The 144179-nt window shown below is 45.7% G+C and overlaps 1 protein-coding gene across 1 annotated transcript; it reads right to left on the bottom strand.

Moving 5' to 3' along the window:
* Positions 1 to 36002: 36002 nt before the first annotated feature.
* tmem178bb (transmembrane protein 178Bb) lies at positions 36003 to 138300 on the bottom strand (the record flags this gene model as incomplete). Its single annotated transcript, XM_079263313.1, has 4 exons — positions 36003 to 36253; positions 41744 to 41881; positions 71200 to 71313; positions 137877 to 138300. 4 exons carry the CDS (start codon positions 138298 to 138300, stop codon positions 36003 to 36005), a joined length of 927 nt encoding a protein of 308 aa, XP_079119439.1.
* Positions 138301 to 144179: the final 5879 nt, after the last annotated feature.

Here is a 144179-nt window from a genome sequence, read left to right as displayed (position 1 = left end):
TGTGTAACCTCAGTTGGACGGTGTGTAACCTCTGGAGGATGGTGTGTAACCTCAGTTGGACGGTGTGTAACCTCGGGAGGACGGTGTGTAACCTCAGTTGGACGGTGTGTAACCTCTGGAGGATGGTGTGTAACCTCAGTTGGACGGTGTGTAACCTCGGGAGGACGATGTGTAACATCTGGAGGACGGTGTGTAACCTCTGGAGGACGGTGTGTAACCTCTGGAGGACGGTGTGTAACCTCTGGAGGACGGTGTGTAGCCTCAGTTGGACGGTGTGTAACCTCGGGAGGACGGTGTGTAACCTCGGGAGGACGGTGTGTAACCTCAGTTGGACGGTGTGTAACCTCTGGAGGATGGTGTGTAACCTCAGTTGGACGGTGTGTAACCTCGGGAGGACGATGTGTAACCTCTGGAGGACGGTGTGTAACCTCTGGAGGACGGTGTGTAACCTCTGGAGGACGGTGTGTAGCCTCTGGAGGACGTTGTGTAACCTCTGGAGGACGGTGTGTAACCTCTGGAGGATGGTGTGTAACCTCTGGAGGACGGTGTGTAACCTCTGGAGGACGGTGTGTAACCTCTGGAGGACGGTGTGTAACCTCTGGAGGATGGTGTGTAGCCTCTGGAGGACGGTGTGTAACCTCTGGAGGACGGTGTGTAACCTCAGTTGGACGGTATGCAACCTCAGTTGGACGGTGTGTAACCTCTGGAGGACGGTGTGTAACCTCTGGAGAATAGTGTGTAACCTCTGGAGGACGGTGTGTCACCTCAGTTGGACGGTGTGTAACCTCAGTTGGACGGTGTGTAACCTCTGGAGGACGGTGTGTCACCTCAGTTGGACGGTGTGTAACCTCAGTTGGACGGTGTGTAACATCTGGAGGACGGTGTGTAACGTCTGGAGGACGGTGATTAACCTCTGGAGGACGGTGTGTAGCCTCTGGAGGACGGTGTGTAGCCTCTGGAGGACGGTGTGTAACCTCTGGTGGATGGTGTGTAACCTCTGGAGGATGGTGTGTAATTTCTGGAGAACGGTGTGTAACCGCAGTTGGACGGTGTGTAACCTCTGGAGGACGGTGTGTAACATCTGGAGGACGGTGTGTAACCTCAGTTGGACGGTGTGTAACCTTAGTTGGACGGTGTGTAACCTCAGTTGGACGGTGTGTAACCTCTGGAGGATGGTGTGTAACCTCAGTTGGACGGTGTGTAACCTCGGGAGGACGATGTGTAACATCTGGAGGACGGTGTGTAACCTCTGGTGGACGGTGTGTAACCTCTGGAGGACGGTGTGTAACCTCTGGAGGACGGTGTGTAACCTCTGGAGGACGGTGTGTAACCTCTGGAGGACGGTGTGTAGCCTCTGGAGGACGGTGTGTAACCTCTGGAGGACGGTGTGTAGCCTCTGGAGGACGGTGTGTAACCTCTGGAGGACGGTGTGTAACCTCTGGAGGATGGTGTGTAACCTCTGGAGGATGGTGTGTAGCCTCTGGAGGATGGTGTGTAGCCTCTGGAGGACGGTGTGTAACCTCAGTTGGACGGTGTGTAACCTCAGTTGGACGGTGTGTAACCTCTGGAGGACGTTGTGTAACCTCTGGAGGACGGTGTGTAGCCTCTGGAGGAAGGTGTGTAGCCTCTGGAGGACGGTGTTTAACCTCTGGAGGACGATGTGTAACCTCTGAAGGACGGTGTGTAACCTCTGGAGGACGGTGTGTAACCTCTGGAGGACGATGTGTAACCTCTGGAGGACGGTGTGTAACCTCTGGAGGACGGTGTGTAACCTCTGGAGGATGGTGTGTAACCTCTGGAGGACGGTGTCTAACCTCTGGAGGATGGTGTGTAACCTCAGTTGGACGGTGTGTAACCTCAGTTGGACGGTGTGTAACCTCTGGAGGACGGTGTGTAACCTCAGTTGGACGGTGTGTAACCTCAGTTGGACGGTGTGTAGCCTCTGGAGGAAGGTGTTTAACCTCTGGAGGACGGTGTGTAACCTCTGGAGGATGGTGTGTAACCTCTGGAGGACGGGGTGTAACATCTGGAGGACGGTGTGTAACCTCAGTTGGACGGTGTGTAACCTCTGGAGGAGGGTGTGTAGCCTCAGTTGGACGGTGTGTAACCTCTGGAGGACGGTGTGTAGCCTCTGGAGGACGGTGTGTAGCCTCTGGAGGATGGTGTGTAGCCTCTGGAGGAAGGTGTGTAACCTCTGGAGGACGGTGTGTAGCCTCTGGAGGACGGTGTGTAACCTCTGGAGGACCGTGTGTAACCTCTGGAGGACGGTGTGTAACCTCTGGAGGATGGTGTGTAACCTCTGGAGGACGGTGTGTAACCTCAGTTGGACGGTATGCAACCTCAGTTGGACGGTGTGTAACCTCTGGAGGACGGTGTGTAACCTCTGGAGAATGGTGTGTAACCTCTGGAGGACGGTGTGTAACCTCAGTTGGACGGTATGCAACCTCAGTTGGACGGTGTGTAATTTCTGGAGGACGGTGTGTAACCGCAGTTGGACGGTGTGTAACCTCTGGAGGACGGTGTGTAACATCTGGAGGACGGTGTGTAGCCTCTGGAGGACGGTGTCGAGCCTCTGGAGGACGGTGTTTAACCTCTGGAGGACGATGTGTAACCTCTGAAGGACGGTGTGTAACCTCTGGAGGACGGTGTGTAACCTCTGGAGGACGATGTGTAACCTCTGGAGGACGGTGTGTAACCTCTGGAGGACGGTGTGTAACCTCAGTTGGACGGTGTGTAACCTCTGGAGGACGGTGTGTAACCTCTGGAGGACGGTGTGTAACCTCAGTTGGACGGTGTGTAACCTCTGGAGGACGGTGTGTAACCTCAGTTGGACGGTGTGTAACCTCTGGAGGACGGTGTGTAACCTCAGTTGGACGGTGTGTAACCTCTGGAGGACGGTGTGTAACCTCTGGAGGACGGTGTGTAACCTCAGTTGGACGGTGTGTAACCTCTGGAGGACGGTGTGTAACCTCAGTTGGACGGTGTGTAACCTCTGGAGGACGGTGTGTAACCTCTGGAGGACGGTGTGTAACCTCAGTTGGACGGTATGCAACCTCAGTTGGACGGTGTGTAACCTCTGGAGGACGGTGTGTAACCTCTGGAGAATGGTGTGTAACCTCGGGAGGACGGTGAGTAACCTCTGGAGGACGGTGTGTAACCTCTGGAGGATGGTGTGTAACCTCTGGAGGACGGTGTGTAACCTCTGGAGGACGGTGTGTAACCTCTGGAGGATGGTGTGTAACCTCTGGAGGACGGTGTGTAGCCTCTGGAGGAAGGTGTGTAGCCTCTGGAGGACGGTGTTTAACCTCTGGAGGACGGGGTGTAACATCTGGAGGACGGTGTGTAACCTCAGTTGGACGGTGTGTAACCTCTGCAGGACGGTGTGTCACCTCTGGAGGACGGTGTGTAACCTCTGGAGGACGTTGTGTAACCTCTGGAGGACGTTGTGTAACCTCTGGAGGACGGTGTGTAACCTCAGTTGGACGGTGTGTAACCTCAGTTGGACGGTGTGTAACCTCTGGAGGACGGTGTGTAACCTCAGTTGGACGGTGTGTAACCTCAGTTGGACGGTGTGTAACCTCTGGAGGACGTTGTGTAACCTCTGGAGGACGGTGTGTAACCTCTGGAGGATGGTGTGTAACCTCTGGAGGACGGTGTGTAACCTCTGGAGGACGGTGTGTAACCTCTGGAGGATGGTGTGTAGCCTCTGGAGGACGGTGTGTAACCTCTGGAGGACGGTGTGTAACCTCTGGAGGACGGTGTGTAACCTCTGGAGGATGGTGTGTAGCCTCTGGAGGACGGTGTGTAACCTCTGGAGGACGGTGTGTAACTTCTGGAGGACGTTGTGTAGCCTCTGGAGGACGGTGTGTAGCCTCTGGAGGACGGTGTGTAGCCTCTGGAGGACGGTGTGTAGCCTCTGGAGGACGGTATGTAACCTCTGGAGGACGGTATGTAACCTCTGGAGGACGGTGTGTAGCCTCTGGAGGACGGTGTGTAGCCTCTGGAGGACGGTTTGTAACCTCTGGAGGACGGTGTGTAACTTCTGGAGGACGATGTGTAGCCTCTGGAGGACGGTGTGTAGCCTCTGGAGGACGGTGTCGAGCCTCTGGAGGACGGTGTTTAACCTCTGGAGGACGATGTGTAACCTCTGAAGGACGGTGTGTAACCTCTGGAGGACGGTGTGTAACCTCTGGAGGACGGTGTGTAACCTCTGGAGGACGATGTGTAACCTCTGGAGGACGGTGTGTAACCTCTGGAGGACGGTGTGTAACCTCAGTTGGACGGTGTGTAACCTCTGGAGGACGGTGTGTAACCTCTGGAGGACGGTGTGTAACCTCAGTTGGACGGTGTGTAACGTCTGGAGGACGGTGATTAACCTCTGGAGGACGGTGTGTAGCCTCTGGAGGATGGTGTGTAGCCTCTGGAGGACGGTGTGTAACCTCAGTTGGACGGTGTGTAACCTCTGGAGGACGGTGTGTAACCTCTGGAGGATGGTGTGTAACCTCTGGAGGACGGTGTGTAACCTCTGGAGGATGGTGTGTAACTTCTGGAGGACGGTGTGTAACCGCAGTTGGACGGTGTGAAACCTCTGGAGGACGGTGTGTAACATCTGGAGGACGGTGTGTAACCTCAGTTGGACGGTGTGTAACCTCAGTTGGACGGTGTGTAACCTCAGTTGGACGGTGTGTAACCTCTGGAGGATGGTGTGTAACCTCAGTTGGACGGTGTGTAACCTCTGGAGGACGGTGTGTAACCTCTGGAGGATGGTGTGTAACCTCTGGAGGACGGTGTGTAGCCTCTGGAGGACGGTGTGTAGCCTATGGAGGACGGTGTGTAGCCTCTGGAGGATGGTGTGTAACCTCTGGAGGACGGTGTGTAGCCTCTGGAGGACGGTGTGTAGCCTCTGGAGGATGGTGTGTAACCTCAGTTGGACGGTGTGTAACCTCAGTTGGACGGTGTGTAACCTCTGGAGGACGGTGTGTAACCTCTGGAGGACGGTGTGTAACCTCTGGAGGATGGTGTGTAACCTCTGGAGGATGGTGTGTAGCCTCTGGAGGATGGTGTGTAGCCTCTGGAGGACGGTGTGTAACCTCAGTTGGACGGTGTGTAACCTCAGTTGGACGGTGTGTAACCTCTGGAGGACGTTGTGTAACCTCTGGAGGACGGTGTGTAGCCTCTGGAGGAAGGTGTGTAGCCTCTGGAGGACGGTGTTTAACCTCTGGAGGACGATGTGTAACCTCTGAAGGACGGTGTGTAACCTCTGGAGGACCGTGTGTAACCTCTGGAGGACAATGTGTAACCTCTGGAGGACGGTGTTTAACCTCTGGAGGACGGTGTGTAACCTCTGGAGGATGGTGTGTAACCTCTGGAGGACGGGGTGTAACATCTGGAGGACGGTGTGTAACCTCAGTTGGACGGTGTGTAACCTCTGCAGGACGGTGTGTCACCTCTGGAGGACGGTGTGTAACCTCTGGAGGACGTTGTGTAACCTCTGGAGGACGGTGTGTAACCTCAGTTGGACGGTGTGTAACCTCAGTTGGACGGTGTGTAACCTCTGGAGGACGTTGTGTAACCTCTGGAGGACGGTGTGTAACCTCTGGAGGACGGTGTGTAACCTCTGGAGGACGGTGTGTAACCTCTGGAGGACGGTGTGTAACCTCTGGAGGATGGTGTGTAGCCTCTGGAGGACGGTGTGTAACCTCTGGAGGACGGTGTGTAACCTCAGGTGGACGGTATGCAACCTCAGTTGGACGGTGTGTAACCTCTGGAGGACGGTGTGTAACCTCTGGAGAATAGTGTGTAACCTCTGGAGGACGGTGTGTCACCTCAGTTGGACGGTGTGTAACCTCAGTTGGACGGTGTGTAACCTCGGGAGGACGGTGTGTCACCTCAGTTGGACGGTGTGTAACCTCAGTTGGACGGTGTGTAACATCTGGAGGACGGTGTGTAACGTCTGGAGGACGGTGATTAACCTCTGGAGGACAGTGTGTAGCCTCTGGAGGACGGTGTGTAGCCTCTGGAGGACGGTGTGTAACCTCTGGAGGATGGTGTGTAACCTCTGGAGGACGGTGTGTAACCTCTGGAGGATGGTGTGTAATTTCTGGAGGACGGTGTGTAACCGCAGTTGGACGGTGTGTAACCTCTGGAGGACGGTGTGTAACATCTGGAGGACGGTGTGTAACCTCTGGAGGACGGTGTGTAACCTCAGTTGGACGGTGTGTAACCTCAGTTGGACGGTGTGTAACATCTGGAGGACGGTGTGTAACCTCAGTTGGACGGTGTGTAACCTCAGTTGGACGGTGTGTAACCTCTGGAGGACGGTGTGTAACCTCAGTTGGACGGTGTGTAACCTCAGTTGGACGGTGTGTAACCTCGGGAGGACGGTGTGTAACCTCTGGAGGACGTTGTGTAACCTCTGGAGGACGGTGTCTAACCTCTGGAGGATGGTGTGTAACCTCTGGAGGACGGTGTGTAACCTCAGTTGGACGGTGTGTAACCTCAGTTGGACGGTGTGTAACCTCTGGAGGACGGTGTGTAACCTCTGGAGGACGTTGTGTAACCTCTGGAGGACGGTGTCTAACCTCTGGAGGATGGTGTGTAACCTCTGGAGGACGGTGTGTAACCTCTGGAGGACGGTGTGTAACCTCTGGAGGATGGTGTGTAGCCTCTGGAGGACGGTGTGTAACCTCTGGAGGACGGTGTGTAACTTCTGGAGGACGTTGTGTAGCCTCTGGAGGACGGTGTGTAGCCTCTGGAGGACGGTGTGTAGCCTCTGGAGGAAGGTGTGTAGCCTCTGGAGGACGGTGTGTAACCTCTGGAGGACGGTGTGTAACCTCTGGAGGATGGTGTGTAGCCTCTGGAGGACGGTGTCGAGCCTCTGGAGGACGGTGTTTAACCTCTGGAGGACGATGTGTAACCTCTGAAGGACGGTGTGTAACCTCTGGAGGACGGTGTGTAACCTCTGGAGGACGGTGTGTAACCTCTGGAGGACGATGTGTAACCTCTGGAGGACGGTGTGTAACCTCTGGAGGACGGTGTGTAACCTCAGTTGGACGGTGTGTAACCTCTGGAGGACGGTGTGTAACCTCTGGAGGACGGTGTGTAACCTCAGTTGGACGGTGTGTAACGTCTGGAGGACGGTGATTAACCTCTGGAGGACGGTGTGTAGCCTCTGGAGGATGGTGTGTAGCCTCTGGAGGACGGTGTGTAACCTCAGTTGGACGGTGTGTAACCTCTGGAGGATGGTGTGTAACCTCTGGAGGATGGTGTGTAACCTCTGGAGGACGGTGTGTAACCTCTGGAGGATGGTGTGTAACCTCTGGAGGACGGTGTGTAACCGCAGTTGGACGGTGTGTAACCTCTGGAGGACGGTGTGTAACATCTGGAGGACGGTGTGTAACCTCAGTTGGACGGTGTGTAACCTCAGTTGGACGGTGTGTAACCTCAGTTGGACGGTGTGTAACCTCTGGAGGATGGTGTGTAACCTCAGTTGGACGGTGTGTAACCTCTGGAGGACGGTGTGTAACCTCTGGAGGATGGTGTGTAGCCTCTGGAGGACGGTGTGTAGCCTCTGGAGGACGGTGTGTAACCTCTGAAGGACGGTGTGTAACCTCTGGAGGACGGTGTGTAACCTCTGGAGGACGGTGTGTAACCTCTGGAGGACGGTGTGTAACCTCAGTTGGACGGTGTGTAACCTCTGGAGGACGGTGTGTAACCTCTGGAGGACGGTGTGTAACCTCAGTTGGACAGTGTGTAACGTCTGGAGGACGGTGATTAACCTCTGGAGGACGGTGTGTAACCTCTGGAGGATGGTGTGTAACCTCTGGAGGACGGTGTGTAACCTCTGGAGGAAGGTGTGTAACCTCTGGAGGACGGTGTGTAACCTCTGGAGGATGGTGTGTAACCTCTGGAGGACGGTGTGTAACATCTGGAGGACGGTGTGTAACCTCAGTTGGACGGTGTGTAACCTCTGGAGGATGGTGTGTAACCTCTGGAGGACGGGGTGTAACATCTGGAGGACGGTGTGTAACCTCAGTTGGACGGTGTGTAACCTCTGCAGGACGGTGTGTCACCTCTGGAGGACGGTGTGTAACTTCTGGAGGACGTTGTGTAGCCTCTGGAGGACGGTGTGTAGCCTCTGGAGGACGGTGTGTAGCCTCTGGAGGAAGGTGTGTAGCCTCTGGAGGACGGTGTGTAACCTCTGGAGGACGGTGTGTAACCTCTGGAGGATGGTGTGTAGCCTCTGGAGGACGGTGTCGAGCCTCTGGAGGACGGTGTTTAACCTCTGGAGGACGATGTGTAACCTCTGAAGGACGGTGTGTAACCTCAGTTGGACGGTGTGTAACCTCAGTTGGACGGTGTGTAACCTCTGGAGGATGGTGTGTAACATCTGGAGGACGGTGTGTAACCTCTGGAGGACGGTGTGTAACCTCAGTTGGACGGTGTGTAACGTCTGGAGGACGGTGATTAACCTCTGAAGGACGGTGTGTAACCTCTGAAGGACGGTGTGTAACCTCTGGAGGACGGTGTGTAACCTCAGTTGGACGGTGTGTAACCTCTGGAGGACGGTGTGTAACCTCTGGAGGACGGTGTGTAACCTCAGTTGGACGGTGTGTAACGTCTGGAGGACGGTGATTAACCTCTGGAGGACGGTGTGTAACCTCTGAAGGACGGTGTGTAACCTCTGGAGGACGGTGTGTAACCTCTGGAGGACGGTGTGTAACCTCTGGAGGACGATGTGTAACCTCTGGAGGACGGTGTGTAACCTCTGGAGGACGGTGTGTAACCTCAGTTGGACGGTGTGTAACCTCTGGAGGACGGTGTGTAACCTCTGGAGGACGGTGTGTAACCTCAGTTGGACGGTGTGTAACGTCTGGAGGACGGTGATTAACCTCTGGAGGACGGTGTGTAGCCTCTGGAGGATGGTGTGTAGCCTCTGGAGGACGGTGTGTAACCTCAGTTGGACGGTGTGTAACCTCTGGAGGATGGTGTGTAACCTCTGGAGGATGGTGTGTAACCTCTGGAGGACGTTGTGTAACCTCTGGAGGATGGTGTGTAACCTCTGGAGGACGGTGTGTAACCGCAGTTGGACGGTGTGTAACCTCTGGAGGACGGTGTGTAACATCTGGAGGACGGTGTGTAACCTCAGTTGGACGGTGTGTAACCTCAGTTGGACGGTGTGTAACCTCTGGAGGATGGTGTGTAACCTCAGTTGGACGGTGTGTAACCTCTGGAGGACGGTGTGTAACCTCTGGAGGATGGTGTGTAACCTCTGGAGGACGGTGTGTAGCCTCTGGAGGACGGTGTGTAGCCTCTGGAGGACGGTGTGTAACCTCTGAAGGACGGTGTGTAACCTCTGGAGGACGGTGTGTAACCTCTGGAGGACGGTGTGTAACCTCTGGAGGACGGTGTGTAACCTCAGTTGGACGGTGTGTAACCTCTGGAGGACGGTGTGTAACCTCTGGAGGACGGTGTGTAACCTCAGTTGGACGGTGTGTAACGTCTGGAGGACGGTGATTAACCTCTGGAGGACGGTGTGTAACCTCTGGAGGATGGTGTGTAACCTCTGGAGGACGGTGTGTAACCTCTGGAGGAAGGTGTGTAACCTCTGGAGGACGGTGTGTAACCTCTGGAGGATGGTGTGTAACCTCTGGAGGACGGTGTGTAACATCTGGAGGACGGTGTGTAACCTCAGTTGGACGGTGTGTAACCTCTGGAGGATGGTGTGTAACCTCTGGAGGACGGGGTGTAACATCTGGAGGACGGTGTGTAACCTCAGTTGGACGGTGTGTAACCTCTGCAGGACGGTGTGTCACCTCTGGAGGACGGTGTGTAACTTCTGGAGGACGTTGTGTAGCCTCTGGAGGACGGTGTGTAGCCTCTGGAGGACGTTGTGTAGCCTCTGGAGGTCGGTGTGTAGCCTCTGGAGGACGGTGTGTAGCCTCTGGAGGAAGGTGTGTAGCCTCTGGAGGACGGTGTGTAACCTCTGGAGGACGGTGTGTAACCTCTGGAGGATGGTGTGTAGCCTCTGGAGGACGGTGTCGAGCCTCTGGAGGACGGTGTGTAACCTCTGGAGGACGATGTGTAACCTCTGAAGGACGGTGTGTAACCTCAGTTGGACGGTGTGTAACCTCAGTTGGACGGTGTGTAACCTCTGGAGGATGGTGTGTAACATCTGGAGGACGGTGTGTAACCTCTGGAGGACGGTGTGTAACCTCTGGAGGACGGTGTGTAACCTCAGTTGGACGGTGTGTAACCTCTGGAGGACGGTGTGTAACCTCTGGAGGACGGTGTGTAACCTCAGTTGGACGGTGTGTAACGTCTGGAGGACGGTGATTAACCTCTGGAGGACGGTGTGTAACCTCTGGAGGATGGTGTGTAACCTCTGGAGGACGGTGTGTAACCTCTGGAGGATGGTGTGTAACCTCTGGAGGACGGTGTGTAACATCTGGAGGACGGTGTGTAACCTCAGTTGGACGGTGTGTAACCTCAGTTGGACGGTGTGTAACCTCAGTTGGACGGTGTGTAACCTCTGGAGGATGGTGTGTAACCTAGGTTGGACGGTGTGTAACCTCGGGAGGACGGTGTGTAACATCTGGAGGACGGTGTGTAACCTCAGTTGGACGGTGTGTAACCTCTGGAGGACGGTGTGTAACCTCTGGAGGACGGTGTGTAACCTCTGGAGGATGGTGTGTAACCTCTGGAGGACGGTGTGTAGCCTCTGGAGGACGGTGTGTAGCCTCTGGAGGACGGTGTGTAACCTCTGGAGGACAGTGTGTAGCCTCTGGAGGACGGTGTGTAACCTCTGGAGGACGGTGTGTAGCCTCTGGAGGATGGTGTGTAACCTCTGGAGGACGGTGTGTAGCCTCTGGAGGACGGTGTGTAACCTCTGGAGGACGGTGTGTAACCTCAGTTGGACAGTGTGTAACCTCTGGAGGACGGTGTGTAACCTCAGTTGGACAGTGTCTAACCTCTGGAGGACGGTGTGTAGCCTCTGGAGGACGGTGTGTAACCTCTGGAGGACGGTGTGTAGCCTCTGGAGGACGGTGTGTAACCTCTGGAGGACGGTGTGTAACCTCTGGAGGAAGGTGTGTAGCCTCTGGAGGACAGTGTGTAGCCTCCGGAGGACGGTGTGTAACCTCTGGAGGACGGTGTGTAGCCTCTGGAGGACGGTGTGTAACCTCTGGAGGACGGTGTGTAACCTCAGTTGGACGGTGTGTAACCTCAGTTGGACGGTGTGTAACCTCTGGAGGACTGTGATCAACCTCTGGAGGACGGTGTGTAGCCTCTGGAGGACGGTGTGTAACCTCTGGAGGACGGTGTGTAACCTCAGTTGGACGGTGTGTAACCTCAGTTGGACGGTGTGTAACCTCTGGAGGACGGTGTGTAGCCTCTTGAGGACGGTGTGTAGCCTCTGGAGGATGGTGTGTAACCTCTGGAGGACGGTGTGTAACCTCTGGAGGATGGTGTGTAGCCTCTGGAGGACGGTGTGTAACCTCTGCAGGACGGTGTGTAACCTCTGGAGGACGGTATGTAACCTCAGTTGGACGGTGTGTAACCTCTGGAGGACGGTGTGTAACCTCTGGAGGACGGTATGTAACCTCAGTTGGACGGTGTGTAGCCTCAGGAGGACGGTGTGTAGCCTCTGGAGGACGGTGTGTAGCCTCTGGAGGACGGTGTGTAACCTCTGGAGGATGGTGTGTAACCTCAGTTGGACGGTGTGTAGCCTCTGGAGGACGGTATGTAGCCTCTGGAGGACGGTGTGTAACCTCTAGAGGACGGTGTGTAGCCTCTGGAGGACGGTGTGTAGCCTCTGGAGGACGGTATGTAACCTCAGTTGGACGGTGTGTAACCTCTGGAGGACGGTGTGTAGCCTCTGGAGGACGGTGTGTCACCTCTGGAGGATGGTGTGTAACCTCTGGAGGACGGTGTGTAACCTCTGGAGGACGGTGTGTAGCCTCTGGAGGACGGTGTGTAGCCTCTGGAGGACGGTTTGTAACCTCTGGAGGACGGTGTGTAGCCTCTGGAGGACGGTTTGTAACCTCTGGAGGACGGTGTGTAGCCTCAGTTGGACGGTGTGTAACCTCTGGAGGACGGTGTGTAGCCTCTGGAGGACGGTGTGTAGCCTCTGGAGGATGGTGTGTAGCCTCTGGAGGATGGTGTGTAACCTCTGGAGGACGGTGTGTAGCCTCTGGAGGACGGTGTGTAACCTCTGGAGGACGGTGTGTAACCTCTGGAGGACGGTGTGTAACCTCTGGAGGACGGTGTGTAACCTCTGGAGGACGGTGTGTAACCTCAGTTGGACGGTATGCAACCTCAGTTGGACGGTGTGTAACCTCTGGAGGACGGTGTGTAACCTCTGGAGAATGGTGTGTAACCTCTGGAGGACGGTGTGTAACCTCAGTTGGACGATGTGTAACCTCAGTTGGACGGTGTGTAACATCTGGAGGACGGTGTGTAACCTCAGTTGGACGGTGTGTAACCTCTGGAGGACGGTGTGTAACCTCAGTTGGACGGTGTGTAACCTCTGGAGGACGGTGTGTAACCTCTGGAGGACGGTGTGTAACCTCTGGAGGACGGTATGTAACCTCAGTTGGACGGTGTGTAACCTCTGGAGGACGGTGTGTAACCTCAGTTGGACGGTATGTAACCTCTGGAGGACGGTGTGTAACCTCTGGAGGAGGGTGTGTAGCCTCAGTTGGACGGTGTGTAACCTCTGGAGGACGGTGTGTAGCCTCTGGAGGACGGTGTGTAACCTCTGGAGGACGGTGTGTAGCCTCTGGAGGACGGTGTGTAACCTCTGGAGGACGGTGTGTAACCTCTGGAGGACGGTGTGTAACCTCTGGAGGATGGTGTGTAACCTCTGGAGGACGGTGTGTAACCTCAGTTGGACGGTATGCAACCTCAGTTGGACGGTGTGTAACCTCTGGAGGACGGTGTTTAACCTCTGGAGAATGGTGTGTAACCTCTGGAGGACGGTGTGTCACCTCAGTTGGACGGTGTGTAACCTCAGTTGGACGGTGTGTAACATCTGGAGGACGGTGTGTAACCTCAGTTGGACGGTGTGTAACGTCTGGAGGACGGTGATTAACCTCTGGAGGACGGTGTGTAGCCTCTGGAGGACGGTGTGTAGCCTCTGGAGGACGGTGTGTAACCTCTGGAGGATGGTGTGTAACCTCTGGAGGACGGTGTGTAACCTCTGGAGGATGGTGTGTAATTTCTGGAGGACGGTGTGTAACCGCAGTTGGACGGTGTGTAACCTCTGGAGGACGGTGTGTAACCTCAGTTGGACGGTGTGTAACCTCAGTTGGACGGTGTGTAACCTCAGTTGGACGGTGTGTAACCTCAGTTGGACGGTGTGTAACCTCGGGAGTACGGTGTGTAACCTCAGTTGGACGGTGTGTAACCTCTGGAGGATGGTGTGTAACCTCAGTTGGACGGTGTGTAACCTCGGGAGGACGGTGTGTAACATCTGGAGGACGGTGTGTAACCTCAGTTGGACGGTGTGTAACCTCTGGAGGACGGTGTGTAGCCTCTGGAGGATGGTGTGTAACCTCTGGAGGATGGTGTGTAACCTCTGGAGGACGGTGCGTAACCTCTGGAGGACGGTGTGTAACCTCTGGAGGATGGTGTGTAACCTCTGGAGGACGGTGTGTAACCTCTGGAGGACGGTGTGTAGCCTCTGGAGGACGGTGTTTAGCCTCTGGAGGACGGTGTGTAACCTCTGGAGGATGGTGTGTAACCTCTGGAGGACGGTGTGTAACCTCTGGAGGACGGTGTGTAGCCTCTGGAGGACGGTGTGTAACCTCTGGAGGACGGTGTGTAGCCTCTGGAGGACGGTGTGTAACCTCTGGAGGACGGTGTGTAACTTCTGGAGGACGGTGTGTAGCCTCTGGAGGACGGTGTGTAACCTCTGGAGGACGGTGTGTAACCTCTGGAGGACGGTGTGTAACCTCTGGAGGATGGTGTGTAACCTCTGGAGGACGGTGTGTAACCTCTGGAGGATGGTGTGTAACCTCTGGAGGACGGTGTGTACCCTCTGGAGGACGGTGTGTAACCTCTGGAGGATGGTGTGTAACCTCTGGAGGACGGTGTGTAACCTCTGGAGGATGGTGTGTAACCTCTGGAGGACGGTGTGTAACCTCTGGAGGACGGTGTGTAACCTCTGGAGGATGGTGTGTAACCTCTGGAGGACGGTGTGTAACCTCTGGAGGATGGTGTGTAACCTCTGGAGGACGGTGTGTACCCTCTGGAGGACGGTGTGTAACCTCTGGAGGATGGTGTGTAACCTCTGGAGGACGGTGTGTAACCTCTGGAGGACGGTGTGTAACCTCTGGAGGACGGTGTGTAACCTCTGGAGGATGGTGTGTAACCTCTGGAGGACGGTGTGTAACCTCTGGAGGACGGTGTGTAACCTCTGGAGGACGGTGTGTAACCTCTGGAGGACGGTGTGTAACCTCTGGAGGATGGTGTGTAGCCTCTGGAGGATGGTGTGTAGCCTCTGGAGGACGGTGTGTAACATCTGGAGGACGGTGTGTAACATCTGGAGGATGGTGTGTAACCTCTGGAGGACGGTGTGTAACCTCTGGAGGATGGTGTGTAGCCTCTGGAGGACGGTGTGTAACCTCTGGAGGACGGTGTGTAACCTCTGGAGGACGGTGTGTAGCCTCTGGAGGACGGTGTGTAACCTCTGGAGGACGGTGTGTAACCTCTGGAGGACGGTGTGTAGCCTCTGGAGGACGGTGTGTAACCTCTGGAGGACGGTATGTAACCTCAGTTGGACGGTGTGTAACCTCTGGAGGATGGTGTGTAACCTCTGGAGGATGGTGTGTAACCTCTGGAGGACGGTGTGTAGCCTCTGGAGGACGGTGTGTAACCTCTGGAGGACGGTGTGTAACCTCTGGAGGACGGTGTGTAACCTCTGGAGGACGGTGTGTAGCCTCTGGAGGACGGTGTGTAGCCTCTGGAGGACGGTATGTAACGTCAGTTGGACGGTGTGTAACCTCTGGAGGACGGTGTGTAACCTCTGGAGGACGGTGTGTAACCTCTGGAGGACGGTGTGTAGCCTCTGGAGGACGGTGTGTAACCTCTGGAGGACGGTGTGTAGCCTCTGGAGGACGGTGTGTAACCTCTGGAGGATGGTGTGTAGCCTCTGGAGGACGGTGTGTAGCCTCTGGAGGACGGTGTGTAGCCTCTGGAGGACGGTGTGTAACCTCTGGAGGACGGTGTGTAGCCTCTGGAGGACGGTGTGTAACCTCTGGAGGACGGTGTGTAGCCTCTGGAGGACGGTGTGTAACATCTGGAGGACGGTGTGTAACCTCTGGAGGACGGTGTGTAACCTCTGGAGGACCGTGTGTAACCTCTGGAGGACGGTGTGTAACCTCTGGAGGATGGTGTGTAACCTCTGGAGGACGGTGTGTAACCTCAGTTGGACGGTATGCAACCTCAGTTGGACGGTGTGTAACCTCTGGAGGACGGTGTGTAACCTCTGGAGAATGGTGTGTAACCTCTGGAGGACGGTGTGTCACCTCAGTTGGACGGTGTGTAACCTCAGTTGGACGGTGTGTAACATCTGGAGGACGGTGTGTAACCTCAGTTGGACGGTGTGTAACGTCTGGAGGACGGTGATTAACCTCTGGAGGACGGTGTGTAGCCTCTGGAGGACGGTGTGTAGCCTCTGGAGGACGGTGTGTAACCTCTGGAGGACGGTGTGTAACCTCTGGAGGATGGTGTGTAATTTCTGGAGGACGGTGTGTAACCTCTGGAGGACGGTGTGTAACCTCTGGAGGATGGTGTGTAATTTCTGGAGGACGGTGTGTAACCTCTGGAGGACGGTGTGTAACCTCTGGAGGACGGTGTGTAACCTCAGTTGGACGGTGTGTAACCTCAGTTGGACGGTGTGTAACCTCAGTTGGACGGTGTGTAACCTCAGTTGGACGGTGTGTAACCTCGGGAGTACGGTGTGTAACCTCAGTTGGACGGTGTGTAACCTCTGGAGGATGGTGTGTAACCTCAGTTGGACGGTGTGTAACCTCGGGAGGACGGTGTGTAACATCTGGAGGACGGTGTGTAACCTCTGGAGGACGGTGTGTAGCCTCTGGAGGACGATGTGTAACCTCTGGAGGACGGTGTGTAACCTCTGGAGGACGGTGTGTAACCTCTGGAGGACGGTGTGTAACCTCTGGAGGACGGTGTGTAACCTCTGGAGGACGATGTGTAACCTCTGGAGGACGGTGTGTAACCTCTGGAGGACGGTGTGTAACCTCTGGAGGACGGTGTGTAGCCTCTGGAGGACGGTGTGTAACCTCTGGAGGACGGTGTGTAGCCTCTGGAGGACGGTGTGTAACCTCTGGAGGACGGTGTGTAACCTCTGGAGGATGGTGTGTAACCTCTGGAGGACGGTGTGTAACCTCTGGAGGACGGTGTGTAACCTCTGGAGGACGGTGTGTACCCTCTGGAGGACGGTGTGTAACCTCTGGAGGATGGTGTGTAACCTCTGGAGGACGGTGTGTAACCTCTGGAGGACGGTGTGTAACCTCTGGAGGACGGTGTGTAACCTCTGGAGGACGGTGTGTAGCCTCTGGAGGATGGTGTGTAGCCTCTGGAGGACGGTGTGTAACCTCTGGAGGACGGTGTGTAACCTCTGGAGGATGGTGTGTAGCCTCTGGAGGACGGTGTGTAACCTCTGGAGGACGGTGTGTAGCCTCTGGAGGACGGTGTGTAACCTCTGGAGGACGGTGTGTAACCTCTGGAGGACGGTGTGTAGCCTCTGGAGGACGGTGTGTAGCCTCTGGAGGACGGTGTGTAACCTCTGGAGGACGGTGTGTAACCTCTGGAGGACGGTGTGTAGCCTCTGGAGGACGGTGTGTAACCTCTGGAGGATGGTGTGTAACCTCTGGAGGACGGTGTGTAACCTCTGGAGGACGGTGTGTAGCCTCTGGAGGACGGTGTGTAACCTCTGGAGGATGGTGTGTAGCCTCTGGAGGACGGTGTGTAACCTCTGGAGGACGGTGTGTAACCTCTGGAGGACGGTGTGTAGCCTCTGGAGGACGGTGTGTAACCTCTGGAGGATGGTGTGTAGCCTCTGGAGGACGGTGTGTAACCTCTGGAGGACGGTGTGTAGCCTCTGGAGGACGGTGTGTAGCCTCTGGAGGACGGTGTGTAACCTCTGGAGGACGGTGTGTAGCCTCTGGAGGACGGTGTGTAACCTCTGGAGGACGGTGTGTAGCCTTTGGAGGACGGTGTGTAACATCTGGAGGACGGTGTGTAACCTCTGGAGGACGGTGTGTAGCCTCTGGAGGACGGTATGTAACCTCTGGAGGACGGTGTGTAGCCTCTGGAGGACGGTGTGTAACCTCTGGAGGACGGTGTGTAGCAAGGCCAACTCAAAGGCGCCACAAAACTTAAAACATGTCTGTTTTTATCCACGTCCTCATTGTGTTTCCTCACCGCCAGTCTGTGACCGTAGCTATGTTCTGCCTTCCCAACATGGCTAGTTTCACAGAGTTATCCATGTGTGCTCTGGTATTTTCCTGTTTTTTAATTTTCTCTGACAGATGCTTCATATCCCTCACTCCTGTAACGGTCCAGGCGGGATCTGTTCCAGACATTTTAAAAAGAAAGCATGGGAAACAAAATAAAGCGTTAGCATAGCTGCATCCAGCTAGCCAAGCCTTTCTGGTGACCAGTTACGGGAGAATCCTCTCACATAGTTTAAGGTTTTCCCTTCTTGCTTGCCGGCTGTCTGATGTTGAGGTCAGGTTGATCCGGGTTCAGCTCTTTTATCTGAATCTTCTCCATCAAAGTTCTGCTCTCAAATGGGTTTTGAAGGAGAGATCTGACAGAGTTAATGCTAGTTCCTACAGTTTCCATCGTGCAATCGTGTGAAAAATGGCGTCTGTTGAGTGTCGTCCAACTGCATAAATTCAGGCTTGGGGCGATAGAATTGTCGCCCTTCAGGGAACTATTTGGACCACGCTGACAGGCTAAATTCGCCGGCAGTATGATTATGCTATTGGCTAACGTGCTGCAAAACCCCACCTCCTCGGGGCGATTTTTTGATCGCCCCAAAGCTGGACCTGACGCATATAGACGGTAGACATACAGTAGACATGCAGTAAAAACACATTTTAAATAAAAGCTTTTCTTTAAAAAAAAAAAAATCAATTTACATCAATTTATCACTGTGTCACTGGGTATATCCATTATGTAAATACAAAAATTTAATTTTTGATGTTTTTGCAAAACTCTTATGAAAAATGCTTCCTGCTGGGAGCTGCCTGGGAGGGCGGCGCCCTAGCGCCCTCTATTGGCCAGCACTAGACGGTTGCTTGTCTAATGCTCAGTGGGCCTGGTGGGAGGGTGCCGATCGCAGCTGTGTAGGGCTGCTGGCGGCGAAGACAGTTAGGGGGACTGTAGGGGGAGTTCACCATCCAGGCAGGGATAGGAGGAGTGAGGGGAATACATAGGAGCACGCTCTTCCACTCCCCAGCCAGAGGAGAGGTACTCCTGCCGTCAGTGGAGGCCTCATTGCGCTGGGCCGGCATCTGCCAGCTAATTGCGATGGACCACCGCCAAAACTCAGACCCCGCGGGAGGGTCTCGACCCAGGGGAAAGCTAAGTAGTCTTTTTAATTCTATAAATTGTATGCATGTGCTGTGTGAGTGGAGGAAAGTTTTAATGGTGTTGCTTGCACCCAGTATTGGACCGTGTAGGAGTTGTTAAATTAGGAGTTGGATGCTGCCGCTGCTTGCCCTACGGTGAGACCAGGGATGGGGGGGTCCTAAGAGTTCCCTCCGTATTGGTGAGTTTGCTGTGTGGGTGTAAAAGTGGGGACCTTCTGTTGAAGTGCTGTGTTGTGGAGTGGGGGGGTTTGAGGCGTTGCCTTGTGGCTCCTCCCATTGTGGCCGTGCACTAAAGGGAGTAAGTGACTGGCTCAAATACAAACTGCTATCTGGCTAAAGAATCCCATACAGGTCTGAGACTGGTTGCCTTACGAACTGTACAAAATAAAGGTTGTGTTCGTATTTCCTTTTTGCCTCCTTATTCATTCCCCCGGGACCTCTGCCTAAGTGCAGGAACATTACATAGGTAAACAAACAACTCATTTTAATTAGTAAGTCTTCAAAGTGACAGGAACATGAAGCAGATCATTCATGGCAGGATTAATATTTCCAAGGTTAAGCTAGTTATGCTAAACCGTTAGCCTCGTCTTTTTCTGTTACACACATTTGCATTGAATCCAGTGGGGAAGTGTGTGTGTGAGACTGGAAAACATCCCAAATTTCCCAAAACCACTCAGGAGGAGGAGGTGCCACTGGGAGAGTGCATGTGCGTGTGTGCACGTGCGCGGGTCGTGTTGTAGTAGATAAAAACAGCTTTAACATCAGTGTGGAAGTTTTGTTTCTAGATGCAACTTCGGTTCAGATGTAGATAGAAAACAAACAGCTATTAAAATATTTACTAATTTGTTTACCTGCAGGTCTCTGGCTGTTCAGCAGGTAAAGTCCAGCTGTTTGGTTGATGGTATCTTCTGTTGCTTACAATATATTTGGAATAGAAAACCAGTCTTATCATGATCTCAGCTTTTTGGGTGGTTTTGTAATAATGAGGACGGTGGTCTTGTATGGTTGTGTTGCTCCAGGATGGGCTGTTGGAGACTGGGAGGGACACAGTAAACCACTAGACTGAGCTGTATTTAATGTTAACAGTTATTCATGTAGAGATTCGTCAATATGATTATTACCTCTACTACGACTGTCATTTAGCATTCTTTGTATTTTAACAGAGGTAATATTGTGTGTGTGTGTGGGGGGGGGGGGGGACACCTGTTGCATTACATGTCAGCAGTCCACCAGCACCTTCCTATGATGTCCTCTAGTGTTTGATTTCCTGCTTGCGTTGTTCTCAGTATCATATGTAACTCACTTTGGATAAAAGCGTCTGATAAATGACAATAGAATAGAATAAAATAGCAGACATGACATAAATAAGACAAGCAGTAAATCAGACAGGAGGGTGGATGAGTGCAGGTCAGACTGCTGGGAGTCCAGTTGGACACAGGTCCTGCCATGCAGTGTGAGAGGATTTTTCTTTTTGTTTGTTAAGATGAGGCTGCCTGATAGAAATGTTCAACATTTAATTTATTAATTTGATTTACTTTGAATGCTTAACTACCATATAACTGAGTGACCTGCCCTGTCGCTTTGCATTCCAAGATTTACTCTGGAAAATAAAATGTTTGTATTATGTTTGTATTCTAGATTTATCATATACACAAATATTTTCCTGCAGGCATAATATCCAACTATCCAGAAAGAATAAATCTTATACATTTAAACTGTTGAGTTGCATATTTAAAAAATATACTAGATTATTGAGCCTATATCCCCAATAAATGAGACTTGAGTTGTGGGCTCAGCCCCCAGTGTAATTATTAGTTAGTTTATTACTTTATTAGTTATTGTAAAGTAGGGACTGAGTTTAAAAAAAAAAAAAAAGGAGAAAGTGAATAAAATTAAGAAAAGAATGTAATGTTCTGTGTTAGTTGTTTTTTTTGTTTGCTGAACTATGCCAGCTTAGTTTTATATTTTAGTTTATTGTTATTTGGCTGTCGAATGAGACATTTGTTATGTTGTTAGTTGTTAAAACTTTGATTATTGGTATTTGTAATTTTTTTCTTACTTCAATGTATCTAATATTTGTATATTTTGTTTCCCCGCTGAGGGAATGCCACCTTATTGTGGTTTGGGGTTTGATGTTCTGCCCTGTTTTTGTTGTTTGTGATAGGCCTAACTATTTCAGCTTAGTTTAATAGTTTAGTTTATTGTTATTTGGCTATCTAATGACACATTTGTTTTGTTGTTGGTTGTTAAAACTTTGATCATTGGTATTTCTCTTTTTTTTTAAATTATTATTTTAATGTATCTATATTTTTTTATTCCTTTCCCTCTGAGGGATCGCCACCTTATTGTGGTCAGAGAGTTTGGTGCCTCAGTGACCCTAAGAGCTACACCAGCAGGAGCTTTAGTTTCAGGTGGGACACCCAAGCTGGACAGGTCTTTGGTTCGAGCCTGAAGAAGTGCAATCCATTTCTTTAGAGTGTCAGACTCTAACAGTCCCATTAAGAAAACACTTACAAAAAACAATAACAACAAAAAGAGCACAAGCGTGATGTGCACGCATGATGCCCCCTTCACTTATCTGCCTGCCCCCCCAAGTATGCATTCCTAGAGCCGGCCTTGCCCTGTGGTGGTGTTGGATGTGGGAAAGTCTACTCTTCCATCTGAAGACTTGTGGCCTTCGCTTCTGTGCATCCTCATTGTAAGGTGAACTTTGCTCTTCGTCTTGCTGCTACCTCTGTCGCAGCAGTGTAACGCACCACCCAGCAGAGGGCAGAATAATCCCTGTGGTAGCGTGGGTAGTGAGACAGTCTACTCTCACACCTGAAGACCCGCCACCGTTCTCAAACAATATCAGTGTGGAGTGAAATTAGCGTCCACCTGCAACAGTAGCGTGCCAAGCTCCAACGCAAGCTCTGCCCACCCGGCATCATGGAGAGGAATCGACCCTGGCACCCATTTAGGGTTCATGGCTGGTGATTAAAGGGCTCAATGTGTTGCTTGGTCATTTTAGCTGTAATCATTGTGTTCCCTATTGTCTTCTTTAATCAATCTGCTTTGCCTCTTGTTAACCTCACTGTGGCAACCACCCCTCTGCCTCTCTCTACAGCGTCTCCTTTATCCCGTGGTCGCCGGGTGTCTAGGTGGATTCCGATAAGCAAGCCCATCTACTCTTATACCCCGATTGGCGTTCTTCAGAGCCCCTGTTCGGGCTCTTCCTCCTCCATGCTTGAGACGTCTGCGCCTTATGTGTGTTACAATACCCTTTCATTTTCTGCCACGGTGACTCTTCCTCTGTCCTCTCTCCGGTTCTTTGAGAAGCGCGGTGATCAGTGGACTGGTTACCAATGGTATTTGTCTGACTCCGCTTCTGCGTTTCCTTGGGGGTCTGTTTTTTCCTATACTGGGACTAACTGGTCTCCTTCCTCCTACATGGAAAATGAAAATTCTCGCAGGTGTTCTCATGTGTTGAAATTGGACCTTACTAAGACTACACTGGTGTTCACTTTTAACACTACCTCTGAACCCCTTTTACAGCATCCTCCTCCTAGCCGGTATCGGGGTAACACTTTTAATAACTCCTGTTATCATATGAGGTTATTTGTGTATATTCCAGGCCCTCACCGGGACCCGTTTGTGGATTTTTTTCTTTGCAGTGATGTTGTGTCGCTGCCTCGTATCTTGTCTTCGTCCTCTGCTGACGTTCCCATCGTTGGTCTTTTCCCGGGTCCCAAGTCTGCCCTGAGTAAGGTGCTGGTTGTGCGTAATGGTGACCTGGAAGTGGATGATTACTTTGAGGTGATGACGGGCATATCTGCTCAGAGTAATAACTGGTTGTTGCTAGCTGAGCAGGTAGGGGTGTCTGTTGGGGTTGCTTGTGTAGTCTGCCTGGGGCCCAGACCTGTATTGCGTGTAATCATCCCTCTGCCTGGTTTTGACTCCGCCTGTATGGTTGATTTGCTATCTTCCACGAATCCCCCTCCGAGGTGCATTTCCTGGGATGTTCCTTTCCCTGTTACGTCCCGCACTCAGTCCCCTCCCCTATTTGACTCAGGTGTGGCTCGGCAGAATTTCACTTGCTTCACAAGCTCCTCTCCCGGTTCTGGGTTTGTTGGGGCTGTGGACCGGGGATGGTGCGGTGGTGTGTATGCTGTTAATGTGCATTTTTCTGTAGCTCGGGCCGACCTTTGGTGGTGGTGTGGTGGTCCGGTTCTTTGGAGTGTGCTGCCAGCCCGATGGGCTGGAGTTTGTGCTCCAGTCACCCTTCTCTTACCTACTACTGTCTTCCCGGGTTTCCCTTCGGCCCCCCCTTCTCCTGTTGCTCAGGCCAGGCGCTCTATTCTCCATGATGACTCAGATGATCCCACTTACATAGATGCTACTGGGGTTCCTCGGGGTGTTCCTGATCAGTACAAGCTGGTGAACCAGGTTGCTGCGGGTTTTGAATCAGCAATTTGTTATGTACTGTAAATAAAAATGTAAACCACCTCAACTTCATTCACTTTAATATTCAGAGATTAAGTAATTTCACTGGGGATGGCCTGCAAGCGGTCCATGAACAGGCAAATTTCGGGCCTTCAGTTAATTATTGTCTCATAGACATAAAGACTTGGATGTCTAGAAATTTTCTCCTCTTAAACTCAGATAAGACTGAAGTAATTCTCGTTGGATCTGAAAAACTCAGAGCTAAATTTTCCAGTTTTGTAATGAACCTGGATGGCATTACTTTAGCTTCCAGTGCTACAGTGAGAAACCTTGGAGTAATATTTGACCCTGACCTGTCCTTTGGCCCACATATTAAGCAGGTTACTAAAACAGCCTTCTTTCATTTACGTAATATAGCCAAAATTAGGGACATTCTGTCTCAGAGTGATGCAGAAAAACTGGTTCACGCTTTTGTTACTTCGAGACTAGATTACTGTAACTCTCTATTACTGGTCTGTCCTAAATATGCCCTGAAAAGCCTTCAGCTGATCCAGAATTCTGCAGCCAGAGTCCTGACCAGAACCAGCAGGAGAGATCATATTTCTCCAGTTTTAGCCTCTCTTCATTGGCTGCCTGTTGAATCTAGAATAGAATTTAAAATCCTTCTCCTTACATATAAAGCCCTCCACAACCAGGCACCACTATATATCAAAGACCTCATTGTTCCTTATATACCAAGTAGAGTACTTCGTTCGCAGACTGCAGGCTTACTTGTGGTTCCTAGAGTCTCAAAGAGCCGAGCAGGAGGCAGAGCCTTTGGTTATCAGGCCCCTCTCTTATGGAATAAGCTCCCAGTTAGTGTTAGGGAAGCAGACACCCTCCCCACCTTTAAGACTAGGCTGAAGACTTATCTTTTTGATAAGTCCTATAGCTAGGGATGGTTAGCATCCCTTAGTTATGCTGCTATAGGTTTAGACTGCTGAGGGACATTTCCTGATACACTGAGCTTCTTTCTTTTTCTCTTTATCTCTTTCTTTTACCCCCCCCCCCCCATAACAGTGTTGCATCATTAACATGTATGTCTCCTGTCTCAGCAGGTCTCCCTGGCCGGGAGTAGCAGTTCCTGTTGTCTGTTGTCTTTCTGTCCTCTTCCCCCCACACAGCAGAGGCAGATGGCTGCCTGTCCTGAGCCGGGTTCTGCCGGAGGTTTCCTTCCTGTTAAAAGGGAGTTTTTTCCTTCCCACTGTCGCCAGTGTGCTTGCTCAGGATGGGAGATTGAGTTGGACTCAACTCAATCTGTTGGTTTCCTTATATAGGCTGTTATGAATTGGCCTTCATTATGTTTTCCCCTCTGTCTGTAAAGCATCTTGAGATGGCATTGCCGTGATTTGACGCTATATAAATAAAGTTGAGTTGAGTTGAGTTGAGTTATTTTTTTTTCAATTTCAGCCATCAGTTCTGACTTCGGTTGCATCATTCTCTGCTTTGCTGCTTTTGTGTGGATGCTGTTGCATCCTGTGTATCAGGGCTCTGCTGCTTAGGCTGGTTGATGCTGCCTTAGGTCAGCGCATTCCACAGCTTGTTTATGACCCACTTCCGACTTCGGATCTTCCTCTCTCTGATCCTTTTCCCTTCTGTTTTGATAGTGATGGTGGTTCTGATTCTGACGCTGATGTGATTGTTTTTCCTTACAGGATGTTTTATGATGAATGTTCTTCAAACTCTGCCGGGTGTGACCATTCTGATGTTTTAGTTTCCTGTATCTCTTTGGGTAGTTAGTGTTGTTTTATGGTTTGTTTTCTTTTTGTTGTTGTTTTTTTTTTTTTTTTTTTGTTTTTTTTTTTTTGCTCTGTTGTGTTTGTGTATTGTGTTTCTTTTGTGTTGATCCTGGAAAGGATCAAAAGGGGGAAATGTGGTGGGATCCTATTTTAATAGGTTACTCATTTATTAAGCTTCTTTTATGTAGTACAAGTTATGTATTCTGCATAGTTTAGAGTAGTTCAGTAAGCTTGCTTTAGTAGATTCATGCATAAAACTAAGTGTTCTGTTCAAGGCCTGTTTCAGCTTTGACTGTTGTTATCTCCAAGCTAGCAGTTGTTCTGACTAGTGCTGCCAGGCAGAGGTTGTTTAAAGAACGCTGTAACACTCTGGGCAGGGGCAGAGCTCTCCAGACCTCTCGCTCGCAACATCTGTACATGGTCAATAAATTTGAACAGAAAACAGTTGATTTATAGATTTATTTCTCATCTGATAAATTCCACGACCGCCACAAAACAGACGAGATACCAAAGCAAAAATTTTCGCTGAGCTTCATAAATTGTATGGTGATAAAAACACAGCCTCAGTTTTGCGCTCATAATTCTTTAATGCGAAACAACAGCCACATGAGGATGTCGGTACGTTTGCCCTCAGATTACAAGAGGATTTTATTAGACTCAAAAACAAGGACCCAAGGGGAATTAACGACAAAGATGTTTTACTCCGTGACCATTTGATTGAAGGTCTTAGAGACCCCGCAACAAGGGGAGAGTTCCGAACCAAAGTTTTGCTGGATGATACGCTCACATTTGAAACTGTTAAAGATGAACTGCGTTTGAGGGAACAGGTCTATAGAGAGATATTTGAACAGGCTCAATGTTTTAGTTTGAAGAGACGTGACAGAAATGCCGTGAACACTAAGGACCTTGAACAATTTAAGTCACAGTTAAAGGAAGAGATGAATACCCAAATTACTGCCAAATTTACAGAACTTTCTAAAACCATTATTAGTGACATCTGGTCTGAACTGCAGAGGACCCCGCCCAGACCAGCCCATTCTTCAGCCTGGAATCCTTCCTTCTCACAAAGGAGGCCTGACGGAAGGGGCCACCCTCGTATGAATTCTGCAAACCGGTATGATGAGTGGGACAATCCACTTTGTAACAAATGCAACCAGCCAGGCCACATTGCTCGCTTTTGCAATGTTAGACAAAGATCAGCCTCTTTAAACTAATGGACACCACTGTAGTGGCCCACACAGTGGGGTATACAGAATCTAAAGGGCCTAAAGCAGGAATTGCAACCAAATTAATTGGACAAATGCCAAAGGTCGACTTGATGATTCAGAATGTTCCAGTTCATTACATTTTAGAAACTGGGTCTAATGTTTCGCTGATGAAAAACAGTTTTTTCCTTAGTCATTTTGCCAAAGAAGGGAATCAGTTGGAGGATGCAGGACACTGGCTTACGCTAGAGGCTGCTAATGGACTTATCCTGTATTTGGGTTATGTAATCTTCCCATTAAGAGAAAAAGGACGGGGTAAACTCGCTAACAAGTGGGAAGAAAAACCTTACCTGGTTGTAAAACAGCCTGACCCCAGTTTGCCTGATTAGACACGACAGAGGAGACCTGGAGAAAGTGGTGCTTGGAAACCTGTTACTTCCGGTGCCAGAAAAAAGTGTAGAAACTGGCCAACCAGCTGATTATGACCCTGTGCCTAAGCTTCAGCAGAGAGGCTCCCGGTCCCACACAGATCCTCCATGGGTTGTGTTTTGGGCTCCTAAAGGTATGGACACTAGAGGGAGCTATTGGCCAAGGAATGACACTAGGGCTCAACCGGATACAGATACGGAACCAAGGCGGTCCAACAGGGCTACCAGAGGAGTACCACCTCAACGTTACAGAGATGTCTAGTTTTGTGTGCCTATTTGTCATTGGGACAATGACCATTCAAGCAGGAGGGATGTAACCTGGTAGAGCTGTATCACCATTTTGTTTTTTGCGTGGTTGCTATGGAACTGTGTGTGGGTGTGGTGAACCAGGTGTTTTCCATCTGCTAGTAAATCACTGTCCTATTTAAGAGGCAGACACACAACATTCTAGCTCTCTGTGGCTTGGTGAATTGTGTCCAGGTAAACTTTACAAATGGGTTGACACATCTTTTGATGTTTGTATGGAAGTATTTTAACTCTGTATATTAACCCTTCTCTGTGGCTTGGTGAATTGTGTCCAGGTGGGCTCAGAGGGAGACCTGCAGGTTCTGCTCAGGAGGAGGAATGGCAGAGGTCTGAGTCGGTGGTTCATGGCTGACAGACTTAGCTTTGCTACTGCTAGCCTGATCAAGGCTTTGCCACACGGATAGGAGCTGCATAACAGGCCCAACATCCACCATTGACTCTCCCCAGTTTGCTTACTGGCACGCCAACATTGAAGGACATGTGCCTGTTTTTTTTAGTTTAATTTGAACCATTTTTGTTAAAAAAAACTTAACCTTTTTAAGCTTGACTTCTGACTGTACATTTTGTCCACTGGTTGTTTAGAAGTAACCGGCGTTACAAAACTGTTTAAACTTGTTCGTACTGTCAAGAACTTATTGAAATAGATGAAATCGGACAGAAAGAGCTTAGTTCTGTTCAATACGTTTAAACTGCTCTAAACTGTCAAGAAATAGTTGAACCTTCTGAAACCAGATAGAAACTATTTGTTCTTGTCCGTAACTGTCAAGAACTAGAAAAGGCTGAATTCGGACACAATCAGCTTGTTTTTTCCCCCAATACGTTTAAACTTCTCAAAACTGTCAACTACTTGAAACTGCTGAAACCAGAGAAAACAATTTGAACTTCTTCGAATCTGTGAAGAACAATTTCAAACTGCTGAAAACAGAAACTGTTTAATATTGTTCGTAACTGCCAAAAACTACTTAACGGCTGAATTCGGACAGAAACATTTTAATTTAGTTCAATAGGTTGAAACTGCTCTTAAACTGTGAAGAACTACTTGAACCTGCTGAAACCAGATAGAAACTGCTTGTTCTTGTTTGTAAACTGTCAAAAACTTCTTGAAACTGGAGAAAACAAACAGCTTAATAATGTTCAAAACTTTCTAAAACTACTTGAATCTGCTGAAAACAGACAGAAACTGCTTAATATTGTTTGTGACTGCCAAAAACTACTTGAAACTACTGAAACCAGAGAGAACAACGTATTCTCATTACGTATATCTACGAAAAACTATGCTCAAAGTTACGTAGGATTTGCTACGTATTTCTAGCTACCAGTGCGCCTGCGCACAGCAAATAAACGCCATGACTGTAGTTTTTCCAAGTTTCACACCCACTCTTAAGCTAGGGTTTGGAAAACACGTATATGCTTCATGAATCAAATACCTAATAAAGCCGAACTAGTGGGTATCCAACGTATAAATATGTATTGATAAAGGCAAATATGATGGCTTATTTGAGATATATAAACAATTATAACATTAAGTGGATGTGGCCTGGTCAATATTCCACAATTTCATTGGAAATGGGTTCGTAATATGACACTCTTTCTTCATATTTCAAATATAAGTGACAGCCGAACTAGTATTTATTAAGTAACGAAATGATCTGTGACGTGAAACAGAAAATATGTGCCTGAAATAAAGATACTGTAGCCTAAACATCCATAAAAATACAGCTTTAGCGGGAAGGAAATGACTGACACCCAGTGCAGCCAATAGGAAGGGGAGAAAGTAAGAACAAAAAAGCATTAAACACGTTGAAGTCTGAGTAAAATGCATCGTGTCTCGCTGATTATGACTGTAAAGCTTTTAAGCTCTTCGGTATCGGCTGCATTGCTAGATGTTTAAAATAAAACAAACTGTAAAGTATTGTTTAACGGCACAACTTGATATGAACGTGTAAAGTACACTACTGTCCGCACCACATGACCACTGCAGTCCAATCACGGCTGTCTTATTGGGCCAGTTTTCCAAATCTGGGAGAAAATCAGACCTTTTTCTCTTTATCTTAATTACATTTAATCCGTCAAATGGGATAATGATACATGAATATTTGTCTTTAAAAATAAATGGATGCTGTCTGTGTTGAGTGACATTATCCATATAGTATATGATCAATATTGGAATTCAGAACCTGAATCCAAGCTGAAAGCATAAATATTTGTCTTTTACTTGGGCAAAATGAGCAGATCCAAAATAATATCCCAGTTTGGTTTCAAGCATTGAACTACAGTCATTCTGATGATGAGTTGTGGATGTGGATTTACATCCCAAAAGAATACTTGGATTTATGTTTTTTAACAAAAGCAGTGTTAGATGCCTGTGAGTAGAATATTCATGACTAATTGCCACATTTATCTTTATTTAACACATTCTTGAAAACAAACAGTACTAAAGAGAATATGCTCTGAATACAAACAGTACAGGAACCTGGACAGCTCTCTGTTAAAATTAAATGTATTGTTTCTTTAGAGAAAATCAGGGACCATATGGCAGTAGCAACAGATTGACTTATTTTGTTATAACAATTCTAAAAAAGTGTCTGTTACACAAAGTAAAACATTAAAGAACAAAAACAACCCCTGCATGTGCAAAAAGAGCAACAGTAGACAGTGAACTGTTACTTCGGTCTACTTCAGGTCATCAGAGGACACCCACGGATCATTCCATTTCATGTGGCTAGAAGAAAGAGGACACTACCTTAATTTTACAAACAAAACAAACAGCAAAAACAAAACAAGTTTTAGCTTTATAATACAGGCCATACTATAGAAAAATTCAATTGGCCTTATTTGTTAGTGTTACATTAGTCCCATGTACAATACAAACAAATCAATCAATAAATCAGTCAGTTCTGAGGTTGACAGATTTGCTCATTACCTTCAGGATGATTCAGTTTATAAGGAGATCCAGGCTGCTGCTCTTTGATTTGGAAATTACCTATGAAAATAAATAAATTAGTGAATGTAATTACACATGTAATAAGTTACCGACTATATGTTTATTTATTCATTCATTTCTGTTGATTTACCAATAGATATACTTCATGTTTTTTTGTTTTTTTTTTTGTTTTTTTTTTATATAGAGGATGTTACCATAGACCTCTATGATGACGACCAACCTGGGCATGAATTTTCCCTTGCGGGTTACCGAGACCCCCCTCTGGAGCCAGGCCTGGAGGTGGGGTACGTGAGCGAGCGTCTGGTGGCCGGGCCTTTACCCATGGGGCCCGGTCGGGCTCAGCCCATAAGGGTTACATGGGCCCCACCTCCCGTGGGCTCACCATCTGCGGGAGGAGCCGTAGGGGTCGGGTGCAATGTGAGCTGGGCGGCAGCAAGAGGCGGGGACCCTGGCGGTCTGATCCCCGGCTGCAGAAGCTGGCTCTAGGGACGTGGAACGTCACCTCTCTGGTGGGGAAGGAGCCTAAGCTTGTGCGCGAGGTTGAGCGGTTCCGACTAGATATAGTTGGACTCACCTCGACGCATGGCTTGGGCTCTGGAACCAGAACCCTCGAGAGGGGCTGGACCTTCTTCCACTCTGGAGTTGCTCATGGTGAGAGGCGCCGAGCAGGTGTGGGCATTCTCATCAGCCCCCAGCTTGGTGCCTGCACGTTGGGGTTTACCCCGGTGGATGAAAGGGTAGTTTCCCTCCGCCTCCGGGTGGGGGGACGGGTCCTGACTGTTGTCTGTGCTTATGCACCGAACAGCAGTTCAGAGTACCCACCCTTTCTGGAGTCCTTGGAGGGAGTGCTGGAGGGTGACCTTCTGGGGACTCCATTGTTCTGCTGGGGGACTTCAATGCTCACGTGGGCAATGACAGTGAGACCTGGAGGGGAGTGATTGGGAGGCATGGTCCCCCCCCTCTGAACCCAAATGGTGTTTTGTTATTGGACTTCTGTGCTCGTCATGGATTGTCCATAACAAACACCATGTTCCAGCATAAGAGTGTCCATATGTACACCTGGCATCAGGATTCCCTGGACCGCAGTTCCATGATGGATTTTGTAGTCGTATCGTCGGACCTGCGGCCACATGCCTTGGAAACTCAGGTGAAGAGGGGGGCGGAGCTTCAACTGATCACCACCTGGTGGTGAGTTGGCTCAGATGGTGGGGGAGGAAGCCGGTCAGATCTGGCAGGCCCAAACGTGTTGTGAGGGTCTGCTGGGAACGTCTGGCTGAGTCCCCTCTCAGAGCGAGCTTCAACTCCCACCTTCAGCAGAGCTTCAAACATGTCCCGAGTGAGGCGGGGGACATTGAGTCTGAATGGGCTGTGTTCCGTGCCTCTATTGCTGAGGCGGCCGGCCGGAGCTGTGGCTGTAAGGTCGTTGGTGCCTGTCGTGGCGGTAATCCCAGGACTCGTTGGTGGACACCAGCAGTGAGGGATGCCGTCAAACTGAAGAAGGAGTCCTATCGGGCCTTCTTGGCCTGTGGGACTCTGGAGGCAGCTGATGGGTACCGACAGGCTAAGCGGCATGCGGCTTCGGCTGTTGCCGAGGCAAAAACTCGGGCATGGGAGGAGTTCGGCGAGGCCATGGAGAAAGACTTCCGGACGGCTTCGAGGTGATTCTGGTCCACCATCCGGCGGCTCAGGAGGGGGAAGCAGTGCTCCATCAATACTGTGTACAGTGGAGATGGGGAGCTGATGACCTCAACTCGGGACGTTGTGGGTCGGTGGAGGGAATACTTCGAAGACCTCCTCAATCCTACCAACACGTCTTCCGATGAGGAAGCAGAGCTGGTGGACTCAGGGGTGGACTCTCCTATCTCTGGGGCTGAAGTCGCTGAGGTGGTCAAAAAGCTCCTTGGCGGCAAGGCCCCGGGGGTGGATGTCCAGTCCCTGTATGACAGGTGTCAGAGCTTGGTCCACATTGCCGGTAGTAAGTCTGATTCATTTCCGGTGAGGGTTGGACTCCGCCAAGGATGCGTTTTATCACCGATTCTGTTCATAACTTATATGGACAGAATTTCTAGGCGCAGCCGAGGTGTTGAGGGGATCCGACTTGGTGGCCTCAGGATTGGGTCCCTGCTTTTTGCGGATGACGTGGTCCTGTTGGCTTCATCTGGTCGTGATCTCCAGCTCTCACTTGAGCGATTCGCGGCCGAGTGTGAAGCGGCTGGGATGAGAATCAGCACCTCAAAATCTGAGACCATGGTCCTCAGCCGGAATAGGGTGGATTGCCCTCTCCGGGTCGGGAGTCAGGTCCTGTCCCAAGTGGAGGAGTTTAAATATCTCGGGGTCTTGTTCACGAGTGAGGGAAGGATGGAGCGTGAGATGGACAGACGGATTGGTGCGGCGTCTGCAGTAATGCGGACTCTGCGCTGGTCTGTCGTGGTGAAGAAGGAGCTGAGCCAGAAGGCGAAGCTCTCGATTTACCAGTCGATCTACGTTCCTACCCTCACCTATGGTCATGAGCTGTGGGTTGTGACCAAAAGAAGGAGATCTCGTATACAGGCGGCTGAAATGAGTTTCCTCCATTGGGTGGCCGGGCTCTCCCTTAGGAGGAGATCCGAGTAGCGACACTGCCTCTGCTTATTTTTGAACTGAGAAGCCAGAAATAGTTGTAGAGCTGCTGTTCCAGACTGAGAAACATCTACCTGGATGCTTGGTGCAAGAGAAAAAAATACTAGCTGGAATACACTCAGTTACCATCCAAAACTCTCTGTGAAGCATCAATATCATGTTTTCTATAAACACCTCATAGGAGTAAAATTTATCATTTGCATTTAGTCGATTATTCACTGTGTTAACATTATTTATAAAACAATTATGTAGAAAAGTGTTTTGAGTGTGTGTGATATATACGTGTTGTTCCACAGAAAACAGTTATATGGGGAAACTACGTTGGCTCTGCAGCAAGACTCGAAAGTGGAGACCCATCCACTATGGCAGCGACCCATCCAATATGGCGGCAAAGCTGGTCCACTCCTCAGCACACAATGAGTATGTTTATATGTCTATGGTTAAATGATGTCTTGTGTGGTCCTCATGCAACCTGCCAGCTTTAATTCCTGGTTTGTAGTCTTCTTCTTCATGTCTTTCCATCAGTACATCTTCCAGCCTTGAGGAATTTCAAGACCAAACACTATTCAGATTGAAATGGAGGACATGGAGTTTGTATTGCTCTTTCTGTCTAACGGACGTGAACCCACTTTAGATCCTGCTACATCTTCCCAGTAGACCCACAAAGACAACTGTTACTCTGAAGTGGAGACAAAACTACTTTATTTTAATCTATAACATTACTAAATGGATGTACAACCACACAACTTCTACCTTGTAGTTTCTGAAATTATGTCTTTTTTTCTGTGAACTCTACCAACCTAATATAAAAACTTTTAAACATGATATGTGATGCAGCTGCTGCACATACCACATTGTGTTACATGAAAGCCACTAACAGACCAGGAAGCTTCTCTTATGAACAAATAATTCATGTTCTTATGTCTTGAGTCTTTTTATTTCATGAGTAATTTACAAAAAAAGAAAAAAGAAAAAAAGTGAATTTCTGAGATCAAGAACACCGTTTCACAATTATCCAGCAAGTCAAGACACAAATAGTTAATGTATGTTTTCCACCCGGTTGGCTTGAAGGCTGACCCATCTGCTAACATGAACACAGTAAAAACAATTGTATGGTTGAAACTCATGAAAATACCTGTCATTTTCTTCATTTTTACTCTCTCTGCACATGAGCACACCAGAAGCCCATATCAGTGTTCTGACCCAATGATGTTGGCATAGCATTAAAGAAGCGTCCTCCTGTTTTTTACGGATCAAATTGGAGGACTGAAGGACAGCTGTGATACAAGATAAATAAAAAGATCAAGTTAAATTTATCTTTCCAACCAGTGATGCGAGAATAAACCAGTGTATCCTCACATCATTGGCGTTGTAATCATTGAATAATGTTGGACTTGTCTGCTTATATGAAAAGGGCCAGAAAAAAAGCTTTGTGACAGGAAGATGATTAGACAGTTAAAATTCTCACATCCACATTTCTCATTTCTACTTCCTGATTTTCCATGAACCCAAAAGTGGTTTCACTCAAACCCAGAATCGTTACACAAAACCTTGTATCGTTTGACTTCAGGCACATTTTCAGGTTTCTTTAAGCACACATGTAAACACATGATAGAGAACCAGCTGATGTCTACAAATTCCCAAATAATGCTCAAAGGTACAAGAAAACTAACCCAAGCAGTAATTAATCAGACTTATTAAAGACATCCCAGTTGAAGTTCGGTTTCTGGAGTGAATCAAGTCTTCAGTGTTGGGATCTCACTTTCTCAGGGTCTATATTTTCATCTCCAGATAATTGGATGTTAGGAATATAAACTCTTTCAGACCCTGAACAACAAGCTGCTGCTGAAGGAATAAAATGTCATCAACACTGAATTACGGTGTGTTCAGACCAAACGCACTTTGAGCGTCAAGATTGGCAGGTTTTAATGTAAAGTCTATGTGGAGGCGCGGCAAGGGGCGTCGAGCTTTCTCGCGTCGCGTTTTGGGCGTTGGTGTTCCGCACAGAATGTGCCAAAAATTTAAGAGGTTTTTTAAGCTCCGAATGCACGTCAAAAGCCAGAGATGGACAAAGCTGAACTTTGGACGCTTGACGTGGAGTGTCAACCAATCAGAGCGATCAGCTGGCAGCTCCTGGAGGATTTCTGTGGTGAACCCAGACACGGGGCTGAGATGCCATTACTCCGTGTAATATTTAGGATAACCATTCCTTGCTAAAAAGCTGAATGTTACTGATTTTGCAACGTAGCAGGATACGTTGCCTAGCAACGCGTTGTTTGGAGGGGAGGGGCGGCTCTCTGCTGAGAGACCTTGACCTCTTGTTGCATTAACTGTGACTATTACTGCCCTACGACGACGTTCTCTAGCTTTATTTATTAAATAAAACCATGCCGTCGCTCTACTGAATCCACCATCATTCAGACTGACCGGAAGGAAAGCTCCGCCTCCCTCCTCTCTTTTCCGTCGCGTTTGCCGCTCGCTCCAGACAAGCGGCAGACGTGGCAGGAGCGTTGGGAGCGTTTTGGGCGTCGGACAGAAAAGTGGCCGTTTAGTGAGCAGCGTCGAGCGTTCGTTTGGTCTGAACACACCGTTACACAGTAATGCTGAAGGTTTTACATCTGAGTCATGGATGGTGGTGAGCCCTGCTGGAGAATGAGGGGAAAAAAGCTAATTATATTTACTTGTCCACCATTGCTCAGAGCAGCAAGTACTGAGCTGAACATTCTGCCCCCATCATACATCGACTCCACCATTTATCTGCTCATGAATGTCTACGCACGCAGTCAGGCCTCCACTTTGTTATAAGGTCATTTTTCAAGAATGATTTTCTACATAGACTGCAAAGCACTCTAACCAAAAACACACATTCACACACATAAAGAAAATAATCTTCTCTTAGCATACACTCAGTTCACTCACAAAATGAGGGTTTGGTAAAAAGAAAAATACGCAATGAATAAAAAACAAATGGATGTAAAACATTTACACTGAATACAGACATGACAATGATTCAACAGGAAAATTCATTGTTACTTTTCTGTAATATTCTGTACAAAGAATATACAATAAAGTGAAAGTCTTCTCATTTTTGCCGGTTAAGGTGTAAGTGAAGGGGGTTCAGAAGCTGTGGACGGGCCCTGCCAAGTTACATGGTTTCATGTTTGGTGTATTCCTGGATAACTTTCCGGGTCAACAGAACACTTCCTGGATATCTTTCCATGATCTCAATAAGGATTCCCTTCTGCTCCAGCCCACTAGTTTAGTTCATACCTGGAGATTTCTGGCTGAACATTGTAAACATCCAGCTGCATATTTAGTTACACTAAGTGAACAGCCATTCTCATTGCTCCACTCAGTCCTACATTGTCTCCATGTCCAATCTTGTAAGGTCCATTTTCACGTCTGCTCCACAGCAGTAAAACAAGCACAATTAAAATTTTCATAGTTAGTTCTTCAGTTTTTCTGATGTTTTCGAGACAGTAAATCATCAAGACACTCAATTTAAACACACACGCGCGGGCACACACACACACACACACACACACACACACACACACACACACATTTATTTAAAAGAAAATTAACTGTAACCAGGAAAGAGATGAGAAGACGTTTTAAGAGGTGGAACAGTTTGTTTTTTGGGTTGTTTCCTATCAGTCTTCTCAAGGCTGTCGGCTTTAGCAGACTGTGCCATTCTCTTGTCGGGATTTAGGACAGGTGGATCGGGGTATTGGCTGGACAGAGGGAGCCAGGGTGCAGAAGAAGCCAGCAATGAGGGTGAGGCCGAGACCTCCCCAGGCGCAGAACATGGACCAGCCATAGCCGTGGCCGATGTCGTCCGGTAGGCCATACAAGTACCGGGGGTAACGAGAAAGCTCAAAGTTGATGCCGGCGACGCAGGTGCAGAGGGAGATTATGCAGAATGTTCCTGGAAAACAGAAGAGGAGAGTGAAGCATGTGACAAACCGGGTGTCGGGTTTGACATCTAAATGAGATTTCATATGGTGATGGTAGCCTGGAATAACCTCCTGGCATTAAATCCTGGTTGATCAGAATGTATATTGCTAGAAGCCTCAGGCTGGCCAGGTGATCGCAGATGGAAGATACCCCAACATTTATCCAAATATGGCTCACTTCTGCAGTTTGACCCATATATGGCTTTGACTTGTGTTGACTTACTCTGTCAAAATTATGCTACATCATCATCAGAAGTAGAAAACAAGGAACTTGCTGCAATTTCTGTCCAGGCTGCCTTCTCACGTTTGGACGACTTCTGGAACACACAACGTCTGCTGTTGGCCGCATCCAAGCCAACGAACTGATATCTGGACTACATGTCGCCCACAAGAAACTTTCCATGAACTACTTCCAAGCTGGCAATAGTGCTGCAACGCAGCCATATGTTGCCAACTGGAATAATGAGTCAGTCTTTGTGGGTTTTTATTGTGGATGGCATTTACAAAAAATCCTGAGGGGACAGTAAGAATGAGCAGCCTCCATTTTCAACAGCCAGCTGATGCTGTCTATGAATTTACACACAACACTAGCTACTTTGCTCTAGCAACAAATATTATACCTCCTGTTATTTACAGATCCTCTTCAGTATCTTTGTATTTCAAATACTCAAAAAAACTCTAGTCCCGCTAACACTGACAAAAGTTAGCTTAGCTACACACATCAGGGGGTAACGGGTCAACTTTTTTCCACACATTCAGGGACTCTATTGCTATCTAATACATCTAAGGCACTCTTTTGCTATCACAATACACATACATGTGTTCATTTAATTTACTTGTTACAAAAACCTTTTCAGCAGCACTGAACTAACATTGTGGCATGTCGAATGAGGACTCCTCACTGTACTAGATGTATCCTCCTGTGACCAAATGGAGCAATTACATGCTTACTATTCAAAGTTTGTGAGAGAACATAGAATAAAATAAATAACCAGGGGAGTTGCTTGTGTCCAACCTCTACATTGTCACACATAAGTACCAGAAGAAGGAGCCAAGAAGTACCAAGATTAGGCACAAACATGTCTACTGGCTGGGTTATGTCATCAGGTGAAGTGAACACATTTGTTGGATTTTAGGAATTTGAACAGGTGTGGCCAAACAACAAGAAGCTGTTGAGAAGAAACATTTAATTTGAATCAGGTGTGTTAGAGCAGGAAACATCTAAAACATGCAGGACTGTGGACCTCAAAAACCAGAGCTGAGTTGGAAAATGTTTTTACTTCAGTCTCTTCTGACCTGGTAGCTGTATGCCTGGAAAGTTGAAAAGTTTTCTAACATGCAAAGAAAGCTAAAATCTGTGGTTTGATGTAACAATAGTTGGTTTTCTGGAAGATGATTAAATGATCTTATTAAATGTCAGCGAGTAAGGGCAATGAACAATTAGCTAGCATGGAACAGGTAAACAGGTAAACAGAACAAACCAGAGCAGAAGAGGAACAGAAAAACTAAAGAGAACACAGGTAGCCACTTCAGTACCTAGGACGTCTCTCTGTAGATGATTACTTTTACTATACTATAGTTATTCTTGGCTCATTTTTACCAGGAAATTTAGAACAATACCAGAGATTTGTTGCATGTTTCACTGTTCTATTCAAAGAAAGTGATAAAGACTCTTAGTGAACTTATTGTTTAGTTACTATCATTAATTTATAGTGTGGTAGAGTTAAACAACAGTATCTAAAGTGGAACTATTCTGTGCATTCCAGGCTAATTTATTTTTATTTCTGAGCCCAGAAGGGCTGGGATTGATGGAGTTATTGTCACAAATGGCTTTATTTACTTCAGACCGACCCTCTCCGTAGGCTGTCAGATCAGCCTGCGGGCAAAACGAGTGGATTGAGACTCTTCCGCATTAAGCCCCGCCTCCCGCCACTGCACTACATCGGGAGCGCGCACCGCACCTGCTTTCACCGTCATTGTAACGTCTCATAAACAGAAGGATTAGGCTCATATGAACTCAATAAAAAAACAAACTACAATGTCAACACATAGCATCCAGCCCTACATGTTGGAACCTGAATCAGAGCCTGAAAACGAAGTGGAAAACAGCAACCCACAGCAACGAATGCAGCAGGATGTCTCTCTTTGGTAAACTCACCAGCCATCGTTGGAAATAACTTTATCCCACGTTTTCCACCCGCCTGATGTATTTGTACATGCCCTTGTTAACCAGTAGAAGGTAACCAATCACCCAACCTTATCCCCCGGGACGTCACAAGGATTTCCACGTAGAAAAAACTCTCTAAAACCACGCGTTTTTCGTCGCCATGGAAACCGAACGGAGAGCGTGATGGAACTCAAACTCAAACTCAAACATGCGTTTAGGTGATAAAAAACAGTGTCGTTCACATGTCTGATGAGGATTCAACACTGTAACACTGTAGAAAGCTCAGAAAACTCCACATACCAGAATAGCACCACTTAAAATAATTTAAGTAAAAGTGAATGATAATAACTTTGCTTTATTTTGATATGTGTTGTTATAACTTAAAGGACAGGTTATGTATTGTGATAACTGCTGTCTGTGCTTGGATTCATAGCCTTCATTATCTGCCCTGTTCATGTCCAAGTTTGACACCTACAGAAACAGGCTCTGTAGGTAATGATTTATATTTATTATTGTATAACTATAAAAAATTTCCAAAGACACTTTTTAATAATGGCTAATACCTAGACTTTACCCTATAAATAAATAAATAAATAAATAAATAAATAAATAAATAAATAAATACAGACGAAGTTGTTTTTTTCCCAGAAACTTTCCAAGTTTCCTGGAAATAAGGTCTGCATTGTGTTCAGTCTAGGGATGTTTTATGGTATGTCATGTTTTTCTTCCCTGCCCTGATGGGACTCTGCAGTTGGAACTCAGGCCACGTAGTCGGGTTTTTGTGAAACCCAATATCTTCCTCCCTTCGGTCAGGAAAAAAAATGAGTCTGATAATCTTGTTTTTCAAAAACAAATCTATCCACACATATCTGCATAACCATGTTGTTAAACACATTCATAAGCATATTAAACCTTTAGGCAGCAGTAGCGCCCCTAATCCTATCCAATCAGAATAACCTTCCATCTCATGACATCACTTCAACAAAACAGGAAACATGCCTTCAACATGATCTGGTTAGGTGGTGGAAAATAACTGTCCTTAATGTTGTTCTTTGAGGTTGGTAGTTTATGTGGAGCGGTATCTGAGCTTGGAAACAAACACAGGTGCCTGGACAACTGATAACGCCATCACAGTTTTAAGGACATCCATGCAGTTGTAAATGTAAAAGAGTTAATGTGTTCAGTAAGCGGGGTGCCTACGGTTTTATTTTGAAAAGGCCAGACAGGAAGTCTGCGCTGTGTTGTTGGTGAAAGTTTGACAGTGCTGACTAATAATAAAAGATGGCAGTTGTGCCATTTCTGCAGAACTTCTTTGTGTTCTTATTTTATATATTCTAAGTACGAATGCATGAACAAGACCCTCGGTTACAGAAACAAAGGTCGCACATGAGATGTCATGGCATTTTCTGTCACATTTAAAAACGTAAAACCTCAGGTTATGTATGTCCACATGGAGACCAAATGGAGTATTCGCACACCTTCATCTGGTCGGAGGTTTTTAAAACAGGCCAAATCGGAGAAAAATATCTTGGTTTTGTGAGATACCCGCTACATGTAAGGCCTCAGCCAAGCTCGGCCCCGAGGAACAGAATTAAGAAACACTGTTGTAGATTGACTCAAGTTGTTTACCCACCTCTTCACGTTCCTGGATTACCCTCTTTGCTCTACCCACAACAGACTCCTCTAGCCTCTCGAATTTTCTGGACACAGACCTTTGCCGTGTTTTTGGACCCAAGAGCCTTGCTTAGATAGCTAAGCACTTCATCTGCCATGTAATAATCTTGACCTCTGCTTCCCTCCTGACCCTGCCTCTGAAATCAGGACTTTCTCAGCTTCTCATTCCCAAGGATTAATTCTCTGCTTCTTAACTTCATTTCTCATTCCTCATATTCATTCATTCATGTATTTTCCTAACCGCTTAATCCAATTGCGGGTCGTGAGGAAGCTGGAATCTATCCCAGTAGTCTTTTGGTAAAATATTGGTTAAATAATGAGTAGAAACAATTAAACAGAAAATTAAATCCCATATCTAAATGATAAAGTTGCTTGACAGGAAAGAGAGAAGAAAGAGGTCTGACCTGCAGCAAAGGTCCATAGGTTGGAATTTAAGGGTGCATTCACATCAGGACAGTCCACTAAACTCGGTCCAATTGGGGGCTTAGCTCAGTTGTCGAGGGGTGTATCCATTCAGACCAAATTTGCATTCACGCTGTGCTTTGGTCAAACGTGCCAAACCTTCACAAAAATATCTCCCCATTCCCACCAGAGGTGGCGCTGCACTAGTATTTAGCAGAAGAGAGGACCAGACCGGCGTGAAGAAGAAAACTCTGTTTCCTCCACCTGCCAGTTAAACATGGAGACCAAACTATGGCTGTTTTGGGTTTTTATTGTGTCTTATGCAAGTATCCTGCAGAAATCCACTGCAACAATGGACGCAGTATGAACACCAGACGAGGCAGAGGACCCTTAACGCCATCGCTATGGATTTACCCACAATGCAACGCTACGTCACATGCAGGAAGGGACTTGGTTTTGTAGTCCGCTTCCTGTATTTGGTCTGCTTGGAACAAGCCGAGGCCTGCGTTTGTAGGCGGATCGAGTCGCTTCTTTGGTCCAAATCAGAATTTGTTTGACACATTCACATTTCCACAAACGAAGCGACTTTCTGAGCAAACGGATTCTGATTCGGATCAGACAGACTGATGTTATGACTAAAGACAACAGGCATGTTATGACCTTGGGTCATAACATGCCTGTTCAAAGTCAGCTACTGCTTCAGATCATTTTGATATTAAACAGGTCAGTTTTATTAAGTTTGAACGAATCCTTGAGCCTTGATAGTTAAAGTGGATGCAGAAACAGATTCTAAATTTGTCCTGACTGTTGGAGCTCATGGACCCTGCGGGCTGCTTTGCTGTGATTTGGCTCCTGCAAACTGACTCAGCCTATTTCCTGTGTTTTATTACCAAGAAACATAATTGGCTTTTTAATTGCCTGTTGTATAATGTACAACTGTAGGGCATAGCCTTAATCTAAGGCTGATGATAACTGAGTGTACAGCTGTGTCTTCCCAAGATGTAGTTTTGCAAGCTGGGTATGAGTGTGTGTGATGGGTCCATTGTCCAGGCCAGGAACTGGGACAAATATTACTCCGTGTCTCAGAGGCTGCTTCATGTTATTCACCTTCCTTTATGCTTATTTAGTATAATTTTTCTATCCTCAAAAACCATGATACCTAGGCTTAATAAAGTGACTCTCTTAATCGTAATCTCAAAGATGTGCATGCTGGACTCACCTCCCATGAGGAAAAGGAGGCCAGCTACATACTGCATAAGGCCTCGGTCCCAGCAACAGCCAAGCACACCAATGACCCAGCCAAAGAGGATGATAGCTACAGCCATGCCCATGAAACCAGCCGTCATCCGCCTCAAATCTGAGGAAAAACCAAAGCAGAGCATTAGTCATCAAGTTAACACCAACCTGAACAGGATGCCACGTATGTAGATAGACAGCTGTCTTTTCTGGTTCTGGTTCTGTCAGAGCTGAAGGGGCCATCACAGTGGGCTTAGCTGGAAATGTGGGGTTTCTTTGTTTAAAGTAGTAAAGTAAACATGGCTTTTTGTGTGTATTTACAACATATGAATGAAAGCGAACTGAAAATCTATAGGAATAGTGTGTCCAATGACTACCAGTATTGACAGGCGGTGTTTATTCCATTTATTTTTAGAATACAGAATATGTAGTGTATGGAGCATGTTACTTTGCATACAATTCGACACCATCTATTGTTATAATTATAATCATGTAATTTTTAGATCATCATCATTATTATTACTATTATTATTATTATTATTATTATCATCATTGTATCGTTTATTATGTGACACTATACAGTACTGTGTTAGTATTTGATTTGCCATAATAAAGACGTAAAGACATTTGTAGTTTAGTAAGAGTGTGGACACTGACCCATAAATAAATGGGTTCTGGTAAATCCAAACCTCTGTCTGTTCCTGAGAGTTCCATTGTGGATTGTATGAGAGAAAAGCATGGCCATGAGAGTGTTGAGTGTGTGGTCCTCTGGATGCAGAAATATGGGTTTCCAGTGAATGGTTCACTGAGTTTAGGGAAACATTGGAATAAGAAACTGATTGAAGGAGAAGAAACTGGGAAAGAGAGAGAGTGTGTGGAAGACTGGGCAGAATGCAAAACACCCAGAAAATGCTTTGAGGCTTCATAAGCAGAAGTACAGAGAAGAGACAAAAAAAGAAGAGAAAGCCAAGTAAAAGCTAAGCTGGGGAAGAAAAACAAGACTAAGGATGTTGTAGGAAGGACTGAAAATGCATCTTTACATACCAACAAACCACCACCATACACTGACACCAACTTTGCTTATTGTGTTTCAGAGCTCAGAGTACGTAGATAGAGCCAGACGTCGATGGCTGCCCCCCTCCACCAAATGGACATCCTCCAGTGGGCCAAAATCCACCCCACCTCCAATCACACCCGGAACAACAGGATGATGTCCCTACATCAGTTGTTGTCCAGTCCACTCCACTGAGACCAACAATGAGCAATCCAAGTACCTCTTCCCCCATGCACACCAGACTGCAGAAGAGACTCCTGCAGAGTGAGGCAAACACCTCCTTCCCCTTCCTCAGTAATGAGGAAGCAAACCAGCCTTAAGTCTCTGTGAATGCTCCAATGGTTGAAGTCGGAGGTCCTATTGGACTCAGTTTGGTTATCGTCCTTGGGCAAGCTCAGATGTTGCCAGCACTGCAGAACTTTTACCAGATCCAGTTGTCTCCAAAATTCTGTGAGGATTTTGATGCATTCTGCAAAGAATTCAAGTCCACTGCTTTTAAAGTGTTCCCTCATTTTGATCTGAACATAGGAGGAGTGACTGTGTCTCACGGTTGATTCTGGTGCTACTAACGCAATGATCATGTCTAAAGCATTTTCTGGAAAGCCCAAAATGAGCTGTAATCATATTTATTTTATGTCTGCATCTGGCCAAGTAGTAAAAGAGAAAAATCACCACATCCTTAAGGTGACACACACTTTCTGGACATAATTTTAAACATGGTTTTCTTTTATCCAGTCTCCTGTGAACGTCATGGGGCGGGACCTCATGTGCAAACTTGGTATTGTGTTAACTTCATCCCCAGAAGGTTTCTTCTGCAGAAACTCCTGACATATGCATATGTCTGGCAACTAACAACATCACCAATAACCACACACCTCATAAAGAAAAATGGTACCACGCAACTCATGAGGTTCTGACTTTAATCTCTGCTTTTTACAACTCTGAAATAGCTGCTGGAGCCATTTCTGCAAATCCTGCACAGCAATGTTTCATTCTGTTCATGAATCTCTTCCCCATTTGCCTTTTGCTAAGCTACACAATTCACAGTGGCAAGACCTAGGTCCTTGTAAAACTCACTCCTGATCCAAAAATGTTTTTTTTCCTTACCTGAAAGCGTATAAGCAACAACTTTTCAGTACTGCACATGGATGCAAATCAGTGAAACTGGTTTCTATGACTACTGTCACTTCCTCTCACAGCTTTCTGTCTGAGGAACAGGCCGCAGGCTTCCCCTCATTATGGACGTCCCCCTTCAGGTCTCTTGGCCCACAGAAAATATGATGTTAGCCTAAACTCTATCAGGAATACTGTGAAAGTTCCACCATTTACCCAGCTCCTCTAAAACAAAGTCTTGAATCCCGAAATCTAACCCCGACACTGCACTTCAGTATGTTGATGACCTGTGATCTGGAGCCCCACTCAAGAACAATGTGAATCTGACATCATCGCTTTATTATAACATCTCCATGTATATGGCCATAAGGCTAGTTTGTCTAAACTACAGTTTGTGCAGGAAAAAGTTTCTTTTTTGGGTCATGTGATAACAGCAAATCCCACTCACCCAAATGTGTTACAGCAATCCAATCTTTGCCAAAACCTCGCACAAAAAACATCTTATGTCATTCTTGGGAATGTGTTCATATTATCCTAATTTTGTACCAAACTTTTCTGTTTTAGAAGTCCCTTTGTCTGATCTTATCCATGAAAAATCAGCCTTCATACCCTATTGTATGGACAACTAAAACAGAAATGGCCTTTACTGAACTAAGAATGATGCTCCAAACAGCTCCTACGTCAAGGCTTCCTAATCCAGAAAAACTCCTCATTCAGACTGTGGATGAAAAACATTGCTGCAAGACTTCTGTTCTCCTTCAAGACCATGGTGGACACCTGACACCTGTGGAGTACCTTTCCTCTAAGCTCGATCCCGTTGCTGCCGGAATGCCTCGATGCCTGAAGGTTCTGGCAGCAGCGGAAAAGGCAGTTCTGGCATGACGTGACAATGTGGGCTATGCTGACCTCACTCTCCTGGTTCCTCATATTGTTCCTCTCATCCTTCTAGAGCAGAAAACTTCTCACCTCTTCATGGCCAGATGGCTCAGGTATAACTCCATCATTGTTGAAATGCCTGACATCACTGTAAAATGTACTGTTTTTAATTCAGCCACACTGCTAACAAGCCCTGATAATGGTGAAGAACACAACTGTGTGGCTGCCTTAGCTCACTTCCACCAGGACACTGGGTGGTAATTAAAGGTTTTAGGAGAAGACACTGGAACTCCAGGAGGTGGCCAGGTCCATTCCAGGTGTTACTGACCGCACACACAGCTGTGAAGGTAGCAGAGAGAGCAACCTGGATTCATGCCAGCCACTGTGGATGGGTTCCTGCACCAGAGACGACATCTCTCATCATCCCCACCTGACGGACTCTCAGCAGTAAACTGCTCTATTGGGTACCAAACAGAAGTGTGAGAAGGTTACCCCTGTCCAAATGTTTCATAGAGTGGGGAAGAGGGCTGACTGAGCATACTGAGTGTGCTCGCTCCTTACGTCTGGAAATGGTGAACTACAAACTGGAAGAATTAGCTAAAGACACTGTGGCTGCTCTGAAAGGAGTTGATGCTGAACTAACTGTCCCCAGGCTAATGACTCTCCAGAGCAGACTGGTTCTAGACCAGCTCACTGCATCATCTGGCAGTATCTGTGTCCGACTGGATTGATGTGTTGCACCTGGATTCCTCAGAATGATGGAGATGGAGGATCAGTCACAAAGGCTTGTCAAATCTGTGTCCTCCTCTGACTGGTTTTCATGGCTGGCTGGAAATAGTTGCCAATCCCTCTCGTTGCACATTCTGCCCCTGTCATTATAATAATACTCGTTAATGTCCCTTTCATGCTACATTATTCCCCGAGATGGTTGTCCAGTTTCTTACACCCCTATTCCCCCAATGGATGCCCCCAACCCTGTTCTCATTGCCGCTCCTTCTCCAGTTCCTCAGATGACTCCGATGATACCTCGGTTGTCTGATGAATGGATTTTCAGTTTTAACATTTTTTCAGTGCCTGTACTCCCCAAAATAAAGCTGTTTTTCTGTCATGCATTATGATGACCATGGAATTTTGGTGAATTTGATCGTTTGATGTTATGCATCATGACTACTAATGTGTGATTAATATGAAATATATTACTATTTTATCATAATCAACACAAGGGAAATGTCGAGGAAATTTACTTAATTCATAACTTGGAGTTAATCAAAGACACCTAACTGAGAAAACAAAGTTAAGTCATTGTCTCTGCTTGAGACAGTGAGTCTTAAAACCACTCAAGCACTTGGAAACTGATCAGTTTGTAAATGTAGTTTTGCCTACGCATACCAGCTGATTTGTGCAACATATTTTACAATTTATCTGTATAGGAGCCATTTTGAACAAAAAAAAAACCTTAGAATCATGAAGCTGCAGGTAAAATATGTGTAAGTTATTTACGTTTAATCATTATTGTAATTTATATATGTGTGATTTTTTTGTGTGTTCCTGTGTGTAATTTCTAGATATTTGTGTGTGCATTTCAAAATATATTTCCAAGTGCCGAAAGTTACACAAAAAGGAGTTTACATGTGTTTTGAGTTTACAGTTTGTAAATCATTATGATATAAGATAACACTGACTTGATTTTCTGTACATACACGACCATTTGGAGGTTCTCGTGTGGGGTGACCTGTTTCTGTGACAGGTTAAACCACATCTGCAGTGAGGACTCAAAGGAGCCTTTCATATCACCAAGTTGCAACACTCTCATTTACTCCCATGTACAAAAAACAGTGACGTACGTTCAGGTTACTGTAGCTGTTCAGAAGTTCCAAACACCAGATCAGACTGCAATATCAGTGCTATATGCCTGGAAAATGCATTTTTACACTCCATCAGACATTCTGTGTTAATATTTAAATCAAGTTACCGTGATGAGTTTTTGTTTCAGTGTATTTTGCTTTTTTTAAAGCACAGGTGTTTTACTGCAGGGCTTCCCAGCTTGACTTTTTCCTAGCCAAGTATAACCCTGCTAATTTAGATTTATGGGCTAGGAAAATAAATAGCGGTATCAGAAGGTGGTTCTTTCAGGAGCCCGAGATGTGAATAAACAACACAAAGAAACCAGAGTTAGACTTTGAAGTGTATTGCACAGAACAAACAAACAAACAAATAAACATACAATAACAGAAATGTTTCCACAATCAATATGTCCTTGGTTGCAATCACTATTATTTTAGGGGGAAAAAAAAGGAATTCATAACAAAACCCCACAGTTGAGATGAGGGGTATTTTTCCTCTTTAAACAGTCAATCTCCTACAGAGGTAGATCTGGGTTTAGCTCACCATCTTCAGTGGAATGGGAGGGTGCAGGAAACCCAATTCATAACAGTCCTGACAAGAAAAAAAACCAGAAAAAAACTGACCTACAAAAGGTCAAGAAGAAGAACAAAACAAATGAATAGCTACATCAAAAACAAACCCTCAGATGTACAAGATCTGCACATAAATATAAATACTTATCAATATTCAGTGTGTAACTCTGAAATGCTAACCATTGATTAGATCATTTAATTTGTTAGTTTAGAAAACCCACAAAACACAGACTTCAAGCACACTTTCCATATATTCCATAGTTCCATATCTTTGTTTTCAGACCAACAAGTGCTGAAAATCCAGCTTTACAGTTGTAGGTGGATGGAAACGGCATCAACAGTTTCAGAGCAGTGTCAGTGAGCTCGGGATGGTGGATGTGGAGCCAAAATTCTGTTAAACTTTTCTCCGTGTAAGTTTTCTTCAATGCCCCATCTGATGCAGTATCCACAAGGCTGTCTGCCTTTCAGTGGGAGCTTGGAAGGGATTTCCTGGATGTGTCTTTTGTCCACAAATGGATATCTGATCCACTCAAAGCTTGCTTCCAACTCTGGGAAATATAATTCCAGCTGAGGTTGGAGGCCTTGCAAAAAACAAAACAAAAAAAAAGCCCTTCATGCACTTCATGCAAGGATCTGCATCCAAGTGGACAGTCCACCAGCATCTTCCTACCATGTCCTCTACTGTCTGATTTCCTTCACTCAGATGTAAGTCGCTTTGGATAAAAGCGTCTAAATGACTGTAGAATAGAATAGAATAGAATGTTGTTTGAAGGATGCAACAGTGCTGTCTTCCACATTCTCCCCAGCAGTGAGGAGAAAATCTTCAAGTGTTGGAAAGTTGTCAAATTGTCCACGATCCAGACGGTCACACCACAATTCCATCTTCAGGCTTTTGGCTTTTATTTAGTCCTGGACATCCAAGAAGGTCACAGTTTTCCCTTGCAGTGCCACATTTAAACTACTGAGAATGCTGAAAATGTCAGTCAAGTATGCCAACTTTGTGAGCCACTGGAAGTGCTGCATTCTATCATGGAGTTCATCACTGGGGTGCAAGAAGAACATTATCTCATCTCGTAGCTCAAACAGACGGGTGAGAACCTTTCCACGTGACAACCAGCAAACTTCGGTGAGAAAAAGGAGTTTTGTGTGTTCGCTTCCTATTTCTTCACACAGAGTTATAAAAAGACGTGCGTTCAGGGGTTTACCTTTGATCTTGTGGACTATTTTTACAGACTCACCGGAACTGATTTCAGGCTTAACGGCATTTTTTTCACGGCGAGTTGTTCTTGATGGATGCAACAGTGCGTTTCCGCTGCAGCTGGTGCAACTGCCTGGACGCGCGCTACTGGTCCTTTATGTTTTCCCGTCATTGCAGCTGCACCATCAGTGCCGACACATCTTGACCAGTCCAGGTTGTTTTTCACAATGAAATCATTGAGGGAGTGAAAAATGGCTTCTCCCGTGGTGTTGGTCGGCAGGGAACGACAAAAGGGAAACTCATCATGTAATCCACCGGCATAGATCTCACAAAACACAGCAGACTAGCTTCATTTCCCACGTCAGTGGACTCATCCAGTGGTAATGAAAAGGGTAATGAACAGGTTTTCCTACGTATTCCTTGTGTTTAGTTTCCAAATGTCTCTTCAATGTTGCAGGTTTCATAGCCTCGTTAGCCAAATTTCCGTAGCACAAAACACAGTGCGGCTTGGGATTATTGTCATCACCTGTCCAATAAAAATCCTCGGCAATGTTAGCTGAGCTACATGGATTTGCATTAAGCCGTTGCTCCTTTCCTGTTGTATCAGAGGTTTCATTTGATTTTCTTTTAAGTGATCCTGTTCTAAGCCACTGCTCCATAGTTATTTAGATATAAGACAGTTTTGGTGTAGCAAGGATCGCAAAACTGAGTCTGGCAATGCTTTCAATCAGGTAATTTAAATAAATAGGTTGTTCAACTCGCGAACTACCAGGGGGCGCTCGCGGACCACTAGAGGTCTGGGGACCACACTTTGAGAAGTGCTGTTCTACACAATCAACAACTGTGACAAAACACAACTTATGCGACACGTCAGATAACACAAGAAAGCCAGCTTGTTACTTGGGATGCTCACCCAAGCATGCCACAGCCACAGTGGTGAGTGGAGGAGTGACTCATCACTACTGTGACACCGGAAGTTAAGTCACAAAGCTGCTGCAGCACAGGAAGCTGACCCGCCAAATTAAAGGAGCATGATCAATGGGTTACATTAAGGCACTTATTTTATTTATGGCAGTGAGAGTGAGAGCGTCCCTGTGCGACTAGTGTCAGTGCATTATTATTCATTATTTCATAGATTTTGAGGTTGGCGGTATCTTATCATCACTGAGTTCTCATATTACTGGTTGCCATATTCAATCAGTGCCAGAGTTGATATTTTTGGGGTTTAGTGTTGTATTTAAGGTAAACAGTTTTTTTTATTTAGGATATCAATGCACAGAAAAAGAGGAAAAATCAATGTCAGTTTTAATATAAATCCTCTTGTAGGTTCTGGTAATTGATTTTTGTAACTGATTTACAGTTTTTTACCTGAGTTAATGCAAACGTTTCTGCTGTATGAGTTGGACTATGGACTCCATCCATCCACTTACTCTAATTCAAAGTTATGCTGGAGAGACTGGTGCACCTGGACAGATCACCAATCCATCACAGAACCAACACTGAGACAAATAATAGTAAAAAAAAAAAAAGAAAAAAGAAAAAAAAGATTAGGTTTATATTGTGCTTTCACTTTTTGCTTACATTAGTTCCATTATCAATCCACTTTACACACACACACACTTGGTGATGGAAAAGCCACAGGTGCCTGAGATGTACACAATAACAGATGACTGGGCAGAGCTTGACCCACCAATTATTGGACAACCAGCTCTGTCACCTGAGCCAACCTCCAACCAGCTCCAAGCACTCACCTAGAGAGAATTCAGAGTAAATTAATTTCAACCTTTAAATGAAGCTTCTAGTTTGCATCAAGTGTCAAATAAATGGATGGGTTGAACGTCTTAGGACATGCAAAAAACAGAATAAAACCACACCTGAGCCGTCACCTTATCGTGGTGGAGGGGTTTGTGTGTCCCAATGATCCTAGCAGCTATGTTGTCGGGGGCTTTATGCCCCTGGTAGGGTCCCCCATGGCAAACAGGTGTCTAGGGGAGGGACCAGACCAACTACGGCTCACAAGACCCCTATGATGACTACAACCATGGGCAGAAATGTTCCCTTGCCCGGACGCAGGTTACCGGGACCCCCCTCTGGAGCCAGGCCTGGAGGTGGGGTACGTGAGCGAGCGTCTGGTGGCCGGGCCTTCGCCCATGGGGCCCGGTCGGGCTCAGCCCGAAAGGGTTACATGGGCCCCACCTCCCGTGGGCTCACCATCTGCGGGAGGAGCCGTAGGGGTCGGGTGCAGTGTGAGCTGGGCGGCAGCAAGAGGCGGGGACCCTGGCGGTCCGATCCCCGGCTGCAGAAGCTGGCTCTAGGGACGTGGAACGTCACCTCTCTGGTGGGGAAGGAGCCTGAGCTTGTGCGCGAGGTTGAGCGGTTCCGACTAGATATAGTTGGACTCACCTCGACGCATGGCTTGGGCTCTGGAACCAGAACCCTCGAGAGGGGCTGGACCTTCTTCCACTCTGGAGTTGCTCATGGTGAGAGGCGCCGAGCAGGTGTGGGCATTCTCATCAGCCCCCAGCTTGGTGCCTGCACGTTGGGGTTTACCCCGGTGGATGAAAGGGTAGTTTCCCTCCGCCTCCGGGTGGGGGGACGGGTTCTGACTGTTGTCTGTGCTTATGCACCGAACAGCAGTTCAGAGTACCCACCCTTTCTGGGGTCCTTGGAGGGAGTGCTGGAGGGTGACCTTCTGGGGACTCCATTGTTCTGCTGGGGGACTTCAATGCTCACGTGGGCAATGACAGTGAGACCTGGAGGGGAGTGATTGGGAGGCATGTCAACTGTCAACTGATCACCACCTGGTGGTGAGTTGGCTCAGATGGTGGGGGAGGAAGCCGGTCAGAGCTGGCAGGCCCAAACGTGTTGTGAGGGTCTGCTGGGAACGTCTGGCTGAGTCCCCCGTCAGAGCGAGCTTCAACTCCCACCTTCAGCAGAGCTTCAACCATGTCCCGAGTGAGGCGGGGGACATTGAGTCTGAATGGGCTGTGTTCCGTGTCTCTATTGCTGAGGCGGCCGGCGGAGCTGTGGCTGTAAGGTCGTTGGTGCCTGTCGTGGCGGTAATCCCAGGACTGGACCGTGTTCCCTGGGGGCTCCTGTGGGGGGTACTCCGAGAGTATGGGTTATTGGGGCTCCCTTGTACGAGCTGTCCGGTCCCTGTAGGACAGGTGTCAGAGCTTGGTCCGCATTGCTGGTAGTAAGTCGGATTCGCTGTTTCCTCTGTTAATTTACGAATTTCAGCGATAGCACTGAAACGCTGATAGTTTTCACTGCACCATTGATTATTACTATTACTTGAGCTTTTCAAGCCCAGAAAAAGTTACATCATATTTCTTTTCTTTTTTTTATTACTTGAAATTTCTCTTGTTGAGTCATCATCGTTTTGTATTAGTACATTGACAAATTTGTTCAGTGCCAAAAGTGAAAGTTTTATTTAGTCTTGTGACACCCCCCTCCGTTAGAGGATTGTGTAAGATATTGAAATGCTTCATAAAAGCAGCTGGACCTCTTCAGCATCTTTATCTAACGTTGTCCTTCTGCATGTTGTCACTGAGCAGGTAAATCACATGAACTTTTTACAGACTCATTAACAGCTTCCACATGGTTGAACCAGACTTGATGGGAATTTAAAGGTAATTTTGCCAAAAGTCAATAGCAAGTCAATAACAAGAATAAACAATGAATATATAAATAGCAATATGATGAGGAGAGGCATGAAGGGTAAACAGAAAAACAAGTTTATTTTTTCCCTGTCTTGAACTGAAGTCAAACACTCCCTAAGCTGAAGCAAAGACGTGAAGCCTTAACATGTTCAACAGCATTTCCTGTCTTGGCTTTCTGAGTGTGTAGCAGCTTGTCATAGTAAGCAAACTATTCACCATCTGAGGAGTTTCTATTTTCACCCGTAACAAAGATGGTGACATTCAGAGATACCAGGAGAGCCAAAGAGGGGGAAGATGACCTTGGTTTTGCAGATTGTGGGGAAGTCCCACAAACCATATGCTTTCTGGAGATAAGCAGCAGCAATGGCAGCGAAAAGCCAACTTGACAAATCCTGATGCCTCACACTTGTAAAGCCTAACACAAAAATCTCTCTACTGCTCAAAGATAAGCTGTACATATACAGAAATGCTGCACTGCCGACTTATGTGATGTTTCTGTTCTCATGTGTAAACACATATTAAATGTAGCTTATTTACCTTATATACAGACTCGTTTTAAATTTACAGTTAGAAAGAAGAGATGAATGTAGTTTAAAAAGGAAGAGAAGCAAATGTTCATGAACTCCTCAACTCTGTTATTCTAGACACACTCATACATGCATAATTATTTGGTCGAGTGACGAAAACAATGTGGCATGTTTGCAATCTGTGGCATATATCAACATTTCTGCTGACTTATTGATCTTTGGCCGCCCCTAATTCTTCATTACTGTCCTTTTAAGTCTGCCAAAGGCATTTAGCCAGTACAACCAGTAAGTAAGTGGGTCTTCTCAACTGCAGGAGACATTGGGAGTTTACAGAAATTGCAGCTTTTGTCCGAGAATGTGGACATTTTGGTATTTCTGAAGAAAAACATGCCAAAGAAGCATCAGTTTACCAGCTGTTTCTGTACCAAGCGAAGTGCAGGGGGCCTTTGTGACTTTGCAAACATTACAGCAGAGACGTGTCCGTACTGCTCAAGAAACAGTCAAAGTAAGAGTACTGGTAAAGTACTAGTTTATTTTCTGGTATTAAAATGTTGGATGTTTTATTTACATCTACACCATATAAGAAGTTCCAAAATTCTGTCTTTAAGACTTTTTAATTTGATAAATAGACATAAATGCAAAGTGTAAAAAAAACATCTTTTGTTCATACAATAATTTGTAGTTATTTCTATATCATGTATAATTATTATTTTGTTTGGTGTAAAGTTCTGTAAGTAAACAAGAGACAGTTATAGCTTGATACAAGGACAAATGCCAGATGTTCAAAAACAATATATATATATAAAAAACAACAACAAAAAAAACATAAAAAATAACTTGGCTGTGAAATAACTAAGGTTAATTCTTCTGAGAATAAAATCATAAATAAAAATAAAATCAGAATCGTGACTTTAGAGTTGTAAATCAAATCATGGCTCGAATGCATCGTTAGATAGTGAACATACACTCCAGTTTCTGCTCTGGAGTTTTGCAGCAATGATGGCACTTAATAATGCCATCATTGTCTGCCTGGCTCATTAATTTAGGTATTTTGGCTTTTCCTGAATATCCTCTGGACGCCTGCTTCATGGAAACAGTTTTATCTGAATGCTGTCCCAGTCAGACCAGGTAGAAAAGCTGCCTTTTCACTGGGCTGTATGAGCAGCAGGTGTGGTTCGGTGATAACTTCCAGTTAGATAGGATAATAAGCCCAGTTTGTAACAGCAGAGTTATGTTCTGTGTGACATTCCCACATGTTTAATGCTGCAGACAGTTGATGAGTCTGTGCTATTTTTTCCTCACAAAGTCCTAGCTAAGAGTTAATCCGGTTAGTCACATTGCAGAGACTTTGTACCCACAGCCCAGAAATCATCAAGTCTCTTAGCCTGACTGAAAGAAGAAAAAGAGAAAAAAGAGAGACAGAACTTAGGCTACTTACACCAACTGACACATAAGATTTTACAGTGCTTTGCCATCCACTTGCTTTTTCCTAATTAGCTCAAAGTTAGCCTCTTTAATAGCTGCTGTCTTCTCTCCCTCTGTTATATAATGCAATGAGAGGAAAACATGCACATTGTTATCATGAATGTCATTATTATTATTATTATTATTAGTAGTAGTAGTAGGAATAGGAGATGTAGCAAGTAATGCAGCAGTAGTAACACAGGAGAAAAGAGGGAACAGCACTTGTATTTCCTCCCATTTATCACACAAGTCATATTTTCTCTGCTTTGAAAATTAGATCAATCAAATAATCCAGTACCACTGGGAATCAGAAACACTCACAAACATTAAACACTACACTCCCCAAACAATAAACTGATCTAAACCAAAGTTCTTCCTTTCTTTCTTTGAGTCATTTTCTCAACTCAACCTTATTTATTAAACCCCTTTAAAACAACCAGAGTGAAACAAAGTGCTGTACACAATCAGCCAAAGCAACACAAGATAATAAAACAGTTAAAAGGGTGATTAATATTTCTATAAAAATAACTGTTAGTTGCTTCTAATTGCTTCTTGATTCTGAAGAATAAGAGATCAAAAACAAATAAAACCAAAATAATGAATAAATAAAACCAATGGATAAAACCAAACCATAGCACAATAAACCAGAGATAGTCTCACGCTGGTCTGAAAGTGGGTTTTAGGATGAATTTTAAAAAGGGACATTGAGGAAGCTTGTCTAATGTGAAGGGGGGGGGCTTCATCCCACAGTTTAGGACTAGCAACTGAAAAAGCTCTGTCCCTTCTGTCTAATGTGGAAAAAGCTGGATTTCAATGCTGGAGCCAATTTGCCAATCCAATTTAAACTCAAGTGTGAAACTATTAGCTTTTCAAGGCCTGCTATACGACCCAAATCACCTGATGGGGGTTCAGAAATGTCACCGGGACCAAACATCCCATCATTTTTTCCTCATTAAGATATAAGAAGTTTAGGACCAACCAGGCTTTGATATCTGCCCTCTTGATGCACAGGTGTACCTGGGCAGAAGCCCAGGGGCCCACAGTGTTAAGGGGGCCAATCCCTTTTGGGACAAAATTTCTTAAAAAGTCTAAATGTTGTGTAAGTTCTGCTGTCCATCAGCATCTTATGCCCATTTGAGAGTGCTGATTGATCCAAACGATCCCGTTGCCACCATGCCAAATCTCGCCCTGCGTGTGCAAACTCAAAATGCAAAGCCCATGTTCTTAACATGTACAACGACGCATGTAGTCTTTGATTTGTAAAAGCTGCTGGATCTTCAAAGATTTTGCAATCAGTGTACTGTGAAAAGTTCTTGACTTTGTCATGGGTTTGCAGAAGAAGAAGGGAAGGAAGGATTCACACTGGCAACAGAATGATATCCAAGGTTTTATTTAATACAAAGAAGGAGCGAGTAACTGGAAACGACGACAAACAGACTGGTTGCCTGCTGTGGAGAAATGAGGGGTTATAAAGGGAGGTGGTGGGGATTGTGTCTGTTCTTGTGATGAGGTGCAGCTGTGGCTGGAGAGGGAGGATAAACTAAGTGAGGACAAGTGGAAGCACGAAGGGCATGACAGACTTGACTTCAGCATTCAAAGATTTCGTGAATACTAATCTTGATTTACAGGAAACTCAGATCGCACAGGTGTGGATCTGTTATGAAAGATGAAAAACAAATAAATTCAAGTTAATAAAAGGAGTAACATTCTTTTTCACATCAATTTGGGGTAATGCAGTAATTCAGAGTCATGGATGTGATATGACTTCCTATTGACCAGCTTTATAGGCATTTGTTTCGTTAACTTGCATATATTTAACAGCATTTACACATAGTACAACTACAGGTACTACAACAATCTAACATGGTAAAAACATGTTATACATGTTAAACTCTGAATCTTGTCCCTCTCATCTTCCACTATCACAGGCTGATACTAATCCTCCCCAACCTATTCCTCACTTGAAAACTTTAAATCTGAATTTCCCTCTATGATGTAGTATAGAATCCTCTCTGCTTCAAGTTTTTCCTCCAAAAATAGCCCACTAGAGTTGACATTTATTGAATGGCTGTTATTTTAAAACAGAAACAAACAAATTGTTCTCAGAAGTAAAAAAAAAAGTGTTATTTACATGTTAATATACGAGACTATATATAATTATTATAGTAAAATTAGATAACAAATGGGAATTCCGGTGACGTCATGCCTGCAAAAGCAGCTTGAAAACAGGGCTCTCGTCCAAAAGTTTCACATTTGAGATTACAACGTTATTTACTCTCGGTATTTTCACATCTGGAGGAGGCAAAATGAGTGGAACCAATAAACAAGGCAAAGCTGCAACCAGACGCAATAATGCAAGAAACGAAACGGAGGGAAACCCAGCTAACCAAGCTAAAGCTAACAACACAACCGCGTGTATACAGCAAGAAAGTATTGCTGAACTCATGGCAGAGCTGAAGAGAGTTGGGACAGAAAATCAAGAAGGTCCACACAAACCAAAGCCTCGCTGGATCGACTTTAACTCTCAGTACAGGAATTAAACACAAATAAGCCAGAAATGGAGCTGAAGATTTTTTTTTTTTTTGTCTTGTCCAGCATTTAGGCAGCAGAATGATGGTCTGGATGTTCTGCTGAGCAAATTTTCTCTGCCAAGGGAAGCTTTATAGATATAATGATCCCCTTGACTTTCTGAATTTTTATTTTATTTCTATATTTATTTTGTATTGTTGTTTGAATTGTAGAGTTTGTACTGCTGGACCAGAGAGGACAGACGAAAGACAGAAAGAGAAAGGAGAAGAAACACCTCATAAGAAAAATGAAAGAGATAAAGGGAGAGAAAAAAAAACCTAAAAAATAACCCAAAAACAAAAAGAAAGAAAACAACCTACAGATGTATACATACACACATACATACACACACATATACACACACACCTCTATGCACACACACACACACACACACACGCATACATACGTACAAACATATACGCACTTGCCAGTATGAACACATATACATACACATACAAGCCAACTTTAGATCATAGTAACTAAACTATGAATGTAAAAAGTTAAATATAAATGAGAAACAAACAGAAATGAGAAAACCAGCTGCTGTTAGTGAATAAACCTGCAGACGACTCGGTGACTGTGTCACATGCAGAACATGCAGAGTGGAACGTGTTCAGAGAAGATCATGCCAGTGTGACCCCTCCCACACAAAGGCATGAGGCACGCCAGGAGTACCCCCGAGACCAGGGCCATCGGCAGCCATCCCCAGGCGCAGACCCCAACCGCCCCACCCCGGAGCCAGCCATGCACCGACCCAGGAGGAGGCAGAGGGGGGTCCCAGCCAGAGTCCCCCCCAGTCAGGGGGAACAGGCCCCAGCAGGCCCGGACCAGCGAGGACCGGCCCCCCAGTGAGACAGAGCGCGGGCCCCACGGCCCCAAGAGCCCGGAAGCAACCCCCCACCCCCGCAGGCAGAGGGCCCAGCCCACACCGACGGAGGGCCGGGATCCCCAGACCGCCACCGAGTGGCAGCCAGGCCGCACCCCAGTGGACCAGCAGCGCTCCCCGAGCACCAAGACCCCCACCATGCACACACACACACACACACACACACACACACACACACACACACACACACACACACACACATGTATGCACCCACCCACTGACACACGCTCAAACTCACACTCTCCTACCCCCGTTCTTTATACTCACACCCCCCCTCACACACACATGCAGCCGATCCAGCACCACCCAGGGCCAGCAGCAGTCCCACCCCTGCCAGGCCAGCCCAGACCCAGGCCCCCTGAACAGCACCACTCCCCCGCCCAAACCCCCCCGGCACAGCCCCGGAAATAGGGGCTGAAGATTGAGAGAGCACACTGCTCATTAGTGTCCCGGCCAAAAGATCCTACAGCCCCTCCAAGGTCCATACTTGTGAGATTTCTAGATTTCCCTGTGAAAGAAAGTTTGCTCCGACTTGCGTGGGGACAGAAGAAAACGTCCTTTGAGGGGAAACCCATTTACTTCGACCATGATTATTCCCCAGATCTGCAGCGAAAGAGAATGCGAGTGCAGAGTGTAACCAAACAACTTAAAGTCAAGGGAATAAAAGCAAGATGCCTCTACCCTGACCAGCTCAAGATTCATCTAGAGACCGGTGAAAAGACCTTTTCGACGCTAATGGTCGCAGCCACCGTACTACAGGATATGGGCATTGCAATGCAAACGGAGGAACGAGAACGACTGGAAGATGCGGTATTTTAAAACCAGTTGGGGACTTGGAAGTTCAGTGTGTTGTGGCTGTTGTTCTGCTTAAGTTCCGTGTTCTTTTTTTCTTGACAGATGTTCTGGGTTTAAACAATTTGAAAAAAATGTCTTACTGTCACTGAGAAAAACAGAAACTGTATATTGGTGAATAATCTTCTAGTCAAAAATGGTTGTACTTAATCTGGTGTACCTTTTACAATATAAAAGATATCAATAGTCCCATCAAGAGAAAACAATCACTTGAAACATCCGGGTTGCTCTGTTGCACTTGTCCAAGAAACACACCTGTCTGACAAAGAACATTTATAACTAAAACGTGAGTGGGTAAATCAGGTGTATAGTGCTTCCTGCAAAAATGGTAAAAAAAAAAAGGTGTTGCAATTCTTTTCCACAGATTGCTAAACTTCTCAGATGAAGAGTTAATACAGGACAATGAAGGTCGTTATGTAATTGTAATCAGCAAAATTGATAATGTTAAGGTGACCATAATGAATTTTTACGCCCCAAATGAAGACTGTCCACAGTTTTTTTTTAGAAAATTGCGTCAATCCTGGCAGATAAAGGCAAAGGAATAATTATAGTAGGGGGCGTTTTAATTGTATACTGAATAAGACCCAAGACAGATTACCTAAAGATACTGGACAAAAATTTAGAAAAACAATAGCATTACAGTGTATGATAAAGGAACTAGGCCTGGTGGATATATGGCGTGCCCTTCACCCTCGAGAGCGGGACTTCACATTTATGTCTCATGTACGTGGGACATATTCAAGAATTGATTTTTTTGCTATTTCCAAGAAAGGTTCCTATAGAGCTGTGGAAACTAAAATTGAACCTATTATAATTTTGGATCATGCACCAGTCACGCTACGTATGAATCTAGGTTCAGATGACCGCTTCATGTATTGGACTCTCAATGTCTCTCTTTTGACTGATCGCCAGGTTTGTCGGGAGTTACAGAATAACTTGATTGGATATTTAAATCTAAATGATGTTGACAATATTTCTCTGAAAACTTTGTGGCAAGGATGCAAAGCTGTAATGCGAGGAAACATAATTTCTATGTCCTCTAGAATAAAGAAACAAAGACTAAATGAACCAGAAAAATTACAAGCCAAAATTGCAGAATTACAGGATGAACATAAGCAAACACAGGAGAAAAAAGCACTCAATTTACTAAAAGAAACAAAACAAAAATTAGATGATTTACTTACTTGTAAAGCAGAGGGAGCACTCAGATTTACAAATAGAAAATATTATAAAATGGGTAACAAAGCAAGCAGGCTACTTGCCTTCCAATTACAGAAAGCTCAATCAAGCCGAATTGTGACAAAAATGAAACATCCTTTAACTAGTCACTTAGCAACACAACCCAAAGATATTGCAGGAGTATTTGCAGCTTATTATACCTCTTTATACGAGGGCCAAGACCAGAGTGATAAAACTGAAAAAATGAAAGGATTCTTGGAACCACTTGATTTGGCAAAACTAACTAATGAAGAGGCTGCTGACTTGGTGAAGCCCATCACAATATCTAAAGTCAAAGAGACCATTTCTAAACTAAAAAATAACAAGTCACCGGGAATCGATGGGTTCCCTGGTGAGTTTTATAAGACGTTTATAAATGAGTTATCTCCACTTCTGACAAGAGTATATAACTATGCCTTAGATAATAAAGACCCTCCTACCTCCTGGTCAGATGCCATAACAACAGGGATCAAGAAGGAGGGAAAGGACCCCACACTGTGTACGGGATACAGACCTTTAAGTCTCCTATGTGTTGACCTAAAAATTTAACAAGTATCCTGGCCAAAAGAATACAAAAATACATAAAAAGTCTGGTCAAACCAGATAAAACAGGCTTCATTAATGACTGACACGGCTCAAGTAACATAAGAAAAACTCTGAACCTGCAGTTACTCGCTATTTCAAGAAAAGAATCGTCGATGCTTCTCAGAGAAGGCTTTCGATCGAGTTGACCGGGTATACTTACTTCAAAGGCTTTCGGGATAAATTTGTTGATTAACCCAACTTAACACAATGACTTCATTCAGACAGTGCTATCAAGGTTTTTGGGACCTTGGAATTACCTTAAGAGGAAATCCAATGCAACTTTTCAAAAATAACTATAATAAACTAACAATGCAAATAAAAGCTGACTTGTTGAGATGGGAGGTTCTCCCTTTGTCCTTATTTGGAAGAATTGAGACAATCAAAATGAACATCCTGCCGAGGCTCCTGTACCTTTTCCAATCACTACCGGTATGGGCCTCCATATCAATGTTTACTCAACTAGATAGAATGTTTTGCAAATTTATATGGCAAAATAAAAGACCAAGAGTTAGACTGAAAGTGCTATGCTCATCCAAGGACAGGGGTGGAGCCTCCCTCCCGAACATAAGATATTATTATTGGGCTGCTCAAGTAGTTGCTATAACATGATGGTGATGACAGGGTGGGTTCAAATAGAGCAAAAGGCAATATCAGGGGTACGGCTCTCTGTCCTACCCTTCCTCAGTGAAAAGTTTTGGGAGAGACTCAAAACAAATAATGTTTGGCTAAGACATACATTGCTAATATGGAATCTGGTGAGAAAAAAGCTAGGAGGTGCAACTAGTTTATCAAGAGCTATGTCCATTTCTGGAAATGTTGAGTTCCAACCATCAATGTGGGACAGTGGGTTTAAAAGGTGGGAGAGCAGTGGTTTACGTACAATTAATCAATTATTTCAAGAAAATGTTTTCAAATCTTTTGCACAATTACAAAAACATTTTTTGTTACCTTCAAAAGATCATTATCAATATTTGCAAATAAGGCACTATATTCAAAGTCATGCTGAGTGGCATAAAATATTATATACAAGATGTGGATAGGAAATCTGGGAGACAACACGTTTGATGTTAGAGATAAATGGGAATTGGAATTGAATGTTATTATTGAGGATGCAACATGGAAGTATATGTACGAGATCAGCCACAAAGGTATCAATAGTAACTTATGGAAAGAATCCGATTGGAAAACTAAGATGAGATACTTCAGAACCCCTCTTGTGATTTCTACATTTTACAAAAATATATCTTCAGTATGTTGGAGAAACTGCGGTAAGGTGGCAGATCCCTCACATGTCTTTTGGGACTGCCCAGTACTGTCTCAGTATTGGCAGGACATAAAACTTGAGATTGAGACTATGCTTGTTGTTAAAATCCCTATGGATCCTAACCTCTTCCTTTTCGGAACTCCTCCAGAAAGTATTAAGGACAAAGACCATAGATATCTGCTCCGTATTCTCTTGCTGATTGCAATAAAAATGATCACTGTTAATTGGAGGAAACCTTCTCCTCCAACAAAGACTTGACACAGAGACTTAAACAAGTCTACATTATGGAAGACTTGACTGCAAAACTCCAAATGAAAACAGACTTGCTTCAACAAGGATGGACTCCAGTGACATTATATCTTCAAGTTGAAAAGTAATACCCTCTGTCAAGAATTGTGTTCTTTGTAAATTTCAAATCTTCAGATAATAAAATAAAATTAAAAAAAAAAAATTAGATAAATATCTGACTTAGCTCTTCTCTTTCCACAAAATGTGGTTGTGGGTATGGTGGCCATCTTGATAGAGAAAAAAAAAAAGAAAAGTTCCCAGGATGCAAATGCATCACATGACACTGGAAAGCCCAGGATGTCCTCCTTGCCATAGGGCTAGATAGGGTAACTCCAAATACTTAAGGAAGATACAGGTGAACATAGTGTCCATTATAAAAGACATAAATGTCTAAGCAGGGAAGCCCGGGTCTCAGGAGGTTACACTCATACTGTGTCATTTTCACAGCGTTTCTCATTTCTGTTTTGTATAAAATGCAGGATGTATCCTTCTTCATGTACAAAATCCCTAACTGCATTATTATAATGATTAATGTACATCTGAGCAGTTATTAACACTGTACTGTACTGCTAACAAATTCAATAAAACTGATCTGTTTCTATATTAATTTAATAAGAAAAATGCAATGTAGCCTGTTTTTATACTGAGATCGAATCAGATGTTCCTATTGAGCATTTCCTGTCAGGGACGAAAGTCCATTTGTTCACATATACCCAGAAAGTCACACACACATTTTGACATGAATCAAGTTGAAAACAGGCTAAATTCCTCTGAGTGGTTTGTGAACACAGAAGCAATCTTTTGCTGTCTTATGACATTACATACTGCAGTCAGCAGTAGCTCAGTGTTGTTTTTACTCTGGACTCAGGGTTAAATGTGAGCTTTGTTGCTGTATTGGGGATGATCACAAGTGAACAGCAGGTCTGAAAGGTGGAGGTGTGCAGGGATCTGTGGGGAACAGACCACAGATGAAGGCTGTGTGCTTCATTCATGCAGGAATGCAGCTTCATTTTGAGTTGCTGTAACGGGTGTGTCCACTTTTGTCTTTCATAATCTTCCTGACCTAATCCACACCCATGGATTTCTCTTCTATCTGCATTGTGTTCTTGTATGTGACACTGACTAAGAATCCCGACCACGACAGCTGCTGGTTGTTCTTTAATGGCGGCTTGAAAAAACAAAGAGAAAAGTGCTGCAACATGCAGCTTGCTTCACACGGGTTGGTCATCAGCCCCCTGTTAGCAGACAATAGGGCGTCCTTATAGCTGCATGATATAGGTGACTGCTACAAATTTGTGTAAATGGACAACCCCCCCCCCAACAAAACTGTGTGTCTACAGCTCCTAATAAGTTTACAACTATTAACATAAAATTTGTAGTCAAAATAACAAAACCCTTATTTGATTACGAGCAGGAAAATGGGCCATACCTTCTCTCAGCCAGCAAAGCGCTGACATCATCAAACAGCGACATCTTAAAGGAACAGTACTAGTAATAAAACTGGAGCATGAACAATTTATTGAACACATTCTGGACAAAAACAAAATGAAGATTTCCTGATTTAAATCACTCGTTACATTCACTCCCCCAATAAATTCACCAATATCCTGATGAGATTTCACAGTAAATTAAAGAGGACACACTGGTTCACACTGGCACAAGTGAAAATAAAGACCACGTCTTCATAGTCAACTGAAGAGTCAGGCCTTAATTCCCCTAGCTATAAGTGACGTCTGTTACGCCCAAATTAGTAGCCCAAAAAAGCAAAAACATGGCACATGGATACACGCTACACAAAAACTTCCATGTTCAAAAACCGAGAACAGGAACAGTCTTGGAATGTCTCAGTATACCGTGCACAATAGAATTCAGTCCATTTGTTCACTGCTGCTTATCCGGAGTCGGGTCGCGGGGGCAGCAGTCTGAACAGGGAAGCCCAGACTTCCCTCTCCCCAGCCACATTTGCCAACTCTGCGGGGGGGATCCCGAGGCGTTCCCAGGCCAGCCGAGAGATATAATCCCTCCAGCGTGTCCTGGGTCTTCCCCGGGGTCTCCTCCCAGAGGGACGTGCCTGGAACACCTCACTATAGACAATCTTTGTGCTCATGAGCGTAGCTTCATTTATGTGCTTTCCCAGTTACTGTTAAAATGAAAGGAGAGGTACCTCTTTGATTTTTAAGCACACCTCTTAAGACAGCTAATAGGCTGAGAGAGAAAATAAAGTTAATCGCAACAATAAACACATCGTCCACGCAGAGTAAACCATGAACTGCAGTTGGTGAGTTACTGTTGGAGAAAACATTAACCCAACCTAACAGCTGGATCAGCATGCAGGTTTGTAAATGTTTCAGGAATAACTAGTAAGAAATTAGTGTGATTAGCCCCCCAAGGATCAGAGGCAGACCAGGGGCCCGTGGGATAGAAACTGATGCCAGAAGATGCCAAAGATTCTCTGTCTGCATCTGTTCTGTCACTTTGGCATATCTTGTCAAAACAGCATACCAACTAAACCTAACCAAAGCCACATCTTTAATCCCATCCCCCAAAAAGAAATTTCACAGGAAACTGTAGCATTACTATACTGTTCATGCACGTAGTTTTGCTGTTTTAGTTTGCTGACTCTGTGTTATGCATGCGCATTAGGGCGTGGATATGCCAAACTGATATGTCTTCTTTGTTTGGGAGGGGGGCGTCCTCGCCCTCTCAGTGGGCCTCCACGCATTGCAGTCACTATGTCAGTGGTGGATGGATTTTGAGCCTGCTCACTATATGATTTCACTAAATTGTTTAGTCCCTCAGCTAATGTGTCATGGCATAAACTAGAAGAAAATATAGTGCATTCATGGTCACTCAGAAAGGTATTATTATCTAATCTATCAATCAAAATGTGTAAGTTAACATTTGGTTCAATTATTTCCCATCTGATGTCAATGTGGTGCTGTGTAGGAAAACCTATGTAATATTACAACTAGACGCCTCTTGCTCCAGGAGGAGAAGCCAGGGGAGACCCAGGACACGCTGGAGGGACTATATCTTGAGGAACTGTGGAGACCTATATAGCTACCACAGCCTCTCAAATTGGGGGTCCCGAGACAATTTCAAGGGGTTGAGCAGATCATTAGTCATGTTTACAATATGGCCTTTACCTCATTCACTTTGAAATCATCTCCGTTTAAGATTTCAGGGCAGCTACTTACATGGGAACTGTTCTGATCTGGTGTGTACGTGCACTAACATTTAGGAAGGTCATGTCTGACATGCACAGAAAGATCATGCATCAAAGAACTTCTTGAAGATGGAGAGATATAAACTTATTGTTACAGTTGTTGCAATTTTTGCAGCACTTTCGAGCAGCAGCTTGATACTCATGTGCCCCTACTGCAAACAATGACGAGGAAAAGGCATAGAAACAGAGTCTGGTAAACTGGTTTATAAGCGGCCATCTTCCCTAGTGAGGGATCGTCATTCGTTGCACGTTTACATCTAGTCAGAACATCACTGATGGCATGCGAGATGCTGCCAAGATGGTGACGGTAGAAACGACCCAATGAGCTTTAATTCAGCTCTTCAGAAACCTATGGGTGATGTCACAGAGACTCAGTCAATCTTATATATATAGTCTATGAGCTCCACACTGCATGGTGAACTTCAATATGATGCTGGACATTTTGATTCGATCACCATCAAACTCATCGAGATTGATCAGGTTCTAGTCCTGGATGGATCCATAAGATAGCCATGAAAAATACAGAGAGAATACATTCATTAAAAATATATACAATATTAGTGTTATGCAAGTAATGAATGAAATGTTCAAAACTCAAGAATCCCTTTACTGAATCATGAATCACGATTCTTTATCACTACTGACTCCTTAACTCACTTGACTCTGCTAATGCTAGCTTACTGATCTAAGCTAACCGAACAGACAAAACAAAATATCGCTATTATGCAACTGAATCACAAAAACAGTGCAAAACTCACAGCTGCCACACTTACAACACAAGACAATCACTCACAGCTTAGAGTACGCGAGTCCTGACTAACTCACCCCCTCCCTTCTAGTGAGCACTGAATCACCCACTGACGGTACGTAGCATCAGTCGACTCACACTACGGACGACTCAAAGACTCGCCAACCCGCTCCTTCCTCGTGAGTGGCGGCAGCTCGCAGTACGAACCGCTGAGTTAGCTGACAGTTTGTAGCTTGGCTGGACTCATCGCAGCTCTCATCCAGCTCTCTTACCGCTGGAAGAGGCGCTTCCTCAACTGAGCAGGTGGTTTTGTTCAGTAGTTACAGCTGAAGTTCTGTTGCTTTGTTTCAGCAGTCTGAGTGACTGGAAATGAAACAGTCTGCAGGGTGTTTGTCTTGCAAAGATTATAAAAAGAATTCAGAAAAATATTTTTAATCCATTTCTCAGCTGTTTATTCTGAAGATACACTAGCACTTAAATAACTTTCTGGGCTGCTGTTAATAATATAATGAGGGGGTGGAGATCAATACAAACTAGTTCAAATTACATTAACAATTGAGATTATAATATTCATTCAGCCCGGCGACAGGCTGGTGATCTGTCCAGGGTGTACCCTGCCTTTCGCCCACAGACGGCTGGGATAGGCTCCAGCTTCCCTTCATCGGACTACGTGGTTTAGAAAATGAATGAATGAATGAATATTCATTCATTATCCTAACCGCTTAGTCTGATAAAGGGTAGCTGGAGCCTATCCCAGCCGTCTGTGGGCGAAAGAGATTATAATAGATTTGATATATTTATGCCATATTAGGGAGAATAAATCTTAATGAATAAAAATAAAACCTGTTTATTTCTGTTAGTAGTACTCAACTTTTATGTTTAATGTAACTATGTTGCCTTTACAGTTGATTATATCTTTAATTTTATGTAAATTGAAGAAAAAAAAAAACAATTTTACCCCTCGAGTTCTTTTGTTCTGTCATCTTTTTCTTTTACCATGGATTATTTTCCTGTAATTCATTTAAGCTGCATGAATCATTTAGAAAAAGCAGCAGGTTGAGCTAGTGTATTTAGATTTTTGTGCACACTAAAAGTGTAACCGACTCACTGACTTTGGTGAGGGACTCATTTAAACTCAATTCAGTTAAAAGAATCACATTTACCATAACTATGCAATATTAATTACAAAATACCCTACTCCCCTAAACAAAGGTTGTTTTATTTGCATTTTATTCCATTATGCATATATAATGCAAAAATTTTCAACCCCTCCCATTCCACCACGCGAACCTTAATAATTAAATATAATAATTATTAGTATAGAAAACCTTGTACATCTTTTAATTAGTAATATATTATTAAAGGATATGTGCAGAAAAGTGAAGCAACCCTGAATTCATTTTTGAAGTTTAGTTTTAATTTGACCTTCTACCTTGTACCAAAATAAAATATTTTGTTGTTTAGCATTTTGGATCCGTGCTCTATCCATGTATAAAATGTGTTTGGTTGTTTTCAGCAACTGCTATTATTTATGTTTTATTGCTGAGGTTAAACCAGCATATTGTCATGAGCTCTTTCTTTCTGCCCCTCCTGTCCCTGCTCTCTCTGATGTGTCCCACCTGCCAGCTGCACAGCATTTCCTGATTACCTGCCTCTGTATTTAAGCCCTGCCTTTCAGACCACACCTTGTCAGATCGTCTGCAAACCGGTACCTGTATCCTGCCTGTTTACCAACGCCTCTGACTCCTTCCTGCCTGTGAACCCGAACCTGTTCTGATCTCATTCATTTATTTTCTGAACCGCTTAATCCAATTCAGGGTCGCGGGGAAGCTGGAGCCTATCCCAGCTGGCTTTGGGCGACAGGCAGGGTACACCCTGGACAGCTCGCCAGTCCATCGCAGGGCCACACAGAGAGACGAACAACCACTCACACTCACTCCTAGGGGCAATTTAGAGTCGCCAATCAACCTAACATCATGTCTTTGGACGGTGGGAGGAAGCCCGAGTACCCAGAGAGAACCCACACATACCAGCCAAGGATCGAACCAGTGACCTTCTTGATGTGAGGCCACAGTGCTAACCACTGTTCCACCGTGCAGCCCTGTTCTGATCTCCTGACCTGCCTTCTGTCTTACTGCACCGTCTACTGCCTTGCCCTTCCTCAGCTACACCGCACAGTCCTCTGGGCCGTCACACTTCCCCCCCCTAAATATTCAATAAACTCTTTAAAGGTGTCGCTTGTGTGGTCCTCGCTCTGTCTGGTCTCTGACACATTGTTATGGCCCTGAGTCAGCTGGTCTGTAGGGCTTCCTGGAAATGGAGAGACTCTGGAGTCCACAGCTGATAGACTGCCATCCCTCGGCTCCACCTGTACCACCTTGGCTCGGGATTGGTGGAGATCCCGAGCCAAGGCCACAGATGATGACACCTGCCAATTTAAGGACAATCAGCACCGTCATTCAGGGCAGCTGTGTCTGATGGTGACACAGTTTGCCACCTCCGGTTTGGCGTCGACAGCCATAGAGTAGCAGATTTGCTTAGATTGGTTCTTGGCTTTTCTTTTGTTGTTTGCTGTCTTTGTCTGAGTTTTGTTTGGTCTGTGGTTACAGAATTTTGGTTTAGCTTTTGGAGTTTTTTTAAATAGTGGATTTTGCTCCTGTCACGGGATGTTTTAAGTTGTACCCTTTAGTTTCCTTGGTTTGAATCATTGTAAATAAAATCCCACCTTTTATTGGAACTTTTAGTTGCCACTCTTCTTCTGTGTTGCAACCCCCTTTTTTCCCTAGACACCACTGGGGTCGTAACACACATTTTAGAATTGACTGGAATATTTTGTGCTGTTATCAAAATTAATGCTGTTGCAACCTCTTTCCAAAACTTGGCGACTGCTTGACATTACCAGATTAATATGTAAAAAAGTTCCTGATTTACTCTTGGGAACATAATGTACAAAACAGATTATCCAGAACCTTCATTCAATAAAGTTTACAAGCTGTCAAATACATTCTATGCACAAATTGATCATTAATAATCTGATGATCTGGGTTCCAAGAGGATAAAATTATATTATTCCATACATCAGTCCAGTCAAATTTTAAATGCCAATATGATATATCCCTCCTCCGGATGCATCAAGAGCGAGAGGTTTACAAAAGTTTTTTTTTTTAGAATATGTAGATATATGATATTTTTGCAAGAGCTCAAAGGATGGCAAGATAAGTTAATATCATTTGATATATCTTGTGCCTGAAATGTGGATCTGATCTACAAATAAATAAGAAAACAATGAATTCTGCAATTTAAAGATATCCCTAAGATCTTGAAATGTGTACAGAGCACTTTTGGGGGGGGGATCCCGAGGCGTTCCCAGGCCAGCCGAGAGATGTAATCCCTCCAGCGTGTCCTGGGTCTTCCCCGGGGTCTCCTCCCAGAGGGACGTGCCTGGAACACCTCACCAGGGAGGTCCAGGAGGCATCCTGACCAGATGCCCGAGCCACCTCAACTGGTTCCTCTCAATGCGAAGGAGCAGCGGCTCTACTCTGTTCTCCTCCCGGATGACCGAGCTCCTCACCCTATCTCTAAGGGTGAGCCCGGCCACCCTGCGGAGGAAACCCATTTCAGCCGCCTGTATACGAGATCTCCTTCTTTCGGTCACGACCCACAGCTCATGACCATAGGTGAGGGTAGGAACGTAGATCGACTGGTAAATGGAGAGCTTCGCCTTCTGGCTCAGCTCCTTCTTCACCACGACAGACCGGCGCAGAGCCCGCATTACTGCAGACGCCGCACCGATCCGTCTGTCGATCTCGCGCTCCATCCTTCCCTCACTCGTGTACAAGACCCCGAGATATTTAAACTCCTCCACTTGAGGCAGGACCTGACTCCCGACCCGGAGAGGGCAATCCACCCTATTCCGGCTGAGGACCATGGTCTCAGATTTTGAGGTGCTGATTCTCATCCCAGCCGCTTCACACTCGGCCGCGAATCACTCAAGTGAGAGCTGGAGATCACGACCAGATGAAGCCAACAGGACCACGTCATCTGCAAAAAGCAGGAACCCAATCCTGAGGCCACCAAGCCGGATCCCCTCAACACCTCGGCTGCACCTAGAAATTCTGTCCATATAAGTTATGAACAGAATCGGTGATAAAGGGCAGCCTTGGCGGAGTCCAACCCTCACCGGAAACGAATCCGACTTACTACCGGCAATGTGGACCAAGCTCTGACACCTGTCGTACAGGGACCGGATAGCTCGTACAAGGGGGTCCGGTACCCCATACTCCTGTAGTAACCCACACAGGAGTGCCCCTTCTTAAAAAGGGACCACCACCCCAGTCTGCCAGTCCAGAGGCACTGTCCCCGATATCCACGTGATGCTGCAGAGAGGTGTCATCCAGGACTGTCCCAAAGCATCTCAGGACATGGTTGGGTGGGAGTTGAAACTCGCTCTGATGGGGGACTCTACCCTCACGACACGTTTGGGCCTGCCAGATCTGACAGGCTTCCTCCCCCACCAACTCGCCATCTGGTGGTGATCAGTTGACAGCTCCGCCCTCCTTGTCACCCGAGAGTCCAAGGCATGTGGCCGCAGGTCCCCGTTTACAATTACAAAGTGGATCATCAAACTGCGGCCCAGGGAGTCCTGATGCCAGGTGTACATATGGACACTCTTATGTTCAAACATGGTGTTTGTTGTGGACAATCCATGACGAGCACTGAGGTCCAACAACAAAACACCATTTGGGTTCAGAGGTGGGGGGACCATGCCTCCCAATCACTCCCCTCCAGGTCGCACTGCCATTGCTCATGTGAACATTGAAGTTCCTCATTAGAACAAGGGAGTCCTAAGGGGGACCACCCTCTATCACACCCTCCAAGGACTCCAGAGAGGGTGGGTACTCTGAACTGCATTTCTGCTAATAGTCGTTGTCATCATAGGGGTCTTTCATACTTGGAATATATATATTTTTTTAAAAATAGCTGGGATAAAAGCCAAAAATTGTGGGGCACACAAATTAAAAAGTTTGGTGCATCAATGCAGTCAGTGCTAAAAGTTAGTCTAGAGCCCTGATCAATATTTTATTTGTTGGTGTGCTGAGAAAGCAGAGTATTTCTCTGTTTGTCTGCAACAGAGAGCAGCCTTTCTCCTGCCCGTCACCAATCAACTGACCAACACTCAGACAGTTTGAGGTCAGAACATGTTTGGTTTTGTCTCAGTGGATGAATGACAGGTATCCTAACAGTGAGCTGACTCCATCCATTCAGATCCAGTTTTATACATGTTAGCACTATGCATACAGAAATAAGTATGATTCACACAAAACACAATTTTAAAATAATTATTTCCTACTTTTAACATTTCTGAAGACAAAAAATATTTAGGAATCACTGGAGTTGAGAAATGAGCAGTTAAGGCCATGTTTCCTGGTTTTAAAACCTTTCGTCTGAAAGACAGCAACAAGAAGTGATTGCAGGGAGAAGAAGCAGACTTACGGAGGGAGTGCCATTCATCCTGTCTTATTGTCTTGGTGATGTTGTAGGAGAGGTTTTTGGGTATCGTAGCTGAGGAGTAGTGATACTTGATGTAAGAGCACCTTGCAATGGAACCTGCAGAGAAAATCAAACAGAGTTTATGGCAACAGATCCACTGAGGACTGAGCTGAGTGCATGAGGATGATTATCAGACAGAAACAAGGACAGTCATTCACAATTCTCACTTTGCAGACATTCAAATAGCTGCAATATCAAACTAAAGCAGCTGCAGTGGATTATTTAGGAAGGACTCAACATTTATCCACAAATCTAAAGCTGTCTATCCCATCTTTTCAGTTTGTGCTGCAGCAGTGTTTCACCGGAGGTAAGAGTCATCTCTGTTTGGTTAAAACTATCAGCTTCTCAAGATGAAATTATTCTTTTCTGTATAACATCACAACTTCACCAGTTACTGTCAAAATGCAGTGGTGAAGATGAGGACGCAGTGGGCAAACTGAACTGAGATCTGATCTAGCATAAATCATAATGCTGAGGCAGGATACAATTAAGGAATGCTTTAACAGGAAACAAATTTCAAGTGAAAGGACACAGGACAGATGGATGGATGGTGACAGCAGCAACAAACATGATGGCAAAGATCTTGACCTGAACAAAGGAAAATCTGGCGTACAAATACAGAAGAAGAGCAAGACGTAAACACAAGTTAAGGATCAGTTTAAACTGAACATTAGGAGTGTTACTAGACATAGAGCTCTACTAGGCCCCAGGCTCCCATTATTCATCATCAAGACCTGCCATGTTTTGGAAACATGCAACAGAATGATCCATCTACCTCCTTTCAATTTCAGATGCTTCTGAAACAGGAAAAACAAGTGTGCAAAAAAGATTTATAAAAAATTTTTTTTTTCTTGTATTAAGTTTACATCAAATAATCCGCAAATAATCATTAATTAATAATAAGTAAAAAAGGTCCAACCTTAACATTAGACATTTTATTGATTGATATATGTATTCATTCATTACATGCTATGCATACAGGGGTAGTTTTTGCTGTGTGCAAGCTGGGAAACCGCCCAATGGATCAATTTGGGGGCAGTTTTCTAGACTGGTATTGCTCTTTTCCACGCCCATGAAAGCATTTTAATGGGCACTGGGCTTAAATTAAAACAAATTAACGCAAACTAAAACGCTGGAACTTGAGCCTCTTTTTTTCTTTCTTTTTTTTTTTTTACTGAATTGTGCTGAGCAAATTTGAGATTGATCATTTCAGATTTTTTTTGTTTGTATGTTTAATTGAATTTAAAGTGTTTTACTAAGTTGACATGGTTCTGCTGGACCAGACTGGAGACAGAAAATGGATCGACTGAGAGCAGAAAGGAAAATAAACAGAAGACAAAGAGAAAACACTGCAATCCAACCACAGATCCTCCAACATCTACTGCACGTGTACAGAGACATAAAGGACATCTCATATCCCCACCAGGAAGACAGTCAGAAACTGGAAGGAGCACCAGAGATGAAGCCAGTAACACACCCAACAAACCTGCGGGACGACTCACATGCAGGATACACGGAGTGAAACGTGTTTGCAGAACAATCATCATGCCAATGTGATCCTGTCTACACAAAGGTCAAAGTTCGGCCAGAAAGGCCCTGAGGCAGCAACCGCCCTCGAGCACAGGATGAGTAGCATCTATCCATACTTACCAAAAACTGTTGATCTGGAACATAGAAGTAAAACCAGTTTAAGGCTGTACCTGACAGGCCTACCAAATCCGGTGATCTATTGTATCAAAGGTGGCACTGTGGAAAGGCAAGTTTATTTGTATAGCACCTTTCATGTACAAGACAATTCGAAGTGCTTTACATTACAGAAAAAAAAGCATAAAAGAAAATACAAATAACAAAATCATAATAAAATCGTAAATTATATGATACAGGATAACCATGGTGGAGAGATTCGGTGAGTCTAAATAACATCTAAGATCATAAACCTTTAAAAGGGCCAGCTTGGTACTGTGGTATGTCCTAAAACCAGACTGATATTTTTCTAAAATATTGTTTTCATGCAAGAACTCACCATTTGAAGAGAGTAGTTCAGCATAAACTATTAACTGTTTTTAAAAGTGTTGTAATGGCCTCGAAAAGGGAGGTTGTTGGGTTCAGCTGGGAGAAAATTTTAGGTTCTCATGTAACTCCACAAGAACTCAAGGAGTGGCAGTGTGCTCCTCTGAGTGCCCACCATGCAACACTGAGAGGGCCAAACTGGAGGCAGACATCCAGTTTGTAAAAGCGAACTGAAGTGGGGGGTGAAGACCAACATGCGGCTGCACAAATGTCCTGCATGGAGATCCTTCAAAGGGCCCAGGATGCAGCCAGGTCCATAGTGGAGTGCGCATGCAGGCTACATCTATGGTGTCCACAATCCAGTGGGAAAGCCCTTTGCTTTGTCATAGACCTGCCCACATGAGACTTAGCCCAGAAAACAAAAAGCTGGTCACTCTTCCAGAGTCTTTGTTTTGTAAGCTCATAAAAAAGTAAAGAAAGAGCCACAAGAGCATGAGCCTTGGGTACGAGTGCTGGATTGGGCTTGATCAAGCTGCATTAGCTACTGGTTTCCTGGGACTTGGGGCCTGCAAGACCCTAGGAGGGTTGGGTTGCATTTGCATGATCACTTAACATAACTCACCCCTGGTATATAGTAAACACACACCCATGCACCCCCAGGGGAGACCCAGGACACACTGGATGGATTATATCTCTTGGGAAGATTTTGGGATCCCCCCCGCAGAGTTGGCAAAAGTGGCTGGGGAGAGGGAAGTCTGGGCTTCCCTGCTTCGGCTGCTGCCCTTGCGACCCGACCCCGGATAAGCGGGGGATGGACGGATGGATGGATAGATGGATGGATGGATGGACGGATAGATGGACGGATGGATGGACACCCATGCACATGGTTGCAGGGGCACACACTCACACACTCCAGCCATCAAACATACTCACACACACCCACACCACACCATCACCTACATGTACACAGCAACAAACATCCACACTCCTGTACATGTACAGCTTCCTACTCTGTTTGTGGTTCCTCATTGTTCGTCCTTGTAGCATGTCTGCTGTGCTGTCTTTTAAGGATTTTTTTTTGTCTTGTCCAGCATTTGAGAAAGCAGAATGAAGTCAAATTTACTTTAGCAAGGGTAAAGTAAATTTTATACAATAATACTCCCCTTCATATTGTGGATTCTCATTTTATTTTTCTATTTATTTTGTAGGTTTGTGTTACAGATTTGGAAGTCTTTGAAGGTTTAGATGTTTGATGATTCTCCAAAGGTGTAAAAATGTTTAGTTTATCTGTTGAGAAGGTGTAATAGTTACTGTGGCTTGAAATACTTTTTGTTCAGTTTTTTCTTTTTCCTGTTTTTATTTCTCTCCATCATTTCTCTCTTTCCCTCTGTTTTTTTTCTCATCCTCTCCCTCTATGGTTTCTTTCCCTCCAGTCCGGTCCAGCAGTTATAAGCTGAAATGACAGATTTATGATATAAATACTAAAACAGAATAAAGCTTAATCAAGGGGAGCCATACATCCATGTGCTCCTGTGAACTTCAGTCAGCAGTCTCAGAGGCAAACATCATGAGAAGCACACAGAAGAGGCAAACAACTGGACATATAGTTGTCAACCTTTATTTTCCATACTCAACGAACCAACCAGACTGATTAAAACTGCCTGCTTATATAACCAAGCTTAACTGGACCATACCATTCCCCCAGGTTCCCAAAACAGCTATATACACAGAAAACACAAAGATATTTACATTAACATTTTAACAGAAACTATACATATATTTACATAGCTCTAACCACCCCAACAATCATACTTAAATTATCCAGCCCCTGATTAACCCCACTCTAAAAATCCATTCTCCACAAAATCCCCCTTCATTTACTCCACTGCTTCAGTTCCCTCCCCCCGGAACCATTAAAAGGCGCCTGAACACCTGTGGTGTCTTTTCTCCATTACTCAGTCCTGGAAAGCAGAGACAATCAGAGGTAAGTAAAACATCAGTTTCTTGCACATCCTTCAGGAGCTTTAAATCTACTTTACCCATTACTCCAGTCTTATCTTTACAGGGAAGCCTAATATGGATGACTCCAGGTTTCTTCACACAAACATCATGAACCAATAAAACAATACAATAAACTCTGTGTACTCATTTTACTACTTGTCTTACCAGTATAAAACATATTAAACCAATTTAACCAGTTACCCAAATGTTTGCTGTCGTTAATCCATAAACCACAGTAGAGTCACAACATCTCATTGTGACATCTCCTCACCCCCTCTCCCAAGTGTGCAGCACCTCAATTTTCATGCACACGGGAGAGACAGTCTGCTACACAGGTGGTTGTTCCTGACCGATATCGAACAGTAAAGTCATATGCTTGTAGAGACAGGTACCATCCAGTGAGACGTGTGTTGGAGTCCTTCGGATCCACTGCAAGGCACGATGATCTGTCTCCAGGAAGAAGTGACACCCCATCAGATAGTACCTAAGGGACTCAATTGCCCACTTCATTGCCAAACACTCCTTTTCCACTGTGGAGTATCGTGTCTCCCGATCAAGAAGTTTCCTGCTCAAGAACAACACAGGATACCTCTCCCCCTCCAGCTCTTGCACCAGCACAGCGCCAAGGCCCACCGCAGAGGCATCTGTCTGCAATATGAAGGGATGCGAGAAGTCTGGAATATGAAGAACCGATTCACTTGTAATAGCCGCTTTCAAATCCTTAAATGCCTTGTCACAGTCCTCATTCCAGGCAACCTTGTTGGGTGCAGAAGCGTTGGTCAGGTCAGTAAGTACAGCTGCTCGCTCAGCAAAATGGGGAATGAATTTGCTGTACCACCCGACCAGCCCCACAAAGGCTTGCACCTTCTTTTTAGTGGTCGGCACAGGATATGCATGAATGGCGTCCACTTTGCCCACACGAGGCTTCACTAACCCTTGGCCAACCACATGGCCCAGATACTCCACCTGGTGATGTGCCACAACACACTTGCTAGAGTTGATAGTCAGTGCAGCCTCTTTGATCAGATGAAGAACATGTCGAAGGTGAGATACATGCTCCTTCCAGGTCTGGCTGAAGATAATTACATCATCCAGATATGCAGCTGCAAACTGGGGCACACTTCTCAAAACCTCATCCATTAATCTTTGGAACGTTGCAGGTGCCCCTGGAGACCAAATGGAATCACTTTGAATTGAAACATGCCATACGGTGTTGTAAATGCTGTCAACTCCTTGGATTCTTGTGAAAGGGCCACCTGCCAATAACCCTTACTCAAGTCCAGTGTTGTGATGAACTGAGAGTTGCCAACCTTCTCCAACAGTTCATCTATACGTGGCCCAGACTGGAACCTTGACACTGCGTTGAGGTACCTGAAATCAATGCAGAACCTGAGCGAGCCATCCTTCTTTGGGACCAACACAACAGGACTGCACCACTCACTAGTTGATGGTTCAATGATTCCCAGCTCCAACATCAAGTCAATCTCCTTCCTGAGCTTAGGAACCAGACGCTCTGGAATTCTGTAGTATTTCCGGCGGGGGACCGCATCTTCCTTCAAATGAACTTTATGCTGAACCAGCGTGGTGAATCCTGGCCTCTCACTGAAAAGGTCTGCATCCAGTATACCCATTATCTCCCTCCGCTGGTCAGGATTGAGATGTGACACATCCATTGTGCCGGATTCTATCTGCTCACCTGGAAACAGCTGCTCTCTCCCCTCTTCCTCCTCCTCAACCACTCGAATAAAGAGTTGCTGCTGGGACCCCTGCTGGCCCTTGGGTGCTGGTAACTGGAACTCTTTCAACAGGTTGACATGAAAACACTGAAGTTTCTTTGACTTGTCAGGCACATAAAGTTCGTAGGTGACCTTACCCAAGCGTTTCGTAATCTTGTAAGGCCCCTGCCACTTGGCTAACAGCTTACTGTCTTGTGTAGGGAGGAGCAACAACACCTGCTGTCCAACATGAAATGTTCTGTCCCTAGCCCTCTTGTCGTACTACGTCTTCTGGTGGGATTGTGCCGTAGTCATGTGCTCCCGTGCTAATACACTAATTTTCTCAAGCTTGTCTCTCATCTTTAAGACGTAGGCCACCACATTCTCTGGGTCCGCTGTTGATCTCTCCCAGTGGTCTTTGAGGAAATCAAGCGGCCCTCTAACCTCCCGGCCATAAAGAAGTTCAAATGGTGAAAAACCTGTCGATGCTTGTGGCACCTCCCTGTATGCGAACATGAGATACAGGAGCCATTGGTCCCAATCAGTGCTCGTCTGAGATACAAATTTGCGCAACATGCTTTTCAGCGTTTGATTGAATCTCTCAACCAGGCCATCCGTCTGAGGGTGATATGGGGTGGTCTTAATACCCTTAACTCAAACTTGTATAGTTTTAGTTTAGAAAGGAAGTACCACAGTCTTTAAGGATCTCTCTAGGTATGCCCACTCTTGAGAACAGCTGAATAAGACAATTTGCAATTTGTCTTGCTTTAACTGATCTAAGGGGGAAAACCTCAGGATAACGAGAGGCATAATGACAGACAAACCAAAATGTATCTATGACCTGATGAACTTTTCTCAAGAGGCCCCACCACATCCATTCCTATCCTGTCAAAAGGTGTCCCGGTGAGTGGTAAAGGCTGGAGGTGGGCTCGGGCTACTCCCCGTGGTGATGTTAACTGACAGGTCTCACATGAAGCACAAAAGTCCTTTAACTGGGCATACATGCCAGGCCAAACAAACCTCCTGGCTATTCTGTTTAGTGATTTCTGGAATGCCAGGTGACCTGCCCATGGGACTGAATGACCAAGGTACATTACTTTTTGTGTGGCAATGCTAAAGCTTCTGCTGTACCCTGACGTTGATAGAGGATGCAATTTTTTTTTATCACATAACATCTGTGAGACAATCTACTCTGCCTTTCTTCTCCCCCTCTACTTCTGACACTTTATCAAACCACACCTTTAATTTGGGGTCATTTTTCTGGAGTGCAACTATATCAGAGGGTACACTATAATCCACGAACTGGCTGGGTTCTTTTACGCTCTCCTGTTGCTCATTGTGTGCCACCAAAAATTTTTCCCTCCTCCTTTGTGCTCTGGACTTGCGAGCCTTCATTGGACTCATTTCTAAGTCACCCTGGTGAAAGGGCAGCTCCTCAAGGAGACCTTTAGCTGTCTGGGATCTTGTTGCAACCATATTACAAATGGCGACTGCGGGGGGGGGGGGGGGGGGGGGGGGGGGGGGATCTAGTCCAGACTGCCCCACCACAGCCTGCACTAATGTCTCACTACGTCCCTCTACAGGAACCTTAGCCTGTGCCTGCTGAATCAAATCATAGAGCAAAGGCACGTCTCTACCTAATATTACAGCATATGGCAACTTGGGTACAAGAACTACTGGCATAAGATATGTTTGACCATCAATAGTGAGGTACACTTCAGCCGTCGGGTATGCTTTCTCATCCCCATGAACACAACCAATGGTAGTAGTGGCCTCATTCCATAGCTCTCTTGGTACAAGACTTGCCAAGACCACAGATTTAAAACACCCAGAGTCTAACAAAGCCTCTTCTTGTTGACCATTAACCAGCACAGATATTGTCAAAACTTCATTCTTAACATCAACAGGTTGAGAAGGTCGGGGAACTGTGCATAAGAGTGAGGGCATACTTTGTCTGGTTGCTGGACATGTATACTGGGTATGCCCTATAGCATTACACTGATAGCAACGTGTATCTTGCTTAGCTTTAGGGAGTACTTGCTTACTGGAGTGAGATTTTATTGAAAACTGTCTGTGACTACTATGATTTCTAGCCTGTACTTGACCACCCCTCTCACCCCCATAGGACTTACTGCGCCCAGAAAAGTAACCGTCACGGCCGAAGGTAGGTCTTCCTCTCCCACTTCTGGCTGACAGGAAAACCTCTGCCAGACATGCAGCCTCCTCCGCAGACTCTGGGCCACGCTCCCGGATCCAAACTTCCATCTCTGGGTTCACCATCCTCAGAAACTGCTCCAGAATTAACAGTTCTGAGATCTGTCTCACTGTGCAGGCATCTGGTTTCACCCACTTATTGAAAAGGTCCTTCAAGCGCACATACAGTTCACGAAGGGTTTCTCCAGGATTGGTTTCCAGAGCACGAAATGTCCTTCTGTATGTCTCAGCTGTGATCTCACATTTAGCCAGAATCACCTCCTTGACCTTGTCATAGTCGTTCGAGTCATCTAAATCCATAAGCACATATGCACTGCGTGCTTTACAAGCTGAATAGCCCACTCTTCTTTAGGCCAGCGGCAAACAGTGGCTATTCTCTCAAATGTTTAGATAATGTTCAATGTCATCATCTGGCAAGAGTGGCAATATCTTGGGCTGTTTGTGAAGTAATGGCACCCTCAGTGTAGGATGTTCCATTGTTCGGCTAGTTAGCATCTCATATTGCTCGTCCACTCCACAATCTGTGTCATTATGAGCATCAACATCATCCTCCTGCTCTGCTCGGCTCTCAAAATCATCCTTCAGTTCTTTAACCTGTGTTTTCAGCTGGTGAAACTGATGCTGCAGGCTTTTCCATATTTGATTTTGGCGTGCAGCCTCCTTTTCTGCCTGCTGTTCTCTGAAAGTTTGTGACAGCTCCTCTTGGAAGATTAAATCTGTTCAGCAATCAGGATGCTGGACATGACAGGTTAGAAAAAAAGGGAAAAAAATAAAAAGAAAACCTTTCATATGGTGGTGTCCGAGCTGAATTACTGAGACAGTGGTTTAACCCAAGTAACCACAGACACGACCTGAAGGGCAGGGTTCTGTGCAGACAAAAACAGGCGAGACAGGCTCTGAATGTGCTCACTCTTTCCCTCAAAAGGTGGGATGAAACAGAATCCATGTCCAAGCTCTGAGTAGGAGAGGCTGGTGTGCCCTCCCACTTTCCCCACAGAGCAGAAACAGCATCAGGCTGTGCAGCCTCAGCAGAAGAAATGAAGATTTCATCATCGTACATGTGCTCTTCAGATATGAGAAGCTCAGAGGATTCCTCCTCCTCATCCTTACAGTCAAGATCGAGAAGGTGATCCACAAGGGGGGCCACCGATGCCATGTCCACCTAGTCATGGTGCACAATTTGGGCTTTGCATCCGCCTCCAGCTTATCATCGCCGGTGGGTGGCAAGTCCTGGCCCGACAAGCTAGCTTGGCATACTAACCATCTTCGGAAACTCTTCATGGCAAAACAAGCACAGCATAACCCAGGGGCTTGGGTAGCTGCCCAGGCGTTTTCCAGCCCGATGCAGTTCGAGAAAACCAGGTGTTAGGGCTGGGCAATTAATCAATTAATTTGAATTTGCTCTTTATAAAGATTTATTTTTTTGAAAATCTGGATTTTTTTTTTGCCCCACCATCACCTTTTGGGCTTCTGTACCTTAAAGTGACGTCAGCGTACTCCCGCTGGTTTCCCATGGAAACACATAAACACAACGTGGCAGTTAGCAACGTACACTAGCGCCCCCTCTGCATTTTCATCAGATGTTGTTTGTTTCGACAAACAACAATTGTGATTTGCAGGCGTTTCCATCGAACAATGTTTAGCATATTAGCATCAAGTGTTGTAAAATCTCGTTTCTCTCGTGAGATTTTACAAACATTGCGGTTTTTTTTAGGGTTTTCTACTTGCTGCGGAGAATTTGCTTCAGATTTTCTTAGCTTTTCTTCCTCACTTTCTTTTCTAAAACTCTGAAATTTGCTGTTGTGTATTCCACACCGCGCCATCTTTACTGGGAATTAACTGGTCATGACCCCCACATCACGTCTGGGGACATGTAAACGCAATAAAAGTATTTCCATTATTCTATTCTATTCTATTCTATTCTATTGAGCTGGACACTTATCCTCGCCAGGATACCCTGAAGGATCTTCTTGAGAGGTAGGATGAAAACCAGGAGAGGACAGATTCAGAGATGCCAAGCTCAGAGAGTGTGGAGAGGAGAATCTGATGGTTCACTGTGTCAAAAGCAGCAGACAGGTCCAGCAGGACCAGGACTAAGGATTGACCAGTGGATCTGGCAAGCCAGAGGGAATCAGTAACAGACAGGAGAGCAGTTTCAGTGGAATGGCCTTGCCAAAAGCCAGACTGATATGGATCAAAAAGGTTTTCATCATGGAGGAATTGCGAAATTTGGCTGAAGACTGCATGCTCTAGTACAGGGGTCGGCAACCCACGGCTCTGGAGCCACATGCAGCTCTTTAGCGCCGCCCTAGTGGCTCCCTGGAGCTTTTTCAAAAATGTTTTAAAAAAATGGAAAAAGATGGTGGAGGGAAATATATTTTTGTTTTGATATATTTCTGTAGGAGGACAAACATGACACAAACATTCTTAACATTTTCCAGCGCTGTAAAAATGTGTAGAATAAATATTAAATTTTAACATTTCTGTCAAGGAAGATTTACGTCATAGCCTGCGACACGCGTAGCTGATCTATCAGCAGGGCGGGATGCCAGGCAGGTGGCGTTGTAAACAAACCGGGGCTGTGTGATGGGACATGGATCCCAAAGGGAAAAAGAGAAAATTAACCGAGGAGAACAGAGGATTCAACGTTTCCTGGACCGAATCATTTGCATTCATCACCAATGCGGAAGGATTGCCTGAATTTTTGCTCTGTAGCGAGAAGTTGTCAAATAACAAAAAAAGTCATGTGGAAAGACATTTCCAGGGAAAGCATGTGCGATTGCATTACTTCTGGAGAAATTCGAGAAGCACAAAAATAGATTTAAGTGGATTGCATTTCCAACCCGGGAGATAATAAAGCATAGAAAACCGTTCACAGATGGTGACTACATGAAGGAGTCAGTCATCAGCATATCAGGACACGTATTTCCAGACTTCAGAAACAAAACTGAGATCATACAGAAAATCAAAGACATGCCCCTCTCCGCTAAGACAGTGAAGGAAAGGACCATTAAAATGGCGGCAACATCACCGATCAGCAAATCAAGGACATTAATTCATCACAAGTTACATCTTACATGTTGAGAAGCCGACCAGTGATGTCCGACAACAGAAGTCACATTAAACGGGGAAGAACATCATCCTTCATAGACACAGACTGAGTAACAAAGTGGATGTTTTCTTAAATGATTTCTGATTTTTGTCAGTATATATCTGGAATGACACTTGGTAATGGTGCTCAGGTCGGAGGATAGCTGCGTTGGTCACGTGTCTAAAGAGAAGAGGATGCTGCTGTGTTTTACCCTCGCACTGACTTGCTTGACAGAAATCAAACTGTATCAATTTGATTTGACATACTTTACCTTTTTAAAAGGCTGCTGGTTTATTTTTTATAAATGCAGGCTGCGTTTTATTGCACTGTTTGTTGCCCAAATGAGGGTAATAAGGCGTTATGCACATTCCATTTTGTTGTTTTTTTTCTAATTCTTAAAAATAAAAATTACATTTAAAAAAATCGGATTTCTTTATTGCATTGTTTTAATTTAATCAATGCAACGAAACACAATTCATTAATATTGTAATGAAGTTAAACATGAGGCGGCATCGTACAACAGAGTAATTACGTGGTGCGACATTCTCTACCGGATGCGCTGCAGGGAAAATAAACATTTTATCATTAAGGCTCATTCTGTATTTGTAGCCAACTTAGTCATTTTGATTGTAGGCTGATATAGCTAATATAGATACATAAAGCATGTGTTTTCTTCATGATAAGGCTTATATAAGGCTTTTAATTTTTTGCGGCTCCAGACATATTTGTTTTTTGTTTTTTTGGTCCAATATGGCTCTTTCAACATTTTGGGTTGCCGACCCCTGCTCTAGTAGTTTAGATAAGAACGGCACCAGTGGGACCAGCCGGTAGTTTCCAACCTGGACTGGGTTGAGTGTGGGTTTCTTCAGCAGCGGGGTGACCCGAGCTTGCTGGAAGACAGAGGGAAAGACAGCGGATTCCAGAGAGGAGATGATAATATGAGTTACTGCAGCTTTGATCGTAGGAGAAATGCTCTGCAGGATGTCGGTAGGGACCGGATCAAGTGCACAGGTAGTGGGTTTAGAGTTCTGTAGAAGCTTTAGGACTTCATTCTCATTCAGAGTGCGGAAGGAGCAAAATGAATCACCACTAGCTGGATGTGGTGGACTGAGCTGGTCAGGCTCAGAGAAGTGATTACTGATGGTAGCAACCTTTTCAGTAAAAAAGGATGCAAACATTTCTGCGGTCAGCATGGCGGGAGGCTGAGCAGCTGCTGGGGAGAGAAGAGAGTTGAATGCCATGACTAGCTGTCGAGTGTTAGGAGCATTGCGGATCTGGTTCTGATAGAAGTCTATCTTGGCAGCCTTTAGGCTGGATGTGAAGACTGAGAGCTGAAGTCGGTACTCTGACAAGTCAGTGAGTTTATTGGATTTGCGCCACTTTCTTCCTGCTGCCCTGAGACCTGCTCTGTGACGTCTTAGAACCTCAGTGAGCCATGGACTGGGTGGGTTCTGTCTGGCTGGTTTAGACAGCAGAGGGCAGAGTTTGTCCAGAGAGGAGCAGAGTGTTTCTGGAGCCTCATTAGCAGACAGTGAGGAGAAGTCTGAATCAGATGGGAGGGTGGAGTTAACCTCATCAGACAGCTGTGCGGGACTTAGAGATGTCAGGTTTCTGCGGTAGGAAACCGTCCTCGGAGCCTCATGAGCGCCTCAAGTGCCGAATATGCAATATATTTTTATATGAAAATGTCTGAAAAACCACCTCGAGATTGTAAAAACTTTTTAGCCTGATAGGCTACAAAATTGTCTCATAGACATAAAGACTTGGATGTCTAGAAACTTTCTACTCTTAAACTCAGATAAGACTGAAGTAATTCTCGTTGGATCTGAAAAACTCTAAATTTTCCAGTTTTATAATGAACCTGGATGGCATTTCTGTCACAATCAGCCTTGCTTCCTCCAACATTGCTGCTTGCCACACCCCTAATCAGTTCACTGCTCTCACCTGCCTCTGCCACCTGTTCACAATCCCCATCAGTTCAGCCTGCGCATATATGCAGCCTCCAACATTCACTCACTGCCAGATTGTCATTGCTCTCATGCCTGACCTTCCAGCACTCCGACCACAATTGCCTGCCCGTTACCGACCTGATCCGTCCCCGACTTCCGCTTCCTGCCTTGCCCTTGGAGCCTGCTCCCCAGTGGTTACTGGGTTTCTGTCCTGGAGGACCCCCAACCGCGAGTTGTGGATCTTCACTCACCTTGCTGTGCTAGGTGTCCACTCTGTCGGCCCAGAGGAAAGTTGCTCTGCTCTGTTCATTGGGAACCAGAGTTCAACTCCAGCACCGAACCTCATCAAGTGGCTAAAATAAAGACTGTTAACCTGCCCAGATCTCTTGTGCTGCTTTTGGGTCCTTTCTCCGATAATTTCAATTACTTTAGCTTCCAGTGCTACAGTGAGAAACCTTGGAGTAATATTTGACCCTGACCTGTCCTTTGGTCCACATATTAAGCAGGTTACTAAAACAGCCTTCTTTCATTTACGTAATATAGCCAAAATTAGGGACATTCTGTCTCGGAGTGATGCAGAAAAACTGGTTCATGCTTTTGTTACTTCGAGACTAGATTACTGTAACTCTCTATTACTGGGCTGTCCTAAATATGCCCTGAAAAGCCTTCAGCTGATCCAGAATTCTGCAGCCAGAGTCCTGACCAGAACCAGCAGGAGAGATCATATTTCTCCAGTTTTAGCCTCTCTTCATTGGCTGCCTGTTGAATCTAGAATAGAATTTAAAATCCTTCTCCTTACATATAAAGCCCTCCACAGCCAGGCACCACTATATATCAAAGACCTCATTGTTCCTTATATACCAAGCAGAGTACTTCGTTCGCAGACTGCAGGCTTACTTGTGGTTCCTAGAGTCTCAAAGAGCCGAGCAGGAGGCAGAGCCTTTGGTTATCAGGCCCCTCTCTTATGGAATAAGCTCCCAGTTAGTGTTAGGGAAGCAGACACCCTCCCCACCTTTAAGACTAGGCTGAAGACTTATCTTTTTGATAAGTCCTATAGCTAGGGATGGTTAGCATCCCTTAGTTATGCTGCTATAGGTTTAGACTGCTGAGGGACATTTCCTGATACACTGAGCTTCTTTCTCTTTCTCTCTCTTTTATTCCCCCCCCCCCCCCCTCCTCTTCCCCCCACACAGCAGAGGCAGATGGCTGCCTGTCCTGAGCCGGGTTCTGCCGGAGGTTTCCTTCCTGTTAAAAGGGAGTTTTTTCCTTCCCACTGTCGCCAGTGTGCTTGCTCAGGATGGGAGATTGAGTTGGATCTTCCAACTCAATATTTTCGATATTTTTATTCGGACAAAGGAGGTGCTTTTTTTGGAGACCTAAACGTGCTCGAAAACTCACCAAATTTTGCCTACCTCCCCAAGGGAATGTGAAAAATTTTGGATTTTGAGGTGCTCGAGACTGTTCGGGCGATGTTGAATGACAGCGCCACCTATTCTGGGTGCCCCGCCACTGCATGTCATCAATCTTCATGAAGATTCATACACATGATCAACATGAGAGTGTGAACAAAAAATCCTCACAATTTCATGGTGAAAAGTCGACAGATAGGCAGCCATTTTAGGTCAAAGGTGCCATTATGGCATTTTACTCACCTCGTATTTTAATGAACTCGTCCTAAGGCTTTTATTCCACTGTGCCAAAAATTGGTCAGGATGTTCAGGAGGTATGTGTGATTAAATGAGATGCTATTGTTTTTTTTTGTTTTGTGCTACTTTTTTTTTTTTTCGAGGGGCGGGGCCTGAAAGTTTGATGTCTCGCCATGAAAAATTAAACGGATATAACTCCCACATAAAGCAACATTTCTGCACCAAATTTGCTAGATATGATGGCAGTCCTCTCCTACAGAGGTCTATATGTCAATATTTTGATTATGAAATAGCCACGCCCCCTGGAGGTCAAAAGTGTTGTTTTTCACTCACAGACCCATAACTCTGGCTTGGTGGACACCACCCAGTCCAAATTGGGTCAGACATCACAAAACATGTTGATGAAGAGATCCGGTGAAAAGTGTTGCTCTACGCTGCACAACATCCCTGTGACGCCATGGCGAAGTTCCATGTGACATCATAAATCGCTATAAAATTCTTATTTTCCACGTTTGAGGGTCAGGCTCCCAAGCAAATGGTCCCAAACACTTTAAACTACTCCAAAACATGTCAAACCTATCATGATGCCACAATAAGAACCTCAAGTCGCTACGCTAAACGTGACATGGCAAATGGTGGTCTGACGCCATGAAAAAGGAAATACCTGTAACCGAGCCATGAAACCTTTGATCACCACCAAATTTGCCATGATTGATGACAGGCAGGCCCTGAACTAAGCCCCATTGAAACACACAGGATAAAATGTTGCATGCCTCCATAGCGCCCCCTACAAAACTTCAACCAATCAGCCCCGCCCACTACATGGACCGACATGGATGAAATTAAGCACAATTGTAGAACCTTCCAGTACCTTCAAAAAAGTCTCTTGAACAGGAAGTTGGCCATTTTGAAAAAGGTGTAATTTCTTTGCCATGCATTTTAAACAACTCCTCCTAGGGATATTGTCCAACTGACACCCAAATTGTACAGGATGCTCAGGAGGCATGTACAATTAAAAGTTATTTTTTCTAATAGAAGATTTAGTTTAGGAGGGGCAGGCCCCCAAAGTTTGATGTCTCACTTACAAAGACGAAATAATAAAACTATAACATAAAACAACATATCAGCACCAAAATTGATACATTTCATGCCAGTCCCATCATGAACAAATCTGCAATTCAACATTTGGACTACAGATTAGCCCCACCTCTTGGCAATAAGAAATGTCTTATCCCATGAACCAGGAAGTACCATGAAACGTTTGATCTTCACCATATTTGCAATGACTAATGACAGTTATGCCATGAAGTGAGTAAAATTAAAACATACTGGAGAAGATAGTAAATTCCTCCATAGCGCCCCCTCTTGAACAAAAAAGTCTCTTGAACATATGGGCTAAAAATCAAACAGGAAGTCGGCCATTTTGGAAAAAGTGCCATTTTTGTGGTCATTTTAGATCAATTCTTTGCCATGCTTTTTGAAATAATCCTCCTAGGGATTTTATCCAAATGTCACCCAAATTGGTCAGGATGCTGAGGAGGCATGTGTGATTAAAAGCTGTGTTATTTCTTCAAATAGGGGATATTGTTTATCGTTTAGGAAAGGCGGGGCAGCCTACCTGCGCCCACATCATTTTAATGCAATTATTCATTTAGAGCTTTATTGGAATGGCAACTTCTGTACGACTTAACTGTGTGAAATCTATAACATGTAGAACTGCTTCGTTTCAGAACAGATTTGGTTGACGTTTTATGTGGAGGAGTAACATATAAAAGGTGCATTTTTTTGCAAATGTTGTTAATGCACAACATTCTGTGTAAATTTTATATTTGATTTTGAACAAATGTCTCAAATTTCTTTGGTTTTATTTTATTTTCTGCCTTTGGTGTCGCCATTTCCTGTTTGTCCAGATGTTGTCGTACACCAGGTTCAGAGTTGGCGTGGAGGTCGGGACGTTCTACCGCCAAGTCGTGTTTTGAATAAATCCCAAAAGTTGACTAGAATTGGCGTAGGCCAGGTTTGTGTGACAGCTTCGCTAATGAGGCCCCTGGAGCGCCCACATCAGAGTCACCATCAAGAAGGCCCAGCAGAGAGTCTTTTTCCTGAAGCTCCTGAGGAACAACCACCTGTCTCAGTCTGTGCTGGCGTCCTTCTACAGATGCTCCAGCCAGAGCATCCTCACCTCCTGCTTCAGTGCGTGGTTCTCCAGCTGCACAGCTGCAGACAGGAAGGGGTTGTCTCCACGGCTGTTCCCAACCGTTTCTGGAGGATCTGCAAAGCCAGCACTGCCTCAGGAGGGATAAACAGATCCTCAGAGCTCCCACTCACCCTGGACAGAAACTTTTTGAGCTGCTACCTTCTGGTAAAAGCTACAGGACACTATAAACAAAGACAATCAGACTCAGAAACGGTTTTTATGCCAATGCCAACAAGGCAATAAACGCTGCATGAATGTATTTATTACCACTATTTTTTATATCTTTATGTTTAGAATTTTATATGTTTACATTTATTTAACCTCTTTTTTGCACCATATGACGGTTAACACTTTTTCAATTTCGTTGTAAACATGCAATGACAATAAACACATTCAACATAAAAAGCAAAATATTAATAATAAAACGAAGAATAAAATGTAAGAATCAAGGGGGCTCATATCCAAAAAGCTCCTCTTGGAAGAGTGAATGTGTTCAACATGGCAGGCAGAGCATCGTTCTGCTGTCAGGATGCTGGACAGGACAGGGAAGCTGGCAGGACGGAACTGTGGAGCTGCTGACTGTTAGCGAAGCATCTGAGACTAAGGCGATGTGAAGTTGGCCCGTAAAACTGGGAACACCAGTATGACAGTGTTTCCCTCAGTTGACGGTATGGAAGAGTAGATGCCTTTATCTCCAGCATAACAGGCCCTGCTCTCTGGTCCTCCTTTGCAGTCGAGCTCAGCTGCATGTGCTGACAAGGACCAGAGGATGGCAACCCATTATACCCACTTTAAAATTGCTGTATGGGCTCGCTGTGTGTTTCAGGATTAATTTTAAATTCTTTTAATGGTTTATCAATATTTTTTTGGGTATCGAGCTTTCCTTTTTATCCAGCTTGCTTTTAAATGACCAGCCCACACAGACCCAGAGGTCTATTTGTACCAGCTTTCTAGTTGTTCCCAGAGTTTGTCGTAAAACCGATACGGGGAGGCCATGTTTCACTGTTACAGGCTGCTTGTGGGACATCCTGCCACAGAATCTCGGGGATGCCTTTAATGAAAACCTCTGTTATTAACGAGGCATTATGTTAAAACAGCTGAAAATCCCAATCCTGACAGATACGTTTGCTAACCCTTTCGCTAACCAGAACCGACCTGTTATTTTCATATGAAACTCTGAGCTTTACATGTGATCTACTTCAATGGTGGTACATCTTCCCAATAAAAGATAATAATTATAATGTGCTGCAGTGCATAATAACAGAGCTAATTAAGTTCTTTATTTCCTGTGCAGAGCCAGATGACGTGTCCACAGAGACCTAATGTTTCCTGAGGACAGTTTTAAATGAAACAGTCTTCACAGCTGACTGAGGGGAACTTGCAGAGCACCAGGTGTCCTTCAGGTTATGAAAAGTCCATCATGTTGAGGAGATTTCTGGCCAGCCATGAGGAGCGTATAATAAATACTGATGGACAGAATTCATGCATCCATGATCTGGACAATGGTTCAGCTTACTGATCAGAGAAATAACCATGACAACCAAAGATTCTTGTACAGGGTAGAAAAAGATCTTTAATGAACTTCATCACCTTCTTTTGATGTGTTCATGCAATTTTTTTTCTTCAAAGTCTGCATCCAGCTGCTCTCTATCAGTTCATCATCACAAGCATCACTACTTCCACATTAACTGGATAAAACTGTAAATGACAGAAGGTGTGTATGAGCATGACAGGACAAACTGCTAGGAGGAAGTTACCTGCTATCCAATCATGTGTTGAACAATTTCAGTTTAATTATTAATATATTGCAGTAATTCAAAACTTAAAAAGTCTCGGAATATTTATATTGTATTTCACATTTTATATAGAATAGAATAGAATAGAAGTATATACTTGTTTGTGAAACTAAGGGATAGGAGAAACTGATCACAACGAGCCTCGTTATATTAAATTATAATATTTATTATGGTTCAGAGCAGAATTGTGAGTAATCCTGATTACTTTCAAAGTTTTTCTTTCACTGATTTTCTCAGATTTCTGAGCGTTCAGTGTCCTGGTAGTTTAGTTTTTTTATTCAACATTGCAACCTTTGATAATAGCAGCAGAGAATTTAAGCATTTTATGGGATTTTCTATAAATGCCTGGAAATCTGGGACGTAAAGAGTGACCGTGCTGGGCAGTGGTGTTGTAGCGTACCCACCAGCCATCAAACCCAACCCCCCCCGCATACTGCGTACACCCAGGTTTCACACACTGGCTTTCTTGAACAATTTATGTATTTCCTTTCTGTTTTCAATTTTAAAAAAAACCTCATATTTTACGGAATTATTTTGTTTAGTTTATCAAATAAACTTTATTACTTTATCAGATGTGCAAGAGCAAACCAAAGTGTTTCACAGTGAACAGATAAAACCATAAAGATTAACAACTGACACTAAAAGTTAGACATGATGAATAGACAGATAGAATAAGGTTAGGAATTTATCGTGGTATCCATCAGAAAGGGGGTGGCCAATCATATTTCTGAGGCGTCGTCTTTGTGACTCCCTCCAGCGGCTGAATTCGTACAACCAAAACACCTACTGATCCACATGAAATCCCTCAGAGCTCTGCATTCCTTGTTAATTCCTGTCAGGAAACTAACTTTTATCAGGCTGGACATTTGCAGCTGTGGTGTCTAAACTTGAGATTTATGAGCGGATAAATGCTGGAATCACACATGACATGAGAAGTAATCTGATCACTACAACCATACGTACGTACAAAACGGGGCCTGAAACATGTCACCTTTCACAGAAGTTTGGGATTCATAAGACACAGACTTGAGGAACAATGTGTGGACTCTGGCCCAGATGTATGGCAGTAAAGTCTTTGTCTCCCCGACGCCGAGGCGTGTAAAAACTGTGGCGTAATGCTTCCACATGGATGCAGACAGGAGAATTTTCATGCATCACCAACATTTCCTGGCCCTCCTACAGCATCGCTCTTAGATCTACGTGCTTAACTGGGTCCCGTATTGAAGAGACCGACTGGGTTCCCATGGCAACTGGCTCTTTATCCAAGTTTAACCAAAAAAGGTGTGTAAGGTGGTGAAGTTGTGTGGCACCATTCTGCCTCCCTCCTCCTGAGATTGACGACCACAGTACCCCTCCCTGACAAGGAGAATTTAACACGAGCTCGTCCGTTAATTTGTCATGTTTAAAACAGAAATGAAGTTCACGTTTTAACAAGTTCATTGTGTTTGAAATGTCAGACATGACGTCATGCAAATTATTCAATAAATTTCTATCTTCTTTCAGTTCATGAATTGATTTTCTGATTTTGTGTTTATCAGTCATCTTCCTCCAGACGCAGACCAGTCACAAAACGTCCCTTTACTTGTCGACACTACTGTAGTTATCAAACACAAACTATTTCTATTCCACCTCAATCAATGTCTTCTTCTTGTGTTTCGTTGCTCTTTTCTCCATGTTTGTCATTGTAAACCATGAAATAACATTGACCAGCTGTATTGCTATTCAACCATTTATGGTTGAATGTGGGTGTGCTGAGGACGGAACACGAGGCAGTCTTGTACACAAACGGTACAAAGTGGGATTTATAAAGGCAACATCGCTTGTACGAGTGCTGCACATCGGGACTGTTTTGGCAAACGCCGTTTCCAGCTTTTGGGAATTCGTACACTTTTAGTATCAATATGTTGAGACCGCTGGTCCTCTGCACAGGAACCTTTTACTTTCCTGACCAACCAGTCTCTCTTTTACTCTTTTCTATGGAAGAGCACTGGGGGAAACTCAATCCTAAACCTCTGGCATATTTTTGCTCAAGGAAACACATCACATTGCACATCATGTCCCATTAATAAATGGTGGGCAGTCCTGTTCTCACAAATGGATTTCCGACTCCCTTATTTCAGCCTTCCACAAACATCTAAGAGCCAGATACCATTTCCTCTCCATTACTGATTCTGAAGTTACTGCTCTGAAAGGGTGGAGCTGCTGGATTGGGTTACCATGGTCTGGGGTTTGGGGGTTTCATGTTCTCAGACATGACCTACTAAACCTAAAAGGAAAAAAGATTTTTTTTTTCTCACTTTAGCTGGAATTTTACAAAAAAAAGTTTATAGTGATTAAAATGATAAACAGTTCAAGGTTCAACTTCATAAGAACCACTTTAATCTTAATGATTCACAAGACTGAACCAATAATATGGGAAGCATCATCAGGTAGAACTTCATTAGAGCAACTTATTTAGTTTAATATAACCACAATAGAGGATGGATATCCCAAATTACAGCCAGATTTTAATTTTACATATAGAAAGCCAGGCTACAGAAGTCCAAACCATACTAAACTCGTGGCCCATCAGGTGTGGATTCATATGAATTACGACACATGGTGAGGAGGAGGGAACCAGAATTCATCCAATCTAACTTATTAGGAAGAAAAACAAGAAATGTGAGGCAAACTTAGAGAAGGAAACTCAACAGACTAAAAGACTTGTAGAAGACTAAAAGGCTGGGTGTCAGGGCTTGTTTTTAGTATGGTTGGTGTATTTGTTCATGTAGTAATTTGTCTTTCCTTTTGTTCCCCTTCCTTTGTTCCAGGCTGTGGAGCAGTCCTGGGCGTGCCAACACTCTGTCATCATTTCCTCCAGTACTTAAAGCTGGGGTACTCTGGGTGAAGCGGTTCCTCGTCCTGATAGTAGTCTATACATTCTGTCATCATGAACAATAAGAAATATAGTTAGACCCCTCAGTTTACTGTAAATCTGTAAAAACTCTGACCAAAATCAAATGTTCGGAGTTGTTCATTTCTGATAAAAAAGCCTTGGATCACGCAAAACCAGAGGGGTAGGAGCCAAGTCAGGGTGCTAGCTCCCAAACATTACCTACCCCCGCTTTAAGCAGGCACTTCCCTGCATTTAATTTATCAATTGTGTTTTCCGACGCAGATTGCGACTGTCTGCCGAGCTAACCCTAGAGCTCACAGCACGCACCTGCTAATTAGAAAGTTCCCCCAGATGTCCTACTTGTCAGCTTCTTCCTTCCAACAGATACAAAGTCTAATCCTGTTTAAATATGTGCATAACATGAAACCATAACCCTAGCGCTGCAGAGTTTTAATACTGACTTAGGTCCACAGCTCTTTTTGTGAACTAAAACCTTGTCCAACCTTCACTTTATTCCACTTTGACTAGTTTGAGTCAACAAATTCTGAGTTGGACTCAACTCAATCTGTTGGTTTCCTTATATAGGCTGTTATGAATTGGCCTTCATGATGTTTTCCTCTCTGTCTGTAAAGCGTCATGAGATGGCATTGCCGTGATTTGACGCTATATGAATAAAGTTGAATTGAATTGAATTATTTGGGAAACTGTGTATAGAGAAAGCCTGCAGAACTAGACTAGATGCACTGACCCGTTTCATTCGTGCCTGTGGCTTATAGACTGGACAGCTCCTGCCAGATGGGAGGTCCTGCCACAATTCAAGCCCTATATGCCCTCATTTTTCTCTTGACCCACTTCATTTCCCCCTCCATGCCTCCTCCCTGTTCAAACAACCAGACCTTTGAGATTACACCACAAAGCAGCAGAGCCACACTGATGTTATATTATCCCAGCCGGGAGGATGCAGAGGGGCAGACGGGGGCTTTATCAGGTTGAACAGACAGGGTCATACACCACCCTACATTCACCAACACCAGCTGTCGGTAATGTGTCAGGGTACAGTGAAACTTATAAACTGGGTCTGTGTTCTCCCTTGTTGTGGATTTACGGAGCTATCAAGTGGCTAATTGATGCTATGTTTCAGGATGTTACATCAAACTGTGCTCGCAGTTTCCACAAGGTCTGTAGATAAGTAAAGAGAAAGTAACTAAGTTAACTTATTTAACTAAAAAAACAAATCACATGTCCTGTTTTTCTCAAGGCCTTTACTGAATCAACGCTGGATGTATCTGTAACTGTTTTTATAAGTAGCAAAAGTTCCAACCTGAAAGTTTCAGCAATAAAACATGATGTGTCTGACTTCTGCCTCAGAACTCTCATACTAGATCCGAGACTGGGGTTTGTAGAAGCTTTTAACACCTGTCAACATGCAGACATTTTCAGATGTCAGATTATGAGGCCAAAATAATGTAGAATGAATGTGACAGATCTCGCAGTGTAAAGACCAACCAGAGGAAGAAAAGAGAAGTTATTACTGACAGAACTTTGTAGAAATAACACACAGTGACGAAGCCTTTTCTCATCTGCACATCATTCTCTAACATCAGAAACAATCACACAACACAAACTATGTATTTCCCCTTTTCCTCATTTACCACCCACAGTGTTTATTAAGTCTCTGAATTTTAGAGGCTTTGACAAAGCCCAGATCTTCCCATTTTCTATATCTTTATTCTTTAATAAGATGCATTACATCAATGACAAGAACCTGTGTGATCCACAACACCCTGCAGGCCCGGCGTGATGCAAATAAGTTTTGTGAAATGCCTGTTAAGATCTCCAGCCTCAAGCCTGTTCCATCCTCCACGAGAAGCAAGAACTGAGTTCTTGTTCTCGAGGCTGCATGAACAAGAAAAAACGTCTTGTTCGGAAGGTCCATACATCCTCCACGAGAAGCAGGTCTGCAGCGGGGAGGGGTCACTGCGGGGGGGCGATGTCTGCTTTCTGTGCAATTAACCCGGTTGTTACCTCCGCCGAGGAGGTTGCTTCCCCGGCGTCTTTTTGCTCAAGATAACTTAAAAGGTTACGGAGGGATTTTATAAATATTTCAAGAGTTGTTGCAAATGTAAAAATGAAGAAGTGATTAAATTCTGGTGGTGATCCGGATCACCGTTTGGATCCAGGAATGTTTTAAAAGGATTCTTAGACATTGTGCTTGGTGGAGGTTTCCGCTCTCCGAGTTTCTACTTTCATATTTAACGAGCAGCTTCGTCCGCGGCTGGGCGGGTCGTGCACGCGGCAGGGCGGGTCGTGCACGCGGCGGGGCGGGTCGTGCACGCGGCGGGGCGGGTCGTGCACGCGGCGGGGCGGGTCGTGCACGCGGCAGGGCGGGTCGTGCACGCGGCAGGGCGGGTCGTGCACGCGGCAGGGCGGGTCGTGCACGCGGCAGGGCGGGTCGTGCACGCGGCTGGGTCCGAGTGTTTTATTGCCACATGTAAAAATGTTGGTACTTTCTCACCACCTCGATCAGCTGTTTTATCAAAACAATCCGTTTTGCCGGCAACAGTAAAAACACGGAAGCAGCAACTCCGCTTCCTGCTTTCTCTGTGTTAACCACGCCCACCTCACATGTCCGACCAATCACACGATACTTCTCGCAGCCCCGCAAGAAAAAAGTTCTGCCAGCCCGGTGTGGCACGAACTGTCCTCAAACACGTCCGCGAGAACAAAATGGCGTCATTTTCTTCTCGGAGCCTCGAGAACAAGAAAAAAGTTTGATTCCTGTTCCCTGGTGGGCGTGGTCAGCTGGGAACTGGAGGCACAGCTGGTCCACATTTCAGCAATCAACGAACCACCTATTTAAGACCAGCTCTGCCTGCTATCCAGCGCCAGATTGTTGATTGCCCTGCGGTAAAACAGCTCTCGGCCTCAGCTTACGTTGCTTGTGCTTGACCTTGATTTGTAACCTGTCCTGTCTTCCTCCTGCCAGTGAAAGCCTGCCTGCCTGCTCGTTCGCTTGCTCGCCTGCCTGCCTGCCTCCTGATGCTCGCCAGTCTGCCAGTCTCTGAAAGTTCCGCTGGAAGAATTCACAGGAATCTGTGGGAAATCAATAAACCTCTCTCTGTACTCAGTGTCCGCTCTTTGGATCCTACTAGCCCCTCACCTACAACAGAACAATCTGGCCACTGAATGGATCCGACGGACGCGAACCTGGAAGACACCGCTGACAGCCTTCAGCGCACCATTTCAGGTCAGAACTTACGTCTCGCTCGACATGAGCAAATGATGCTAACTCTGGATCAGAACTATCATGCGATCCTCTCTCAGCTAACCCAGCTTACAACACACGTCGCCGGCTTGGGCCGTCCTGCACCAACTCAGCTGCCTGCTCCCAATCCGCCCGCTCACCAACCTGACTCAGCACACCCCGTAAGAGACGCATATTCCAGATCCCAAACCGTATGCTGGTGATTTAGGCAAATGTAGAGGATTCTTGCTTCAATGTTCACTGGTATTCGATCAGAAACCATTCACCTACGCCACGGATCGATCAAAGATTTCTTTTGTGATCGTACTCCTTGAAGGGAGAGCTCTGGATTGGGCTGAAGCAGCCTACGAACAACAGGGTTTCAGGCAGCAGTCATTTTCATCATTTGTCCATGAGATGAGAAAGGTTTTTGACCATCCTGTAAGAGGCAGAGTGTCTGCTACACGTCTCCTCAGCCTCCGTCAAGGAGGTACGAGTGTGGCTAATTTTGCTGTTTTCAGGACAGCCGCCGCAGATTCTGGGTGGAATGATGACGCTCTCCGTGACGTTTTTGGTAACGGTCTGAGCAGCCGGTTGAAGGATGAACTAGCAACCCGTGACACGCCTGAGTCCCTGGAGGGACTAATTTCCCTCGCCATCCGGGTGGACAACCGACTGCGGGAGAGGGACCGGGAACGGAGATCCCAATCTAGTAACAAGCAGGAGTATTCCTCTAGAGCCATATCATCCTTCCCTCACACAGCCACTCCCACAGAGGAGCCTATGCAGCTGGGAAGAGCGCACGTTTCCCCAGAGGAGCGGCAGAGGAGAAGGACCTCGGGTGACTGTTACTACTGTGGACTACCTGGACATCGTATTTCTTTCTGTCCCAACCGATCAAAAGACCAGGGTCGTCAGCAGTAGTGGGGGTACTGATGACCACATCCTCTGAGGTACTTCCCCACACTAAAACTCTCATCCCAGCAGTCCTGTTCAGCGATAATGTCCCCCATTCTGTTGATGCCTTGGTTGACTCTGGTGCAGAGGAAAATTTTTTGGATAGATCCTTAGCTAGCTCGCTACATATTGGCTTGGAGACCCTCTCATCCCCCATATCTGCGCAGGCCCTGAATGGCAGTCTTCTTTACACCATCACACTGCAATCCCTTCCTATAAAAATGATTGTTTCGGGTAACCATCAAGAACTTATCTCTTTTTACATTGTTGACTCACCTAAATCCCCTCTGGTTTTAGGCCACCCTTGGCTGGCTCAGCACAACCCCCACCTGGACTGGCAGACTGGGAGGATTGTTAACTGGAGTTCCTTCTGTCATGCCACCTGCCTTCTTTCAGCTGTTCCTGCTACCCTTGTTTCCAGCCGCCAACCTGTTCCCCTTGACCTGTCCACCGTTCCCCCAGTCTATCATGACTTAAGGGAGGTCTTTAGCAAGGACAACGCTTCAGCTCTTCCCCCACATAGACCTTATGACTGTTCCATTGATCTGCTCCCGGGGGCGCCATTACCCACCAGCCGTCTATATAACATCTCCCGACCAGAGACTGAGGCTATGGAGAAATATATCTCAGATTCTCTCGCTGCAGGACTCATCAGGCCCTCTTCGTCACCCGTAGGGGCTGGATTTTTCTTCGTCTCGAAGAAGGATGGTTCACTCAGGCCTTGTATAGATTATCATGGCTTAAACGCTATCACTGTGAAGAATAAGTACCCTTTACCTCTGCTTGACTCTGTATTCAACTCCCTTCATGGCGCCACAATCTTCACTAAATTGGACCTCCGCAACGCATATCATTTGGTGAGAATAAAGGAAGGTGATGAATGGAAGACTGCTTTCAGAACCCCTCTCGGCCACTTCGAATATCTGGTCATGCCTTTTGGGTTGTGTAACGCTCCTGCAGTATTTCAGACCATGGTTAACGACGTGCTGAGAGACCTTATTAACCGTTTTGTGTTTGTTTATTTGGATGACATCCTCATTTTCTCCCGGACTCACTCGGAACATGAGCAACATGTCAAACAGGTACTTCAGAGACTGTTGGAAAACCGCTTATTTGTAAAGGCAGAAAAGTGTGACTTTCATAGAGATACCATCTCATTTCTGGGCTATATCTTTGAGCGTGGACAGGTCAGAGCTGACCCTGATAAGATCAAGGCTGTTGTGGAGTGGCCGACTCCTACCTCTGTAAAACAACTGCAGCGCTTTCTGGGTTTTGCAAACTTTTATTGACGCTTTATCCGCAACTTCAGCCGTACAGCTCTCCCCCTAACACGTCTCACTTCCCCATCAGTTCCCTTTTTCTGGTCAGACGCAGCAGCCCAAGCTTTCAACAAGCTTAAGGAACTGTTCACCTCAGCTCCAGTTCTTCTCCATCCGGACCTGAACCGCCAATTTGTAGTGGAGGTGGATGCCTCGGACACCGGGGTAGGAGCCGTGTTGTCCCAGAGATCTCCTGAGACCCAGAAATTACACCCCTGTGCCTACTTTTCCCGACGTCTTACCCCTGCGGAACGCAATTATCATGTTGGGGACCGAGAACTCCTTGCCATCAAACTGGCTCTAGAGCACTGGCGGCACTGGCTGGAAGGATCCAGAGTTCCATTCCTCATTTGGACAGATCACAGAAACCTGGAGTATTTGCAGTCGGCTAAACAATTGAATCCCCGCCAAGCCCGTTGGTCTCTATTTTTCAACCGGTTCCATTTCACACTGTCGTACAGACCAGGCTCCAAGAACCAGAAACCCGACTCACTGTCCCGTCAGTTTGCCCCTGAAGCCACCACCTCCGTGGTGGAAACCATCCTGCCAGCCTCCTGCATCATGGCTGCGGTCTCATGGGAGGTCGAAAACCAAGTCATAGCAGATCAGCAACATCAGCCTGACCCGGGTACTGGTCCCCCGGATCGACTGTTTGTCCCCGACACCGCCCGATCCCTGGTCCTCCAGTGGGGTCACTCCTCCCGTTTGGCTTGTCATCCTGGTTCCTCACGCACTCTCTCCCTTATCAGACGCAGGTTTTGGTGGCCAACCATGGAGAGGGATGCACAACAGTTCGTGGCTGCCTGCACCACCTGTGCTAGGAGTAAGGCATTGCATCGACCCCCGGCTGGACTTCTACGTCCTCTGCCTGTCCCTAGCAGACCCTGGTCGCACATTGCAGTGGATTTTGTTACCGGCCTACCTGTTTCCAAAGGTAAAGACACCACCCTGACTATTGTGGACCGTTTTTCCAAGGCTGTGCATTTCGTCGCTCTCCCCAAACTTCCCTCGGCCAAGGAGACTGCCGACCTGTTGGTGCACCATGTCTTCCGACTCCATGGATTGCCCACTGACATAGTATCTGACCGAGGACCCCAGTTCACTTCACAGGTGTGGAAAGCCTTTTGTCTATCCATCGGTGCCACGGTCAGTTTGTCCTCCGGTTTCCACCCCCAGACTAACGGTCAAGCCGAGAGAGCAAACCAGGACCTGGAGACCGTCCTTCGTTGTGTGGCTGAATCCAACCCGTCATCATGGAGCGACCATCTGGACTGGGTTGAGTACTCACACAACTCCCTCACATCCTCAGCTTCTGGTTTATCTCCTTTTGAATGCTCTCTTGGGTACCAGCCGCCCCTGTTCCCTGTCCAAGAGGTTGAAGTAGCTGTTCCATCGGTTCAGCACCACATCCGCCGTTGTCGTCGGGCCTGGAGGACGGCTCGGACTGCTCTGCTTCGGGCTGGGGAACGGAGTCGACGCCAGGCCGATCGCCATCGCACAGCTGGGCCCAGATACGCTCCTGGTCAGAAGGTCTGGTTGTCTTCGAAGAACATTCCCTTGCGAACTGACGCCAAGAAGTTGGCTCCCCGCTACCTGGGACCTTTTGAAGTCCAGCGGGTCATCAATCCCACGGTGGTTCGCCTGCAGCTCCCCCGATCTATGCGGATTCATCCCTCCTTCCATGTCTCCCAGTTGAAGCCTGTGTCTTCCAGTCCTCTGGTCCCTCCTTCCAGGCCCCCTCCTCCCGCCCGGCTTGTGGCTGGTCGCCCGGCGTACACCGTCCGACGTCTTCTGGATGTGCGCCGTCGCGGCCGGGGCTTCCAGTTTCTGGTTGACTGGGAGGGTTATGGCCCTGAGGAGCGGGCCTGGGTCCCCCGCTCTTTCATCCTTGATCCTTCCCTGGTCAGGGATTTCCGTCGGGCCCATCCCGAGAAGTTCTCTGGCCGGGTGGCTCCCGTTGAGGGGGGGGTACTGTGGTGATTCCTGTTCCCTGGTGGGCGTGGTCAGCTAGGAACCGGAGGCACAGCTGATCCACATTTCAGCAATCAACGCACCACCTATTTAAGACCAGCTCTGCCTGCTATCCAGCGCCAGATTGTTGATTGCCCTGCGGTAAAACAGCTCTCGGCCTCAGCTTACGTTGCTTGTGCTTGACCTTGATTTGTAACCTGTCCTGTCTTCCTCCTGCCAGAGAAAGCCAGCCTGCCTGCTCGTTCGCTTGCTCCCCTGCCTGCCTGCCTCCTGATGCTCGCCAGTCTGCCAGTCTCTGAAAGTTCCGCTGGAAGAATTCACAGGAATCTGTGGGAAATCAATAAACCTCTCTCTGTACTCAGACAGTGTCCGCTCTTTGGATCCTACTAGCCCCTCACCCACAACACTTCTCGTGGAGGATGGAACAGGCTTCACTCCCTGAGCTTCCAATCCTGATCAGCCACCACTGATTAATAAATCTTTATTAATCTAAGTGGACAAAGAATGTAATACATCAGTTCCAAAATGTTTTCCGAGGTCACACAAATACTTTACAGACTTGATATCAGATTATGCATAGCATTCCTGTAATATTGCAGGAGGACTCAGTGTCCCATCTGCAATGCCAAGGGAATGTTGTGCCTTGAAGGCGATTGACACTGGTCCATGGGACTGTCTACAGGAAACTTAAATAAAATCCACACTGATCAAGAGAAAATGTCTCCAATTAACCATGTTTTGTTAGACTACCACAGTTCTGCCTTCATCCCACCGAAGAATACATGCCAGAGGGTTTTAGTCTGGTGAAGAACCGTGGGGCACAGTATGTCACAATGTTTTAACATTGCTCTTCTGTAACATAGTCATTGAACATTTTTGATCATACTTCACTCTGGTTGAGTAAAATGTTCCCTAATCATTTTCAAAATGCCATTGCTGTAAGTTAGGTAAACTCTGCATATTTTCTGGGAATGTAGAAAATGTAAGTAGTACTAGAAGGCTGTTCGTGATCTGGCTGTCAAAGTTGTGGACATTACTCCAAGCACTGGACAAGCGTCTGCATCCCACAAACAGAAAGAGGATCAACATGATATCCTATGTAGCAAAGAAATGCATCCTACTCAACTGGAATCAGCAGAAACGTCCATACTTTACCATGTTCGAGGAAAATTTTGAATGAAACTTTAAGACAGGAATCATTCATCTTAAAACATAAAGTGGCCATTGTCTTGTTGACGTGGGGTCCGCTTATGGGCCTCTGATGCCCATCCAGTATAACAAAGCTGTCTGTCTTGGATTTCATATATATAAAAAAAACTTATGGATATTGGACTGAGTTGATTTCTTGTTTTAATTATCATTTTATAAATTGTTAATTTATGCATGTTTATTTTCTGTCTGTTCTGGGTGTTTTGTTTTCTTTTACTTCTAGATTTTATTCCGATCTTGAGCTTTTTTGTTGTGTCTGTATGTTCAAAAATATTTTGAAAAAGCACATAACAGTGGCGTTTCAGAATGATTGGTATTGGGACGGAATGCCACATCGATTCATCACGTGCCCTCTGTGTCCTGATTCAGATCCTGGAACATTGTTTCACATCAAACGTTCCGCGTCAGCTTCAGGACTGACTGGAACACTGCTTCCATCTTGCCATCACTACACCTGACTTTTGTTTATGAGTATTTTGTTTGAGTTGTTTATGTGCAGGGCTATGGAAAATAGATGCACTGGATGCTGTACGACTCATTTTTAACTAGTTACAGATGGCATGGCAGCAGGAAGTCCATCAGCCAATAGGTTGATGGTTTGAACCCAGGTTTCTCCAGACCACATATTGAAGAGTTTGGGCAACACACTGAATTCTACGCTGCCTCTAATGCATTGGGCAACAGTTTGTGAATGTGTGCGTGATTGAAAAAAAGCGTGACTCCAGGTTGTTCTTGATTTCTAACTCTAATCAAGTAAAACCTGGTTTAATAGTGTACAAACTAGCAGCTATGTTACATGAACTCAGTGTCTCACTCACAAATCGATGTCTGCTGATTGAACAAGGTCTGCCTCAGTACCATTTGGCTGGATTTATGAACAGTAGTGATCAATATTAGCTGATTTAACACTATCACTTTCATTCAATAAATCTAATTTTCTTCCTGATTAATCAAGACATTTAAATATAAATCAAACCCGACTGAAGCACTTTCTGGATGTGGAGCTTCCAAATGTTAACATCGTGGGAAAGAAAAGAATAAAGTTATATTTGTAGACATTAAACCAGAATATAGTGTAAATTATTCTCCTATTTAAAATCATTTTTAAAAAGTCCAGATACTTTTACTCCTTCATTATAATAAACAGCGCTCTGTAGTACAAAGTTAAACACCTGTGACATCCAGATTTTTTTCAGCTGATACTGGACCTCCTCCCTGAGTGGCAACCTTGTCATGGTGGAGGGGTTTGTGTGTCCTGAAGATCCTAGCAGCTATGTTGTCTGGGGCTTTATGCCCCTGGTAGGGTCACCCATGGCAAACAGGTGTCTAGGGGAGGGACTAGACTAAGTGGGGCTCATTGACCCCTATGATGACAACGACCATTGGTGGAAATGTTCCCTTGCCTGGATGCGGGTCACCGGGGGCCCCCTCTGGAGCCAGGCCTGGGGATGGGGCACAAGAGCGTGCGTCTGGTGGCCGGGTCTTTGCCCATGGGGCCCGGTCAGGTTCAGCCCAAAAAGGGTTACATGGGCCCCACCTCCCGTGGGATCACCATCTGTCAAGTGCAATGTGAACTGGGCGGAAGCAAGAGGCGGGGACACTGGCAGTCCGATCCCCAACTGCAGAAACTGGCTCGTGGGACGTGGAATATCACCTCTCTGGTGGGGAAGGAACCTGAGCTTGTACACGAGGTTGAGCGGTTTCGACTAGATATTGTTGGACTCACCTCGACGCATGGCTTGGGCTCTGGAACCAGTCATCTCGAGAGGGGCTGGACCTTCTTCCACTCAGGAGTTGCTCATGGTGAGACGCGCCGAGTAGGTGTGGGAATTCTCATCATCCCCGGCTTGGTGCCTCTATGTTGGGGTTTATCCCGGTGGATGTGGTGGGGTAGGAAGCCGGTCAGATCTGGCAGGCCCAAACGTGTTGTGAGGGTCTGCTGGGAACGTCTGGCAGAGTCCCCAGTCAGAGTGAGCTTCAACTCCTACCTTCAGCAAAGCTTCAACCATGTCCCGAGTGAGGCGGGGGACATTGAGTCCGAATGGGCTGTGTTCCGTGCCTCTGTTGTTGAGGCGGCCAGCCGGAGCTGTGGCTGTAAGGTCGTTGGTGCCTGTCGTGGCGGTAATCCCAGGACTCGTTGGTGGACACCAGCAGTGAGGGATGCCGTCAAGCTGAAGAAGGAGTCCTATCGGGCCTTCTTGGCCTGTGGGACTCTGGAGGCAGCTGATGGGTACCGACAGGCTAAGTGGCATGTGGCTTCGGCTGTCGCCAAGGCAAAAACTCGGGTGTGGCAGGAGTTTGGCGAGGCCATGGAGAATGACTTCTGGACGGCTTTGAGGAGATTCTGGTCCATCAACCGGCAACTCAGGAGGCAGAAGCAATACTGTGTACAATGGAGATGGGGAGCTGCTGACCTCAACTCGGGACGTTGTGGGTCGGTGAAAGGAATACTTCGAAGACCTCCTCAATCCTACCAACACGTCTTCCGATGAGGAAGCAGAGCTGGTGGACTCAGGGGTGGACTCTCCTATCTCTGGGGCTGAAGTCGCTGAGGTGGTTAAAAAGCTCCTTGGTGGCAAGGCCCCGGGGGTGGATGAGATCTGCCTGGAGTTCTTTAAGGCTTTGGATGCTGTGGGGTTGTCTTGGCTGACACATCTCTGCAGCATCGCGTGGACATCGGGGACAGTGCCGCTGGACTGGCAGACTGGGGTGGTGGTCCCCCTTTTTAAGAAGGGGGACCGGAGGGTGTGGACAAGCTTTATACCCTCTTTGGGGTTCTGGAGGGGGCATGGGACTTTGCCCAACCAGTCTACATGTGCTCCGGGAGTATGAGGTACTGGACACCTTGTACAAGCTGTCCGATTCCTGTGCAACGGGTGTCAGAGTTTGGCCCGCATTGCCAGTAGTAAGAAGGATTGATTTCCATTGAGGGTTGGTCTCCGCCAAGACTGCCCTTTATCACCGATTCTGTTCATAACTTTTATGGACAGAATTTCTAGGCACAGCCGAGGTGCTGAGGGAATCCAGTTCGGTGGCCTCAGGAGGGGTCCTGTTGGTTTCATCTGGCCGTGATCTCCTGCTCTCGCTTGAGATTTGCAGCCGAGTGTGAAGCGGCTGGGATGAGAATCAGCACCTCTAAATCTGAGACCATGGTCCTCAGCTGGAATAGGGTGGATTGCCCTCTCCGGGTCGGGAGTCAGGTCCTGCCTCAAGTGGAGGAGTTTAAATATCTCGGGGTCTTGTTCACTAGTGAGGGAAGGATGGAGCGTGAGATCAACAGACAGATTGTCGTGGTGAAGAAGGAGCTGAGCCAGAAGTCAAAGCTCTCGATTTACTAATTGATCTATGTTCCGACCCTCACCTATGGTCATGGGCTGTGGGTCGTGATCGAAAGAACAAGATCTTGTACAAAGGTTGAAATGAGTTTCCTCCGCAGGGTGGCTGGGCTCTCCCTTAGAGTTAGGGTGAGGAGCTCGGTCATCTGGGAGGAGATCAGAGTAGAGCCACTGCTCCTCCACATTGAGAGGAACCAGTTGAGGTGGCTCGGGCATCTGGTCAGGATGCCTCCTGGACCTCCCTGGTGAGCTGTTCTTCGGACACGTTCCTCTGGAAGGAGACTCCTGGGAAGACATTCTGGAGGGATTTCTCTCTCGACCGGCACTGGGAACGCCTTGGGATCCCCCCCGCAGAGTTGGCAAATGTGGCTGGGGAGAGGGAAGTCTGGGCTTCCCTGCTTAGGCTGCTGGGTGTATCATATTTAAATGAACAACTATTTCTACAATACACTATAACAGTACCACGTCAGGGGAGTCTCAAAATCCACTACACAGATTTCTCTCACTAATGCAGAGATGTTCAAAAATGAAAAGCAGGTTGTAAATTAATATTCAGCAAATTGTATTGGGCTGTACAACCCCAAAAAATTATATTTGTCAACCAGATTGTGCATTTCTGAATATTGAGACTGATCTGCCCTTATAGTGGTGTGCCCTAAGCAGGGCTTTTAACCCCTCCCACCTGTTCCTAAGCGTTTATGGAGAATATAACAGGAGACAGAAGACAAAGTAAGGAGGAGAAGAGTAGGAAGAGAACTGGAGGGCAGATATTAGATGGAGGAGAAGTCAGAGGACTAGAGGACAGACAGAAACACAGGTCTATGATCTGAATGAACAGTACTGGAGCAATCAGGTGAAAGGTCAACTGGCTGCTTGCAGTTGCAGCTGCTCATTAGTCGTCATGACAACAGACCCCACCCTCTGTTAATCCCCAGAACTCCTCTTTGCTGAGCAATAACCATATGAGATATCCAAATAAATCCTTCACTGTAGGCAGCACAGGGCTTTGAGCAACACAGGAATGAAAATAATTTAATTGGCAGCGAGTTAAAAACACTGGAGTAAGGGAATCCTGATATGCTCTCTATAATGTTGATATAATGGCAGAATGTTAGTTACGTACTGTAACCCCAGATTCTATGAGTATAGGCTTCACCCTTTAAGCCTATTGCTTGTGGGTTTATCCCTCTGCCTGCATGCTCCTAAATACTAGCTTTTCTTCAGCCGGTCCAGGAACCAGTGAGGCCCGGCGCTTAAAGGGTCATGCCTATACTCATAGAATCTGGGGTTACCGTACGTAACCAACATTCTATTTCGTATAGGCTTCACCCTTTAAGGCTATCGCTCCTGGTGAAATGAGCTCTGAGACCCTCTTAAGGGTCCAATCCCAAGGAGGCATAAGCCTGGGAGATGGCTTCACACAGCCAGTGTGACAGGCGCTGAGCAGACAGAGGAGAGCCTTGGGAGTTTTCTCTGTATTGTACGAACAGGCACTGGGAGTGACAGAGTGCAGCTGTGCGCGCTACGTAGCATGACAGTGCACGCACCGGACAGAGCAAGTGAAAATGAGGGTAAAAACAATTACGCGTGATGACTCTGGATCTGAAGGAGCTGGTTATGTTTTTTGGAGTGTAAGCTGGGTTAGGATGCACCACAGCTGAGCTTGTATTTTTAGGCAGAAAGGAGCCACAGAGAGGGTGGACAAATCGCTGACTCTTGTAGGAAATGTCAGAGCGATTAATCGGTTGGTAAATCCCACTGGGGTGCTAAGGTGCGTGACATCGGTCTGTGTCTACGCACGCCTTCAGCAAAACCTTCACCGCCTTCAGGGTGACAAGATAGCTGCAGCGTAAGTCTTAATGGTGCTGAAGGTCAAATTCCTCTCAAACAATACCTGGAAGAATTAGAGGACACCAGGCAGCATGCATGCTGTGGGATTTATTCCTCTTTCCAGACACAAATGCTGGAAAGCTGACCACTTAGACGAGTAGGATGCCCTGGTCTTAACGGCCCTCACATTCTGGATCATGCACGTGACTTCGTGAGAGAGACCGAGGTCCTCTAACCACTCCCAAGGTGCAGACCTATCTCCGGGTAACTAGGGAACACTCCCCCCACCTGGGAGAGTGCGTCTGTGCTCCACGGAAGTTGCCACAGTCTGCCAGAAAGCAGCTGCTGTAGACACGGGAACCACGGTGCACTCCGGAGTGATGAGAAGCACTGCTAGCCTTTCCTCTGTGATCCAATCTAGGACGGGGGGACTCAGTGAGACGGGAGAAAATGCATACAGCAAAATCTGACGCCACAGTCAGTGTGTAAAAGCATCCACCCCCAGTTGATGCATGTCCAGGCTGCTCAGAGAGATCCACAGGTCGCACTGCGCATTCTCGAGTGGGGCGAAGAGGTCAAAATGCGCTCTGCCAAACCTGTGAGATTAGAGGTTCCAATCGTGATTTCGGGAACCTCCCCTTGACATAATGTCTGCTTCCTTGTTCAGGATGCCGGGGACACACCACTGTGATGAGGAGCAGGTGTGTATGAGCCCAAAGCAGCAGCCACCTGGCCACGACCAGCAGTTGTGTGGAGCACATTCCTACCTGACGGTTGATGTAGCTGCCATCACTTTGTTGTCTGTGTGGATCAGCACTTGCTGATCCTGCAACAGTGGGGTAAAATGCTGGACCACTTTCCACACTGTGAGTTGTTCCAGCATACTTATGTGGAGAGACATGTGGGCCGGCCATTGTCCTCCCACCACTTGGGACTGACACGTTCCACCCCAGCCTGGGAAAGAAGCATCCATGAAGACCGAAACGTGATACGTCACTCTGCTCAGAGGTACTCTTTTGGATAAAGTGGATTTTGCCAGTGAGTCAGGTCGGCTGTCACAGAGGGAGGAATCACAGTCATGCGCCTCTTCTGATGCACCGGGTCTATATGCAGGCATGTGAACCATCTCTGCAGGCGTCTCATGAGAAGTAGACCTAAAGGCACAATCACGTGATTCGATGACATCATGCCGAACAACCGCATGACAGACTGGGCTGTTACTAACACTGTAGGGAGTGACACGGTGTAGCAGAGCTGTCAGCTGTGAGCCTCTCTCCGGAGATAGTTGCGCTCCTGTGTCATGTGACTGAATTTAGCTCCACTCCCAGGTAGATTATTGACTGGGACAGGAGCGGAGAGCTCTTCCCCCAGTATATGGAGAAGCCCAGATCCGACAGATGTGTCACGAGTTTCTGCGTCTGCGCCACCACTTCATCCTTGGACCGGGCCAGGAAGAGCAGATTGTCCAGATAAAATAGGACTCTCATTCCGAACAGCAGGCGGTTGTACTGGTATTGTTTCCACTGAAATGAGAAGCACAGGAATGCCCTGTGTTTCAGAAGGATTGGAATATGAAAATATGCGTCTCTCAGGCCGCCTTTGAGGACACACTCCAACACCTGTTTGATCGTCAGCATGTGAAACGATCTCATGGTGATAGATTTGTTGAACAGAAACAGATCAAGGATGGGCCTCATTCCACCCGACTTCTTGGGAACCAGGAAGTAGCGGGAGTAGAAACCCCGGTTATCGTCTCCATGCAGAACTCTGGAGATGACGCCCTGCAGTCAGAGCTCCTACAGCTCTGACTAGAGGGCGACTTGCTGTTTGTGGGATGACAGTACTCTTTCTCGAATCCAGTTAAACCACGGGGGGTTAATGCAAATTGCAGCGTGTACCCCTTGTTGATCACCCTGTCCATCCATCTGAGAACACAGATAGCCACTCCGACAGACGCATGCTTGTGTTGTTTCGTTCATGTTGCCATAGCAACGATCCAAGAGAGAGCCCCTACCGATGTAGGACACTCTAGCCAGAGTGTCCTCTGGGGCGACCCAATGGGGGTTCGGCCCGAAAGGGTTGGGTACTGGTCTCCCGAGAGCATTTTAGATACGGACATTGCCAGGGAGACTTAAACTAAGACTAGATAAGCCGGGAAAAGAAAAATGCCCCACAAAGAAAAGAAAAGCACAGGATGGAATAAAGAACAAACCAAGGTGAACGAGGGTCAAAGGAAAGGATAGAACTTGACTCAAACTACACACCAGAGTTGCTAAAAAAAAAACAGCACCACTGAGCCAAAAGTGGTGCTGAAGGAAAGAAATATAAAGTTCCAAACTCCTTACCCGGCCAGAATGTGCAGAGTTGTCTGCAACTCGGCACAAGAGGCCACAGCGGATATGGCAGAGAGAGGCATCCCAGTCATAGTTCTGAAGAAACCAACCTTTCTCTTGGACCAAACACACCAGATGACCTGGTACTCCAGTGGAAGAAGAAGCAATGACTAAATGAAGTTATGAGGAAAGGCTCCAAGCATTCCAGCGACAGGAAATGGATAAGTAGCTGAAGCCTACATTTGATGGAGATTCTTTTTTCTCTGAAATACTGCAAGGTGATTTGTTTTCTTTTTTCCCTCCTTTTCAGAACTGATTTAATTTATCTTTTTCTTTGAATGTAATTTTTCTCTTTTAAAAACAGTGAGGTAAAAATGTACTTTAATCTTATTATAGTTGATTACCCAGCTGACAATATATAATATTTATAAGCACTGAATCCAAATTATGGAAAAAATCCGGGTCCAGACACTCAAAGTGGATTGAATAAAAAGCCTTAATTAAAAATGGGCAAGAATCATAGAAATATACCAATGCATATCGGCTTATGCCTTCCTCAGGGTGTATAGTTAAACAAACAAACAAAGCAATTATAGTTATCACAGGTGTGCACTTTAATTGGATTTCCAATTAAAGTGCACACTGGATTACTTTTTGGTTTAAAAATGTTTAAACCCCCCCGGAAAAACATACCTAAATTGGAATTATTCCATAAGGGATATTATTGATGAGCCATGATGGATGAAATCTATTGGCATGTAGTAGGGTATTGCCATCTGTGATTTTTCAGAAGATTGAAGTATGTAAAAAACTTGATCATCTTTGGAAATCTGTAAATGCAGAAAGTTGATGACTTGATTGTAGGGCTGGGAGATATGACCTTTTAGTAATATCCCGATATTTTTATGGCATGTCACGATATACGATATATATCTCGATATTTACCTTAGCCTTGAATGAATGCTTTGGTGCATACAATCACATCAGTAAGATAATTTTGTGTCTCCATTAAAACATAATTGTTCATCCTGCATTAAGATATGCTGATTTTAAACATTCATGCCAAAAAGACGAAATTATAAGGATGCAAATTGATCAAAACCGTATTTATTGAACAATTAAAGCAGTGGCAGAAACATGTCATTTTAAAACAAAATAAAGTGCCTTTCCATGATGTAATAAATGCAACGTATGAAAATAGGTGCTCTAGGGGGTGAATTTGTGGTACTACTACCTTTTGTGGCGACACTTTTGCAACATACTTTGCATACGACAGTTGTTTGGTCAACATCTTCTCTCCGGTATCCAAACCACCGGCAGATGATGGATCCTGTACTATTTTTCTTCTATTCTTTTTTTTCCACTGAAACAGTCTATCCCTTTGAAAAATTATTTTGAATACCATTAAAACCACATTGTATAAATCTGCTTTGTCCTGCTTTATCAAGTGTTAGATTATCAAATATCAAATTTAATCAAGGATTGTTATGTTTTGTGGAATAGCTAGCTACATGTCCAACCCTCTTCCTTTATCTGGGCTTGGGACTGCCACAGTGACCCAAAAAAGACACTTTGACAGAGATACATTTATGTTTTTTTATTTGTGTAGTTTTCTTACTTTTAGTTTAGTCTTTTTTTTCTTCTTCTTTTTTTAGTTTTAGCTTGCTTTGGGTTGAACTATTATGAGGCTTTGCTTTATGGATACATTTTTGAGTTGTCGTATATTTTTTTTAATCGCAGAGTTTAGCATAGAAATCAGTCTTATAATACAGACAGAATGTCCTCGTATCGTCTCCAATAAACGGCTTCAGCCAGTTTTTAATTCAGGGTTTGACTCCCACTGCTTTCTGTACTTTCTAGAGACATGAGGAGCTAGATAAATATGCTTGTGTCACACACAGTGGATGAGGTGAGTAAGTGACAGAGGTTGTGAATGGAATAAAATAGAATTAATTATTTTTGCGTGACGTGAAAAACGTTGTAATTTACGTCCCACTCTGTAATCCAGAGCGGGATCAGTGGCGGATTTGGCTGTTCATTGTGACTGTAGGTGGAGTCGTGCAGGTGTCTTCTCTGCTCCTCTGACTGGCTGCAGCTGCAGCCGGAGCGACTGAGTGCTTTAGGACGGGGAGAGACTCTCCTTCTGACAATAACTTTACAATATGCGCCTCAAAGTCAGTCGCCAAAACACCAGGAAAGTCTCCAAATAACTCCAGTAAAAGTTGCTAGATTTGTCGCTAGTCGCTTTTCACAAAACAAGTTGCCAGATTTAGCGAGAAAGTCGCCAAGTGGGCAACAGTGGCTACACGCTGCCTCTCATGACGTAGCACGTAGTTCACGTTATGTACGTAACTAGGATAAAAACAACTGCGTGACAACAGGATACTCGAATTTGACAAATATAAGCATTTTGTATATCGCACAGGGGACTAGCCACGAGTATATTCGATATATCCCCCAGCCCTACTTGATTGTTATATTCAAAGCGGAATTTCAGATTTTCATTTAAACTAGTGATATACACATGGGGGAGATAACATCAACTCCCCCATTGAGACTGGGTACCAAGCCCCAGAGATAGAAACAAGTGAGGGAACAATCAGCCTCAGAGACAGCATCATAAGCTGAGATGAGAGTTAGCCACCCCCAGCACCCACTGGCAAGAATTAGTGTTGTACCAGAAAGCCTTGCAAATGAGGTGAATGCAGCAATAAGTACAATCCCTACCACGACCATCACTGAAACCAATGAGCTGATATACAGTACAGTACAGTGATCCCGGAGAAGCTTGGCCAACATAACATCAAGGGCAAGAAGGAGGCACCATGGAAAAGGAGGTTAGAAACCAAGATCAAGGCAACTCAAAGGGAAGTTAGTCAACTGTCAGAACTCAAGAAGGGCACAACCATGAAGAGGGTGCCAAAGAAGTACAGCAAGATGTCCACACCTGAGGCCCTGGAAACTGCCAAACAAAGACACCAAGCATTAAAGTGTACTCCCAGTGGCAGGGTAATACTACACAAGCTGACCCACCAAGGCTGAAGGCGACACAATACTGGAAAGGCATATGGGACAAGGAGGCATCGCATAACAGTGAAGCTGTTACAGCTGCCCCCAATTGCTCTTCTAAAGGACAGCCTCAACTATGAAAAGGTCAAAACAGCTGTGCTTCAGGCTTGAGTTGGTTCCTGAAGCCTACAGACAGAAGTTTTGCCAACAGAGGAAATCTGCTGGGCAAACTCATGTTGAATTTGCCAGAGAGAAAAGTGTTCTCTTTGATAAATGGTGTGTAGCTTCAAAAGCTAATGACTATGATTCCCTGTGGGAATTGGTATTATTGGAATAATTTAATAAGTGTGTACCTGATCGTCTTGTGCTGTACTTAAATGAACAGAAGGTGACGTCCCTTACGTCAGCGGCTGTTCTTGCTGATGAATATGTACTCACACATAAAACATACTGTCCTGTTGATAGTGAAAAGCCCTGCCCTAATCCAGAGCCACCCTCGCAACCCGTCAAAATCTCCACTGTCAAGGAGACACGAGAATGTTTTTACTGTCACAGACCTGGGCATGTCATTGCAGACTGTTTGGCTCTAAAACGCAAAAACCAGTTAAGTACCCAACTTCCTAAGGGTGTTGGTTTGATTCATACAAAGCCCTGCTCTAAAGTCCTTGGTTCTGGTGAGGATAAAGTTCCTGGTTCATGATTCGAACCGTTTGTTTTTGATGGCTTTGTTTCCCTCACAAGTAAACCAGCTGATTTGCAGCCAGTTCGCATCTTAAGAGACACAGCAGGCTCCCAGTCTCTTATTCTTGTGAATGCTTTGCCCTTCTCAAAGCACTCGTCAACTTAGTTTTGCATGGCGTTGAAATGCGGGATGTTTCTAGACCTGTACATCGTGTTTTCGTAAAATCAAAACTTGTCACTGGCTTCTTTCCGGTTGCCGTTTGTCCAGACCTGCCCATAAAAGGCATCAGCATGGTAATTGGGAATGATGTTGCTGGTGGTTTAGTGGTTCCGGGTTGAGAAGTTTTGGATGACCCAGTGGCCAGTAAGACACCAGATTCTCGTTCTAAACCCCCCAAGTTGTATCCAGCTTGTGCGGTCACACATGGACAGATACGTATGAAAGCTAACAGAAAGTCAGAGATTAAAGCTCAGAAGGACAAATTCCTGCTCCCTGATGACAAAATGTGAACAATTGTCATGGAAGAGCATGCCATGCAAACTGTCTTGCTAAAGAATGCCTTGTAGCCTCACAGAAAAGGACAAAGCGGATTCATAATGGCTCCTCTGTTAAGAAAGAATTCCAAATCGGTGAAAAAGTTCTTGCTTTCTTGCCTGTTCTTGGTTCCGCTTTGTCAGGAAAATACCATGGTCCATTTGAAGTCCATAAACGTGTGGGAGATTACAACTATGTGATCAAAACCCCTAATCAAAGGCAAGAATCGCGAGTCTGTCATGTCAACATGCTTAAGCTGTACCATTTGCAGCCCGTTACTGAATCTGTGTGTGTCACTGCTGACCATGGAGCAGAAACAGAAGAAGTGACTAGTCCAGAAGATGACAGTCTGCGTTCATCTAGATTTGGTAACTTGACCGCTCGTCAAGTTTGAGCTTTGTTAGTCCCAGATTTCAATCAAGAAATGCGACATGAGAGAAAATGTCTGTCGATGCCCTGCCCAGGTTGTGAGGTTTTTTTTTTTCTTTGTTTGTTGTGTTCCTTTGTATGTTTACAAAACAATGTTTTGTAACTTCAGGGGAAGAGTGTTACAGCTGCCCCCAATTGCCCATCAACCAATTTTTATTCAGCCTGGAAACCATCATCTGGCCTCCCCCTGGCTGGCAAAGGATTCAGAGGAGCCAAACACCAGCTACTGGTTGACAGAACAGTCGCCCAAAACCAGACAGACAAACCTGTACATTGCCTGGATTGACTACTGGAAAGCCTATGACTCAGTGTTACACACATGGATCCTGGGAAGTCTGAAGCTGTACAAGATCAACAGCAGCATAAGTACCTTCATTGCAAACTGAATGAGGCCGTGGCAGACCACATGTGGGAGCTGTGGCTGTGGGAGGCCAACTTCAAGCCAATTGCACAAGTCGCCATCAAATGTGGCATATATCAAGGAGATGCCCTGTCCTAGTTGCTGTTCTGTATTGGTCTGAACCCCCTCAGCCAACTAATCAACAAGACTGGCGATGGATCCCATCTCAGGAATGGGGCCACCATCAGCCACCTCCTGTATATGGATGACATCAAGCTGTATGCTAAGAGTGAGCGGGACATCAACTCACTGTCCCACAACAGGGACATCGGAATGTAATATGGACTGGAGAAATGTGGGCGGATGATAACAAAGAGAGGAAAGGTAATCCATACGAAGGGCATTGCACTCCCAGAGGGCAGGATAACAGATGTGGAGGAAAGCTACAAGTACCTGGGCATACCACAGGTGAATGGCAATCATGAAGAAGCCACAAGGAAAGCTGCCACAGCTACATACCTGCAGCAAATGAGGCAAGTACTGAGAAGTCAGCTCAATGGCAAGAACAAGATCCGGGCAATTAACAGCTACGCCCTGCCAGTGATCCAATACCCTGCTGGGATAATAAGCTGGCCAAAGGAGGAAGCTCAGACCACGGATGTCAAAACACGGAAGCTGCTCACCGTGCATGGAGGGTTCCACCCCAAGTCCAGTGTCCAGCAACTATACACTAAGAGCAAAGAAGGGGGCCGGGGACGAGTGAGCATTAAGGCCACTATCCAAGATGAAACATCCAAGCTCCATGAATACATCAGGAAGAGGGCACCGAAGGATGAAGCACTTAGTGAATGTCTGGAAGAACATGAGATGGAAGAACCATCATGGCAGGAAAAGCTCCTGCATGGGATGTACCACCGGCAGATCACCAAAGTGGCCGATATAAACAAGTCCCATCAATGGCTGGAGAGGGCTGGACTGAAGGACAGCACAGAGGCACTAATCATGGCAGCACAGGAGCAGGTCCTGATCACCAGAGCGATTGAGGCCCAGATCTACCATACCAGGAAGGATCCCAGATCTACCATACCAGGCAGGATCCCAGATCTACCAGACCAGGCAGGATCCCAGATCTACCAGACCAGGCAGGATCCCAGATCTACCAGACCAGGCAGGACCCCAGATCTAACATACCAGGCAGGATCCCAGATCTAACATACCAGGAAGGATCCCAGATCTACCAGACCAGACAAGATCCCAGATCTACCATACCAGGCAGGATCCCAGATCTACTGAACCAAGCAGGATCCCAGGTGCAGACTATGCAAAGGAGCCCCTGAAACAATCCAGTATCTCACAGCAGGGTGCATGATACTGGCAGGTAAAGAATACATGGCAACACTAGCTTGTACACTTTGATGTGGTCATTTATCACTACTTTATATTAAATTAATAGCTTCATTAAATAATTTACATTGTTGAGACATCTTACTTGTATAAATATATAAGGTATAATACTTTTATATGATCATTTTTCAATCATTCATTCATTCATTCATTTTCCAAACCGCTTAATCCGATTCAGGGTCGCGGGGAAGCTGGAGCCTATCCCAGCTGGCTTTGGGCGAAAGGCAGGGTACACCCTGGACAGCTTGCCAGTCCATCGCAGGATCATTTATCATAATATAATAAAATAAAACATACATTCATTTATAAAAACGCCATGATTTGTAGTTTGATCTTTGACTTGTGATTTTGTTTCTTGAGACTGTCTACAGGTGTGCGTATTACTGATGTTAAGTATAAAACTGAATTGTAAAGCAAAAAGCACAGTATTATTTTTTGGAGGAGAACAGGTTGACAGGTGTAGTCTTCCTGCAATAACAGGTTGCAACCATGCTGCACATCATGATCTGTGTCGTGACACTGAACTCTGACCTTGCTATTGTTGCAATGTGAATGCTGTACTGAAAAAAAAACACCTGTCTAATGCAAAACTGACCTAAATTCACTACTGAGGTGTATTAGTTGTTAGCTTAGCTACACATGTGCCCTCTCCCTGCTTCTCATTAACACGGTACTTCCCCAACACATCTCAGGCTGTTGAAGCTCATTTCCTTTTTAACCAGGAAGTACTGAAGGAGGAAAGTAACAGGAAGCTCAGGGATCACAGCGATATGGCTGTTTCGGTGCTCTGCAGTGGACTGAGAAGGCAGGAGGGATCCGACTTGTGCCAAGTGGTGTCAGTGTCTGTGTGTCAGGGTGGCTCAGGGGTCTGGTTACAAATACGAATGCAGCCTTGTATTATTCAAGGCAACTTCCTTATCTTCTCCTATCTCCCACTGCTGCCATGACATCAACAAAGACAGCTAGGAAGACACAGTGACCTCCAGGCAGCAGTGTGAAGTACAGATACTGATGTCACCAGATCAATGTGAAACTGGAGCATTTATGACTGAGACTGGTATCAGGACCATCAAGCTTTGACCTCTTTTCTTTTCCTCTATTCTTTGTTTCATTAATGAAGGGGTGTCTGTATGCCTGGGGGTGTTCTTTCAACAGATATCCATAGAAAATCATCATGATTGGGTCAAAGACTCTTTCCTTTTTAATTTCAATGTTATCTTCTTGCGTTTCTTTGTTGAATCAGTCATGGTGTGCGTTGGTGCATGGGAATGCGTTTGCCAGCCTGTGAAGCAAATCTCGGCTGCAACGTCAGGCACTGTCCCGGATGAAACACCTGTGTGGTGCAGTTTGTCAATCTTGATGTGTTGCTGGACAGATATAAATATACATATTTGGAAGGTTTCTTAAATATTTTTTATGGAATATATTTAATATTTTTGGTGTTTTTCAAATGAAAATTTTCAACTAATCAAACTATCATTGAGGGTTAGTATCCTAAAAATTATTTTCTTGTGCGTCTGAATACAACCATTTTTTCATGTTATTTGAGAGGGGGGGGGGAGGTGTTGTTTTGTGCAAGGTTTTGGCCTTGAAGGTGACCAGAGAGCAGTAAATGCATCAACCTGCGTATGGAAAGACATATGTCGGAACAACACACCCTGGATTTAAAAATATATATCTAAAATTAATTTGCTAAAAATTTTTTTACAAAAATCCTGCCACTAGCTGTAATATTGTGACAAGGATGGCAACATTTTTTTTCAAAAGTTGAGAAAAATGGGAAAAAATATTTGAGTGAAAACAGTAGAACAGAAAGTCAGAAAGTAACTTCTGAAATGAGTTGAAAGTCAGAACAGGTCCAGTCTCTTTGGATCGGCAGACATGTCTGAATAAACCACGAATTTTCTACCCACTTTGACCTTGTTTATGAAGCTGTAATCTTAAACCAGTGAGAGCGTCACTTCCCACAGTTCGAATTCCCCACAGTTCCACAAAATGCCCAAAATTAAAAATGCCCACTGTTCATGCACATGGAGGTATAACACAAATAAATAAATAATGTGGTCCTGAATGTAGAAGCAATACTCTGGAGCTGTACGAAAGCCATGCAGCTCAGACAGAGCTAAACCACAGCTGACTGGTCTAAACCAGGAAAGTCAAACTCGTCTCAGTCCAGGTTCCACATCCTTAATAATCTGGTCTCCAGTGGGTCGGACCAACAACACAACAGCTTCATAACTTGTAAATAATGTTTTAGTTCAAAGAAGTACAACTACAATATCAACATGTTTTCATTTAATGTGCTATTGTTTTAAAAAAATAATATTAACTAGAAAATCCCAGTGAGGTCAAACCTCCAGTCAGCAGCTCATTTCCAGCCAATCTTCTGGTCCTACATTAATTATGGTGTTAAAGGTGTTTACTTGCTTGTTGAGGTGAGCCAGTAACAGGAGCCAGGACAGGAAAGCAGTGGGCTTATGGAGGGTGTGTGGTCTGTTGGGCTGGAGGTAGGGGGTGAACTGAACCTGGTGAAGAATATGTTCAGCTCATTAGCTCTGTCCAGACCTCCATCAGGCTGGTCCCCCTTTAACTTGAAGCCGGTGATCTTCTTCATTCCAGACCACACATCCCTCAGGTTATTCTGCTGGAGCTGACTTTCTAACTTCTTCCTGTAGTCCTCCTTGCACTTCTTAGTTTGTGTTTTAAGTTGTTTTTGTGTTGCCCTCAATAACTCCCTGTCTCCATCCCTGAAGGCTTTCTTTTTGATGTTCAGCAGCTTTTTCAGGTCACTGGTGATCCAGGGTTTGTTATTGGGGAAGCACCTCACTGTTCTTGTTGGGACGATGCTGTCCACACAGAAGTTTATGTAATCTGTCACACACTCAGTCATGGCGTTGATGTCGTCTCCATGAGGTTCACAGAGGACGTTCCAGTCTGTAGCCTCAAAGCCTCCTCTAAGAGCATCTTCAGCTTCAGCAGACCAGATTTTGATAGTCTTTGTGATGACTGGTTGCTGCTGAATGATGGGCTTGTAGGTGGAGGTGAGAAGAACCAGATTATGGTCAGATCTTCCTAAAGGAGGCGGGGCAGAACAACTGGATCCATTATTCATATTTGCATAAAATAAGTCCAACATCTTATTTTCTCTGGTGGAGCAGCTGACAAACTGCTGGAATCTTGGTAGAGTTGCAGAGAGGGAGACGTTGTTGAAGTCTCCGGAGATCGCCATGAATGAGTTTGGATGCTGTGTTTGTAGCCGAGCAACGACGGAGCTGATGACGTCACAGGCTGTGTCTGGTGCGGTACCAGGTATTATATAAACCGCTACCAGAATAACACAGGTAAACTCTCTGGGTAAATAATATGGACGGAAGCTCACAGCTAACAGTTCCATGTCCCTTGTGCATATCTTCTCCTTGACAGTAACATGTCCAGGATGACACCAACGCTGGTTAATCAGCACTGCAATTCCACCACCCTTTAGCTTTCCGCTGTGTTGTCTACTGCGGTCTGCACGGACCGTTTTAAAGCCCGGTACAGACACATTACAGTCAGGGATGTGTTCATGCAGCCATGTCTCGGTGAAGTACATAATACTGCACTCTCTGTATTCTTTCTGAGACCTTGTTAGCATCTCCAGCTCGTCCGGTTTTTTTTTACCCATCACAACAGTTGGAAGAAATGGTTTAAATCTCCATCGCTTTCTCCTCTGTCTGACTCCCGCTCTGCATCCTCTTCTCTTTCTTTTCAACTCCATCGGGATTTGATGTGTTGTTTCGCTGATAATCCTGATTTGGGAGAGGTTAATCAGTTGATCTGGATTGTAAACAAGTCTTTCGTTGCCATGGAGACTCATCATAACAAGTCTTGAGAGCCAAAAATATGCAGAAAAATCTCCCTTGCAGCACACCCTCCGAACCGGCATGAAATCCTCAGAAGAAAATACGTAATTTGAGCTAATATCTATGTGAGAAGACTTTGTACTTTTAAAAAAATCAAGATAGCAAGTCAGAGCTACTACAATTTGCTGCCAACAGACGGCACAATCTAGAATGGAATGAGCATTAGCAACAATGAGCAAAAAAAATGCATTTGCAATGCATTGTTAATGAGATTTTGGTGGAATTACTTTCTACAGATTAAAGAGCAAATAGAAACATTAACACAAATTTAAAAAATCAACTGAATAAATACAAAGCAACCATATTATTATCAAATTACAGTTCTACACTGTACATTGTAAATGTTCTGCTAGAGCAGCACATTAAAAGGGGCTTCCTTAAATCGCCACTAGATGGCACTCTAAGACCAGAAATGAAGCCACCTCAGGCTTTTCTTTCATAGACGGTCAATGATGCTTTTTAGTTGACCAACAAAACGTCTGGCTCTGTGTATAGATGTGTACTATGACTTTGGCCGTCTATAAATTGTATACTTTTTGAGATATTGAACTTATTTGAGTCCTCTTTTTCTGATATGAAGTTATAGAAGGCATTTCCTTTTCAAAGGAAATTCTGCCAGCATGTAATTTGGAACGTTGGTGAACTGGTGGTTACATGGGAGGGCTGTGGCCCACCAGGTAGTGTGTTTAACTGTTGATAGACTTCACAAAGTTGTCTCACACCTGTCTCAGCACCATTAGCTCCAGCAGACTTGCTGATTTTTAAAGCATGCATCAGTTTAAAAATTGCGCCTTACAACTGTTCTGACATTATATTGAGACATTCTTCTTTCTTTACACAACTGAAAAAATTTTACTTTTTTCACGAACTTCAGCGACACGTCAGCTTTTCTGCAATATATACTTCAGACATATATGATCACATGTACGATTGGTGTTATGCAATAACAACACATTTTCACTTACGACTGCCTGCCTGCGTCTGTCTGTCCATCTGTCCGTCTGCCTGTCTGTCTGTCTGCCTGTCTTTCCAGCTGCTCTGAAACATGCTGTGGTCCAACCACTGCATAATAAAAGGAATAATCTTGACCCAATTGTTGAAAGAGCAATTCATGCTTTTGTGACATCTAGATTAGATTACTGTAACTCCCTTTACGTCGGGTTGGACCAGGGTTTGCTCCAGCGCTTGCAGAATGTGCAGAATGCTGCAGCCCGTCTAGGGACAAAAACCAAGCGATGAGAGCACATCACTCCTGTACTGGCCTCCCTTCACTGGCTCCCAGTGACTTTTAAAGTCCAATTTAAGATTTTATTAATAATTTTAAATGTTTGCATTCTATGGCCCTGCCTTATTTCACTGGAGCTTTTGCTGCCTGATGCTCCATCAAGAGCCTTAAGGTCTGCAGATCAGCTCCTGCTGGCAGTGCCTAAAACCTGGATCAGGACTGGAGGAGATGGAGCTCCCAGACTGTGGAACAGCCTTCCACTCCTCTCACATGACGTGCAGGTAATCCTCACACTCCTCGGAGCAGCTTAAGTCCAGCTTGGAAGCCCATAACTTCTCCCAGGCATTTAAAACTTAGCTAAACAGGATTTCTCGGCTATTTTAGTACGTTTTACCGATTGTTTTACAGTATTTTATAACCAAAGATAGTCTTGTTTTTATTATTATGCATATTTTTATATTTGGATTTTAATTTGATTTTATTGTGTGAAGCACTTTGTTGAACGGTGGTTGTGTTAAATGTGCTATACGTATAAAGATTCAATTGAATTGACAGACACAGTAGTCACAGCAGTACACAGCAGGCAGGAAACACAGTTTATTGTTAATCCATGAGTTTAAATAAGAATTCTATGGTAGCTTTTTAGGACAATTCATTATCTTATAGACAAAAGTAGCTGCTTGAGTGCTGGTTAAGTCCAACTTACATATAAATCATTTGCTGACATCCTGTCCCCCCTTATATTTCAGTTATGTGGACAAACTTCTCTGATTTTTTACGTGAGAAGCACAGAAGCAACTGGCTGCCTTTGGCACGAGCTCCTTGGTGACGTTCCGTTAGCTCCATTCGACCTATGTGCCAACTTTTCTGCTGTAGTATAAAGAGTTTCACCAATAATTTAATACAAATGGGTGCGGATGCAAGTTTGAGAGGTGGCGACTTGGGGAATGGTAAATGGAAAGCCACTTTGTATTTAAGGCAACTCAAACAAAGAGTAAAGGAGGCCTAGAAAACGCCATTGTTGCACACCTGGCCATTCGTCTTCTTTGAACTGTTATCGGGGCTAATAGGGCACGGAAGAGGGTGGTTGTGGGTGGGTGTAATGGGACTATGGATGTACCTGTGTGTGTTTTATGTATTTGATGTTTTATTATGTGAAGCACTTTGTATTGTTTTTTTAAACACTAAACGTGCCATAGAAATAAAGTTTGATTTGATGGCGACGTAGAATTCTCCACCAAGAACAGAAAGCTGGTTAAACATCCAGATAAACACAACTCGTCTTCATCTTGTCTATCCTCTTTCCAGTTCAGTCCCAGTCTCCACTGGTCGTATCTGAATCCGCCTGAGTAGCATTTGTTAACCATGCAATGACGGTTACCGTGACAACTCAACTGGGGAATGAGCTGGGCGTTTCATCGTTGCTGTGAAGTACATGATGATGATGATGATGATGCTCTTACTAGCTGTATGTGGTAGCTAAGAGGGTGCTGGCAGCAGAGAGGGAGCGGCGCGAAGATAACGTCCGCCTCTTTATTCTGCAGGCGCTGGGCGCTCTGCTCCCTTCATCCTACATAGTTCTTACATTGTCCAGCAATGCTGAGCAGTAAAAAGGCCTTACTGAGGGAAGCAGCTGTGGCCACAAAGCTCCCTTCATCTCCTCATAGGCAGTCTTTGGGCAGCAGAAGAAGGACCTGATTGATGCGGACTCGTCCTACAGGCCCACAGCATTCTCCTGACTTTAGAAGCCATTGATTAAATTAATCTGAGGAAGATGAGTCTGAAAAGCGCTGCAGGAGAAAGAGTTGCCTTCTGAAGGATGGAAACCTCCTCTGATGTTAAATCAAACAGGGTTTTCATCCTGAACGCTCCAGGAAGTCTCTGCGGTGCTTTTCAGCTAAGTGTCTGGCATTTAGATCATACCGTCATGTCCGACTGTCTGGGGGTTTGATTATCTCGCATCCTGCGTATCGAATACAACACCAGCCTCAGAATCCCATCACCAGCCTGGAGAGGATGTGCTGGTAGAGTCTTCATCTGTCCATGTCAACAACAACCAACCTGAATGTGACGACACTTCTTATTTCAGTCAAACTAAACTTATTTGTCGGCACACACACATCTGCCAAAAATCTGTAAAAAATCAGGGCAGGAAAACAGGAGTTAAAGTCCCTCCGTATTTCCACACCGCAGCAGCTCAGCAGACAGAGCTGCTGCTCCCTGATCAACCACCGGTCGACATTACCATGCACTTGGAATCAGAAATCAACAATGCCGTGGAGACAACAGAGGATGTGCACAACAAAGCTTCCGCCAATAACAACAGGATGTTTGCTACTTTTTAATGTGCATTAAGATGAAGTTAGAAAAGGCTCGGGAAGCCCACTGAACGTGCACACTGATGAATAACATCCCGCCTGGTTTGAGCCTCTTTCTGACTGATTTTCTCACTGCTTTTCAGCCAAGTTCATATAGAAGTCTGAGAATCCAACACAAAAGTAAAAAACATCCAGTCCTGTTCTGGATTCATAGTTCCAACTTCTGATTTAAGCACAGGAAAATAAACTCTCAGAACAATGTGTGTTGGCGGCATGTGAAGGCGCTGTGTCAAGCAGTCTGGGAAGGTCAGCGGGGCTTTTCCATCATTTACTGAGAGAATTCACAAGTCGAAAGCATCCCAGTCTTCCCAGTAGTCGTCGTCCCAGCAGGTTCAGGCCAGACCTTTAAAAAAAACCCAGATCCACATCTCAGGCCGCCCAGATCCCAGCTAGCACAGTCCAGTTAGAAAAAACTGAACCAGTATGGTTTGTTTGGAAGGGTTGCAGGAGAAAGTCTCTCCGTTCTGAAAACAACGTAGCAGTACGGACCCAGTCCAGACCTCATCCTGTCTGCAGGAACCAGACCGTCTGGAGGGGGTTGTGTCGATGTGGTCCAGAGTCCAGACCTCATCCTGTCTGCAGGAACCAGACCGTCTGGAGGGGGTTGTGTCGATGTGGTCCAGGGTCCAGACCTCATCCTGTCTGCAGGAACCAGACCGTCTGGAGGGGGTTGTGTCGATGTGGTCCAGGGTCCAGACCTCATCCTGTCTGCAGGAACCAGACCGTCTGGAGGGGGTTGTGTCGATGTGGTCCAGGGTCCAGACCTCATCCTGTCTGCAGGAACCAGACCGTCTGGAGGGGGTTGTGTCGATGTGGTCCAGGGTCCAGACCTCATCCTGTCTGCAGGAACCAGACCGTCTGGAGGGGGTTGTGTCGATGTGGTCCAGGGTCCAGACCTCATCCTGTCTGCAGGAACCAGACCGTCTGGAGGGGGTTGTGTCGATGTGGTCCAGGGTCCAGACCTCATCCTGTCTGCAGGAACCAGACCGTCTGGAGGGGGTTGTGTCGATGTGGTCCAGGGTCCAGACCTCATCCTGTCTGCAGGAACCAGACCGTCTGGAGGGGGTTGTGTCGATGTGGTCCAGGGTCCAGACCTCATCCTGTCTGCAGGAACCAGACCGTCTGCAGGGGGTTGTGTCGATGTGGTCCAGGGTCCAGACCTCATCCTGTCTGCAGGAACCAGACCGTCTGCAGGGGGTTGTGTCGATGTGGTCCAGGGTCCAGACCTCATCCTGTCTGCAGGAACCAGACCGTCTGGAGGGGGTTGTGTCGATGTGGTCCAGGGTCCAGACCTCATCCTGTCTGCAGGAACCAGACCGTCTGGAGGGGGTTGTGTCGATGTGGTCCAGGGTCCAGACCTCATCCTGTATGCAGGAACCAGACCGTCTGCAGGGGGTTGTGTCGATGTGGTCCAGGGTCCAGACCTCATCCTGTCTGCAGGAACCAGACCGTCTGGAGGGGGTTGTGTCGATGTGGTCCAGGGTCCAGACCTCATCCTGTCTGCAGGAATCAGACCGTCTGGAGGGGGTTGTGTCGATGTGGTCCAGGGTCCAGACCTCATCCTGTCTGCAGGAATCAGACCGTCTGGAGGGGGTTGTGTCGATGTGGTCCAGGGTCCAGACCTCATCCTGTCTGCAGGAATCAGACCGTCTGGAGGGGGTTGTGTCGATGTGGTCCAGGGTCCAGACCTCATCCTGTCTGCAGGAATCAGACCGTCTGGAGGGGGTTGTGTCGATGTGGTCCAGGGTCCAGACCTCATCCTGTCTGCAGGAACCAGACCGTCTGGAGGGGGTTGTGTCGATGTGGTCCAGGGTCCAGACCTCATCCTGTCTGCAGGAATCAGACCGTCTGGAGGGGGTTGTGTCGATGTGGTCCAGGGTCCAGACCTCATCCTGTCTGCAGGAACCAGACTGTCTGGAGGGGGTTGTGTCGATGTGGTCCAGGGTCCAGACCTCATCCTGTCTGCAGGAATCAGACCGTCTGGAGGGGGTTGTGTCGATGTGGTCCAGGGTCCAGACCTCATCCTGTCTGCAGGAATCAGACCGTCTGGAGGGGGTTGTGTCGATGTGGTCCAGGGTCCAGACCTCATCCTGTCTGCAGGAATCAGACCGTCTGGAGGGGGTTGTGTCGATGTGGTCCAGAGTCCAGACCTCATCCTGTCTGCAGGAACCAGACTGTCTGGAGGGGGTTGTGTCGATGTGGTCCAGGGTCCAGACCTCATCCTGTCTGCAGGAATCAGACCGTCTGGAGGGGGTTGTGTCGATGTGGTCCAGGGTCCAGACCTCATCCTGTCTGCAGGAATCAGACCGTCTGGAGGGGGTTGTGTCGATGTGGTCCAGGGTCCAGACCTCATCCTGTCTGCAGGAACCAGACCGTCTGGAGGGGGTTGTGTCGATGTGGTCCAGGGTCCAGACCTCATCCTGTCTGCAGGAACCAGACCGTCTGGAGGGGGTTGTGTCGATGTGGTCCAGGGTCCAGACCTCATCCTGTCTGCAGGAATCAGACCGTCTGGAGGGGGTTGTGTCGATGTGGTCCAGAGTCCAGACCTCATCCTGTCTGCAGGAACCAGACCGTCTGGAGGGGGTTGTGTCGATGTGGTCCAGAGTCCAGACCTCATCCTGTCTGCAGGAACCAGACCGTCTGGAGGGGGTTGTGTCGATGTGGTCCAGGGTCCAGACCTCATCCTGTCTGCAGGAACCAGACCGTCTGGAGGGGGTTGTGTCGATGTGGTCCAGGGTCCAGACCTCATCCTGTCTGCAGGAACCAGACCGTCTGGAGGGGGTTGTGTCGATGTGGTCCAGGGTCCAGACCTCATCCTGTCTGCAGGAACCAGACTGTCTGGAGGGGGTTGTGTCGATGTGGTCCAGGGTCCAGACCTCATCCTGTCTGCAGGAATCAGACCGTCTGGAGGGGGTTGTGTCGATGTGGTCCAGGGTCCAGACCTCATCCTGTCTGCAGGAATCAGACCGTCTGGAGGGGGTTGTGTCGATGTGGTCCAGGGTCCAGACCTCATCCTGTCTGCAGGAACCAGACTGTCTGGAGGGGGTTGTGTCGATGTGGTCCAGAGTCCAGACCTCATCCTGTCTGCAGGAACCAGACCGTCTGGAGGGGGTTGTGTCGATGTGGTCCAGAGTCCAGACCTCATCCTGTCTGCAGGAACCAGACCGTCTGGAGGGGGGTGTGTCGATGTGGTCCAGGGTCCAGACCTCATCCTGGCTGCAGGAACCAGACCGTCTGGAGGGGGGTGTGTCGATGTGGTCCAGAGTCCAGACCTCATCCTGTCTGCAGGAATCAGACCGTCTGGAGGGGGTTGTGTCGATGTGGTCCAGGGTCCAGACCTCATCCTGTCTGCAGGAACCAGACTGTCTGGAGGGGGTTGTGTCGATGTGGTCCAGGGTCCAGACCTCATCCTGTCTGCAGGAACCAGACTGTCTGGAGGGGGTTGTGTCGATGTGGTCCAGAGTCCAGACCTCATCCTGTCTGCAGGAACCAGACCGTCTGGAGGGGGTTGTGTCGATGTGGTCCAGAGTCCAGACCTCATCCTGTCTGCAGGAACCAGACCGTCTGGAGGGGGTTGTGTCGATGTGGTCCAGGGTCCAGACCTCATCCTGTCTGCAGGAACCAGACCGTCTGGAGGGGGTTGTGTCGATGTGGTCCAGAGTCCAGACCTCATCCTGTCTGCAGGAACCAGACTGTCTGGAGGGGGGTGTGTCGATGTGGTCCAGAGTCCAGACCTCATCCTGGCTGCAGGAACCAGACCGTCTGGAGGGGGTTGTGTCGATGTGGTCCAGGGTCCAGACCTCATCCTGTCTGCAGGAATCAGACTGTCTGGAGGGGGTTGTGTCGATGTGGTCCAGAGTCCAGACCTCATCCTGTCTGCAGGAACCAGACCGTCTGGAGGGGGTTGTGTCGATGTGGTCCAGAGTCCAGACCTCATCCTGTCTGCAGGAACCAGACCGTCTGGAGGGGGTTGTGTCGATGTGGTCCAGAGTCCAGACCTCATCCTGGCTGCAGGAACCAGACCGTCTGGAGGGGGTTGTGTCGATGTGGTCCAGGGTCCAGACCTCATCCTGTCTGCAGGAACCAGACCGTCTGGAGGGGGTTGTGTCGATGTGGTCCAGAGTCCAGACCTCATCCTGGCTGCAGGAACCAGACCGTCTGGAGGGGGTTGTGTCGATGTGGTCCAGGGTCCAGACCTCATCCTGGCTGCAGGAACCAGACTGTCTGGAGGGGGTTGTGTCGATGTGGTCCAGAGTCCAGACCTCATCCTGGCTGCAGGAACCAGACCGTCTGGAGGGGGTTGTGTCGATGTGGTCCAGGGTCCAGACCTCATCCTGTCTGCAGGAACCAGACCGTCTGGAGGGGGTTGTGTCGATGTGGTCCAGAGTCCAGACCTCATCCTGTCTGCAGGAACCAGACCGTCTGGAGGGGGTTGTGTCGATGTGGTCCAGGGTCCAGACCTCATCCTGGCTGCAGGAACCAGACCGTCTGGAGGGGGTTGTGTCGATGTGGTCCAGAGTCCAGACCTCATCCTGTCTGCAGGAACCAGACCGTCTGGAGGGGGTTGTGTCGATGTGGTCCAGAGTCCAGACCTCATCCTGTCTGCAGGAACCAGACCGTCTGGAGGGGGTTGTGTCGATGTGGTCCAGGGTCCAGACCTCATCCTGTCTGCAGGAACCAGACCGTCTGGAGGGGGTTGTGTCGATGTGGTCCAGAGTCCAGACCTCATCCTGTCTGCAGGAATCAGACCGTCTGGAGGGGGTTGTGTCGATGTGGTCCAGGGTCCAGACCTCATCCTGTCTGCAGGAACCAGACCGTCTGGAGGGGGTTGTGTCGATGTGGTCCAGGGTCCAGACCTCATCCTGTCTGCAGGAAACAGACCGTCTGGAGGGGGTTGTGTCGATGTGGTCCAGGGTCCAGACCTCATCCTGGCTGCAGGAACCAGACCGTCTGGAGGGGGTTGTGTCGATGTGGTCCAGGGTCCAGACCTCATCCTGTCTGCAGGAACCAGACCGTCTGGAGGGGGTTGTGTCGATGTGGTCCAGGGTCCAGACCTCATCCTGTCTGCAGGAACCAGACCGTCTGGAGGGGGTTGTGTCGATGTGGTCCAGAGTCCAGACCTCATCCTGGCTGCAGGAACCAGACCGTCTGGAGGGGGTTGTGTCGATGTGGTCCAGAGTCCAGACCTCATCCTGTCTGCAGGAACCAGACCGTCTGGAGGGGGTTGTGTCGATGTGGTCCAGAGTCCAGACCTCATCCTGTCTGCAGGAACCAGACCGTCTGGAGGGGGTTGTGTCGATGTGGTCCAGAGTCCAGACCTCATCCTGTCTGCAGGAACCAGACCGTCTGGAGGGGGTTGTGTCGATGTGGTCCAGGGTCCAGACCTCATCCTGGCTGCAGGAACCAGACCGTCTGGAGGGGGTTGTGTCGATGTGGTCCAGAGTCCAGACCTCATCCTGTCTGCAGGAACCAGACCGTCTGGAGGGGGTTGTGTCGATGTGGTCCAGAGTCCAGACCTCATCCTGTCTGCAGGAACCAGACCGTCTGGAGGGGGTTGTGTCGATGTGGTCCAGGGTCCAGACCTCATCCTGTCTGCAGGAACCAGACCGTCTGGAGGGGGTTGTGTCGATGTGGTCCAGAGTCCAGACCTCATCCTGTCTGCAGGAATCAGACCGTCTGGAGGGGGTTGTGTCGATGTGGTCCAGGGTCCAGACCTCATCCTGTCTGCAGGAACCAGACTGTCTGGAGGGGGTTGTGTCGATGTGGTCCAGAGTCCAGACCTCATCCTGTCTGCAGGAATCAGACCGTCTGGAGGGGGTTGTGTCGATGTGGTCCAGGGTCCAGACCTCATCCTGTCTGCAGGAAACAGACCGTCTGGAGGGGGTTGTGTCGATGTGGTCCAGAGTCCAGACCTCATCCTGTCTGCAGGAATCAGACCGTCTGGAGGGGGTTGTGTCGATGTGGTCCAGGGTCCAGACCTCATCCTGTCTGCAGGAACCAGACTGTCTGGAGGGGGTTGTGTCGATGTGGTCCAGAGTCCAGACCTCATCCTGTCTGCAGGAACCAGACTGTCTGGAGGGGGTTGTGTCGATGTGGTCCAGAGTCCAGACCTCATCCTGTCTGCAGGAACCAGACCGTCTGGAGGGGGTTGTGTCGATGTGGTCCAGAGTCCAGACCTCATCCTGTCTGCAGGAACCAGACCGTCTGGAGGGGGTTGTGTCGATGTGGTCCAGGGTCCAGACCTCATCCTGTCTGCAGGAACCAGACCGTCTGGAGGGGGTTGTGTCGATGTGGTCCAGGGTCCAGACCTCATCCTGTCTGCAGGAACCAGACCGTCTGGAGGGGGTTGTGTCGATGTGGTCCAGGGTCCAGACCTCATCCTGTCTGCAGGAACCAGACCGTCTGGAGGGGGTTGTGTCGATGTGGTCCAGAGTCCAGACCTCATCCTGTCTGCAGGAACCAGACCGTCTGGAGGGGGTTGTGTCGATGTGGTCCAGAATCCAGACCTCATCCTGTCTGCAGGAACCAGACCGTCTGGAGGGGGTTGTGTCGATGTGGTCCAGGGTCCAGACCTCATCCTGTCTGCAGGAACCAGACCGTCTGGAGGGGGTTGTGTCGATGTGGTCCAGGGTCCAGACCTCATCCTGTCTGCAGGAACCAGACCGTCTGGAGGGGGTTGTGTCGATGTGGTCCAGGGTCCAGACCTCATCCTGGCTGCAGGAACCAGACCGTCTGGAGGGGGTTGTGTCGATGTGGTCCAGAGTCCAGACCTCATCCTGTCTGCAGGAACCAGACCGTCTGGAGGGGGTTGTGTCGATGTGGTCCAGGGTCCAGACCTCATGCTGAGTCTGAGATGCTGCTGCAGGACCTTCAGAGAACAACAAACCTCAACAAACGTGAAGATTTTTAGAAAGAAGAGTGCAGCAAAATTCCCACAGAACCTTTAGAGAGGCTGATGACATCATCCAGAAAATCCTGACTTCAAGACAAATCAGATGAATTGATAACGCAGATAAAACCCGAGGCAGTGCTGTGTGAGACAGAGCAGCTTCTTCAGGCTGCTGGGACTGATGGAGAGGACAAGGTCCATGTGTTAGCAACAAGCATACAGCTGGAGGAGCGTCTGTTTTCTTAAACGACATATTTCGCATCTCTGATCTCTGGATTTACAAGATTTGAGTTTTAATCGGATTCAAAGACCCAACAGGCCACAAAAACCATGTTCTGCAGATGAACTTGTAATCCCAGGTGCAGGAGGAGTCATATCGGCATGCTGGTCCCTCCTTCATGCCACCAACCTGATGGTCACATGCTCAGAACACACTGTCTCCATGGAGATGACGTGGAGTTAGCCGGCATTTAAACCAATGATGTGCTGTGTGTCACACCCACAGACCACACGTGTTAAAATCATAATTCATAAAAAAAAACATTCACCAAGAGGAAGTCGGTCTCAGTTTCTGGTGGGGGGTGTAAAAAGAGTTCATAAAAAGTAGCATTTAAGGCTGGAATGATCTTTTTCTCTGCAATCAGTGAAGTCAGAGACAGCCAGTGTTTCAGACGTTGCTTCACCCATCTTCACTTTTCCAGTCTGAAAACTGAAAACAACGACTCATTGTGATTTGTTTCACAAGTCCACAAGCGCTGCAGGACTAGGACACCCAAATACCCATCTTCATGGGGGCACTGAGGGCGTGTTTCCAGCAGACTCTGATCCTACCATGTAGAACTGAACTGGAGACTCATCAGAGCAGTCCTGGTCAGTGTGTGAACTGTAGCCTCGGTTTGCTGTTCCTACTGGCAGGAGGGAACCTGGGGGGTCTTCTGCTGCTTCTCGGCTCGACGTGTTGCGTTCTGCATACCTTGGTCTGGCTTCCTGGTAAGGGAGTAACAAGCAGGTGAAGGAGGAAACAGAGCATGCAGCTGCAGGACACTCAGACTTCACAGGCATCAGTTATGATGTGTGTTTCTGCGCTGCTGTGGCTGGTTTGTGGGAGGCAGCATGAGCTCATCCAACCCTGCTGACAGCGGGGAAATGAAGCATGTGGTGCCCCCTCCTCCTCTTCTTTCCCCTGATCTGCTCTGCCTCTGGTAACAGGAGTCAGACTGACTTCGGGATGAGTAAGTGTCCTGGTCGAGCAGAGCAGAATCAGGTCAACCCATTTATGTCCTTTATTGTACTAATCATGGATTAGATTTTACAACCTCTGAAGAAGGTTTCTGTATAACAGACACATGTAAAACCATGTCTGTGTTCCGTGTAAAGCTCAGACTCAGGACACGGCAATCAGATCAGAGTCGCCAGAGTTTCTGCTGCAGAGGAGTCGGGCCAACAGGCGGCTGGATGTTCCAGGATGATGGCAACAGACCTCGTACTAACCCTAACTCCACTTGGTGGAAGCTGGCTGGACTTTATGGTGTAATTCTGATGAAAATCAACATATTGTTTTGTTTGAAATAATGAACAACATCCTGGTTCTGTTCATTGCTGCCAATCATTGACCCTTAAAACTCCAGCAGATCTCGACCAGAAACATCACTTCTTTCATCATCACTGTCATTAGGACCAGCAGTGGTGCTGGTCATGTGACCCTCCAGATGGTCTACGGAGGTTTTCCAGCATTTCTTTACAATCCACACACAACATGTAGTGTTTATTCAGAGACTCTAGATGGTAAATCCACCATTATTTATCACATCTTCATCACCATCACTACCATGTTGCTAAGAGACCTCTATTTCCACCTGGACATGATGATGAAGACACTTCCTGTCAGACTTTCCACCAATCAGAGAGCTTAAACTGACAGTAACGTCCAATCAGGAGCAGCCAAAGATCAACAAGTGATGAGAAAAGCAGGAAAATAATGATCCTCTATGGCTGGAATAAAGCCAAGAAGACGTTTGGGATGCAGCTGAGGTGGAGGTGCAGCAGTGAGGACAGCAGGTAGATAGTAGCAGGAAGACGTGTGGAAACACGGAGACAGTGTGTGTGTGTGTGTGTGTGTGTGTGTGTGTGTGTGTGTGTGTGAGAGAGAGAGAGAAGGCTTGGTCACTGTTGATCTGTGTGTTATTTCTACAAACTTCTGGTTGCTCTTTATGCTGCTTTATCTGTTCATACATTCATTTTCCATCATTTAGCCTCAGAATCAGACCAACCCAACACTCCCAGTTGGGTTTAGAGAACTTGGTTTCCAGTTTGGGTAGGAAACAGCCTTCACAACGTGAGCACAGAAGCCATTAGGTTGGACGTGGGAGTAGATTATGGCCCAGCACCATGTTGTCCAGCAGACTGCAGACAGAACAGCTTCCACAGCAAGACCGTTCCTTTTCCTCTGGAGCCTCAGATCTGCTTTCCTTCTCAGATGTTTGGCATGTTGCTGTTCAGGACCACAACAAGCAAACTGCTTCACGTCACTGTCAATACAGATTAACCCCAAGCGGAAGCATCAGCTCACAACCATGTGTCTGTAAAATGCCAGCTGTGCCTGCAGGCGCATGACCCCTCAGCCTACATGAACAGCACAGGCCTAATTTCATCTTCATGGACGACAATGCTCCTGCTCATCGAGGCCGCATCATCAGGGAACGGCTGTTGGAGACTGGTGTACCTCAAATGGAACGGCCTGCACTCTCTCCAGACCTGAATCCCATTGAAAACCTGTGGGATCAGCTGAGCCGCCGTGTAGAGGCTCGAGACCCTGCACCCCAGAACCTCAATGACCTGAGGGCTGGCCTTCAAGAAGAGTGGGATGCCATGCCTCAGCAGGCAATAAGTTGCCTTGTGAACAGCATGAGACGTCGTTGTCAAGCTGTAATTGATGCTCAAGGGCACATGACCAGATATTGAGACGTTCACATTTTTTGTTGTGGTGTAACTACCATTGTTGTTACCTTTTGTGTTGAATGAATTTTTTGAGATGAGGAAATCAGTAGTGCATCCTTCTACTTAAATGTCTTACTTTTATGATATTATATCACTGTAGCATCAACATATTGCATTTTCCATAAATTTCACATGAAAGCCAAATATCCCGAACTTTTTGTGAGTAGTGTATATATATATATATATATATATATATATATATATATATATATATATATATATATATATATATATATATATATATATATATATATATAAGTGCTGATGCTACAGGCCGACGCTGATGGGAGACGTCCCATGATGCACTGGGCTCCTTTCTTTACTCTCCATACAGAAATTCATTCATTGGTTCATGTTTCTCAGCAGGATCCTGGATCAGAGTTCTGCTCCTGTTTGTCTGGACACTAGTAGTAGTATTAGTAGTAGTAGTAGTAATACTAGTAGTAGTATTAGTAGCATTAATACTAGTAGTAGTAGTAGTAGTAATACTAGTAGTAGTAGTAGTAGTAATACTAGTAGTAGTATTAGTAGTAGTAGCAGTAATACTAGTATTAGTAGTAGTAGTAATACTAGTAGTAGTATTAGTAGCATTAATACTAGTAGTAGTAGTAGTAGTAATACTAGTAGTAGTATTAGTAGCATTAATACTAGTAGTAGTAGTAGTAGTAATACTAGTAGTAGTAGTAGTAGTAATACTAGTAGTAGTATTAGTAGTAGTAGTAGTAATACTAGTAGTAGTATTAGTAGCATTATTACTAGTAGTAGTAGTAGTAGTAATACTAGTAGTAGTAGTAGTAGTAGTAATACTAGTATTAGTAGTAGTAGTAATACTAGTAGTAGTAGTAGTAATACTAGTAGTAGTAGTAGTAATACTAGTAGTAGTAGTAGTATTAGTAGTAGTAATACTAGTAGTAGTATTAGTAGTAGTAATACTAGTATTAGTAGTAGTAGTAATACTAGTAGTAGTAGTAGTAGTAATACTAGTAGTAGTATTAGTAGTAGTAGTAGTAACACTAGTAGTAGTATTAGTAGTAGTAGTAGTAATACTAGTAGTAGTATTAGTAGTAGTAGCAGTAATACTAGTATTAGTAGTAGTAGTAATACTAGTAGTAGTAGTAGTAGTAATACTAGTAGTAGTATTAGTAGTAGTAGTAGTAATACTAGTAGTAGTATTAGTAGCATTAATACTAGTAGTAGTAGTAGTAATACTAGTAGTAGTAGTAGTAGTAGTAATACTAGTATTAGTAGTAGTAGTAATACTAGTAGTAGTAGTAGTAATACTAGTAGTAGTAGTAGTAGTAGTAGTAGTAATACTAGTAGTAGTATTAGTAGTAGTAATACTAGTATTAGTAGTAGTAGTAATACTAGTAGTAGTAGTAGTAGTAATACTAGTAGTAGTATTAGTAGTAGTAGTAGTAACACTAGTAGTAGTATTAGTAGTAGTAGTAGTAATACTAGTAGTAGTATTAGTAGCATTAATACTAGTAGTAGTAGTAGTAGTAATACTAGTAGTAGTAGTAGTAGTAGTAGTAATACTAGTATTAGTAGTAGTAGAAATACTAGTAGTAGTATTAGTAGTAGTAGTAATACTAGTAGTAGTATTAGTAGTAGTAGCAGTAATACTAGTATTAGTAGTAGTAGTAATAATAGTAGTAGTATTAGTAGCAGTAATACTAGTAGTAGTAGTAGTAGTAATACTAGTAGTAGTAGTAGTAGTAGTAGTAGTAACACTAATAGTAGTATTAGTAGTAGTAATACTAGTAGTAGTAGTTGTAGTAATTTTAGTAGTAGTAGTAATACTAGTAGTAGTAGTACTAGTAGTAGTAGTTGTAGTAATACTAGTAGTAGTAGTAGTAGTAGTAACACTAGTAGTAGTATTAGTAGTAGTAATACTAGTAGTATTAGTAGTAGTAATACTAGTAGTAGTAGTAGTAACACTAGTAGTAGTATTAGTAGCAGTAATACTAGTAGTAGTAGTTGTAGTAATTCTAGTAGTAGTAGTAATACTAGTAGTAGTAGTAGTAGTAGTAATACTAGTAGTATTAGTAGTAGTAATACTAGTAGTAGTAGTTGTAGTAATTTTAGTAGTAGTAGTAATACTACTACTAGTAGTAGTACTAGTAGTAGTAGTTGTAGTAATACTAGTAGTAGTAGTATTAGTAGTAGTAGTAATACTAGTATTAGTATTAGTAGCAGTAATACTATCAGTATTAGTAGTAGTAATGCTAGTAGTAGTTGTAGTAATACTAGTAGTAGTATTAGTAGTAGTAATACTAGTAGTATTAGTAGTAGTAATTCTAGTAGTAGGAGTAATACCAGTAGTAGTAGTAGTAGTAGTAGTAATCCTAATAGTAGTTGTAGTAATACTAGTAGTAGAAGTACCATAGACATGATTTTTAAACTGGTTTCTTTGAACACAGACATTGTAAACTGGACTGGTGTGGATGGTATTAGTATTAGTAATAATAGTGATATTAGTAGTAGTAGTACTACTAGTAGTAGTTGTAGTAATACTAGTAGTAGTAGTAGTAGTAGTAGTAGAAATACTAGTAGTAGTATTAGTAGCAGTAATACTAGTAGTATTAGTAGTAGTAATACTAGTAGTAGTAGTAATACTACTAGTAGTAGTAGTACTAGTAGTAGTAGTTGTAGTAATACTAGTAGTAGTAGTAGTAGTAACACTAGTAGTAGTATTAGTAGTAGTAATACTAGTAGTATTAGTAGTAGTAATACTAGTAGTAGTAGTTGTAGTAATTCTAGTAGTAGTAGTAACACTAGTAGTAGTATTAGTAGCAGTAATACTAGTAGTAGTAGTTGTAGTAATTCTAGTAGTAGTAGTAATACTAGTAGTAGTAGTAGTAGTAGTAATACTAGTAGTATTAGTAGTAGTAATACTAGTAGTAGTAGTTGTAGTAATTTTAGTAGTAGTAGTAATACTAGTAGTAGTAGTAATACTACTACTAGTAGTAGTACTAGTAGTAGTAGTTGTAGTAATACTAGTAGTAGTAGTATTAGTAGTAGTAGTAATACTAGTATTAGTATTAGTAGCAGTAATACTATCAGTATTAGTAGTAGTAATGCTAGTAGTAGTTGTAGTAATACTAGTAGTAGTATTAGTAGCAGTAATACTATTAGTATTAGTAGTAGTAATACTAGTAGTAGTAGTAGTAGTAGTAACACTAGTAGTAGTATTGGTAGTAGTAATACTAGTAGTATTAGTACTAGTAGTAGTAGTAGTAGTAGTAGTAATACTAGTAGTAGTAGTATTAGTAGTAGTAGGAATACTAGTAGTAGTAACACTAATAGTAGTATTAGTAGTAGTAATACTAGTAGTAGTAGTTGTAGTAATTTTAGTAGTAGTAGTAATACTAGTAGTAGTAGTAATACTACTAGTAGTAGTAGTACTAGTAGTAGTAGTTGTAGTAATACTAGTAGTAGTAGTAGTAGTAACACTAGTAGTAGTATTAGTAGTAGTAATACTAGTAGTATTAGTAGTAGTAATACTAGTAGTAGTAGTTGTAGTAATTCTAGTAGTAGTAGTAACACTAGTAGTAGTATTAGTAGCAGTAATACTAGTAGTAGTAGTTGTAGTAATTCTAGTAGTAGTAGTAATACTAGTAGTAGTAGTAGTAGTAGTAATACTAGTAGTAGTAGTAGTAGTAGTAATACTAGTAGTATTAGTAGTAGTAATACTAGTAGTAGTAGTTGTAGTAATTTTAGTAGTAGTAGTAATACTAGTAGTAGTAGTAATACTACTACTAGTAGTAGTACTAGTAGTAGTAGTTGTAGTAATACTAGTAGTAGTAGTATTAATAGTAGTAGTAATACTAGTATTAGTATTAGTAGCAGTAATACTATCAGTATTAGTAGTAGTAATGCTAGTAGTAGTTGTAGTAATACTAGTAGTAGTATTAGTAGTAGTAATACTAGTAGTATTAGTAGTAGTAATTCTAGTAGTAGGAGTAATACCAGTAGTAGTAGTAGTAGTAGTAGTAATCCTAATAGTAGTTGTAGTAATACTAGTAGTAGAAGTATCATAGACATGATTTTTAAACTGGTTTCTTTGAACACAGACATTGTAAACTGGACTGGTGTGGATGGTATTAGTATTAGTAATACTAGTAATATTAGTAGTAGTAGTACTACTAGTAGTAGTAGTAGTAATACTAGTAGTAGTATTAGTAGCAGTAATACTATCAGTATTAGTAGTAGTAATTCTAGTAGTAGGAGTAATACCAGTAGTAGTAGTAGTAGTAGTAGTAATCCTAATAGTAGTTGTAGTAATACTAGTAGTAGAAGTATCATAGACATGATTTTTAAACTGGTTTCTTTGAACACAGACATTGTAAACTGGACTGGTGTGGATGGTATTAGTATTAGTAATACTAGTAATATTAGTAGTAGTAGTACTACTAGTAGTAGTAGTAGTAATACTAGTAGTAGTATTAGTAGCAGTAATACTATCAGTAATAGTAGTAGTAATTCTAGTAGTAGGAGTAATACCAGTAGTAGTAGTAGTAGTAGTAATACTAGTAGTATTAGTAGTAATACTAGTAGTAGAAGTATCATAGACATGATTTTTAAACTGGTTTCTTTGAACACAGACATAGTAAACTGGACTGCTGTGGATGGTATGATGGATGTGGTTTTAAACAGATGGTAGTTGGACTTGAGTGTACTGTGTCTGGAAAGGAGACAACTTTGAGCCAATCCAACCCCCCCCCCCCCCAAGGACCGGGATCTCAGCTGGGTCACATGACGACATGAAAACATGGGCTGCCGTGAAAAACTTTTCAGTCAAGTCCCAAAAGAAGTCTTCACTGTCCTCTGGCCTGATGTCGACACCATCTACACACACACACACACACACACACACACACACACACCTGAGTGCCAACCATCCTGAAATGATTATGTCACGTCTCCCAGCAGCAGGTTCAGACTTACATCACACACTCCTCATTATCTCTGCAGAGAACACACACACACACACACACACACACACACACACCGTCTGGGAAGCACACACCACTCAGACACAATGACGTTCGCGTGCGCGCAGGAAAAGCTCGATGCCCTTGTTCGCCCTTTGGACAATGTCCCCATCAGAACATTTCATCCAGCAGGAACTTTGCTTACCTTTCCGAAGCAGATCTTCTATCTCCTGCTCGAAGCCCAGCCGGTGGCATTTCCTCCACAGCCCCATGTTGCTGGAGTTGTACTGCCTGCTGCATTCATCCGCGGCGCTCATGGCGAACAGCTGCCGCCGGTTCCGGCCCAGCAGCGGCCGGTTCTGACCCAGCAGCGGCCGGTCCCGGCCCGGCAGCGGCTTCTCCTCCCCGCGGGGCGGGCTGCTGCGGCCGGCCCGCAGCGGCAGGCTGTTGTTGGGGATGTAGATGAAGCCCGGGTCCTTGCGGCGGCTGGAGAAGCTCCGGCACCGCTCCTTGTACCGCCTGGCGTCGGTCTCGTACCAGTGGTCGGAGCACATCGCCACGGCCAGCATGGCCAGGGCGCAGAGAGACAAAGACAGCCCGGCGTAGAGCAGTAACTTCCCGGCGGCCATTCTGGCTCCTGTCACAGCCTCATCAGCACGTCGAGAGACGGACAGCTCCTCTGCGGCTCCCCGTTCAGCTCACATCATCTCTGGAGGACGTCCAGGCTGTCATCCAGGAAACCGTCCAATGCAAAAACAGCCCAGATGTCCCGGAAAAGCCGCAAATGCCTGTAGTCAGGTGTTTGCAAAGTGGCAGGTCTGTGGTGCAGCAGCTCGGCGGAGACACAGAGGACGCTATCTCATCTCAGCATCTATCTGTCTGCAGGGCGACACCAACAACACACATCAGCAGACACCAGGCAGCAGCTGCCTGCTGCAGACATTTTACACACAAAAAGGAAAACCAGAATCTGCTGGAATATCCGGATTTAAAGCAAGCTTAGATGGAAAATGAAACATTTCGGTGCATGAGGGCTCTGCTCAACATGAAGGAGGAGGAAATGTAGCCTACCTGGTGTGTGCGCGCACAGCCGAGCAGACTGCAGCCCAGCAGAGCAGGACGGGATGGCGGCAGCTGCTCCACGTCAGGCCTGGCCACGGACCAATCAGCAGCAGGCTGCGTGCAGAGGCGCGAAGCACGTGCTCGCATGCAGAAAACCAATTTTTAAAAAATCAGCAAAATAAATCAAGGACGTAAAAGAAACTACAAAAAAACCCCTGTAAATTTCAAGCCGTAGTAAATGCACAGTATTACTGTGAATAAATTCAGCGTAAATAACGACAACTTTTAAAGGTAAACTATAATGTATTTTCTGTGATTCATTTTACACATTGTAACATTAATATGAATGTACTGTTAAGTCGATGGTGAGTAATTACTTTTAAATATGCAGTATTAGTGATTAAAATGACAGATTTTGTTATTGAGAATGTTTAAATTTAGCATTAGACATTCTACAGAGTCAAGACCGATTAAAGATCGATCACTAGTACCTGGGTAACTAGTCGCTAGCCATCTGTGGTCTTATTGAGATATAGCATACAGGAATTTGAGGATCTTGTAAAAAATTGAATAAATTAACCCAAATAATCCAATTTTTTGTTGCCAGAGGACAGAACTATAGCCATGACAGAATACATTCATTTAATTTTTCTCCCACTTCTTTCACTTCAGGATCACAGGTAAGCCGGCGACTCTCCCAGCTACTGGCAGTTATGGGTCCACATGTCACCAAACCAATGCACAAAAACCCGCCCAGCTTGGCGTCCCACCAGAAACTAAAACTCCCGCTGGTACGGCTCTGAGGGTCACTGAGGCACCAACCCCCCTGACCACAATACGGTGGCCATCCCTCAGGGGGGAAACGGAATATAAGCATCATAGATACATTAAAATGAGAAAAAATAACACAACAAATGTCTCATTAGACAGTCAGATAACAATGAACCAAAATATTAAACTAAGCTGAGGAAGTTGGGCCAGGGGTGTCCAGCTCTGGTCCTCCAGGGCCACAGTCCTGCAGGTTTTCCATGTATCCCTGCTCCAACACACCTGACCAAACTAATCAGTCATTGGCTGTTGGATTCTATTAAATGGAAGTCAGGTGTGTTGGAGCAGGCATACATGGAAACCCTGCAGAACAGCAGCCCTCAAGGAAAGACTTTGGACCCCTGAGTTCAGCCAATCACAACCAACAAAAGCAGGATGGAACATCAGAATCCAGAGCACAATAAGGTGGCAGAACCTCGAACAATAACCTCACATTTATGTAAACATCCAGAACAAACAACAAACACAGAGTAGAACATTACATGTTTTCTTTTTATTGAGAAACTCATTCAGTTCTCTGCAGTAACAATCTCCTGCTTGTCTGTCCCAGAACTCTGCAGGTGTGTCCACACGGTGGACAGGTCTGTTGCATTTGGACATTTCTTGACATTTCTGTTTTCCACATAGAATTTTATTTTTCTGAGAACATGGATGCAGACATGAAGCTCTACATGAGCTTCCCTATTGATAATCAGGTCTGAGCGATTATTAAATGGGTGTATTATTAGGTCTTTTCACCGTGGGAAAAAGCATCAAGCTTTTTGCTCCGCTCTCTGGGTGACTAGGAAGATGTCTGATCGGTAATTACTAGAGTATATATTTTAGTATTACTCTGTATGGCTGACCTGTTCCATGCACCACAGGGACAGAAGGCCTGGCTGACAGAAGCCTAACAAGCAAGTTCCTGGGCTGTGGCTCGTGAAGTGGGCCGCTGGAACACGGCTGCTGCTTTGCCTCTGTTTTTTTATACTTTGGACGGAATCGAGAGGAATGTGCATGCTGAGGCCTGCGTGGAGGAAATTGACTGGTCTGCGCTGTCCAGTATTGAGGACGACCCCTCCTAGCTTTACCTTTTTTGTGTGGAAGCTGACTCTGTTAATGTGTTGTGTTGTCCTTTTTATTTTAGAACATTTTAATCTTTTTTTTTTTCTTTTTAATTAACTCACCACTGAGGGAGGCTTTTTTTAGTTCGCTGTTCTCAGTGTGAGTAATTGTGGAACTTTTGTTTCTTTACAGCAGACGAGAGCTGATGGTAGCGGTCGGGTTCACCGGGTAGTGACATCTCCTTTTGTGTGTTGTCTGCACCTTGCGGTTGGGGTGGCACTGTGTGCTTGTGCATGATGGTGAGTTTGTGTGTGGGGTGATTTTTAGTTTGAGATGTCCCCTTGGTTTTAACCCCCCTTTCTCCACAGCCTTGCCTGCAAGTTTTTAATTGGTGCTCCATTTTAGTTATGGTAATTGTTAAATAAATCTTCTTAAACTTGGAACAAGTCTCATATTTTTAGTAAACAAACTTGTGTGCCTTCTGTTAAATAATTCCTTGGATAAAATTCCCAAGGTGGCGTTGTCGCAAACGACAAGAGTCGATATACCTCACTCGTCTTGCCACACTTATATAGGCTATTCTGAATTGGCTTTCATTGTTTTGTGTTTTTTTTTGTTTTGTTTTGGTTTTTTTTGTATGTAAAGCGTCTTGAGATGGCATTGCCGTAATTTGACGCTATATGAAGTTGAATTGAAAAGCTGTTTTAGGTAAAGGCACTCTTGCATAGTTGCAGCCAATGCCATATAATCAGCCTCACAGGTTGACAATGCGACTGTAGGTTGTCTTTTAGTTCTCCATGATATCAATGGGCCATATTTCATATTTTGGAAGATAATCAGTCAACCACACAGCTACATTTAACAATGTTTTATTTATTTTTGTTGCATGTTTGAACTTGATTGATTTCAAAAACACACTTTGGCCACAACACAAAGCCAAAATCATGATAACAGTACCATTGGTCGTGGGTTATCCAGAAATCTACTCTGCTCAAGAGAAGACCTCACACTAGACGTTGTGATAGTCTTTGAAGCAATTTCTTTTTTTGTTTATGCAGAGAGGAACGGCACATTTTTCGGTGCATTTCAGTTTTGAGGTCCTTGCACACAGCACATCGACAGCGATGTTCCTCCTTGACAGGCCAATGGGCGATTTGGTCGAAACAAACATCTGCACTCTGAAACTCGAACAAATCTTGGTGGCGGGGAGGAGGGGCCGGAAGTTGGTGGCCTACCCCGACTTCTTGCTGTTCCAACTTCAACCAAGCATTGAGCAACCAAACCCTGAAACTTGCAAAGTTTGAGTACTTTTGATCCAGGGATTCGCTTTGCCTCACAATCATGCTGGTAAAGAAGCCATGCGTTGATCACCGCAACAGACATAAAATGCCAGAAAAGTATCATACCAGCGACGGGTCCTGACTGGGAATTTGCAGCGTGCAAGATGTGCATCCAGCGTGTCCACTCCTCCCATTGAAGCGTTGTACTCCTTGATGTTTGGCTGATCAATATTGATGTACTCTTTTTTTGGACTTGTCCCAGCGCCGAGCTTTTCCCAAAGGTTCTGGTCCAGCATATGTTGACATCAAAGTGACAGCTTTTGTGTCTTGCCATTTCAGACAAACAGTGTTGGTGTTGGACTCGATTCGATAATCATAGGATCCACGACCATTCTTGGACAGGTCTTTGTCTGTCATCAGGTTGCACCTCGGCAAGCGGTTTTTTTGCACAGTTCCTGTGTAGTAGATCCCCTTTGCCAATAATTTCTCAATGAGGGGCATCGAAGTAAAGAAATTGTCAGCAAAAATCAGGAAATGTACTTTCTCTGCAAGCGATTCGCATAGCTTCACCACAATGTCTCCACCAACTCACTCTTTTTGGTTCATGGCTTCCCCCTTTTCCCTGATATATCTCAGTCGTGCAGGAGGCCAGTGACACAGCAGCGTGCCCACACTTTAAATCCCCACGGATGTGGCTTCCCTTTGATGTACTGCCTTATGCCACCAAATTTGCCTTTGTATGGCACCATCATCTCATCAATGGACTGTTTTTGGCGAGGAGCTATAGTCAGACACTGTCTCTGAAAGGAGTCCAAAAATGGTCTGTTTCCAAAGTCGATCCTTTTTTTGTTCTTCACTGGCTTTTTCGTTGTCTACAAAGTGCATGACAGAGAGTAGCAGGTTGAATCGGTTGCGACTCATTACGTCTGCCACAGGACCATAATGAACTTCACTTTCCCAGTACTGACGTACTCCAGACATTTGAACTAATCCCATCCTGAAATACATTCCTAGGACTTGTTCTATCTCTTTTACTGAAGTATCAACACATTTCCCATGCTTTTGAACAGTGTATTGATTGCTATGCTCAACAATATTTTCCAACATATGAGGAATAAATTGTTTAAAGTAAATCAGTGGTGTGTCTGTGGTTGTATCCTGGTACGACTCAACCTGTTCACCTTGAAAGGTCACATCAGGCAACTCAAAATCGGTCTTTCTCCACCTGTACGTTTTTGAGGCACGTTTTGGGTCCATCTGTGGCCTAGCAGTCTTGTCCACATCTTCATCATTGGACAAGTCACTGTCTTGTGCAGAGGATTCACCACCATCACTTTCATGCGGTTGAAACAGTTCATCGGAATTGCTATCACTGTCCAATTCAGGGCCAAAGTCACTATCATCAGCTTGAAGTTGCTGCAATACTTCTGCAACAGTGAACTTTCTCTGATGCTTTCGCTGTTCTGAAAAGGAAGCGGTCATATACCTGAAAGAATAGGGATTTACTTTTTTAGTCTTTGGCCCTGTGTTACCAAGGTAACATAGTAAATATATTATACAAATTAATTTATTTCAAGCTTTAGCCAAATAGAGGACTGTCACTACTCTCCATCTAAAAACTCACTCAAAGAACCAAAGGGTCATTTTTGACCCGACATTTTTTCACCAATACACCCAGAGGGTCATTTTTGACCCATCGCTTTTTAAGCTAGCTCAGAGTCAATGATTTATCCAAAACTAACATAAAACGTATTTCTAGGCCTTTTTCAAGCTCAAACTAAACAGATTAACAAAAAAATCAACAATTTTACCAACCTCTGGTTTGCTGAAAAGACGTTTTGTTTGGGTAGGTTTTGAGCTCAGCAAAACAGCACGTGGTCAGGCATCTTGTCACTACCACACTGGCTCATGTCAGATATATTTTCATCCACTAGGTGTCTCTGTGCAGTGGTCAGAAGTGGCATTCTGGGATTCTGGGGTCAAATTGGACTTTTTTCAAAATGTTTGTAAATTTTGGGCTGCAGCAATTAACAGTGGCCAAATTTGACCCTGTGGGTTCTCCAGGGTTAAGCTAACAGAATACCCTGTGGTACTTTTCCGATCATCTACATCCGCAGCCCAATTGGCATCCCTGTAAGCATATATTAGGCTCTCATCTTTGTTTTTCCCAAAACAGAGTTCTTTGTTTTGAGTTTCTTTTAGATACCTTCAAACATGCTTAACAGTTGTCCATTGTTTAGTAGTTGGTTCAGTGAAGTACTGGGACAGTTTACTCACTACAAAGCTTTAAACTC

The sequence above is a fragment of the Telmatherina bonti genome (assembly GCF_933228915.1).
Source record: "Telmatherina bonti genome assembly, chromosome: 23".
Taxonomy (NCBI): Eukaryota; Metazoa; Chordata; class Actinopteri; order Atheriniformes; family Telmatherinidae; genus Telmatherina; species Telmatherina bonti.
Note: the sequence above shows the minus strand (reverse complement) of the source record. Positions and strands in the feature narration are given on the sequence as shown.